General features: G+C 39.6%; 14 protein-coding genes and 1 pseudogene across 16 annotated transcripts in view; 9 read left to right on the top strand and 6 right to left on the bottom strand.

Moving 5' to 3' along the window:
* Positions 1 to 4,681, bottom strand: part of LOC144645134 (prostasin-like) — an 8,571-nt pseudogene extending 3,890 nt beyond the window's left edge. The window contains exons 1-3 of the transcript XR_013569228.1: positions 2,598 to 4,681; positions 1,645 to 1,821; positions 1 to 303 (exon numbers count right to left, since the gene is read on the bottom strand). The exon at positions 1 to 303 is cut by the window's left edge and continues 208 nt beyond it. The product of XR_013569228.1 is annotated as a prostasin-like (transcript). The remainder of the gene's footprint in view (positions 304 to 1,644; positions 1,822 to 2,597) is intronic.
* The window catches only part of LOC144645126 (mannan-binding lectin serine protease 2-like), a 69,560-nt gene extending 61,816 nt beyond the window's left edge, over positions 1 to 7,744 (bottom strand). Inside the window, exons 1-2 of the mRNA XM_078504605.1 lie at positions 7,624 to 7,744; positions 6,345 to 6,549 (exon numbers count right to left, since the gene is read on the bottom strand). Coding sequence (XP_078360731.1) covers positions 6,345 to 6,537 — 193 coding nt within the window. The 5' untranslated portion in view covers positions 6,538 to 6,549; positions 7,624 to 7,744. The remainder of the gene's footprint in view (positions 1 to 6,344; positions 6,550 to 7,623) is intronic.
* A 12,919-nt stretch (positions 7,745 to 20,663) lies between these two features.
* Positions 20,664 to 22,843, bottom strand: LOC144645589 (uncharacterized). The gene has a single exon (XM_078505161.1). The coding sequence runs from the start codon at positions 22,841 to 22,843 to the stop codon at positions 20,735 to 20,737; it is 2,109 nt and encodes a 702-aa protein (XP_078361287.1). The 3' UTR covers positions 20,664 to 20,734.
* A 7,085-nt stretch (positions 22,844 to 29,928) lies between these two features.
* On the bottom strand, positions 29,929 to 38,792 carry LOC144645146 (chymotrypsinogen A-like). The gene is made up of 5 exons (XM_078504626.1): positions 37,900 to 38,792; positions 35,993 to 36,388; positions 35,294 to 35,500; positions 34,575 to 34,825; positions 29,929 to 30,754 (listed from the first exon to the last, which is right to left on the bottom strand). Exons 1-5 carry the CDS (start codon positions 37,958 to 37,960, stop codon positions 30,452 to 30,454), a joined length of 1,218 nt encoding a protein of 405 aa, XP_078360752.1. The 5' UTR covers positions 37,961 to 38,792; the 3' UTR covers positions 29,929 to 30,451.
* Positions 38,793 to 40,555: 1,763 nt separating this feature from the next.
* Positions 40,556 to 44,143, top strand: LOC144645118 (uncharacterized). Its single transcript, XM_078504597.1, has 2 exons — positions 40,556 to 40,862; positions 41,515 to 44,143. Exon 2 carries the CDS (start codon positions 41,554 to 41,556, stop codon positions 43,660 to 43,662), a length of 2,109 nt encoding a protein of 702 aa, XP_078360723.1. The 5' UTR covers positions 40,556 to 40,862; positions 41,515 to 41,553; the 3' UTR covers positions 43,663 to 44,143.
* A 1,476-nt stretch (positions 44,144 to 45,619) lies between these two features.
* On the bottom strand, positions 45,620 to 52,285 carry LOC144646275 (uncharacterized). 2 transcript variants are annotated; one of them, XM_078505808.1, is made up of 2 exons: positions 52,156 to 52,285; positions 45,620 to 49,333 (listed from the first exon to the last, which is right to left on the bottom strand). In XM_078505808.1, the coding sequence occupies exon 2, from the start codon at positions 49,307 to 49,309 to the stop codon at positions 47,276 to 47,278; it is 2,034 nt and encodes a 677-aa protein (XP_078361934.1). In that variant the 5' UTR covers positions 49,310 to 49,333; positions 52,156 to 52,285; the 3' UTR covers positions 45,620 to 47,275. The 2 variants fall into 2 exon arrangements, with proteins under 2 accessions (XP_078361934.1, XP_078361933.1); XM_078505807.1 differs by lacking the exon at positions 52,156 to 52,285 and adding an exon at positions 51,880 to 52,057.
* A 1,063-nt stretch (positions 52,286 to 53,348) lies between these two features.
* On the top strand, positions 53,349 to 60,722 carry LOC144646274 (uncharacterized). Its single transcript, XM_078505806.1, has 2 exons — positions 53,349 to 53,488; positions 57,872 to 60,722. Exon 2 carries the CDS (start codon positions 57,914 to 57,916, stop codon positions 59,861 to 59,863), a length of 1,950 nt encoding a protein of 649 aa, XP_078361932.1. The 5' UTR covers positions 53,349 to 53,488; positions 57,872 to 57,913; the 3' UTR covers positions 59,864 to 60,722.
* LOC144646273 (uncharacterized) lies at positions 53,451 to 73,872 on the top strand. Its single transcript, XM_078505805.1, has 3 exons — positions 53,451 to 53,465; positions 69,706 to 69,728; positions 70,913 to 73,872. The coding sequence occupies exon 3, from the start codon at positions 70,956 to 70,958 to the stop codon at positions 73,029 to 73,031; it is 2,076 nt and encodes a 691-aa protein (XP_078361931.1). The 5' UTR covers positions 53,451 to 53,465; positions 69,706 to 69,728; positions 70,913 to 70,955; the 3' UTR covers positions 73,032 to 73,872.
* On the top strand, positions 61,076 to 66,713 carry LOC144646272 (uncharacterized). The gene is made up of 2 exons (XM_078505803.1): positions 61,076 to 61,160; positions 63,949 to 66,713. The coding sequence occupies exon 2, from the start codon at positions 63,995 to 63,997 to the stop codon at positions 65,918 to 65,920; it is 1,926 nt and encodes a 641-aa protein (XP_078361929.1). The 5' UTR covers positions 61,076 to 61,160; positions 63,949 to 63,994; the 3' UTR covers positions 65,921 to 66,713.
* Positions 73,873 to 75,002: 1,130 nt separating the features above from the next.
* Positions 75,003 to 81,216, top strand: LOC144646270 (uncharacterized). Its single transcript, XM_078505801.1, has 3 exons — positions 75,003 to 75,237; positions 77,463 to 79,228; positions 79,912 to 81,216. Exons 2-3 carry the CDS (start codon positions 77,466 to 77,468, stop codon positions 80,153 to 80,155), a joined length of 2,007 nt encoding a protein of 668 aa, XP_078361927.1. The 5' UTR covers positions 75,003 to 75,237; positions 77,463 to 77,465; the 3' UTR covers positions 80,156 to 81,216.
* Positions 81,217 to 81,735: 519 nt separating this feature from the next.
* Positions 81,736 to 84,381, top strand: LOC144646271 (uncharacterized). The gene has a single exon (XM_078505802.1). It carries the CDS (start codon positions 82,401 to 82,403, stop codon positions 83,286 to 83,288), a length of 888 nt encoding a protein of 295 aa, XP_078361928.1. The 5' UTR covers positions 81,736 to 82,400; the 3' UTR covers positions 83,289 to 84,381.
* A 12,146-nt stretch (positions 84,382 to 96,527) lies between these two features.
* Positions 96,528 to 113,262, bottom strand: LOC144645131 (MAP kinase-activated protein kinase 5-like). Its single transcript, XM_078504611.1, is given in 15 exon segments — positions 96,528 to 96,737; positions 97,177 to 97,284; positions 97,991 to 98,132; positions 98,134 to 98,149; positions 99,079 to 99,218; positions 100,320 to 100,443; positions 101,442 to 101,629; positions 102,235 to 102,315; positions 102,631 to 102,726; positions 104,815 to 104,904; positions 105,504 to 105,612; positions 107,387 to 107,484; positions 108,221 to 108,296; positions 110,950 to 111,023; positions 112,937 to 113,262. Coding segments are annotated over 15 exon segments (1,452 nt in total). The 5' UTR covers positions 112,973 to 113,262; the 3' UTR covers positions 96,528 to 96,663.
* On the top strand, positions 113,133 to 119,416 carry LOC144645167 (uncharacterized). Its single transcript, XM_078504649.1, has 6 exons — positions 113,133 to 113,534; positions 115,247 to 115,401; positions 116,492 to 116,526; positions 117,130 to 117,294; positions 117,926 to 118,015; positions 119,177 to 119,416. The coding sequence occupies exons 1-6, from the start codon at positions 113,198 to 113,200 to the stop codon at positions 119,358 to 119,360; spliced, it is 966 nt and encodes a 321-aa protein (XP_078360775.1). The 5' UTR covers positions 113,133 to 113,197; the 3' UTR covers positions 119,361 to 119,416.
* Positions 119,417 to 120,106: 690 nt separating this feature from the next.
* On the top strand, positions 120,107 to 132,478 carry LOC144645143 (RING finger protein 215-like). Its single transcript, XM_078504622.1, has 11 exons — positions 120,107 to 120,387; positions 120,775 to 120,927; positions 122,099 to 122,170; positions 122,960 to 123,045; positions 123,865 to 123,922; positions 124,649 to 124,741; positions 128,998 to 129,069; positions 130,107 to 130,154; positions 130,254 to 130,418; positions 131,052 to 131,154; positions 132,002 to 132,478. The coding sequence occupies exons 1-11, from the start codon at positions 120,178 to 120,180 to the stop codon at positions 132,220 to 132,222; spliced, it is 1,281 nt and encodes a 426-aa protein (XP_078360748.1). The 5' UTR covers positions 120,107 to 120,177; the 3' UTR covers positions 132,223 to 132,478.
* On the top strand, positions 125,203 to 127,565 carry LOC144645137 (BTB/POZ domain-containing protein 6-like). Its single transcript, XM_078504617.1, has one exon. The coding sequence runs from the start codon at positions 125,569 to 125,571 to the stop codon at positions 126,901 to 126,903; it is 1,335 nt and encodes a 444-aa protein (XP_078360743.1). The 5' UTR covers positions 125,203 to 125,568; the 3' UTR covers positions 126,904 to 127,565.
* Positions 132,479 to 142,641: the final 10,163 nt, after the last annotated feature.

Raw genomic sequence — 142,641 nt, 5'->3', positions numbered from 1 at the left:
GGGTGGTACGGAACTTCTTCCCTTCTCCCTTTCTGCCCCACCCAGTTACGACACCGATAGCACCTGGCCTAAGGAGGTCGTTTGTCGGGTGAGGAAGGCATATTGGTTTGACATAATTAGTGTAAATCACTTCTCTGCTGAGGTGGATGAGTGCTATATCTGATTCGTAAGTATCGGTAAGAGCGTCGAACTCGTGGTGAATCTTGATTCTGTCGGGAAGCCTTGTTTGCTGACGGCGTCGTTCTCGTTTGTTGGTGAACAATTTGCCAAGGCGAACCTCGATATCGCTGAGGTAATATGGACCTAAACACATTCAAATAGAGAAGTTATACCACGCAGCCGGACAGGACCGGAGCTCAGTATCCCGGTTTCTGTAGCATGAAAGAACTAGGAGTCTAGCTATACTCCTGCTGGAATGATAGTCTATCTTAGGTTTTCCCTTCCCTCGCTCCAGCTAGCATATTTGTCAGGTTTCACTGTACATTTACTGGTATCGTTTACACTCCGTGTGGTGGGCGGCACTAGCGTAACGTATCTCGCTCCAATACTGACGCAGAAACGCGCTGAAACCCAGGCAACTGGAGTACCGATAGTCCAGGAAAGTTAACGTGATTTAATACCGTAAGGTCAAAATGCTTGCAACAGAATTTTATTATCAGGGACGTTTTCGTCAAGGACTCTAGATAATCATATTAAAAGTCAACAAAAATCAACCCAGGCAAAATACGGAAAAAATGAAACTTTTTGACCTCTCTCATTTTGCCCTTTAGACGCCATGTTTTATGCAAATTAGCCTTATCACAGATAAGTTTTAAAAGTGTTTTTAAAGGGCAGACGCCACCCCCAAGGCATACACGTAACACCCTCAGGGGGCTGGGGGACTTCAGACCTACCTGCCCCCCTCTGCTTCGCCGCTGTTACAGTACAGTTAGAAAGGTACTGATAGTTAATCAGGCGATGATCTATGATAGTCCAGTTACTGACTAGGAAGGGATGAGAAATTACCATTTTAATGAAATTAAAATGTTAATTTTAAAAAATAACACTTTTTTGTTGAATATTTGTTGGAAAACGGCACGATAGAATTTAAATGTACACTGTACTTAACAGTCCTTGTTTTTACATGTTAAATGTAACTAAAGGTGGTAAATGCCTTGACAGATCTAGAAAAGTTTACAATGGCTAATTAGCAAAAAAAAATGGCAGCCTGCCTCAATACGTGGATTTTTTACATATTTCCCATGAGTTGATTTTTGTTGACTTTTAGTATGTTAACATAAATGCCTCAAAAGCAATTAATGTAAGAAGAAAAATTCTGTTGCAAGCATTTTGACCTCCTGGAATAACTTTACAGGGCTACGACCTACTGGTACAAACTGCATAACCGCATAAACATAATCACCTAACAGTTTTGTAGTTATAATACAAGAAGAAGAAAAATCCTTCTGAATGATATGAAAAAAGAACTTGGATTGAAATTAACGCAGAAAATCTACACTGTTTTCATATGGCTCGATTTAGTACATGTAGCCGTTTGGTTTTAAGTTTTCACTGAAGCCTTAACAGGATGAAATAAATCAATCACCACAGTTCACTTCTACGCTTTAACAATTTGCGCCACGAAGGGTCACAAATCATTATTACCAGTGACGCAGTGTGCAGCTGTTACCTCCCATCTCTTAGCGACAAGAGATCCACCACAAAAACTTCTCTTTTCTCGTTTGCTCCACAGCATAACCTGCCAAGGATGCGAACCTTTCTTGAACACTCCCTCGCCGCCAACTATTCTACCACGAGTTGCCAGAGATGTTTTTCCACATACTAAAAAAAATCAGAAACGAACTTAAGAAATTGTTCTAGAGTTCTTGTGCTGCCTGTTGTTTGGAAAATTATATTTACAACAGCAAACATTACTAATACCACCAGTACCACCACGACTACTACAACTACTACTGCTGCTACTACTACTACTACTACTACTACTACTACTACTACTACTACTACTACTACTGCTGCTGCTGCTGCTGCTGCTGCTGCTGCTGCTGCTGCTGCTGCTGCTGCTGCTGCTGCTGCTGCTGCTGCTGCTGCTGCTGCTGCTGCTGCTGCTGCTACTACTACTACTACTACTACTACTGCTGCTGCTGCTGCTGCTGCTGCTGCTGCTGCTGCTGCTGCTGCTGCTGCTGCTACTACTCCTACCACTACCACTACCACTACCACTACCACTGCTACTGCTACTGCTATTGCTACTGCTACTGCTACTGCTACTGCTACTGCTACTGCTACTGCTACTGCTACTGCTACTGCTACTGCTACTGCTACTGCTACTGCTACTGCTACTGCTACTGCTACTGCTACTGCTACTGCTACTGCAACACCAACAGCAACAAAAGTAATAAACCAACGATATCCAGACCCTAAGGAAGTCTACTGCCAACCCTTCCGAGGAGTACAGAAAAAAGGTTTTCTCGTACATGTGTTTCACATACATTAACCCAGTGAGTTTGCGAGGACTTTTAAGGACTGGAGTAAACCCTAGTCTGCACCTCGAGTTCGACGGTAGAGAAAAGTGGTGAAAGGAACTGTTTTAAATTTACCTGCTTCACGAGCTCTTAATACCCGCAGGTAAACCCGAGCCACTTTGCTTCCTCCTCGATTGGTAGCATTACAAACATACCAGCCCATGTTCTCTCGAGAGGCTCTTAGAACCCGTAGACCAGCTGTCAAGTGAGCAAAGTTTCCCCCTTGAATCACTTCACCGTCCTTTGACCACGTGATGGTTGTTTCGGAAGGTACAGCAGAACATTTTAACAGGACGCTTTGGCCTTCCTGGACAGTTTTGTTCACCGGCGTCTCAAGAAAACTTGGTGGAACTAAAATGATAATCATGATTAAGTTAATTAATACTGCTGAGTGTTTTTATATCAAGAATTAATAATCTGACCTGTTTAATTGCTTTGCAAATTATCTTGAAAAACACCAATTTAAACAATAGCCGATCTCAAGGCGGTTAATGTATATATGTGGTTTTGTTTTTTGGAGCCACAATACACCAAATTGCAGTGACGTTGTCAGTGACTTTGTAAACGGCACGTAACGCATACAGAGGCGATGACGGTTACAGTGATGTCTTATATATTGGCTGCACAGGAAATCACAAACATGTTTTACAAATATATTATTTAAAATCTTGTATCCAGGGGCACTCTTAGGTGCCCCAATCGCATTGCATTAAAAACTTGTTCAGCATTTTCGAGTCACAAATATGTATTTAGCAAGGTTGAAACTCATAACAATGAGAAGGATACAAGTACAAATTTGTGTAGGTTTTACCAATGAACAACCAATGAACAAATTGAGGTCACTGTGACGTCAAAATTCTTTACTATGGCAACGTTAAAATTGGTCAAATATACTCTTTTTTTGACCTTTTGAGGCTAACAACTTAAAAACTACTCAGTGAAAGTTTTTGTTTAATTTTCGATATATTTTTGTCTAAAGGCCTGACCAAACGGAGGCGGAAGTTTTCAACTTGCGAACACTTGCGTCTCCGTTTGGCCAGGACTTGCGTGCACTTGCGTCGACTTGCGATGACTTGTCTTCACTTTGGTCGGGGTCAAATTTACAAATTTTTCACCGTTTGGCCACCCAATGCAAGTCAACGCAAGTCTTGCTGTTTACTTCAAATACTAAATTGCAGCGCGCGCAGTAGCATTAAAATGGCTTTTTTGACAACTTGCGTGCACTTGCGAGTAAACTTGCGAGTCCGTTTGACCACCCAACGCAAGTCTGTACGCAAGTTCAACTTTCTTGCGTCCACTTGCGTTGCCGTTTGGCCAGGGCTTTACTCACATTTTCACTGAAAAAAAAAAACAAACTTTGTTACCAATTTTTAAAAAAATATTGTAGGTGGGGTTCAGAGCCACTTTAAAATTACAAAAAACAACGTAGCTATGAAATCTGCCTAAGGATTTTTTTAAAAAAAATGAGCAACAATGTTTCTTAATATACCAAATTGCAGTTAAAAACCGTCGTTTGAAATAGTTTGATTGACCGCCTGTCTGTCACACGTAATTCAATTTGTCACGCTGGAGACGTAATCGCGATTGCTAGAGAAGAGGTTCCGTATTGCAGAGGTAGAGTTTATATGATTTTTTCTCTCTGTCGGACCAGGTTAACTGTCTTTATTATATGGCTACAATAGTACGCGCGCTCTGATTGGCTGCTGAGCGGGCATTATTTTCTTGTAATGACCGGGCATTATGAAAATTTTTCTCGGCTCGACGGTTTTTTGAGTTGTGAGTAAAAGCTACCAGCGAGGGGGCAAAAACAACAAAAAATGCCGACAAAATATAACAACCTTTTAAATAACTTTTAATAACTGAAAGAAAAATATAAGCATACCGATACTTCTTTAGTATGAGCGACGAAGAGAGCCACAGAGAGCGAGAGCGAGTTTTAACTCCAGTGTTTTTTCCCTTGATTATACTCTTTTTTTGAATAGTGCTTAAAGGCCATATAATAAATAACTTATTAACCTCGTCCGTTCGGTCATTACAGGGGAATCTCAGACCTCGACCTTGCTGTATTGACCTCGCTGTCGCTCGGTCAATACATCAAGGCCTCGGTCTGAGATTCCTCTGTAATGACCTCACTCTCGGTTAATAAGTAGTATGTAATAGGGCCGGGTGTCCGTATTACAGAGATGTTCGTAAGGAGAGGTTTGACTGTACTTGTAAACCACGCAATAAAGCTGCTTTCTATCCCAGGGGGGGGGGGGGGGCGGTACTCCGGCTTGTATATGACGGGGATGATCGAATGGAGGCAAAACTCAGGACCCAAAAAAATCCCTAAGTCTTCCGACGTTACCCAAAAAAATCCCTGGAACAAAAATAACCCCCAAAAACATCCCTTGTCAAATTACCCCTAAATTGCCGGAAGGGGCAATAACATAACACAAAGAACGCTCGTTTTGTTTATTAATCATACCATAAATACGCCAAGGCCGCGCCAAGGCACTTTAGTTCGCTTTTAATACCCCCCAAAAAACCCTATCTAAATGAAGTCATCCAAAAAAATGCTTGCCAAATTTTCCAACCCAAAAAAATCCCGGAATCGAGTGTTCAAACCCAAAAAAATCCTTCGATCATCCCCGTCATTAACAAGCCGGAGTACCCCCCCCCCCCCCCCTGGGCTTTCTATAAAATACATTTTCCTTCTATTCCTTATTTAAAAATGCTACATATGTTACGTTTTTTTCCGTTTTCTTCTCTGAACGTTTCGTTTTATGACGAAATTCGGGTTAATTGTACTCTGTTCGTTTGTAAATCTATACCCTATATCAACGAAAGCGTTACAAATTGTTCTAATAACCACCAGGAGCCCATGGCTCCTGTTACCACCAATTACGTGCATGATAAACCCATTTTATATTTTATCTAAAGTTTTCAAATGTATAAACTGCACTGAACCGTGTATCAGCCCTTCATTGAATTTAATTTATTCCCTATCCTATTGGTAGACAGACTCTGTCTCAGTAGAATCGGTAAGAGTTCAACCGACTCAATTGGTAACAAGCTTCGGAAACCCATTCAAACTGATGTGTTGAACAGCTTAATTGAGGTTTGTTGTAGCAAAAAAAAATAGTTGGTGTAAACCTTGGCCATACTTTCAGCTTTTGAACTCACGTAGATGTCGATATAGACTGATTTGTTCTTATCATTAACTTCTCAACGCGGGAAGGCTCCGTGGACCGCCTAAAAGAAGTACCTTTTTCAGGCTGTACCCGGCTTTTATACCATGCCATAGAAAATACAGCCAATCAGAATACAGGAAAGCCGTTGTATATTCGACGGTATTCAACCCAACCTTCCCATCGTGCGCTGCGATCTTATTCTCGATGAAATTTAGTAAGCGTATTTTCTATGGCATGGTATAAAATAGTTACACAACACTTTCTCGTGGTATACTATGGAATATCCCACTTGTCACTTGTATTTTCTTCGTATACACACTCGCCTAAAGGCTCGTGTGTATACCGAGAAAATACAAGTGACTCGTGGGATATTCCATAGCCGTGATACCACTCGAAAGCGTTGCATAACTAGTATATATACCTATAGCCCACTATAGGAGTAGGGGGAGAGAAAACAAGGCCAGGTGATTTGTAAACCCAATGAAACAACATTGAGCAGGGGGATCGAGTCCAGTCCCTGAACTCTCTCTTCCATGCGCCCTTTTAAAAGTACTGTTTGAATCCAAGAGCTTATTGTTATGAAACAATACTAAGAATGCATTTTAACTATCTGTATCTGGCCCGTTATTTCTTATGCTGTTAATATTACCTAAGCTCTGATATCTCAGTAGAAATCCCTTTCCTTGAACACTTTTGTCGCTTTTAAACCGGACCATTAATCGAGCAGCTTGGAGTTCATAGCTTGGAAGCAGCTTGTCACCACACAGGGGTTTGAAAATTGTGGCTGAGTAATCCGAACTATTAGCATAGTAAATCGTCACAGCATCGAAAAAGCATTGCATGTCATCTTCAAGCTAAAAAAAAAAAAACGATTTAAAAATCACTTTTCTTAAGTCATGCAAATGCCAATATTTATACAAATAATCGAACCCCATGCACCTTGGCTTTAATTTACCGACAGTTTTCTTGTTCCCTGCGGCTCATACACACTTCAATACAGACACCCGTTAAAATCACTATGAAACGGTGGAGAAAACGCAAGATGGACGGGCTTGACTGGCTTAATTTTTGTGTTCTTGTTTCTTTGTGACTCTATCCTATTATTCCAAAGGCTTTGCACTGCACAAAAAGTTGGCTTTCACCACCTTTGATTCGCATCAAAGGGAAGACAAAGCTGCACGACTAACTTTGAGAGGTTACCGTATTTTCAGAGGTTACCGTATTTATTCGATTAAACGCCGTGGCGTTTATTAAATTTTCGTGATTTAAGTGCCGCGTTTATACGTTTATTTCAAATTCAATTTATTTCTTACAAACTATATATCATGGTAACCGAACATTTGAATTTTCAAAAACAGAAACATGTTTTAGTGCTTGTCTGGAAAGCCATTTTCAATATCATAAAACATTGTTACAATCAAGGAAAACATTTTTTTAGGCTTGCTCAAACTTGATTATTACTGCATTTTGCCTTTTGAGTCTATTATTCGAATAAATATTTTGTGCTCTAAAATGCGGCGTTTATTCGAGGGCGGCGTTAAATCGAATAAATACGGTAGTCAAACTGAAATTAAGAACACCTTTGACAATGCAGCTTTGACAGTAATCAAACTCCACATTTGGAAGCACATTTGTCTTACCTTTGATCATTGTCAACAGGTAAAAGGCACTTTTCTATCAAAACCATAGAGACAGCCTTTGCCACCTTTGAAATTACAGTCAAAAATATGGTAGAGATGGCCTTTGCCAACTTCTCAGTGACACGAAAAGAAAATACAATTCACGCGAAATAAGTGTACGGGAATTTTACACCTGGCCGATGGCAATACGTGGGCCTTCGTAAAAGTCTACAAAAACGGCTGTAGTACAAGCTCTTCTTTTTGATCTTTTGCTACGCAAATGATCGGGTTACCTACTCTTGGTCTTACCTCAAAGTCAAGAAATTCTATACACACGCGTGCTGTTTGCAAGACAAAAGACCAGGTGCAGTTGGACCATGGCGGATAATTTTCAGGATATTTAGGACTTGATATAATGCCCGAGGAAGAGCTCAAGATTCCACCACATTCACCTGTTAAAGAAAATATGACAAACAATTACTAGTTAGACGTTCAACATAACACGCACATTATTAACTGCCGAACGGTAGCCTGTTCCAGGTTTTCGCTTAGCTTCCTCGGCCTCTTTTCCCCACTCATCGTTCTTCGTGCTGTTCCCAACTTACCGAACGCAGGCGACTGAATGGGGAAGGGGTTAGTGATTTCATCTCGTATTCCAATATTGTAATCTAACAAGGGGTAATTGACACTAAAAGTGCCCCCGGTCTTTTGATCTGATTAAAATAGAAACTTGTTTGTGTTTAATTATTTTTGAGGGTTGTAAATATGTGCGAAACTGTAGTTTGCGGTTTAGTGTCACGAGGTTGAGTGGCTACCGCATCTGGGCACTGGGTGAGGCATTGATGGGCAGTGAGAAGTTGAAGATAGTTCAATTTTATTGTAAAATATTTATTTCTCTTTCAATTTTAAAATACTAAACTGTAACAATTTTTTAACGTGGCAGTCAAGTTTTTGAGCTTTTGCAAGGTAATTAAGGATATTTGATTGGATTTTGTTACCATCGAAATAGATTACAAAGCTTGCTACTGTAGAGCAAGTTGGTTATGATTGCTGGTTTGAAAGATTGCAAAAGCTCAAAAACTCGACTGTCACGTTAAACTTCTCTTGCACAAGCTCAAAAACTCGACTGCCACGTTAAACTTCTTTTAGCTCAAAAACTCGGCTGCCACGTTAAACTTCTTTTAGCTCAAAAACTCGGCTGCCACGTTAAACTTCTTTTAGCTCAAAAACTCGGCTGCCACGTTAAACTTCTTTTAGCTCAAAAACTCGGCTGCCACGTTAAACTTCTTTTAGCTCAAAAACTCGGCTGCCACGTTAAACTTCTTTTAGCTCAAAAACTCGGCTGCCACGTTAAACTTCTTTTAGCTCAAAAACTCGGCTGCCACGTTAAACTTCTTTTAGCTCAAAAACTCGGCTGCCACGTTAAACTTCTTTTAGCTCAAAAACTCGGCTGCCACGTTAAACTTCTTTTAGCTCAAAAACTCGGCTGCCACGTTAAGGTTACCGTACACCCTTAGGGGTGTCTCACTTCAAAACACTGTAGCGCGTCCGGGTTGAATTGTAGATACATAAAACCCTATAATAAATTAAAGCTCATAGAACTGGCTATCAAAATGTTTTCATCCATTTTGTGATAGAATAAATTGTTGAATTTTTTACGAGGTCTAAATACGAAAGTCGGAATCGGCTTTTGAAAGCTTTAACTTACAACGAATTCTAAAATAGGCCATTTTACGGTTGTCTGCTCAGTGACCTGGCCTTTGAATGGAAATGAGGCTGAAGGTGACCTTGTTTTGATACAGACCTCACTGCTTTTGTTGTGTTAATCATGTTGTTCTGATGTTAACTAGTTTGCATTTACATAATAAAGCAGAAAGGTTTGTATCAATGCAAGGTCACCTCCAGCCTCACTACCATTCAAAGGCCAGGTCACTTGGCAGGCAACTGTAAAATGGACTATTCGCTAATTTGATTTGTTCGAGTGTTTCCGCTCCCAAAGTGCTAAAAAACGTGTCGGCGTTTTGTCGTATTCGATTACAGTAAAAAGTTACAGAGCATTTTCGAAGAAGAGCTAAAAACATGGATTGATCGTACAGAAAAGCCTCTCAACGCAAAAGTTTTTATAAATAAAACAATCGCCAACACATTTTTGTTGCTGACATGCATATCGAAGTAATTCCTCTAAAAAAATTGAAGTCAATTGAACAAAATCCCTTGGAGTTTTAGCTAGTTTTAGCTATCATGCGAAAAATATAATTCGAGAAAATAGCGTTTAGAAAAATCTATAAGCCTGCGAATGCAGCCGCTTCTCATTCACGTCCCGCACCGAAGAATGCGAGGCGGCTGTATTCGCAGTCTAAAAATCTATCGCTTCGCAAACAAACACCGCCCACCGGGCCAATCAGTGCTTGGTTTGTTTTTGTCCGGTAACCTCCTGGGGGAAATGTTCACGCTATTCAATCTTCGCACAAAGCCTCGGATTTCTACTAGAAGTGCAGCGACCGAATACAAAGCCCTGACTAAAAGATCAAACGCTTTCATCAAGTATCGCTTTAGGTGTTTATTCCCGACCAACAAAAGCTTAGATTGTTGTGTAATAATTACATGCAAGTCTGCCGATGTCACGAAGGCTCTTCGGTTGACACATTCTAATTAGCTTTATAACACTTAGCGGACTAAAAAGTTAAGTTGAAAGAATACGTTTTTGTCGGTAACTCGCGTGCGTTTCAATTTTTTAAATAAGTTTTTTGGTATATCGGATATAAACTTAAAATCTTTCATCCGGCTTGAAAATTTTGAAAAAAAAATCAACCCTTAAAGGTATACGGTATACATCTCGTCAAAATATGATCCAGTGAGGACCCGTAATAATCCGGGAAACTGCTTGAACGTCATCATTACCCAGAACCCATAGCGGGCAAGTACTATTGTTACGTCATCATTACCCGAGACTATTTGCAGGCAAACCCTATTGTTACGTCATCATTACCCGAGACCACCTTGCGCGCTCACTTCGACCAAGTCGAGATTTTTTCTGGCTTCTGACTGTATGCACTGTATGTATTTCCTCCGTATTTTCCTTCTGTAACTACTTATACGTGGGGACCACTATGATGCCTCTGGGCCAAAGCCCTGCGGGGGCAATAAGTCATTTGCAAAACCCTGTCACGTGACCTTGCCCATCATAATAAACCGGTTGTAGTAAGAGCTGGGTGCCAGAAATGGAACGAGAATGATTAAATTCAGACAAGACTGCAAATTGCAAATAAAAAAATTGTGTCTTATGTACTTTAACCCTCTTCAGAGATTTGGGAAGCCTGTAAAAAACCATAAACCATATAACGTATTGTCAAAATGTGAACAGACTAGTGAATTTTTAAAAGAACCGGTCCTTATCCTTATGTACATGTATCTGATTAGTTCAATTCATCGGCGTAGAAGTTGGAGGAAAAACATAAAGAATGATAAATCTATCCTCTAGGCGACGCTGTTGATAAATTAAAACGATAAATGTACAACTCCCGATAACTCGAGCCTTCAAGGGAAATTGAAAAAGGTTCGAGTTATCGGGAGTTCGAGTTGGAAGTTGAGAACAAATGACCGGAAATAAGGAAAAAACGGTGGGTGTTTACTGTTTTTCTGTTCATACAATGTACATTTTAAACAAATTATATTAGAGTAAAGAGAGGCCGAGTGAAATTGGAAAAATACATTTCTAAATTACTGTTTGAATCATAACGTAACGTAATGTGAAAGATAACAAAGCAAAGCAACAGGAGGAGTTCGAGCACAGTTCGTGTTTTGAGGGGCATTCGGGGGCGGCTCTGACTCGTGTACGTGTTTATTTCAAAATAAATTCAGTGTTTTTGACTACAGTCACCGTTTGCTTTGACTTGTCACGTATTGACAGGCATGGTTCGAGTTATCGAGGGTAAAATTATATAGAAAATGACCTGAAGGAAAACGAAAATTGGTTCGAGTTAGCGGGAGGTTCGAGTTACCGAGGGTTCGAGTTACCGAGGGTAAAATTACAGTAAATGTATGACGGAAATCCAGGGGAAATCGATTTTGGTGCGAGTTAGCGCGAAGTTCGAGTTACTGGGAGTCGACTGTACTTGGGCTGGTTTGTTGTCAACTAAGCGAATTAATAAATGGTAAACGCCACAGCGTGCACTATTGAGTTACAGATGCACACGGGAAGTTGCTAAGCACGAAAGAAGCGTAAGAGTCGCCCGAGGCGATAGCCGAGAGCAGCTCTAGCTCAGTTGAGAGGGTAGCAAAGGGTTTATGCGTGACACGTGAAAAGGGCAAAAATTAGTCCGTGACGCGTGAAAACAGGGCAAACATTAGACCGTGACGCGTGAAAATAGCTAGAAAAGACACGTGATTCGTGAATGCTGCTGTTTCAAGTATACGTGACACGTGAATTTGGTTAAAATTTGTGCGTGAAATGGGATCACAACACCCCCTTTGCTACCCTCTCTTGAGTGCTTGACAAACCTCCCAAGTGCATCCATAACTCAATAGTGTATAGTGTAGTATTTACCATTTGTTTTATAGCACAACTTAAAGGCGTTTTGCTACATTTACTCTGTTATTACAACTGCGCGTGCTAAGGTTACTCTCTGAATTGTAAGGTAACGCGTACAGTACTCACGCAAGGAGATCAAACTTTTAAATAGGTATCAGACGTGGCGGACAGTTAACAACCTTTTAGTGTTGTGAATAAGAGTACCTGTGTAGCTTTTCAAGTTCACTATTAGATAATTAACGAAAAATAGAAAAACTCGTGTAGTAAGTACACTTTCTTTTTCCAGCATTGATCGATTGCGCCATGTCGCATCACATCAGCGCGCGTGCTCAAGTTTATCGAAGGCATTCGTCAGCATCCACCCATGGGCAAATAGTACTTTAGTTGTGCTATAAGATAATTTATAGAGCGGTTGGTGACGAAAGTAATTCGCAATTCGCAATTGCTTTGGTTTTGCATTGCCGTTAGTTAGTTCTCTTCGCGCCATGAGGCACATAAGGCTGTAACTGTCTCTCGCCAACTAGCCCTGTCTTGCGCTGCGCCCCTGACTTCCAACCAGCTGGACCACCCCTTCTGTCTGCATTCTTTTTTCACCGTCCTTCTCCAAGTGGTTTTAGGTCGTCCCACTTTTCTCTTCCCTTCAGGTTGCCACTCCATCGCCACCATGCAGTCTTTGCTTTGCCGTTCTTTGTGAAAAATCCTGGATCTGCCTCTGATGTTAATGGAAGCTGAAACAATGGTATTTGCAATTGTTCCTTACCTTTGCCTTGAGAAGGACTGCAAAACTGGAACAGAGATAGCAATAGTACCAACATCGCATTTTCCTGGTTTAAAAACATCTCATCAGTTTGAAGTCATCTAAAAGACGGTCGTCCACGATCTTGAATTATGCTGTTTATAACATAGAGGGCAAAATTACTGAATGCTGATTGGCTGAAACAAGGCATTTTTCCTTAATTTTGGTAATTGCCCCGGGCAAAATTACTTGACTCCTGATTGGAAAAACAGGAAAATTGCTCGTTTCTGATTCGTTGAGCGCGCTGCACTTCGTTGGCTTCAAGACGGCGGGATTTTGAGCAGAATTTTCAAACACAGCGCTCGCTTCTACATCGATCTTTTCGAAATTTGACTTCAGTTTCCGCAGATATGTAATGAAAATGGAATGGAAACGGGGTGATAGCTTGAAACGAAGATCCGAAAGATCCGTACAGTTGAAAACGGTACAAAAATTGCAACAGACACTTGCGAGTGTGCGACGATTCAAACTCATTCATATAGCGGCTGGCAACTGACATCTCCGTTTCACTTCTGTCATCTCTAAGACTCATCACCAGCAACCCAGGATATAAAGGAGGGCATATATAGTTTGTTCTGTGAAAGATGGTCACATTTACCAGATAAATTACTTCTACAAGTTTGTTTGCGGTCTTCGTTTGCTGTTATCTATGTCGAGGACTGACATGTGAAGCCGCTCGTAGAGGAAAGCTTTAAAACGTGCAAATAGGTGAATAAAATTAAGCTTACGTTTATATTGAGTGTTCGCTTTTTCAGTTGTTAATAGCTTTTCTTCTTGTCGACCGCATATACCACAGATATCATGTTGTCTTAATTCAATTTTGTCAGAGACTACTACAGTAGACTCTTTGCCTAGGTGGGGGACGAGGTTAATCCCCAGGCATTTGGGGGCCACCGGTGGGGTATGCGGTGAGCTTTTTGAAACCCCTCTATTTCAGACAAAGTCAGATGCAATTTTCCCTACCTTATTTCAAACCTGATTCAAAAATCAATACCGGCCGCCGGCCTTAGGTCTTATTGAGACCAGACCCTACCCAGCAAATGCTTAACATTTGGGACGGGCTTAACATGTCACAATTAGCATATTTTAACAGTTGAGAAAGGGGAAAGGGCACTTGGAAATGTTTGGGTGGGAGTCGGCTCCGCTGCGGTCTAAAAACCCATACTCCGTCTGAAACAAAGAAAAGCTCATGTTTTGTTTGTACCCTATCTAAGACCGCAAGTAGAGAAGATGTTTTTATTTTTTTAAATTTCCCCTATAATACTACAGCATCCGCTATTTATTTATGCTCCTGACACCTCAAAACAGCCTGATTTTGAAAAGCAGAAAAATATAAATTTGACGTAGTTGTCTCCATTTAGCGACCCCATCTCAGACAAAAGGGCAAACTTAGAACCCCATTCACACCTGGAAGTTCTAAAATGGGACTCACGGCCAGCACCACATACCCCTACAGGACCTACAGCGTATACGTATAAAAGGTTGTACTCCTCCGGAACGTTTGGCGCTACATATATCTATACAGCTTATATAAGGATGTATACCCCGGGCCTCTATGTGAAATCTGGTGACTAGTAGTCTAGACCGCGTTCTGTGCGCATGCGCAGAGACAGTATGAATTGAAAAACGTGCTCCACTGCACGAGGGAGAACCGCCATTGTACTCGTTATGTACTCGTTGTGCTGTCGTTACTAAGCGTAGTCACCGCGTCTATTTCTGTCACTGTCAGAAGTTTTGATTAAGTATTTGTCAATTAAAGTCGATTAATTCAGTCTTGTGGTTTACACACTCTTGGAAGGCATTACATTTGTAGAAGAGCGATGTTATGTTGCTCTGTTTCGCAATTTGATTGAATAGTCGCTGTCTCTTGAGTTGAAATGATAAAAACTGTTGCTTACAGTCCTCGCCGTAAAACTGTTAGCAAAACTGCCAGAACATTTCTTCAATAAGTTAAATTCGCAACTAGCGGCAAAATTCAGATCTACGAAAGCTCTTCAGTCCTCATCTCCAGCTATACCCAGAGCGTCGCATGCAACATATTGTCCGAAGTTAAAACATCAGAGTGAAACAAAGAAAAGGTATTTTACCTGATAACAAAGTGACTGAAAGATCTGACTTCCCAACTATGTACAGCACATTAAGCCCTCAACGGCCAACAGCAGCCTAGTTCAAACAACGTGTAGACGAAACCCTATACCTTGAGTTCACAGTAGTTCAAAGCCGAAAATCCTTGCATGAGTTTGCGGTTTGATAATTCAGATCCAAACAGTGTAGGCGTAAAACAACTTACAACAGACGGCGGGGGAGGAGCTTAACAGAAACCCCAGGCGGGTACTCCCTTATAAGGGCTTAACGGCGACGTCAGCGGCCCGATTGGGTATGGTTTTCAGGCTTTTTTGTCTTGAACGGGGTATATATTTCACCCGGCCTTTTTGTCTTAAACGGGGTATCTTTACATGGAGCAATGTCAAACAGGATAGGCTTTTATGCCTACAGAGGTGTAAATTAATACTTAGAAGACAAGGAAAGTCAAAACACGGAAAAAGCAACGAAGGGGAGTCGATCGATTTTGAAAGCGTATCTTCAAGAGGAAAAAATCCCTGATCCAGCCACAGCGGAGGACTCTTGGAGCGAAAATTCTACGTCAGTCGAAGTAAGCAAGAACGATGGAAACCTGTACTGGAAAACATCGCTTTGTGTCATCAGATTTAGCTTCAATAGACACTTCAAGCAAGTGCTAAATATCGACATTATAAAGGACAAGAAATTTAATGAAGGTAACCGAGTTTTTAAAGTTTAAATCAAATTTAAAAGCGAACGTTGTTTTGTATTTGTGTACTTTGCCTACTGTCAAAACCCTATTAAATTCATTTTGTGCATTTGGAGCTCAGGAAGTATTTTGAATGAATAATAAAACAATTATTGAATTCGGCTTTCGTATGATATGAAGAATTATGTAGAACTATCCGCCTCAGCCTTCGGCTTCGGCGGATAACACCCTCCAAGATCTGCATAATTCTTCATATCATACTCTGCCTCATCCAATAATTGCTAAGTATCAAAAACTTATATCCCTCACCTTTTTCGGGCTTCTGGTCGTTTCGAAAACAAGCTAAAACAGCATTACTCTCTCGCTCGAGTTAATTTGTAACGTAATAGTGGGAAACGTGATTCATTTAATATTCCCAATTTTAAGATCTTTTCACGCCGTAAATCGCCTTGTTTGAATAAATGAATAAATGAACAACTTAATTAATGTGTCAATAAAATCTAGCCGAGGATAAAAACCCTCTACTAATAGGGGACACATAAAATAAATAAAATAAGTTATAATTTTTTTTAAAAAAAAGCACCTAAATCTGATATTTTCAATAAAAAGAGACTAAAATTTAACTACATTATTTACAACAATTCCAAACAATAATTCTAAAATAAGTTATTCGTAAATAGATAAAGTGCTACATAAAACATAGTTCTCGCATTCATGTTCAATTTTCGATGAAAGGTTAGTTAAAGTGATCTGTCTTTTAAAAGATTGCAGAGACGGTAAGTTTTTTAAGTTAGTTGGGAGTCGATTCCACAGCATAGGTCCGATATATCTTAGCGAGTGTTTCCCATAGGAGTCAGTGTTCTAGTAAATGTTCGTCTTTCAGCTCTGTGGATGAGTTTTGAGCAGATAGAACTTTTTGTCGCGTGAATGATCTTGACAGACATGACATGCAACGTTAAAAATCAAATTTGTGCGGCCTTAAGCATTCCAACAGTCTAAACAGGAATCACCATGATTTTTGCGTGAACGTGACGACTAAAACGCATCTCGCAAATTTGGAGAATACTGCAATGCAGTCAACTCTTTCTTAACGGACACCTCCATAAGACGGACACCTGGCGATGTTCCCTGCCGTTTTTCAGTCATTTTTCTGTTACTAAACTCCCTATAAGAAGGACACCTCTGTAAGACGGACAACGGACACTTTGAAACAGACTGTCGGTTTTTTTTTTGTTAGCGAATAATACTTCAAAAGTTCGTATCAACATAAAGCAAAGTTAGTTAGTCCCTTATAAGGATATTACACTTACAAAAACAATCCGTTATAGCGGATTATTTCCAAGCTTAACTTTGTAGGTGTATGGGCATCAAAGAGGTAGTTTTCTACTTAAAGTGTAACAGTTTGTAGAAGCTCTCAACTTTTGCTCTAACAAACAATACGGTTTTTTAACAGACTTCAAGCAGACATGTACGTATTCATTGTGCATAACCGTTCAGCTTTATTATCTAAGAATGACTGGTATCACGTTACCTCGACTCTATCTAAGGCGGACACCTCTCTAAGACGGACAGTTGGGGCCGGTCCCGACGGTGTCGACCGTCTAAGAGAGAGTTACTGTACCGTAGTTCAAGATTTAAATTACCGAATTGCCACATGAAAAAAAATTGACTTAAATCACGGAATTCTTCAAAACCTTTTTTCGACAGCTTTGTCACGCCGTGATCCATTTGCGACAATTTTGAGAATAGTTTTAAGAAATTTCGGAAAATGTGGTGGTATAGCGAGAGAAAAAGGTAATGGTTGTCAATCCAGCCGATAAGGTCGATTAGGGAGATGATGAAGACAAACGTAAAACTTTCCCGGGAAGAAGGGGGTACTCGACATAATCTTGGGTAGGGAGGTGCGGCCCGGCCTGCTTAACCCTGACCCTGTTTGAGACACGAACCTCTGATTTTCCTACCCTAGGCCATAAGACAGAATGCCAATTTTTGATACCACGTCTAAGACATAAACAAGTATCTCACTGGCTTTGCCAGTAGCCGTGAATTAAGCTAAGTATCAATCCCGAAATCAACGTAAGTCAGCAATACGGAAGAATTTGTGAAAATTCGGCTTGTGGCTAAGTATAAATTTACACCTCTGCAGGCATATAAGCCTATCCTGTTTGACATTGGTCCATGTAAATATATACCGTTTAAAACAAAAAGGGGTGAAACATATACTCCGTTCAAGACAAAAAAGCCTGAAAACCAGACCCTATCGGGCCGTACGTCACGTTAAGGCCTTATAAGGGAGTACCCCCCCCCCCCCCGGGAGAATTTTCAGCTATATTAGTTTATATTCAGTGACATTCAACTGACGACCCCACAATGCAACAGATGACAGGTAAGCGACAACGTTTTCTTTTCTTTCAAAGTCAAATGAACAGAAATTTCGATTTTTGTTATTTTTTGCCCATGTATTTATTACGAGCCAAATAAACATATTCCATGGTTTCAAAGCAATCGGACATTGAATTGCAGAGAAACTGCAAGTTGAAAAATGCTTTTTTTAGGCCTTCATAATCGTAGAGTGCTCGGAAAAATTGTCGAAAAATTCTCGGAAATAAAAACTTGTGACGTCATAATTGGTGTTTTTGAAGACGACCGCAGACTGATTCTGCAGACCGTGCCTTTAAATTTAAATAAATGTGTTTAGTGACATTTCAAGCAGTTATTTCCTTCTGTTCGGCCGTTTTTCAGTTGTTTGATTGTTGGTTGTTGTTCAGAGAGGCGCATTTTTAAATAGAATAGCTAAAGCTCAAAAAAGCTTAAAGATTTGTTTGCTGTTGTTTTGCATAACGTGTCGTTTTGCAAAACGTGTGAGGTAGATTGCACGCTGGTATGTAAACAAATCAGAAATCTCTATTGTTCTTTTTCATGAGCATTTAACGTTAATGAGCAGAATTCTCTGCACGTGCGTTGACTATGCACGTGCGTTTTGAATCTTGGTACACTTCAAAGCCGTTCTCTGCCGAACAACAACGTGAAATGACAAATTTCTGCGTATTTTGGAAAACGTCAGCCACGACGGCTAATTTTTGGTTGTTTCTATTTGGGGTTGAACGCTTTCGGTACGCTGGCGCCGTGTTGCCACCGCTCTTTATTCCACACGGAACCTTAAGCTGTGTTTACACAGACTAGTGCAAAACACCTCCCCATCCAATCAACGTGTTCGTTATATAACCAAAACATCTAGCTATCCAATCAAGGTGCGCGTTCTATAACCTTATTTTTTCTCAACAAACTTGTGTTATGATCTTTGTTTGAGCCCAGCAAGGCATACCATTCAGTATTTCGTCAAGTTTGATCGTTCGGTTGCGAGTAGTCCTAAAAAAGACTGTTGGTTACGGTTCTCTACTCTTACCCGGACGATTTTAAATATCATAGCACCAGAAGGACCTAAAGCCTGAAAAAAGGTAATAGTCAGATAGTTTGTTTATTTGCCAGAAAATCGTATTTTACAGTTATTTAAAGCAGTAAAAGCGTTCTGGTTTTCTTAAATACCAGAGAGGTTTTGAAGGGGCCAACTCACGGTATTTTAGGTAATTCTTATTATTTTCATTTATGATAAGCTTTAAACTATAAATTAGCAGAGTGACAGTCTTTTATTGGCAAAATAAAGGCCACATAACAAACAAGGATAATTCACACGCAAGCATTTGAAATGAGATTTAATGCAAACTAAAAATGAACTTGAACAAAGTCGGGTCGACGTTTTTTTTAATCAAATGCAATCCGTTTAATCTTGTCGTCAATTTTGTTTTTCCATGGCCCTTCTTGGCTTTTCTATGTTTCTTCTGAGTTCTCATGATCATACAGTTTTAAACCGTTATTGTGATATTTCGATTAATTAAATGACCAGTTTTACAGTACTAAAATTACCAACAGCTCATGACCTAGCCCCTCAAAGACTGCTCAACTAATATAAACTTAGCCGTAGACTGGCGCTTGAAAATGTGGACTAAAGCGGGAAGCTATTTTGTACGTTGTTTTTGTTTCTTGTCAAAGTATTAATTATCAAAGTTGTTTATGAAAAGTATCTGATTTAGTAGAAAAGGCCTTTAACGCCTTTTTATCGTTTGTATATTCTTAAACTCTCCTAGTATTGCTATTCTCTAGACAAGATGTACGAAAACTTAGATCACTAGGGTTCCTTGATTTTCCCTCTCCCTCTCCCCTCCATATGAGGTTCCCACATAAAACTAACGGAAGTAATCGTTGTACCTTTATGCGAGCACACGACGATCCAGGCTTTCGAAACGCCTTCTGATAAGCGGTTGAAAAAAAAAAAAAGAAAAGAAAGAAAGAGAAAAGTCTAAACTGCAGTTAAATATGTATACATATTTAATTATTGCTATGCTGAGCAGTATTTTTGTGAAGTTTCACATAGTTACATATGCTAAATATAATAATAATAATAATAATAATAATAATAATAATAATAATAATAATAATAATAACTTAATTTAATGAGGGTAGCACTTCACAGTTAAAAACTGAAAAACCTGTGGCCCTCCCCTAGAATAAAAGTTAATAATACTAACAATACTTTGTTTCTTATTAATACTGTTAATAATACTTTGTTTCGTAAAGCAGATGCCCCATTACAAGAAAAAGTTATTCACTGTTTTATGACTAAAAATGCAAATATCGATAAACAACATCAGTGAAACGTTTTCGTTCCCAAATGTTTGGTTAATAATTTTTCATAGTTAGTTCAACTTTAAAATTACGCCTGCTATTAGCTAAGCTCACAAGTAGTTACTAGGATATAATGTTTTACTTCTCTGCATGGAAATTCTCCGCAGTGTGTTTCCATTCGTTTAAGTCTAAGAGGGAGCTTCGCAATGTTTTGTGCTGCAAGAAGAAACAAATCAGTTGGCAATGAGGTATGGTGAAAGGCTGCCCTTTCTCAGTTCTGTAAGTTTGCCAAGCGCTGATGGATCAGATCTGTGCCTCGGTGGCGAGTTAAACTTAATTTTTCTGTTTATATCGACTGTTAATGATTCGTCTTCGATTTGAGAATGTGACGCTTCTCTCCTTCATTTTGTTCCAGACTTCATTTTCTGGCCAGAATGGCCGCTTCTGCAGGGAGATTAAAAGGCGGTCCAATAAAACGGGATGGCTGGACGATGAACAGAGCTGCGCTGTGTGAAAAAATTTGGTGAGTTACCGATACTTATTTATCGTTAGTTTTTCAAGTTCTCTTAGTTTCTTCTCTTGTCCAAGCGCAGATCCTTGCTTTAATGGCAAGTTAAAATCTATCTGCTTACATCAAGTGTTAATGATTCGGCTGTGATTCGACAAACGTGACGCTTCTCGACTTCATCTTGTTCCAGACGTCATCTCCTGGACAAAATGGCGGCTTCTTGTACTGCAGTGAAATTAAAAGACGATCCCACAAACCGGGACGGCGGGATGACGAATGAAGCTTTGCTGTGTGAGAGGATTTGGTGAGTCCCTTTATTTCTTTATTGTGAGCTTCTTCAAGTTCTCTCAGCTTCTTGTCAACTTGATAATATCGCTCGCTCCAGTCGAACTCGCTCAAAAGCATTTTCTTGAGCTGTTCGCATTCGGTACACGACGAACCAAATAAAGACGCGTACTTGATGAAAAGCTCTGTTGCCCGGGAGCGCAGCCCATCGTAATCTTTAAATTGGCCAAAATGATCCACTAGCTCTTGGCGTGCTTGTTGCTTCTTTTTTCTCTCTTCCAAATCACTTGCCGGCTTTTTCGCCATGCACTTGAAACTCTTGGTGACTTCCTTCATTTTGTTCGCAATATTCGAAGAAGAATTTGATATGTAACCGATGTACGGACTGCTGATAAAACGTGGCACAAGCCTCTGATCCCAGCACACCAAGTACTTGTCACCACCCACCCGACCCCCGGCACATTCATTGGCATGTGGTCGTGCCCCCCGGGTTGGAAACACGATGCAGTCGTACAGATCTTTATAAGCTTCATTGCCGTGAGTCAGTTTCAAAACACGAACATCTCCAGCGTGGTACGAGGGCCTTCGCATCACAAGTACGAGCTCGGCGAGGGCGAAGGCATCGCGCTCTGCTTCATGAAGAGTTGGTTGGAAGAAGCATTCTCCGTATCTCAGCTGATCGTACGGATCGCTGGCTCCATAGACCACTCGTGCGTCTGGAGTTAGAATTCTGATATCGAAAGCTTGATTCATGTTTTGATTGAAGCGAAAATCGCCAGCAGAAGAACTGGATTCTTCTGCGAACACGTCCTTCGTTTTGAGATCGCTTTGAAGTTTCATCTTAACTTCTTTTTCACTCTCTTCCTTAGATTGCAATGGCCCTTCATTGCCAATTTCGTCGTTTTCGTTAACTATTTTCCCCCTTTTCATGTGTTCAATTTCCTTAGTCTTCAGGATTTGCAGCTTCTTCACAATGTCGTCGGTAATTCCATCTCGCTGAAACGCTTGTAGCAAGTCATCATTCCCTGTTGTTCGTAAAAAGTACCCAGCATACGTCTTCTCTTCCAATCGGTCTAGCACTTCGTAGTAGTTGTTCTGAAGTGTCTCCAGATACTCGCGTGGGGCACCCCCTTCGGCCAGTAGCATTACTGTCTGTGCGTCCAAATAGCCCAGCGAGTACGGCTGCGAGAAGCCCATGATACCAAGCGTTTTCATATCATTCATGGCTTTACAAGAAGTTGCAAAGTCCGTCATTGAGTTTCTGAACAGCGCCTTGACTCGAAGATTTGGCATTTTGTTGAAACGTACCAGATTACCACTGAAACCTTTGAATCTCACTTCAATGACGCTGGGTACATATGGGAGGTTATACAAACTCTGCACCTCTTTGGCGAGCGCCGACGACATCAGACCACACCCATCCGTGAACACATACGTTCCTAATGTGCTTGTTACGTCATCAATGACGTCATATTCACCGGATTTGAGTTCCAAACCGCGCTCGAAGGGTGTAAAGAGCAGAGCAATCTTTCGAGATCGTCTTGCGACTGGGAAAATCTCGTCGAAGTTTTCAAACTTCGCCAGCAAACCGTGCATGTCGCTAAGCGAGGCGTTCATCATAAAACACGTCTTGTTTCTTAGCTGGGAAGTCGATTGACCCAAGTAGTGATACTGAGAGCCGTTGCACTCGATCCCCATCTTCAGAGTCTCCACGATGAAGTTTTTGTCGTTCGAGTGAAACCTGACGACCATCAGTTGCTCAAGAACTTCCGCACCGCGAGTGTTGACCAGGTAACGAAGTAAAAGGGAATTTTCGACTTTCTGATATGAAGCACAGCTTGGTTTTGTTTCTCTTACTTCCACGTGCTTTATGTACAGCGGTGTTTCGTCACCTTGGTTTTGATGCTCAGGGGGTCTGACATCATCCGGTAAGGAAACAAAGAAAGGGAATCCCATGACTTGTTGCTGCTTTTGATGGTTTTGTTAAACAAGATCTGCAATATTATAAAGTATAAGCGATAAAGTTTACAACACTACAATGTGCTGGGGACGTTGCCATAGTACGTTGATAGACAATCACATCTAATCTCATACTTATTCGGGGAGCAGAAAGGTCTAGAAATATTCCTGGTCGCTTAAGGGGGGGGGGGGAGCCCTTAACTACAAAATGGTTGTTCAGGTCCGTGGGGAGGCAGGTGCGATGGGTGCGTCTGCACACTCCCTCCCCCCCCCCCCACGAGCCTTGGAAGTCCACCCATTGTGAAAAAAAGGTATAAAATTAAAGTAAATAAATAAATAAATAAATAAAGGGAAATGGTATTTCTGTACTTCGACTACTGTCTTTGCATTCAATATGGTCCTTTGTCGACGTTTGGTTTGAATGTCTACCATTTGGAGATTTGCATGGTATATTTTGGATCAAATTGCGTGATTCTAGGTTAATTTCAACGATATATACATAAGTGCCACTTATATTCTTCGGCGCTACCAAAAAGAGAGGAGACTACTGGGTACTTGTTGGGCTCGGAACACGAGTATTGAAATGTAGTTCCTTGACGAATCCGTAACAGAATGGGCCAAAGAGAAGAAAACGAGAAAAAGAGAAAGGCGGTAGCCAGGTCAAGTAAATCCATGGACAATTTTGTCCGTAAAATGTCACGCACTGAAGAAAGTGATTTTTCTGTGAGCTAAGAACTTCCGGCGGCTGAAGGTCCTGTTTCTAAAATACGTCTTGAATTTAAAAATGTACCAGAATTATTGTTGCTGCTTCCTTCACTTTTAGCTGCCTTTTTTCCTAACAAACTGTCTTCAAAATGCACGAAATGCCGTCTCAGACAACCTATTTTTTCACAATTCCCAGACCCCCCTACGTTCTCGTACCTGCGGCACTCATGCGCACCTCCCCATACAAAATCCAGGCTACGGGCCTGTTGTTATGGATGGCTTCTAACCGTCATATCTTGGGCTCTCTTAGTAGCCTGGGTTTAGTTTCTGGTCATGTTTGTTCTATTGAAGGTTGACTTCATTTTAAAAAAATAATTTACATTATTTTTAAAGTAACAACGTCACAAAAAATTTATGACCTCATAGTTTTTTCAGTAACGCGAATTTCAACAAATCCATGCTAAAGATTTTGTTTCTAAATGCACTCTATCCGTGGTGTTGATTTCAACGGAGAAAAATGTAAGCTGTGTGAGTTTTTAGGGTTTTTGTGTTCTGTTCACGTGACTCACCAAATATGGTCATGACTACCGGAAATGAGGAAAACCTTCAATAGAACAAACATGATCGAAAACTAAACCAAGGATACTAAGGGAGCCCAAGATATAACGGTTAGAAGCCATACATAACAACTTTTTTTGTAGTTAAGGGTCACCCCCCTTAATGCTACAGAAACCCGGATAAGCACTGGCGATATTGGCCACTTGGTCTGACGCTAACTTACATTGTCTTACCTTAACCTGCTATTTTTATAAAAATAATAAAAGTAGTTGATTGAGATGTGACGCTTTTTGAAATTACTATTTATCCTTAAGAACTAGAACTGTTTGATTGGCATTCAGCAGTTTTTAATTCCCAATCGTGATGATCCTCTTATTTCCTAGCTAGTTTACAATATTTATTCATCATACAAGTGACAAGAAACATTTAATTTTTAATTTTTTTGAATTGGGACTGAAAAAGTCCAAAATGCATGTTGCGATGAGAAAACATTAGTTAGTCGAAACTGTCGGTCGATCCCTAGTAAACGTCGTCTACCACTACTAAATTAAAATTTGATTTGAGGATTATTTCACATTTGCATCTTACGTATGAACTGATCTCAGCGGACAGTTGTTTAATGCGCCATATTGACTGTTTGCATGGCAGGTAGATAAACCACTCAACATAAACTTATGTTTTTACACCTTTAACTTTGTCAACACATTGCCAAATACACAGATGGCGTGAATTATGGGTTAGAGACTGTTGTGAGTGTTTTGTTGACAAATACACGCACGCGCTGGCCGCACAATGAACGAGAAATTTTCAATACTGCACGAGGCGTAGCCGAGTGCAGTATTGAAAATTTTGAGTTCATTGTGAGGCCAGCAAGTGCGTGTATTTGTCAACAAAACACGAACGAACAGACTCTAACCCTTTTAATATACAATCTGAGTACACTGCATCGAACTGCAAGCGATCATCGACTTAACGAACTTCAAACAACAAACTTAATGTTTAAAAATAAGAAGTGTAGTAGTACATAATTACACGGGATTACATCAATAATATAAAAATCACAAATTAGCCGTACAGAAATAAAACTTAAAATGGTTCATAAAATCGTTCATCAGCTGTGGTCGTTCATAAATACAGTCAGCGAGAAGCTTGTTCAATGCAAGTCGATGGCTTTCACAATCAAGCAACTACAAGCAAGTCAATCGCACACAAAAATGTATTTATTGAGCTGCAGTTTACCTTTGAACATGAAAGCGCTTCAAGTTGTTATCCTCTTCGATTTTGTTTGGCCTTGGATCGTTGATAATTTGAGGAATATACTTTTCTTCCACTTCTACAAGCTTTGAAGCTGAAGACACCTTCAATAATGCACGATTTTCGTGCATTATTGTCAATACTGCACTGTCTGAGTTTGCTGACGACAGGTAAAGCAAAATCACGTGATCTATTTTAACCAATTGCGCGCGTGGATTTTGGACAGTGAACGAAGATTGTATATTAATCACAATTAACTAACGGTGGCAGTTCTATCTCTGTATCACCACACAAATTCTCATAAAAAAACGGTAAAAAAAAAACAGTAAAACAGTAAAAGAAATGTATAAGAACCATTATTTCAGTTGAGGTATTATTTTCATATTTAAATTTCGCTACCTTGACGGACTAATAAGTTCAGTTCGTAAGGAGCATAATGAATAGTTTTCGTTGTCGATAGAAAATCTCCAAAAGCAAACAGAAAGATAATTTTGATAAACTTGCCTTCAAAACGAAATCCGCAGTTATGCCCAAAGCCTTTTTAATCCAGAGATTCTCAAATCTGCTTTCTTCTTCAACCAGTGACTGACGAAAATTTCAAGTTAACGTCGGTGATTTCTTGTAGTCGTGCTAGTAGACTGTAACAAACTGCTCAGAAGCAATTTTCTGACTATGTATGCAAACGTCTGCGAAAACTTAGCTACATGTACTGACTAAAGGTAATATAAAAATGTTACCAAAACAAGTTTGACGACCTTGATATTAACCTGTTTGTAAGGTACTCCTTTTAGTGGCGTCAATGGCATTTTTGTCCTAGACAAATATCAGGAGTTTTAAGGAACGAGTTTGTCATTAACCTGTTTGCAACAGGGATAACCTGCGTAGCAGGTATAAAATTGTAAATTAATCCGTTTGTTTTCATTTACGTCATGTTTATTTTCAAGCCTTGCTCGTGTCAAGTCTACTAGTATTGATAACGCAATTGGTAACCATTTTTTCGGCATTAGATGGTTGTCGAACGTCATCGCTTAATACAATATCACAATTTCGACGATTTATATATGCCTTCTTCTGAACTAAGTGTTCCAAGATCAGCAAGATGGAAATGAGAATAAAATATTTACTCTGTGTTGAAATTCATTTGAATAACAAATGAGGGAGTTTATTTCTGTGCATAGTAAATACAATGTGTAAATGAGATAACAAAAAAGAATAAGACGTGCGTCGGTAAGACGTAAATCATCGTAGAATCAAGCCCGATGTGTTTGGTTATTGTGCATTTTCTTTCCATCTTGTACAGTGTGACTGAAATACACCAAGACTAGTAAAGGGATGCTTATATTTGATCGACTAAATTGAAGAGTGCAGTGATCGACTAAATTGAAGAGTTCATTTTCTACGGCAGATGAAGTTTGGCTCATCCTCGGTGTAAGAACCTGTGACACTCACCGGTGACGTAAAACAAAGAACGAAAAAAGCAGCAAAGAGCGTCAAAAACAATACAGAGCAGGAAAAAAAAAGCTCCAAAACAAAGAAAAATATCACAGGTTCTTACACCGAGGTAAACCCTGAAGTTTAGCGGCCATCCTGGAAACAAGCTGGTTTGCGATTCAGTTTTGCCGCAGTTGCAACATTGTCGCTCGCAAATTGGAAATAATTATCATATGGCAGACTTTCTTGTCTAATCTATAGCAAGCGTTTCGGAGAGTAATTAAGCGATGTTATGTTATTGTTTCTTGAATCAATTTGATTTGACTGATTTAGTGCTCTGCCTCTTGCGTTCTGCCTCTTGTTGCTCAGTATCGTAGAATTCGTATGACGAGAACTGTTACTTTACAGTCCGTGGGGCAAACAAGCATTTAATAAATGGAGCCTTTGAATAAATTGCCCTAAACTGTCAACAAAACTGCCAAAGCATCTCTTCAAAAAGTAAAATTCACAACTAGCAGCAGAATTCCGCATAAGAAGCTCTCAGTGGCAACATATCCCGACGAGAATATTTTACTATAGGTGGCGAAACATCGTTTTTACGTTATAAGTGTCCTATTTGTGCGTTTTAAAAAAATAATGGTGACTGCATGTAAAAACTGCCAGTCGCTTCATTAAAACTACAAACAAAATTCAAGCGAGGTCACCCTAGTAGCTCCACACAAACTGCAAACAAAATGCTAGCGAGGACACCCGAGTAGCTAAAATACACAACAACAACTACACTGATGCGAGGTACACAACTGCTGAATACAAATTAAAAACGAGACTATAAGATATACAATGCGGAGAACCCAAAAATATATAAAAGGTACAAGCGCAATTGTAATAAATGTCCCTAAATCTGAACATCCTAGAAAAAACCCTTGCCACGTGCAGAAAGTGATACGACGAACTTGGGAAAAAAATTAGCATAATATAAAAATACGCGAATAAATAAAGTAAAAATGACAAGGCATTGTGAACAACGGTAGAACGAAACAAATTTAAGCCAAGACACCGCAGCGGCTTCCTACTTTCCTAAAAACAAATTTTTGCGAGGACACCAGTAACTAAAGGGAAGAACACGTGTCAGGGAGGACAGTCTGAACAAATTTTGTAAGGCAAACCCCGCAACCTGTCGCTAAATAAGACGACCCTGCGCGTAAAAACAACAGAACTGAACAAAACGTAGAGATAACCTACTAACTGTTCACCCGGCTGTGAGAACAGCGGTTTAATTGGCAAGCTGAACGGCGTGTAGAGCGGCTGGTTGAACGGCGGGTTATAATAAGCGGCCGGTTGTTCATCTGGCTGTATGGCTTGTTGTGATTAATTTTTTATATTCTGGCTGTATCGAAGGTTTTAAAACCGCGTGAACAACGGCTTCCAATTGAATAGAGAGCTACAGGAACTTGCGCCGTGATGGGCGCAGCGATGGAAGGACAAAAAAAGAAACGAAATCTCTTGGCAAGGGTACCGAGACCTAAACTTTACTGGAAATGACTGAATTATCAAGAAGGCTGCTCTTAAGGTCGCGCAGGACCCTTGAGATCATTATGTAGGAATTTATTTAAAGAGTATGCACGAACTGCGACGACTGAAGCCGACAACAAACGAAATATTCATGACAATGTTTTTCTTAAAGTTCTTTGTACAAGTAATTACATGGTATTGTTCTCAGCTTTGCGTACCGTGCGCTGAAACAAAGCGAATTATCATAATTAGATTCACAGCTGCGAACATAGCGCACATCGGTGGTAAACATTGACTCGGAAGGTCTTCGGAAGCGGAAAATCCTGCAATTTTGTGTCCAAGTTTTCTTCGCCGATATAGAATTTCAGGAGTTGATTCGCGAGGAACATGAACTTGGTGCACTCTATTGTGTTATGACAAGAGCGAATTTTGAAATTTCGTTCTCAAAATGAAGATAGCACGTTTCAAAGTTTAGATTTTACATTTTTACTCTCTTAGAAGCAGATAACTTCTAGCAGTTTTTGAAATCGAAAATTTCGTTCTTGTCATAACATAAAAGAGGTTATGATTCATCACTAGGTTATATAATCATTTAATTCGGTGCGCTGTTGTAGCCGAAAACTTGGACACAAAATCGCATTATCTGCAGTTAAACTTTTAAGAGCCTGTAACATTACAGTAAACGGTCAGCTCTCAGTAAAAGGACAATCATGTTTTAATTCCATCATCCCTTAATATCCTTGATAAATTTTAGAGGAATCGATGTTCAAAATGTAGCGAATTAAAGCTTTACAAGATAGCACCTCGTTAAGAAATTTGGCTAATGAATTTATTAATGAGCAAGGGTCCTGCGCGACCTTAAATAGAAGGGTGAGGTCTGTGGGAATTGCCGTGTACTCCCCTGGGTCACGCTGGGAATTTTAGGTAGCGCATTGTGGTAAATTTTGGCTTTTGTGTGTGTTTTCTCTACTGAGAATAGGATCACACTTTGAGAAAGCCGACATCTAATGAATCACACGACAAGGCATTAAGCCCTGGAGTGGGACCCTCAGGACAAAAAGGAAGGGAGGTGGGAAGGCTAGTGAACCCTGGAGGATGTCGGTGGAGGAAGAGCTAAATGAAGCCGACATCACTTATGAACAAGCAAAGAAAACATAAACAAAACAGGGAAGGCTGGCGTCGTGTTAACACCGCCCTTTGTTCCACACGGAACCTTAAAGCTAAGTTGAAGTCATGTGGTATGAAACCACAGCTTCCTGTTTATTACACGAAACATTTCTATTAATATATTGTGGTGATTGTGGTTTACCTCTGTACATATCTTTACTGCCATGTTTACTCAATAGGTGTTCTTGGTAAGCGATCTTTAAAGAATGCGCAGTCGTGAGTTTAGAACAGTCGCATTGGCTAAGAGAGTAGGGTCCAGTCAAAAACTACCCCAATGGAGGTGGGGAGAGACAAAATGTACGTCATGAGGGGTGGGCTAGAAAAATGCACCAAGGAAGATGGGGTGAGGGAACAAGTACGCGGCGAAGAAGTTAAGGGAATAAATGTACAAATACAAATACAACAACTTTATTTAAACACGGTAAAAAAGTTTAAAGCTAAAAGCTTGTGGGGCCGTGTACAAATTAAAAATTTTAAAAAGACATATAAAAAGACATCCTAATATTGAGAAGATAGAAAAAAATCACTATTATAATAACAATTTAAAAATTCAATAAAATTTAAAAACATCATCGTTCAGTCTGACAGTCTGCGTGGATAACGCCTCGAAGCTAATATTTTTAAGAATGTTCTTGCCTTTTACTGTGTTAAAAAACGACTTAAAATTACTAGTTTTACCGTGTAGTCGTTGTGACAGGGCGTTCCAAATAACGGATCCCCTGTAAGCGATTGAGTTTTTCACAAAGTTGGTGGAATATCAATATTAGATCACGAGCCAAGGAAGTGTGGATCTACAATGCAAGCTACAAGCTAATAACAACCAAAACTGAGTGCTCAAAAGTCGCAATACTTAAGTATTGCGACTTTTGCACTTCAATATCAACAACACATTAAGTGAGTCTAACGGTAATAAAAATCTAACATAAAACGAATAAATCATATAGTTAATATTATTTAAAGTACTTCAACGTTTTTTTATTATGAATCTTGTATCGTTTCTTGAATCCATTGCTTGAGCTTCAACACATCAGCGTACACTCCATATCGTCCCCTTTGTCCGCACCCTGCACCCCAGCTAACCACGCCCATGACATGCCACTTCCTGTTCCGCTGACAGACCAGCGGTCCTCCGCTATCACCTCTACAGGCGTCAACACCTCCTCTAGCGTACCCTGCACAGCGCATGCGTTTTGTGACGCAGTAGCCAGAAGACCGGAAGTCCTTGTAGCTTCTCTTGCAAGTGTCACGTGACACAAGAGGAAGTTTAGCTTGCTTCAAGGTCTGATAAGTAAGACGAAATAGTTTCATGAAGATTAGTTTTCGCAACTTTTTAGTGAATGCGATTCCCTGTATTTTTTCGCAACCGAAACCATTTCTCGTTCCCAGAGCCTCCGTTTCGTTTGGTCACGTGGTCGGCGAAACGGAGGGCTCTGGTAACACTGACTACCGGATGTCGAAAAATCCACGACATCCGGTAGCGCATGCCCACTGCATAAATGTTCGTCTGCGCCTGCTCAGTAAAAGAAAAGGGAAGGCTGGGGCTGACTGAGACGAGAAGAAAGCGAATTTTGAAAGAAGATAGGAGATGAGTTTGGCGTTCGAAAGAGCTGTACAGCAATCCTGGCTACAATTGTCGGAGGACATCAAGAAACAAGGAATGGAACAGGAGGCCGCCCTGCCTGCTGTGGTCGTTAAGTAGAACGACTGTCTTTGTGTTTTGCCCGCTGGTTTTGGCAATTCAAGTCGTTGATATTTTAACTTTATACACAATTCGATTCGTTTGGAACTTATTGAATTGCATGGCTGATAGATGTGTTCTTGTTATGTCGTCTCTACACGCAATATTATCTGACGGCAGATAGAAAAGTTAGAATCCAGAGGAATTGGAGTTATAGTGTTTAAACATGGAGTCGAAGATATCATCAGCTGATAACATTTCGACGGTTGATGATACTGTGAAATTTATTATGGCCATGCGGAGGTATTGTAGAAAATTCAGAACTAAAAAAGCCGCTGATCGACGAAGTATCCAGCATTCTATTGAGCAGCGGTAAGAAATATCACATTGAATTTCAAAGTCTTCATGTATTCAAGAACTCCATTTAGTGTGTATATCTTGTATAAGCTAAGTTGATAGTGCAAATGTTTGCAATATTTTTAATGCAATAAAAAGTACAACCGAGTTACACCTTACAAGAGATGTACTTGTCATTCGTTCATAAACAAAGGTATGCTTCGTGAATACGTTATTCTAACAAACTCCCAGTGTTATTCGGTCTTTTTCCGGTAAATTTTCAAACTTGCCCGCTACATCTTCAATTGTTTCGATGACCGGAAGTATAACCAAAATTGCGTAGAAGCGTTTCGTTTTTTACCAAATTACGCTTGCAGTTTTTATCAGCCAATCAAAAAAATCATATTTTTACCGTTACCAGGGCCACTACGTCATGTCATTTAAAAAATACGCGTGGCCCTGGGGAAGAGGATGAACCGAAACAAGATGCCCCTAAATTCTCTTCCAGACTAGCATAGGCGGCGGAGCAGGGGGGGGGGGGAGGCAAGGGGGCTGTTGTCCCCCCCCCCCCCCAAACGAAAATGTCGGGGGCTGCGCCCCCACGTTTTGGTGCCGAAAATATCGCGAGCGCAGCATAAAATTGGTTTGTCAAGATATTCCGTCTTGGAAGTCTTCGGAAAACCTCGTTTATATTCGGAAAAGTTCGAAAATGATCGGAAACGTTCATATGGCCTTCAAACGACAATCGGAGAATCTTCGGAAATTTTCGGTCTAGAAAATGCTCTAAAATAAAAGGTTGATATAACGGAAAAAGTTGCTCCAAATATTAAAACATCGAAAAATGTCGACTATTTTTGAGACAGTCTTAGCGCCCCCCCTCCCCTCCCCCCCCCCCCCCCCACGTTCCAAAACGCTTCGCCGCCCCTGACTAGTAACTGTCAAAAATGAATTGCAGCATTATTTCATGATTTTCTCAATTCTAAGATGTATTATATTGCGATATCCTTATTTTCAATTAAAATATATATATTTAGACAAGCATCCACAATTGTAACAAAACTTACACGCATGGTGAGTTGTTTTTATAGTGTAGGTTTGCAGGAGTAAGGGCCTGATTACCTGAGCCGGGCTGGCCCGGTTAGCCGGGCTGGCTCGGTTTGCCGAGATCTCGGCACGTCTCATTAAACTCAACAAAAATCAACTTCGCGATTACATGACAACCGCGCCAGCCCGGCTAGCCGAGATCCTGGCATCGCGATGCCGGGATCTCGGCTAGCCGGGCTGAAAATTTGCCATGTAATCGCGTTCACCGGGCCAGCCCGGCTAAGCGGGCCAGCATTAAATTTCTCTTCCGAGCACAATATCCGACAAAAAAATCAATGCTACTCCTTCTTAATAGGATGTAGAGGTAAAGTAACCTATCCAGCTGCATAAGTGCAAAATATTTAACCACCAAATTGCCGGAAAAAGGTGATCAAGATCATTCGTGCTCTGATCATTCGTGCTGAAACCGGGCTGAAAGTCATCTCGGCAAACCGGGCTAGCCCGGCTCATGTAATCAGGCCCTAAGTGTGAATTGTTGTCTTAAATCATCGGGGTAAAGAAAAGGATGACCGTTGTCATTTTTATGAAGGAAAGGGAGGATGGTCCAAGGATAGTAAAAGATATTGTGGTCTTTAACTCATTCAGGACCGCCCTTTAAAATATCAGTCGCTGAAGACTGATGACAAAAAAAATTCGCATTTATTAGCGTTACATCCATTCGCCGCCAAACTTTACAAAAAGCGTGACTAGATAATTACCCAGTCCCTCCGCAAATTTCAGCTGAAACACTTCAATGTGGCATACACGACGAATAAGCCCGTTCAGTCAAAAGTTCGAAATCACACGCGGTGGAAGTTATCGATCGCGGTCGATCGCTACTAGCCCAGAGAGAGTTCTCTAGCTCCTGGAACAAAAAGATTACACCAAAGATGGCATTTCAAGCGATGAAGAAAGTGATTTGGATCGACAGCTTCAAATTTAAGCGACGAATCGGGGTAAGAATTGAGTAAACATTACGCGAGTGAAAACTGAGTCGCACGTGTCGAACCACACGCGTGGTCTGAAACGCGACAAAACGCTGTATTTAGTCGACTTCTTACGTTCAAAACCTTGCTGATACTTTGAAATAAATGTCTTGGTTTTATTTGAGCTTTGTGAGATCCATATTTTTGGAGGAAAAGGGGTTTTGAGACAACAGATGTGAAGATAATTTAGTGTAATTTATGCAGGGCGTCTGCAAATAAATTTAACTCGAATTGCACAATCGGAAATGCAATGATATGCTTTATATAGTTCACTTTTTACGTTCAAAACCTTGCTGATACTTTAAAATGAATGTCTTGGTTATATTTGAGCTTTGTAAGATCGATATTTTAGGAGGAAAAGGGTTTTAGGACAACAGATCAAAAGATAATTTGAGTTGAAGCTTCGTGTCAACAAGAAGCTCGAATTTCACCTATCACGTTTCATCTGCGTCAATTCAAAAAATTGCCAAAAATTTCAGAATTAATCTTTTTTAACAAAAATTGCTGCATACTTTGGTAATATAATATGAAACACTTTTGTTTTTAAGCTTTTCTTGGAAACTTTTACCATTTTTAGGTTTGTTTATTTTTGTCCATTATCTTTTGCAAATTTATGCTAATTTATGTGAATTAAATTAATGTATTCAAAAGTATTATGGGTTGTTTCGGACAAAAAAAATTTTTTTCTGGAAGCCTATTTCATATGCTTTCAAATGAGGTATGGCTCTTATCTCAATTCTAAATCCCAGCTGAGAAATAAAATTAAGAAGGACAAAGGTCAATTTTGACAGTAATTTGACCCTACAGCAATGAGTTAATAGAGTAGCGAAGGTTTGCATGTAGTCTCCAAAAGAGTAGTAAAAGTTGTGTTTTAGACGAAGGACTGCTAGGAAATTCCCTTCGTTATAAGTAAAATCGGAAAGTCGACAATTCATTTGTTTGCTAAAACTTTCTCTACCAGGCCCGTTTTAGCGCTATTCGGCATACCTTAGTTGGCCCAATTATTAATCTTATGTACCTTTGGACGCCTTTTACCGCTGTTGCCATTTGTTCCCCACCCAGTGATGTGACAGATGGAACCAGATGCAAACTCCGAGTCTGGAAGACAGACTGGTCCCACTCTGTTGTTGAATTTCAGGGTCCTGTTCAGCTTCAACAATGCCACATCGTTGTTGTACCTACAGGTCATGTTGTATCGAGGATGTATGAAGAGCTTTTCGATGGCAACTTCTTGCTCGAAGCCATCTACTCTCAAGAGATGGTGATCCCCTGGTTTGAATAAATAAAGCAATTAAAAAATGAAATTAAAATACAATCAAACTTGTATTTATTGCTTAAGAAATGGGCCTGTGTCTGTTTTAAACAGCTTGGAAAAATTGTCCAGCTAACTTGAAAAACTTTCGCTTTGATTTCGAATGAGTTTCCTAGTGACCAATGAAGCCAAAACTAAACAATTACATTCTGGGTGAAAAGTGTTTGCTCTTTAATAACTTGCTCTTTTATAAACTTATAGACTAGCTTTTCGCTTTTCGAACGAATTTGACCATTATTTGATTGGAAGTAAGCCAGCCCAGTGAAAGTTAAACGATGTCGTTGCAGCACGAAGTAAAATGAAAATATTTAATCGTTTAGCCGGGACTTATGAATTGTTTAAATAACAAAGCTGTAACCCTTGATAACAGTGCTACCAGTTTCTTTGTAGTGACCCTTTTTTAGTGAAAAGTTAATTAGGATTACCTGCAATAATGGTGAAATCTTTTGGATTAAAGCCATCAAAGCAGTGAGCCGCTGTTAAGATCCACTGCGGACCAATCACTGATCCTCCACACAGATGTGCCTTGTATCGATGTTTTAATGACACTTGCCAGGGCCACGCCCCTGGACGTGTGTTGGTGCCCCCATATATCCTAGAACGGGGTGGCTTTTTACCACAATCAAAACTTTCTATGGAAGAGAAGAAAATCAAATAACAAATTTTAAAATGAGTCAAATAGCACTTTTGATAGTTTCTCTTTGGTACGTACAAAACTGCTTCGTATGTTTTGTATCTTTTTGCTGTAAGAAATTCTATGGGATTCGTAAAACATCAGTAATCTTTGCAAGCATCAGGAGACACGCGCCGGTTCCGTTTGTGTTAATTTTATGCAAGTTAACATAACTTTTCGAAAATTATATTGGCGTACATTTTATAACGCGTAGATTTTGTTCGCGTTGTTAAAATTCTTCGTTATACTGTATTCCTATAATAAGATCAACTCGGCTGCGCCTATTGACTCATAGAAAACTCAGGCTCATAGACTGTTTGTTGAACAGGAGCCCTCGGTATTAAAACTGGAGAAAAAAGTTTTTAAAAACAATAATTTCGTATTTTGTAATTTTTTTGATAATTTCAGTCTCGAGAACACTGCTATGCGTTGGCATAACATTATTACATACCAACTCTATAGGTGCAGTAGAGCATCTCATCGATAACCCTGTTGTGTATGCCAGCCCAGAGTATCTCCCAGTATACCAACTGGCCAAAATTGCCTTTCATGCTCATCTCCACTGACACAGTCACAGAACCATCGCGGTGTTTCCTTGCTCTGGGATTCTTGACATTGGTCTTACACCACGTGGACAATGATCCATCGCATTTTGAAAAGGCAAAGGCGTTTGTTACTTTGTTCCAGCACAGGATTGTGAATGGTATTCCCTTGAAGACTTTTCCAAAGCATATCTCCTTGTAGGTATCAGATGTCATCAATCCGACGTTGATTAACCAGCTCACAGTGACTTTGTCCTTGTGTGATTGGACTGCAGTGTCACACTTATTTGGCCCTTGTGAACTGCCTAAGTGTGAAAATAACATATAAAAATGACGGGCGTTTTTACATAACCTGATGGAAGTATGAGATGGAAAGTAATATATCAAACACGAGAAAAAGCTTTTTCATCGCATTTCAGAACATCGAGAAGAGAGTTGAAAATACGACGCGCAGCGGAGTATTTTTGACGATGAAACACTCGCCCTCTTTTTTCAGTCAAATGGTACTTCTCAATCGAAACTAAACCTACGGGAAAAAAGAGAAATAAAACCTTTGCCAATTAGAATCACATAGCCAAACCACGGTTCTGATTTCAACTTGAAAGTTTATTTAAACCCAAGTCGCAGGTGAGGTTTAATGTTATGGTTCAATTTTACTTTTCAGGGTATAATTTTGTGTTTTCCTTTGTTCTGGTTAATGGTAAAAAAAAAAACAAAGGGAAATACCAGATTGTACGAAGGGTAAAAATTGAAACGCAACATTTACATAAACACTTTCGAATTCTCCCAAACTATTTCAAGTGTTTACAACAGTATGTAAACAAGGGCGGTTGTTTTCATTTCTTTTAAAGAACAAAATTAAGCCAACAACATGCATGATAACCATAAATAACTGTTTTCATAGTCTCGTGGAAAACGATAAAACAACAGGTAAGAGCGTTTGTCACATGATCGAAATGTTATAAAAATAATATAAGATTGCAGTACAATTTGGAATCAATTACATGCAGCGAAAAATAATGGTGAATTATAATTTATTTTATTACTTTTTGTGTGTACAACACAACGCTACAAAAGGTAACATGTAAAGCAACCTTATTTATACATGCGTAGGGATTTGGTGTGCCCAGTATGTGCAAAAAATATTTTAAATAAAATTGCTTCTTCGTCAAGATTCCGGCCTAGTAATCGGGCGTCATTTTCGTGTAGCCCGTGACGTCATGATTTTGTGAACTGAGGCGGGAGATTCACTCCCTCCCAGGCTCTTTCCCGTGCTTTGCGCTTGCCAATGAGAGCGCGCGCGAGGACTGGGTAGGATCCAAGATTAGAAAATTATTTACTTTTGCATTACGGTCAAACCCCCGGCTATGGACTTAAGAGATCTTAAGAGATTAATAGGTAATACAACCTCGCCATGAACTGAGAAGAAACTGCTATGAAAAAGATTAGCAATGACAAGTCTTGGAATGTCGATTTCAATGAACAAATAAACCAACAATGAAGTTAATTTTAGCCGACCCCAGGGTCAAAATCGTACCTCTTATTTTCGTTGGAATACCCCCAAATGTAAGATGAAATTTCAGCAATGAGAATCAAAGTGCTCAACTGAAACTTAACACGACCACCAAACAACATGAATCAGTGTAAAGGGCTGATCCGCGATATCGCAGTTAATTACATCATCTTTTATATCCACCGTCCAAGTTTGGAATGGGCCAATCTTTAAGTATATAGGCTTTAAAGCCGCATGCAAGTCATTTTCAAAATTAAACGCAATAAGGATTTTGGACAAATTTGTAGACCTTAATCTACTTACCAACAACCAAACTCATTGCAAGCAACAACAATGCCCGGAAGAGAGCTTGAAACTTCGTCATGATGTGCTTCAATCACGCGAGATGCTTTCTGTATAGTGTACACCACACTCGACTTTTTCAGGTGGTTTTTTATAAGAGATTTAACGACAAAAAGAGCTGGTACTGAAATATACGTCCTGAGCTTGCCAAACAAATGATTTCCGTCGAGAACTTTGCAAACAAATGATTTACGGAGCTACCGTCTTGTGACCTGATGATGTGTTTGTAACATGAAGTTTCAGTTTCGTCGAAAGCTCGGGCTTTCAGTTTCCAATGTACCACTTGACCCGCTTGACCCGAAGTCCTTTAGGGAGAGATCTAGAATAGAAACATTGCATTTTAACGCCATGAATTCAGGTTAAGACAACAATCGTTCAATTGGTTAAAAGTACCATAATAATAATGTGCATGTCATTTTGAAAGTAAATATTACAGCAAGTGAGCTAAAAACATGCAACTAAAGGGAAGTATCAATTTACGCCAAGTACTCACAAAACCTCACCGATGGCAAGGACCCTGGGAGAGTCTTCCGAAGAAAACTGACGCAGGGAATTGAGGGAATTTTTAAAAGAAAGCCGCGGTTTCGTTTGTGGGCGAGGCTGGACTTCATTTTACCCTGGTCTTAGGGCGGATCATTATTTTTTTGGAGGAAGGTATGAAAAATATTGAAAAAATTGTTTGCCTGGTCTAGAAAGGCAAAATAAATTGTTTGCAAACACGATATGTGTGACAAAAAAATAGTTGGCATTACGAGAAAATGTTTGTAGAGGTGAATAAACTAATAAAAAAATTTGCAGAGGAAAATTTTTTGTAGAGGTATCAATTCTAAAACGAGAAGCAGTTAGTATCATTTTTTTTAACCCGCTTCTAGAACCGGGAAACCTCTAAAGGTGGTCACATTATAATTACATTTTAAACGCACTAAACGACCAAGCGACAAATTTTATTTTTTGAGGTACAACGACGATCACTTTCGTTACTATTCAAAAAACCCTCAATATTCAATCCCTCCCCCATCCACTCCACCCCCTTCGCCCAGAATAAATATTGCAGAAGATCGATAAGGAACTATTACAAACTCGATTCATTTCCATCGAAAAAAAATTCAGATTTAAGCTAAAATAACTTTTCATGCTCAAAAACGATTTGGTTTCCTTTTTTGGCAAGAGTTCATCAGCCCTCACTTTGCCGGTGACCGGCGACTCATAATGCGCTCTTGATATCTCAGTTTTAAGAGTCGTCGAGAATTTTTTCTCGTTTGGCACACTCTCACTCGCACTTATAAATTTATTATCAAGTAAAGAAATGAACTGGTACCCAGGTGACAAAATTTAAGACGCACGAAAAATGTTTTCCTACTGATCCTGCATGCGGCGTGCATTTCCGACTCCGTTTAGGGTATGAAACCCACTACTGTTAGCGTTTTCCGGATTGCCCACCACGAGTCAAGCGAACTCTGCATACCAGGTGGGTAACCCAAATAGGAAACAGAGAAATACATAGTACAAAAATGTTATCAGTGGAAATAACCAAACAGTCTTAACTTGAATTCTTTTGCTGAGCATTCCTTTCTTGATGTGACCGACCCAAACATCCTAACGTTGCGTGGAGAGTAACGTTCAAGAGAAACTACGGGAGTGTCATCGTGGCTCTGTCATGATCAGGATTTATTGATATGCGATCTAGTGTGTGGTCCGCTAAAATTCATTCGTGAGCGGTTTGCCGAGCCCGTAGGACGAGTCTAAATACAAATTACGAGAAGAAATGAAATGAAAAATGAAAAAAAAGTCGAATAAGAGATTTATTTTTCCAACGTTTTCTTTGTCCGAAATCCTGACTTTCTAGAAGGAATAAGAGGACTACACAGAACCTGTTAAACCGGTCTTGTGGAGTACAAATATCGATCGTGAGATGTTTGTACTCGTTTCGCGCATCATTTGCACTCCACTTAGCGGAGTTCAATAATAGCAGGAATAGAGAAGTTTTCCTTGAGTGTCCAAAGTAATTCTCGTTTGCTTTGGTTTTGCATTACTTCGCTTAGTGATTAGTTTAAAACAAAGTATCACGCCCCTTTCTCAGCCAATCAGTTAAACCAAAACCAAAACCATGACTCGCTCGTGCACGTTTTCCCGCGTTTTGTGCCGAAGTATTTGCCTCGAGATTTGGTTGGTTTTACTGACCGGACTATCTGTGTTCTTTGTAATTGTCAAGATTGATTACTTTGGTTTTGGTTTTACGACACTCAATTGAAAACTGCTCTAAACCCTCGCATTTGTTATTCAGTTTAGAAATTAACACTGATTGAATATTTAATTCTCATTTTTATCTTGGAATCCTTAATTGAAGAAAATTTTACAAAAATATCAAAATATAGGTAATCATTTGGGAGGATATTTATACAATTATTGTCAAAAACCATTTGATACAAAGCAATTGTGTTAACATTGAGACTTGAACTTTGAGTTTAGGCTTGAAAACAAACGTGACATGAATCAAAACAAACGGATTAATTTATATTCCAACACCTGCTACACAAGAGTCGTATACGCGTATTTATGTTATAGCCCTGTTGTAAACAGGTTATGTACTTTATAAAACTATTATTTCCATTACGCCGCTGAAAAGTGTACCTCAACTAAAATAAGCGGAATTCCTAATTCTTAGAGTTATATATTGTATCAGGAATCCAAAGATGTTTCTAAGTTTTTAGAAATATTCGTATGAATAGCTGTTGACATTTGTTGCCCGCTTGGGTGGCAGTCAAAAAATTTCATCTGACTAGTTTGCTTCGTCCTGCTAGGAAATCACCGACGTTTACTCGAAATTTTTAGTCACAGGTGCATGGTTAAAGAAGAATTCCAACAGACTTGGGGATTTCTAGAATAAAAACGTTTTGGGTAGAACTGCAGATTTCCATTAACAGGTGAGTGTGACAAAATTGTTTTCTTCCTTGCTTTTGAAGATTTCCTAATGACAACAAAAACTTTTTCGCATATTCGTTACGAACTGAACTTATTCATCCCTTTAGAAGTCTAAATTTAAACACCAGTTGAATCCCGCCCCATATCTCGAACATTTTTCGATTTCCCTTGGAGGTTCGAGTTATGTATGGAAAAAGTAGGGCAGCTGACTGTTTTAGCTTCACGATTGAGATACTGTTTCTCATGCTAGTTCTTAGAACTTGTGCGATGATACAGCAACACATACAAGGGCGCGATTAGTTACTGATTACGATTCTTGCCACCTGTAGGCCTACTTCGAGACCTAAAGTAGTTTAATGTCACTACATTTTTTGGCCAATTTTAAAATCGTCCAAAGTCGCTTAAAGAAGCCTACCTGGGCCCGGCGCCCTCTTTAGTTAAAGTTACATATCCCCTTATGTCACCGGCAAAAACTGAGAACTGTTTCAGAGCTGATAAGAAATGATAATTTTATGCTGCTTCGACTAAATTTTGTTTGTAGTTAAAAAAATGGCAGGTTATGGTTAAGTTTTATCCATAACAACGGGTTAGTCAAAGTAACTTAGCAAACTGCAGTGTTGTGAATTTCGTCGCTCATATTTTTTTATTCTGCAGATCTTGTAAAAAGAAACCATCAAAAGCCAGCGATAAGTCATGGGATTCCCTTTCTTTGTTTCTTTACCGGATGACGTCAGACCCCCAGAACCTCAAAACCCTGAGCAGGAAACACCGCTGTACATAAAGCACGTGGAAATACGCGAAACGAAACCATGCTATACTTCGTATAAGAAAGTCGGAAATTCCTTGTTACTTCGTTACCTAGTCAACACTCGCGGTACAGAAATTCTCGAGCAACTGATGGTCGTCAGGTTTCACTCGAACGACAAAACCTTTATCGTGGATACTCTGAATAAAGGAATCGAGTGCAACGGCTCCCAGTATCACTACTTGGGTCAATCGACGTCCCAGCTAAGAAACAAGACGTGCTTGATGATGAACGCTTCTCTGAGTGACATGCAAAGTTTGCTGGCCAAGTTTGAAAACTTCGACAATATTTTTCCAGTTGCAAGACGATCTCGAAAGATTTCTCTGCTTTTTACGCCCTTCGAGCGAGGTTTGGAACTCAAATCCGGTGAATATGACGTCATTGACGACGTAACAAGCACATTGGGAACGTATGTGTTCACGGATGGGTGTGGTCTCATGTCGCCAGAGCTCGCTAAAGAGGTGCAGAGTTTGTACAATCTCCCATATCCGCCTAGTGTCATTGAAGTGAGATTCAAAGGTTTCAGTGGTACTCTGGTACGTTTCAACGAAATGCCAAGTCTTCGAGTCAAGGCGCTGTTTAGGAATTCAATGTCAGACTTTGCAACTTCTTGTAAAGCCATGAATGATATGGAAACGCTCGGTATCGTGGGCTTCTCGCGGCCGTACTCGCTGGGCTATTTGGACACACAGACAGTAATGCTACTGGCCGAAGGCGGTGCCTCGCGCGAGTATCTGGAGACACTTCAGAACAACTATTATGAAGTGCTAGACCGATTGGAAGAGAAGACGTATGTTGGGTACTTTTTACGAACAACAGGGAATGATGACTTGCTACAAGCGTTTCAGCGGGACGGAATTACCGACGACATTGTGAAGAAGCTGCAAATTTTGAAGACTAAGGAAATTGAACATATGAAAAGGGGGAAAATAGTTAACGAAAACGACGAAATTGACAATGAAGGACCATTGCAATTTAAAGAAGACAGTAAAAAAGAAGTCGAGATGAAACTTCAAAGCGATCTCAAAACGAATGACGTGTTCGCAGAAGCATCCAGTTCTTCTACTGGCGATGTTCCTTTGAATCAAAACACAAATCAAGCTTTCGATATCAGAATTCTTACTCCAGACGCACGAGTAGTCTATGGAGCCAGCGATCCGTACGATCAGCTGAGGTACGGAGAATGCTTCTTCCAGCCGACGCTTCATGAAGCAGAGCGCAATGCCTTCGCCTTGGCCGAGCTCGTACTGGTGATGCGAAGGCCTTCATACCACGCTGGAGATGTTCGTGTTTTGAAACTAACTCACGGCAACGAAGCTTACAAAGATCTGAACGACTGCATCGTGTTTCCTACCCGGGGGGCGCGACCACATGCTAATGAATGTGCCGGGGGTCGGGTGGGTGGTGACAAGTTCTTCGTGTGCTGGGATCAAAGGCTTGTGCCACGTTTTATCAGCAGTCCGTACATCGGTTATATATCAAATTCTTCTTCGAACATTGCGAACAAAATGAAAGAAGTCACTAAGAGTTTCAAGTGCATGGAGAAAAGGCCGGCAAGTGATTTGGAAGAGAGAAAAAAACAGCAACAAGCACGCCAAGAGCTAGTGGAACATTTTGGCCATTTTAAAGATTACGAAGGACTGCGCTCCCGCACAACAGAGATATTCATCAACTACGCGTCTTTATTTGGTTCGTCGTGTACCGAATGCGAGCAGCTAAAGAAAATGTTTTTGAGAGAGTTCGACTGGAGTGAGCGATATTATCAAATTGACAAGAAGTTGAGAGAACTTGAAGAAGCTTACGATAAAGAAATTAAGACACTCACCAAATTTCCTCACACAGCAAAGCTTCATTCGTCGTCCCGCCGTCCCGGTTTGTGGGATCGCCTTTTAATCTCACTGCAGTACAAGAAGCCGCCATTTTGTCCGGGAGATGACGTCTGGAACAAGATGAAGTCGAGAAGCGTCACGTTTGTCGAATCTCAGTCGAATCATTAACGGTTGATATAAACCTAGATAAATTTTAACTCAGTCGGCACCAAAGCACATATAAATCAGCGCTTTGCAAGCTTTCAGAACAGAGAAAGGGCAACTCTTTACGATACCTCATTGTCGGATTCAATGCGAACTGATTTGTTTTTTCTTCATTCAGCACAAAACATTGCGAAGCTCTTTCGAAGACTTTAACGAATGAAAACACACTACGGCGAATTTCCAAATAAGTGAAACATTATCGTGGGGTAATTCCTTGTAAGCTTAGCTGATAGCAGTCGTAGTTTCAAAGTGGAACCTACTGTGAATAATAATTAACAAAACAGTTACGAACGGCAACGTTTCACTGATGTTATTTAATTAATATTTGCATTTTAATTCGTGAAACAGTGAATACATTTTTTTCTCGTACTGAGGCACGTGCACAGATTGCTCCACGCATTGCACGTGCTAGAGCTTCACGAAACAAATTTGGGTATGTAACTAAGTGAAACTCTACCAAAAAGCAGCAATAATTAAAACAAATATTCAATCGATTCAATTTATTCCAATCGCTTCTCGGAAGGCGCTTCAAGAGTCTGGATCGTCACCTGCCCACGCCCCAACGCCCCTTTTTCGAACTTGGGAGCGGGCGCGTTCGCAAAATAACACCATTTGATCATGATTGTTGGTCGTGACGGGTATTATTATTTAAACAAATCGCATATTCAAGGGTATACAGACTGGACCTTAGTCGGAGCGGGCCTACTTTTTGTGAATTTTTAAAACGATGCCAAAAGATTGAGAGGCTAGCAACCCAGCGATGACGACGCATTGCAAGTTACAGAGTGGCTGTCACACGTTCACATTTTTGTTTGTAGTTTGCAACGCATGTTCATCATCTTGAGTCAGAACTCCAGTGAGCTAAGAACCCGCTTTGCTTGGCTCAATTTAATAATATTGCGATTCATGTTACGATTGATATCTCACAAGCAGGGATTTGTCTTGCAACGTCGTCAAAAGAAGACGATAGTTAAACTTTCATTGCAACTTGCAACGCAAAAATTTGTTGCATTGCAGGTTGCAAAAATGTTTTGTTTCGTTGCAAGTTGCGAGAAAAATTGCCTTGCTAAAATGCCATTAAACGGTACCAGAATCTCTTTTGTTGGTGTGTCTCGAAGGGGTGCAGAATTCTGAAAGAAAGAATAATAATTCTGACAAGTAGTTCTTGTCACATTTAAACAGTTTAATATCCTAAATTATAAATGACACCAAGATTTCAACCCATAAAAAGATACGACGATTATCCCCGTCAGCTTTAATGTGGGGACTTCAAATGGAGGGGGAAGGGGGGGGGGGGGAGAAGAGAAAATAAAGGAACTCCAGTGATCTTAATATTTACATCTTGTCTAGAAAATGGCAATACAAGAAGAGTTTAAGAATACACAAACGATAAAAAGACGTTAAAGACTTTTTCTAATAAATCACATACTTTTAATAAAATGCTTTTTAAAGATGGAAGCGCAGCCAGGATGAGACATAATAAAAAAAAAAACAATAAAAAACGTTCACTGGCTAAGAATATTAAAAAATATGCGCTTTCGGCTGTCTCTCTGCAGCCTTCGACGGATAAAAATTGAATACAAAATGAATAAAATATATAAAAGAAAGGTGAGATAAAAAACAAAAACAGAAAAACAAAAGTGAAGTAAGAATGTGTCAAGTGTATCTTTTTATGGGATGAAAACTTAGTACATTCTTACTTCGCTTTTGTTTTTTACTATTTTCTTTTTATCTCACCTTTTTTGTATATATTCATATTTTATTCATTTCTTATTCAATTTTTATCCATCGAAGGCTGTAGAGCGACAGCCGAAAGCTCATAGTTTTTAATATTCTTAGCCAGTGAACGTTTTTTATTGTTTTTTAAAATGCTTTTTGATAAAAACTTTTACAATGAACAAAAATAACGTACAAAATAGCATCCTGTTTTAGGCTACATTTTTAAGCGCCAGTCTACAGCTGAGCTTAGTTCAGCAATTTTAAAGGGGGCTACACCCGAGACCAACTTTTCATTAAATTAACTGAAATATCACAATAACGGCTCCAGAAGCTGTAGACGAGCTCAGACGAAACACTGAAGGGCCAGGAAGGGGCATGGATTTAAAGAAAAGCAGAAGAGTAAAACAGATTGCCTTTGGGTAAATTAAACCTGAAAAAAATGTCGGCCCGGCATTGTTCAAGGTTATCTCAGTTTGTATCCGATCTCATTAACAATGCTTGGGCGGGAATCATCCTTGTTAGTTATTTGGCCTGTATTTTGTCAACAAAATACTGTTATTCTGCCAATTTGTAATTTGAAGCTCATAATTTACGAAATTAATGAGAATTACCTAAAATACCGTGACATTGCCCCTTCAAAACTGTTCTTCTTCACATGGTATTTAAGAAAACCAGACGCTTTAACTGCTTCAAGTAACTATAAAATACAATTTTTGGCAAATAAGCAAACTTTGACTTACTATTAACTATTACTACTATTAATCTGGGTAAGAGTGGAAAGCTACCACCTACAATCTTTTTTAAGGACTTTTTCAACCAAACGATCAAACTAGGCGAAATTCTGATACACCTGGACTCAAACCAAGACCATAACGCAACTTAGTTTAGAAAAAATACGGTAACATAACGCACACCCTGCAGCTGGTTGGATAGCAAGATGTTTGGTTATGTAACGAGAACATTGATTGGATGGTCAGGTGTACTGATTTGCATAAACCTGTGTAAACACAGCTTAATGACGCCATGCAAGCATTCGTTCATGCCTTTGCAAAACAAATAGATAACTGCATGTCATTGCGTTTGGGAAACAAAGAAAGCGCATAGACCTGAAAATCCACTGCCCCCAAACGTTCTCCCTCCATTTACAGTATTTTTTTTGACTGAATACATTTTGATAGAATATCTGTAATGCTAAATTGCTACAATATACATATTCAAAATTGAAAAGAGCGATGCACCTTTTCTTTAAACTAAGATTACTTCTATAAAAGCATTGATAATATAAGACTCGAGACCTATCCCAGTCTGCCACATAAAACAAAAAGAAACGCCGTTGTTTTATTTTTTCGGTTGCCTCCAGCGTGCAACAAAATTCTTGTTTCTTAAGAAGAGATTTACCTCAATATCCACTACTAAAACCAGTTAAAATCTCCAAAGCAGTTCACACATGTACACATTGCGAGCCTATTTTGATACCTATTTGAAACCTCTATTCTCGTTTGTCCCGAATAAACACTACATCTATTTTTTTGTTTGTTTAGCTTTGTTTTTTGTTTATTTTGTTTTTAGTTTTTGGAGTTTTTGTTTTTATTTGTCCTTTATACTTTATTTTATTATTTTTTTTGCTTTCGTTTTTGTTTTTTCTTTTCTTTTTTTTAATGTAAGTCTAGGGACATTGATATGACCCGTTGTCTATTACTGAAAAAAACTTCATGTAATAATGAGCTTTGTTGTAAAGGGCATTTAGCGACCCGTCTATACAGGTGACTTGAAAACGAGATGGAAGTCTCTCTAAATACCAAGAGAATTCCACATTAATGTTTGCAATCACTTTTCAAGTACATTAAAGAAAACGTAATTATTTCTTTTTGCCCTTTGCAGCAAGCGGACTTGCATTCAACTGAGTGTTGCGCGTAATAAATTCACGCAAATTCTCGGTCATTTCTTTCCAAACTGGCTGAGTAGAAGCCTGAGAGGAGTCAGCAGTAGAACCTTGGGTTCCTTCCCGATCGGGGCTGAGCGTATCAGACTGAGAAGACTGATCATGAGTAGCAGAATCCTGGGTTCCTTTCGGGTCGGAGCTGAGCTTCTGATATTTCTTATCAAGCTTTACAAGATAGTTTTCAACTTCCTTCCTCTTGGCATTCCAGTCAAAACTCGGTGACAAGTACTCTCCGAGTTTCTTACATTCGGAGCACGATGGATCACCACGGACAGCAGCAAACTCTTCGAAGAGTGCCTTTGCACGAGAAACTAGATCATCGTTGTTTTTGAAGGTGGCGAAATACGTTTTTAGCTCATCCTGAAATGAGCCATCTTCATGAAGATTGCTTTCTTTTGAACGACTTTCTGCTTCCAAGCTTTCATGACTTGTTCCAACTGCTACGAAGCTGTATCTTGTCGGACGTGGTTCCCTTGAGCAAGGAAGGGCAGATATTACCTTGTAAATCTGACTGCAGAGCTCAGGCCATGGCAAATTGTTGGCAATGACGTCGAGATACGAATCTGGTTTCTGATGCATGAGATTTCTATCCCAGCAAACAAAATACTTGTTGGCAATACTGACTTGGTCTTCTGATTTCGAAGGTAAAACGATACAGTCTTCGAGGTTTTCGTACTCTCCCTTGTCACGCACCAGCTTGAGAACTCGAATATCTGCACACGTGTAGCATGGTTGTGGAATTACAAGGACCTGTTTTGTTGATCTAAACAGTTCTTTGTCTTGATCATTCCAACAGTCCAAGCAAGGATTAAAAACGCATTCATCTGGCTCGAGTGCCTTATCCTGGTCTTTGTAAGGATCTTCAATTCCAAAAACTTCCCTCGACTTTTCAACAAGCACCCTGAGCTCGGGTTTGGTGCCATTTTTCATGCTTTTGATTTCGTCGTCTTTTATCTCCAAAATCTTTCCCTGTGCTTCATTCGTTATTTCGTGTTCTATTGTTCGTAAAAGTTCTTCTCTTCCATTTAGTCGAAGAAAGTGCTTGGCAAACGTCAAATCTGCAACTCGGAGCTTTTCCAACACTCTGTTATAACGTTTCTGTAGTTCCAATAAATACTCACGTGTTACACCTCGTTCTTCCAAAAACATCACAGAGTAAATATCCAAGTATCCTACCTTGTAAGGTTTGGCACAGTCGACAATACCCATTGTTAGTGGGTTACCACAGCTATTTGCTGAATCTGGAATTTGCTGCATCTGAATCAGGGCTTTAATTCTACGCGAGGGACGAACATCCTCACTAGCTCTAGCACATATCTCATCGGACAGCACTAGATTACCAGAAAATCCTGGACAGATGACTTGCACGACACTGGGTTTTTTAGCCAGACTGCATCTTTTCTTGATTTCTTCAGCAAGTTCGGGCGACATAAACCCACTCGTTACAGTGTTGCTAGGATCACGATGGCGCTCAAATTTGAACTCGTCTTTAGCTAACTGCAAGCTTCTTTCGAATGGTTCAAACATGTGTTGAACTGTAGCGGCTCGATCAGCAAACGGGATAACGCTGTTAAAGTTGCCAAACTTCGCTCGCCTTTCGCCAATTTGTTTCTTAGTTTCCTTGATTAGAAAGCAAGTTTTGTTTTTCAGCTGAGACTCAGAAAACCCCAGAAAGCAATATTGCGAACCGTCGAACTCGATACTTCTATTTAATATTTCTTTTATTTCATCTTGGGAATAGGATGAAAACTCAACCGTCAACAGTTTGTCCCACACACCTTGTTTTCCTCCTTCAGATTGCAGCTGATTAATCATCAATGAGTTTTTTACCTCTCTTGGTTGCGTTTGATCTTCGTTATCCTTTCTAAGGATGACATGTTTTACATACAACTTTTTGCCCGAAGGACACTTCAGTGGCTTGTTACACGACACAAGGTAAGTTCCGGCCATCTTTGGTCACCTTTCACGTACGACCTAATGAAAGCATCACATATAAACAAGAGATAAGTGGAACAACAAGTGGCACAATTGATTTTCTTTAAAACCATTGCATGTCTTTCATTTAAAAATGTCTTAGCCATCACGGTGTTGTTGGAAATATAAATTCTCCTTACTATGTCTTACTGATTGTCATTGAATTTATTGTTGGTAGTTATGAGAATTTGAGAATATCCTATAGTTGAAGATTTGTTTTGTTCTCATATTGGTATGAAGAAATTTGATGATCAATGCTTTTGTATACCTAAAGGCCCGAGAGGCTCTAGAGGCACGGTTTTGCGATTTTTTGTAATTTTCTGTTTAGTTAGATGTCACGAAATAGTTTAGTAGAAAATTTTTAAAGGCACAGCTGGAAACATTAAGAAGGAAATTAAAAATAATCCTGCAGGGCTTGAAGAGTAAAAGCTAAAATTCATGCACCCCTCCCCCTCCCCCCATCAACAATGTCATGGTTCACCTTTTAGGGGGCGCTTGTCTGAAATTTTGAAAGGAACCTTTTAAATTAAATTCTTTTCTAACCAACATTTTACGTTTACTTTAACTGAATCACCAGTAGCCGTAGTCGTGCCCGTAGAAAGGTACAAGTAAACATAGAAAATGTTCTGGGTAGACAGTTTGTGTTCCATACCCTTATCGATACCTAACACCTTCTTCCGGGTATTTTGGAATTCACGGCTGAAATTGGAGACAAGCAAGGTCTTGGGGACATTTTAGTTCGCAGAGTGGGGTGGGGGAAGAGGTATGCGGAAATTGTGTCTTGTCACGAAACTAGGATTTCCATTTCACAAATCGCGAAATAAAAAAAAATTGTTTTTTACAATTTCGGCAATGCACGATTCACGGCGTATAGTTCAATTACGATATACAAAGCGTTTTTCATGATTCACGTTCCACAAAATAGCCAATTATGGAGTCACCAAAATAACCTTACCCCTTTGACTCGACTTATTGCTTTTAAGCAATAAAATTTAAAACACTGACTGAATAAACTTGAAAAGTTTATCAGTCGTCAGGTTTCCTAGCTTCAGCAGGAATGCCAGTATACAGTATATCGACGTACTATAAGTTTAGCGGGTTTCCTAGGTTCTTTATAGACATTTTCTTATGAGGCTCACCAGGAATATTCAGTATATTGACGTACCGCTTTTATATTATTCAGGAAGCGTTTAGAGTTTGCCTTGGTAGCTGATATTTCATACAGCTCGGCTAAAATTCCGAAACCAAAGCTCCTTCTTTCAAATGTGTCATGAAATTTATCCCTTTACTATCTGTAAAATACTTTTCCTCCGAAAATTAAGTAACAGTTGCGTACACTGATCGTTATCACCCATTGTGTGAAGTGTTTTGCTTTCATTTTCAAGAAGTCAAACTCATTGCTTTGGTCCTAAGCCAAGAACATTACATCAAGCTAAATATATTTTTAATGACGTTAGTGTTGGCATGGAAATGTTACAACAGCCAATCAAATTGCTGACTTTATCATCAAGCTTTGTCATGTCAAACTGTTTAACAAAGAAACAAGTCTGCAAAAGGGCGCCGTCACAAAGAGCGCTGTCATAGAGCGCTTTATCTGACTGTAAACATTTATTCATTTTTTTTTTCGAAAAGATTGCAGTGAAGTCAGGAACCCGAACGCGTCTTGGCAGGCAAAAAACAGTTGTGAAGTAAAAACTTTTCCCTTCCGAGAATCTGCTTGTAATATGCCGACATACCACTTCAAAATCTGATATACGTCCAAACGAAATCGAAACGGTGAGCGGAGAGAATTAAAAAAAATTGTGCAAGGAGGGGCTTATAGAGGGAAGAATAGAAGGCAGGGTGGGGGAGGGGGTTGCATTTACGATACGCTGCAAAACAATTTGCCATAAGCCATGACGCAGATGACCATTAATACCGCCCACCCCCCACTTCATCAAAATAACTCTTCAGTCACCCCCCTCCCTCCCCTTTTTTTTTCTGCCTACGTCTTTCTACATAACGTCTAGAATAATTTCGCGTTTAAGCGAATTTTAACTTTAAAGCATAATCCAAAACACTTAGCACTGCAGCATAAATCACTGAAAATGAGGTTCGGAAGCAATTGAGTCGTAAGAACAGCTAAAATTCGAATCGTCGTTGTGAGCAGAGACCGTTTTAAAACAATTCAAATGCAACGCCGTGCATCTGTTCCTCTTTGCCAACAGGTCTCAATCAAGAAAAATTTTGCGTTTTGTGAAAAGTATTCTTTCCATTGCATTACCCATTAATGAAGTGTCGAAGTTGTATATAAATTGTTTTCTAAACGCTGACATTATTGAAACTTTCAATGAAGCAGGCAAAATGCCTGCGTAGTTATCCGCACAGGATAGATTCATAGCTAGGAACGACTAAAGAACGCTTGCATTTAAAGCTCAATCGACAGAAATTCACGCCATGAATACTTACTGACAAGTTTGTGTTTGTATTTGTGTATGTGCATGTATGGCGTCGCATTATTTCCTTTTGAATTTAGTGGAAGTAATATCGTAAGACTGTTGACATACCTGATACCGTTGTCTTTTCTACATATCTTCTTTTCTCATACAGCTTAATACAAATTGTCGTAGTTATAGCAAGCTTTGGGCTACAAAATTATGGAAGGCCGCCAGAGCACCAAACTGTTTGTCTTGATGGGTGCTTTTGCGTGCAGCGCCCAAGATTCCGTCAATTTATTTGCATATATATAAAGTCTAGACAGAATAAGAAACTGAAAATAAAACTAGGGGAATCCCCGGATTAGATTAGAAATTTCTTGAACTGGCATGTTTTTCATTTCATACCTTTGGCGTTGCTACGAGCCTGGTTTTGTGCTGCCCTTTAGGCTTGCTGTTGTTGTTGTTAGAATAGTATCATGGTCACTTTTTAAAGTGACCATGATTATTGTGATTAAAGCCTCTTGCAATACGGTGTTACAGTCAGGATTCCTAGAAAACATTAGCAGATTTCTAGGAAAAAGAGGTTATTGACATTGCATATGTAATGAGATCAGATTGTGACATGCCAAACAGGAATTTATGGCTTGTGGCCAGTTTCGTGACCAGTTCTCAATCTATTTTAAAGTAGAACAAAACATGATCTAAAATATAATGCCTTACTTGGGAAACACGGTCAGATTGGCAATATCGCCGACCAAACATTGTAGAATTCTAAAAAGCAAGCGCGCTTTTATGTGAAAGAAACAAACAACAATCTGACAATTCTAAGTCAAGTACTTAGTGACAAGTTTGTACTGGAAGGGGGAGGAGCCTGTCTGCAAAAATGACACACCATTAAGATTACTTCAAGAAGTGTGTTTACTTTGTAAAGGTACTTTCCATTTCCGAGAATTTCAACTTTGAAAACATCGCAAAATTAAAAGGTTAAGATGTGTCGTAAACAAGTGAAACAATGTCTTCATACCTGTTTGTGTTTAAACGGGGAATCCCCGCACAATGTTTCGAAATTGCCAGAGCTAAAATATTATTTCCTTTCATAACAGTCATAACAGATTAGGAACCAAAACTGTTTGACTTTTGTGTAACAGTTTGACCATTCGTCTGTAACTTGACAAAACTGTTTTCTTTATTTTTTTCTTTTATAATATTCTCCTGGGAAGCCACCCCTAGGGACTGGGAGCCAATGCACATAGAGTATGAATAGATTTCTTGGAAAACGACTGAATGATGTACAAAATTAAACAAGCAGTTAATTACTTTCAATATCAATGAATCAGACATTGTCTCAAGCGGAATCATTCAGCTACACGGGTTATATATATATACGTACAAAATATTCAAGTTTGCCAGTTTATGCATATTCACTCGTGAGAGTTACGTTGTCAAACGGAAGTCGTACATGAAGTTATTTGTCCCCTTTCATAAAAAAAACCCTGAAGAGAACGGAAATCTGAAAACGTCGCCATCGATCAGAAAGCCAATCATTTAAGTTAAATATCAGGTTACGTGCAAAGTACCAGGGAATTTCCCGTTGTATAGCCCTACATACATAATCTCATCGAAATCCGTTCGGCCATTAGACACGGGTATTTCACACTCCTAATTCATTTTCTTTCAAGTCCTGATCTGCATTCAAAACGCAAGTTGGTTGCAAAGTAAAAAGAATTCATCATTGAAGGTAAGATATATAACAATTAACAAACGCTCTTGGTAAGATAAATAAACTGTTTCAGACCGTTTCAATATTCGATGAAGGAAAGGTTCACAGAGTGGCCTTTCACTGCAGTGTGAATATAATTGTTACTTCATTATTGTTCCATTCAGTATTGTTTCTTCGGTCCATAGCCTTTCTTTATGATCATGTCTGCTTTAATTCGGTTATTAAGGCCTGGGCAACACGTCGAACTTCACATGAGTCGAGCCTAATGCAAATGACTAAAAACAATAGCTTTTACTAATTTGCATTAGGTTCGTCTCATGTGAAGTTCGACGTTTGGCTAGGGCCTAAATTGCCGAAGTGCAGTTGCTTCTCAGCCGCAAAGAAATTAATGCCTCTGTTCTAACTAGAAATGAAACACGTGTAACTAGTTTAAGAAGCGAATAACAGTGTTTGTTCGATGCATTAATTAAAATAAAGGGGGAAAATGGAAAGAAAATCGAAAGTCATGACGTTGCAAGTTTTCGCAAGACTGCAGTTCGCTGGAAAATTCGTCGAGATCTCGGTCTTTTGGGGTATCTACCTCATTTTTACAAGAGCCGGAAAAGGAAATTGGCGACATTTTTTTATTGAAGACAAAGCGCTGCCAGGCAACGGTTCTGGCCCGGTGCTATTCAACAATCCATTGCTCAATAAATATTTCTCATCACCACGAAGTACGGAGCCCGCGTCTCCCTTGACCAGCGGTAGGGATGCGGGCTCCAGGTGCGATATCACGCTCAAAGAGCTGACAATTATGAGGACATCAATTTGTTAGCCTGCGAATACAGCCGCCTCTCATTTTTTTCGCTCTTCGTTGCGGGACGTGAAATGAGAGGCGGCTGTATTCGCAGGCTATCAATTTGTATGTCAGCGTAATTTTGTTGTAAGCAACTGAAAGGGTTAGGATAGGTCTTTTCGTAGGAATGTGCGTTTTATATATTGTCTGCTGTCTGACAGAGGTAATCGAAGAAAAAAAATCAGTTTTGGTGCAAAATTGGTGGTAAAACAGGCCAATTGACCTGATCAAGGTCCTCTTTCTAGGGTTTAGCAAGGATTTGAAGAGTAGAAGGTAGCGATAATTAAAAGAAAGAGAAAAACGAACGAAAAAGGATTCAGTCCAAATTTTTAATTATGGGCATGCGCTAAAGTAACATGGAAACTACATTTAAGCAAATTTTAGGGAAATGTAGCATCGTAGCAACGAAAAACTTTAGCACTAAAAGCGTTAAGGTGACTGAACACAATTTTCCAACCTTTGGAGTACCTATCCTTCACTTTGCTTTCAAGTTCAAACCGTTATAACTGATAAGCTCAAAACTGGCAGGTTACAAAGTAAACTACAGCATTTGTAATTTTTGCGTGACGTTTAAGTCTACGATGCCTTAGCATAGCAACCCAGCAAATTATAAATCAGCCATAAAACTTAATTCCGCTCATTTTCAGAAAACTCAGTTACTAATTTTTTTTTCATCGTTTGTGTTACATTTCAGATTTTTTATGATCAGCAGTTTTCTTGCTTTATCAGGAGCCCATGACTTTCTAAAGTACAACCTTGTAAAATTGGTTAAAATTATAATGACTAGTTCTTTCGCGCCTTTCTGGTAAGACAATAAACGTCCATCAATGCCCGATTCCCTCTATAGCGCGCGCCTGCAGGGAATCACGGTAGTTGTATACATCAAACCATGCGCAAGACTTAGCAACAATGGTTCCAACGATGCACGTTGCTGAGTCTCACGCTGGTTTGATGAATTCAACTACCGTGATCCCCTGCAGGCGTGCGCTTATCCTCTTCCCCAGGGCCACGCGTATTTTTTTAAATGACATGACGTAGTGGCCCTGGTAACGGTAAAAAATATGATTTTTTTTGATTGGCTGATAAAACCTGCATGCGTAATTAGGTAAAAAACGAAACGCTTCTACGCAATTTTGGTTATACTTCTGGTCATCGGAAAAAGACCGAATAACACTGGGAGTTTGAACGTATTCACGAAGCAGACCTTTGTTTATGAACGTATGACAAGTACATCTCTTGTAAGGTGTAACTCGGTTGTACTTTTTATTCCATTAAAAATATTACAAACATTTGCACTAGCAACTTAGCTTATACAAGATATACACACTAAATGGAGTTCATGAATATATGAAGACTTTGAAATTCAATTTGATATTTCTTACCGCTGCTCAATAGAATTATACCTCGTCGATCAGCTGCTTTTTTAGTTCTGAATTTTCTACAATACCTCCGCATGGCCATAAATAAATTTCACAGTAACATCAACCGTCGGGATGTTATCAGCTGATGATATTCTCGACTCCATGTTTAAACACTATAACTCCAATTCCTCTGGATTCTACGTGACTTTTCTATCTGCTGTCAGATAATATTGCGTGTAGAGACGACACAACAAGAACACATCTATCAGCCATTCAATTCAATGAATTCCAAACGAATCGAATTGTGTAAGTTAAAATATCAATGACTTGAGTTGCCAAAACCAGCAGGCAAAACACAAAGACAGTCGTTCTACTTAACGACTACAGCAGGCAGGGCGGCTTCCGCCGACAATTGTAGCAAGGATTGCTGTAGAGCTCTTTCGAACGCCAAACTCAAATCTTCTTTCAAAATTCGCTTTCTTCTCATCTCAGTCAGCCCCAGCCTTCCCCTTTCTTTTACTGAGCAGGCGCAGACGAGCATTTATGCAGTGGGCATGCGCTACCGGATGTCGTGGATTTTACGACATCCGGTAGTCAGTTTTACCAGAGCCCTCCGCTTCGCCGACCACGTGACCAAAAGAAACGGAGGCTCTGGGAACGAGAATGGCGAGCGCTATAGAGGGGATCGGCCATTGCGCACGCGCAGCACTTAGATTTAAATTCCAATCAAAGATCTCTTCGAGATATTTTTTTGCATGAAGTTAGTATGAGTAGAAGGTTTATCCTGGGCATTGTTGTTCGAACCATGGAAGAATTCAAACGTCTTACAGTTCAAGCATTTTTTTATTTTTATTTTCGCGGAGGAAATGCTGTATTTGTCAGTCGCGACGGCTGGGTGCTTTGCGACTCATATACTTTGGCTTGGTTAAAAATGGTAAACTTTGACGTTTGCCTTTAATCGAAATAGTTGTTTCCTTTCGAGTTAGAAAGATTTCTACTCGGCTTAATGCCGGGTTCCCGATAAAGGTTACGCACATTGTTACCTTTTGTCTCGTCACGCAATCTTAACCCCACATTGAGAAGTAAATTTTCGTTTGGATATTACCAAAAGCCGCTTCTCCTCGCGTTATTCTTTACCTTACGGATACACATGCCATTTCTAACGACTACATTTCCAGTAAAACAGTTGCTGTTTATTTTTCTAATGGCGATACATTAACTTCTGAACAGAAGCAAAAACGTTTAGCGTTTACTGCTTCCACCGGAAGTAATTTCGCAACAGGCTACAAAAACACTTGTAAATATCACTTAACACATTTAATGATGTTGCAATTCTGAATTGTGCAATTCAGCAGAAATAATAAATTGTCACGAAATTAGTTCCCTTTGGTTAACTATTAGCAACGTTTTAGTGTGTGAAAGACTTGAACCAGTACAAATTTGCGTTGTTAATCGTTTTAGGTTAAATTAATATTAGCGCCTAAAGACTTGTACCAGTACAAATTTCGTTCTTAATCGTTTTAAACTTCGCTGCCTTCGAGCGCTGAACCCCTTACATTCTTAATTGGTTATGTGACGTAAGATTTGGGCTACTCACGTTTTTGATTGTTATATAACGTTTGTAAATTTGACAAGTCACGTTTTTACTACAAGAACGGAAGTGCTGAAGCACAACTATAGAGTTACACTTTACAAGTCATGCGCTTTGATCGCCCACAGCGGAAAGTATTCCCTTGAGAAATTAAAACAGTCCCTTGAGAGTTAACAAGAATGTGGTTCCTTCCGGTTCCAGATTACCCCACATAACTGCTATTCTCATTCTTTTTGCTTGTAAACAAGCAAAAAAGTCGAAAAAAGGGTGTACGGAAACTGTGTTCAGCCCCCTAAAGGTGGATTTCCACTGACGCGTAATTTTTTACTTGCGTTTACGTGCGTGAAAAAATTTAGAGACAATGTATGAACGACTTGCAAACACGTGTACGCAGGTCGTTCATACATTGTCTCCTATTTTTTTACGCACGTAAACGCACATAAAAAATTACGCGTCAGTGGAAATGCACCTTAAAACAGTGAAATCAAACGAGCTAATGTTATAGCTTGCACATACATCAAACCGAGAAATGACCTTTAACATAAAAGATGGTAAAACCCTGTGTTCTGTTCTGTGTGAAACCTAAATTAAGTACTGAATCTTTTATCCAACAGGAGGTAAAGTCAAGTATTTCTCCAGCCCATTTCTCATGTCCAATGGCCTACCATATCTGCATAGACTTAGAAGCCGCCAACATCCCAGCGAGAGGAGCCGAAAGTGAAAACAACATAATTCATGTGGAATTTAGTGAACCTAGTCCAGAGAAATACAAAGTTGAACTTGAAGAGCTCGAACCTTCTTTACTGACAGAGTACCTGAAAAAACGTGACGGGCCCGGCTTCAATCAGAAGCTTATAAAGTTGACATTCAATATGACGCCAACAGACGAAGTGAATCACTTCTGCAAAAACGTTTTGGAAAAAGGGATATTTTGTCAAAAGATCCCGCACTTCTTCGTCGGTCACTCGGATGATCAACTGAAGAAAAAATCCTGTTACTTGATGAAAGCCACGCATGAAAAAATTCACGAGCATTTGGCGAAGTTTGGCGACTTTCTTGAAGAGCACAATTTAGGAAAACGCGCTAGAAAAATTGGAATGCTCTTCTCGCCACTAAACACAGCCGTTCCATTGGCTAGAAAGGAATACAAAATCGCTCCAGATATAAAGCGTGGAGTATTCAAATCATACACTTTCACCGATGGATGTGGATTTATGTCTCCGGAATTCGCTGCCGAAGTACAAAACATCATGAAGCTCGATGTCCAACCCAGCGCTGTCCAAGTACGTTTTCGAGGCATCGAGGGTATGCTGGTACTCAAAGAGGATTTGAAGGGCGTCAAGGTTCAGTTCCACAACTCAATGCAAAAATTCGTCACCCCGGACGAGAACATGCCTGAAGATTTCGACTTCGCTGATGTTGTGGATTATTCCCGATCCCGCCCTTACGTCAACGGATACCTTGACACTCGTATGGTGATGCTACTGGCCGAAGCAGGCGTTTTTGTTGAGCATCTCAAAGAATTACAGTCGGATTATCACGCATTATTGGAAAACATTTGCAAAAATAAGGCGTCGGCTGAATGCTTTTTTCGCTTAAAAGGGAAAGACGACCCCATCAAAACCAAAGCTTTAAAAGATTTAAGAAAAGTAGAAATGGATGAGATGCAAAAAGCTGCATATACAAGAATTCTCGTTCCCAAGTCCCGAGTGGTGTTTGCCGTTTGTGATCCTTACAACAAGCTGATGCACGGAGAGTGCTACTTCAACCCCACAAGACCAGACGATGAAGAAAGAAATTTTCTAACTGGTCAACAGTTTGTCGTGATGCAACACCCATGCTACCATCCTGGAGACGTGCGTGTGTTAACACTGACCGATAAAAAGGAAGAGTACGAGAACCTGAGGGACTGTCTGGTGCTGCCCGTCAAAGGCCCACGTCCTCACGCGTTTGAATGTTCCGGTGGGTACTTGGGTGGAGACAAGTTCTTTGTCAGCTGGGATGATAAACTCATTCCAAATAAGATGAAAAGCCCCTGTGCTTATCCCGCCAAAGAGACGGCTGGAATTCGCAAAGCCATGGCTGCATTTGTACCCTCTTGCTTACCCTCAGGGTCCCAACTCAGCCCTGACAGGAGAAATGAAGAAGGTCGAAGAGAAATGCGAGAGTACTTTGCTAAGTTCACAGATGATTTGACCGAAAAGATTGACAAGACTTACATGAACTATGCAACTGCCTTTGGCCCTTCATCCAAAGAATGCCGAAAACTTAGCAAGATGTTTTACCAAGCTGCCAATTTGACTGAAGATAGAGTTGTATTGGAGAAGAAGTGGTTGAAGCTGAAGAAAACGGAACCTCGTGCTAAAAGCGAAGTGTCTTACCGTGATACTGCTACGCTGAGTGAAACGTCTCCTCTTCTTGTGAATGCAGAGCAAGGAATCCCAGAAGGAAAAAGGACAAGTGAAACCATCAGACAGCCACGCCTTTTCATGGGCCGATTCAGACGACCACGTCGTCCTGGTAACGAGGTACGCGAGGAGATTAATAAGAGAGCCAAAGAATTTGTTGAAAAGAACAAACGTGAATTTAACAGGGTCATAGTATGATGACAAACACAAAGATGAATTCAGAAAATCCTGTAGCTCACAAACCGTATTTTCTCGATTTAACGCCTCCGGCGTTTAATTCAAACTAAGCCTGGTTGGCCCGGCGTTTATTTGACTTTGCAGTTAAATCGAGCCCAGGGTACATTAGGCAAGGGTTTTTATTCATTACTTTTAACAAACATGTATTCTGCTAAAGTTCTTATTCAGCTTATTATACCCTAAATAAATACCTCAGGGGCCTTTTTTCATCTCCACCTTGGAGACCCGGCGTTTATTCGGTACCCGGCGTTTAATCGAGAAAATACGGTATCTGCTACCAAACTTACAGAGACATTTCCTACTACATATAGCAACAGAAGGACACTTAGGGGAGAGACAAAGATTATTAAACATATAGACTCGACTCATTAGAGTGTAGATGTGTAGTCTTTAAAGGAGTCGAGTTACCAAGTGAATCAGTAATTCCACACAGTCTGTCTATTCAGTCTGGCAGTTCGTGATTATAGCATGCTCCTGTACCAAAATCAAATAGAATCTTCCAAGTATAGGTTTATGGTATAGTTATTAGACTCGAGTACGTAAGTAAGTTAATCTTTATTTGAGTGTCAATGGATTAAGCTTTTGAAAATCGAAACTTATTGGGGACACTTACTCTAAAGTAACATATTAGAATTATTAAAAAAAGTTAAAGGTTAATGGTAAAGGGAGTCAAGTTCTCAAAATTTGCAGGGAAATATGTATTTGCAGAAAAAAATGAAGACAGATTAAATTACTTTTTCTTGTTATGCAATTCTGTTGTCCATAGAACGAATCTTATAAACATAGGCGTACGGGCAATTTCGGACCTGGGGGAGAAGGAAGACCTAATTGCCCGAAAAAAAATTAACATGCATTGAAAGCCGAATAAAAAGGCATATAAAATGGACAACGAAACGTGCATTGAAATAGTTGTGTACAAACCTCAACTTGCCTGCTTGCTTTAAGGAAACGATAGTTTTTTTTTTTAATTTCGTGGTGTTGCCCGAAGATGTCAATGCACTGAAACTCGAAAAACTCGGAAAACATTTATTGGAAAATAATTACTTGTTGACTATCGTTACACGTCACCACTAAAATATTAGGGGATTTCCCAATTGTATGACCTCATAGGAAAGTTGATCTCGGCATACAGGCCACTGCAAACACCTGACACAGGTCATTCTTCCTCCCCCCCACTCGACTGCAATTTCAATTTCGTTTTTATGCGAATTCCACGCAGAGTTGGCGGTTTTATAGAGGAATTCGTAGACAAACTAAGGTAAGAGATGGTACAGCCTCTGGGTATTAATGGATAAATGATTGTTATTTAGAGAAGGAACTGCTGACGGACTGATCTTTCGTTGGATAACATTCGATTTCATGATGTATCGTTGGCAATTATTGCGACGTACAAATAGCAATTGATTCCATGACACACGATTCCTACTCTTTCAAAGCCAGTCATTTGAGTAACGATTTTGCACTGGCCATGTTTCGTCCCTTGTCGTGGAAACATTCAGTGGTGATGTATTCAACCAGACGTGGATAGGACAAGACAATTTTGATATCGATATTTCGTGGTGACAGGAAACCGAAAGTGATAATGTCGCGGGTTTTTGCGTGACTACTGCACCGATTAAGGGCTACAGGGATTCGCACTTTTTGAGTTTCACGTCTTCAGCGACTTCACACAGAAGTCCCTTTAATTGTAAGACTTGTAACAGTCTCAGGACACAGAATGAAGGGATGAAATGTACTACATGTTTTCTTACGAAGTACCTGTGTTTAGCGTACTAGTCGCTGCCGAGACATCTAGCCATATGTATTGTCAACAACTGTTAACAGTCAAATATCTCCGGTGTCCATTTTTTCATACAGTATTTTTTATATCGTACCTCTCTTCCATGAAAACGAGGAAGAGGAAATATTTAGCATATCACGACGTTGACAAAATGGTGGTCTTGTCAAAAAAACTTCGCCTCGATTTATTAGAGATTTTCGCTTGCGTGACGATTGGGTGAAGGCGAAATGCGAAACATACGATTGAAAAACATGAAGAAAATATGCCAAAAATCTGATAATTTTGCCATGTGATGATCTCAACAGTTTACATGTAACACTAATCAATTGTAATGTAAACTGCAGTAAATTACAAGAATTTCTCCCACTGAGCTCGAAAAGATATGATATCTTTCCGCACGTTTATAAATATCGATGGCGTCACGGCTGCTGCTAGAAAGTTATTCTCGTCCCCGTAGCCCTTTTCGTTTCTCTTAGCCGGCGGGGACCTTGGCACGAAAAACAAAGGGCTCTGGGGAAACAAGATTTCCAGTTCTAGATTTTAGGACTTCTGGTCTGTATGCAGTCATGATGTTTAAAAAGAATGAATGACAGAGTCGTTGCGCTTTTGACTTCCGTTCAAACAGCAAATATAAAATTCCATTCTCGTCCCCATAGCCCTTTCGTTTCTCTTAGCCGGCTGGGCCTTGGCACGAGGAAACAAAGGGCTCTGGGGACACAGGATTTCCAGTCCTAGATTCTAGGACTTCCGGTCTTCATGTATGCAGTCATGATGTTTCGAAAGAATGTATGAGAGAGTCGTTACTTTTTCGACTTCCGTTTAGGAATTCTTTGTTCCAAACAGCCAATCAAAAAAATTCGAATTAATTCAAAAATCCTATGTCCCCAGAGCCCTCCGTTTTCTCGTGCCAAGCCGGCTAAGAGAAACGAAAGGGCTATGGGGACGAGAATGATAAAATTCGAGTTCTATTCAAATATCCTATTTTCCCCGAGCCCTTTGTTTTTCGTGCCAAGGCGTCGCCGGCTAAGAGAAACGATAAAGACTTTGGGGACGAGAATGCTATAAAGTTTGCTTCGTTCATTTAAATCGAAACCTCTTCGAATCTTCTTCCTTGGAAACTGAATTTTAAGCAAATCTTCAGGTGGTCACGGAAAGAACCATGCATCATTTTGTTAATGTGTTATTTTTGTTTATTAAAAAAAAACAAGGCATACGCCCGTTCACGAGATGCCATCTCTTCAGACACTCGTTTCAGTTCCAAGGTTTTTGGAATCGAATGCCGCCGAGAAGTCTTGGAGACGAAGTTAACAAACACTTCACTACAAATTTATACCTCCTACAGCAAAAGAAAGAGAACGTTGCAAGCAAACTTTGATAAGAAAACTATAGAAACAAAATTCACGAAAACATTTGTTCCCGGACCTCCCAATCCATGACGGTGTCCGAACTCTCAAAGATGGTGACGACAAAACTCAGATGCAAGAAACATTACTAAGTTTAGCAAATTCATGTCAGCGCTCCCCGGTGTTTGTATTAAGGTAGTCTCGACTAATTCAGTCAGTTGCCCCCTAAATAATTGACTTAGTAAAAACTTAAAAATTCGGAAGTGGTCATAACAAGTGTACTCGACGAGGACCCACCTTGTGTAGGGGTAGGGGGACATGCAAGACACCACCAGTCGGATTAGCCAAATGGACAAAATTTATTGGCCTCAAAATTCAAGTTGAGACTTTCATATTCAGTGTGCATGAAGCTTGTATTGCTGGAGGCATAGCACAAGAAGGTTTGAATCTTTCTCTTAGTTTCTACTCTGATAGAGTGGGGGCTATACAAACAAGACACCATCTTTTAAGGTGGGAAAGGTAGGGTACATTAAGAGACCACCAGTCTGTTTGCAGAGTGGTGGGTCCTGTCTGAGTACAACAGTTTTGACCATTTCCCTTAATATTTAGTATTGAAAAAAATCATTAAAAATTCAAAAGGAATGGATCCAACGAAGCCAAAACCGAATAGGCCTTCTGTAATTTTGATACAGAATGGGACCAATTGATTACATCAATTTACTGTTATCAAACCTATAACAATAAAAAATAAATATTTATTTCACAAGTCCGATACAATGTTCGCGTCCGATCTGTATGGGTATTTATGAGTATGGGTATTTTGCAAATACCCACAGAGATCGGCCGTTCACATTGTATATCTATCACTTATAAGTGCGTATCTTTACGAAAGCTGAATTGGGTTCTAAATCTGTTGTCTGCAGGAGATAAAACCATAAAGGATCTCCCCAACCCATCTCTTTATATCCAATGGCCTACCATCTGTGCATAGAGCTTTCCGCCGCCAACGTTCCACCTTCAGGCACCAAAGACGAAACGTTCATAATACATGTGGAGTTCCATGGCACTGGTCGAGATGACTACAAAGTTGATTACGAAAAGCTCGAGAACACTTTATTAACAGAGTACCTGAGAAAACGAGATGGGCCTGATTTTCACCAAAAGCTCATGAAGTTGACATTTAATATCAAGCCAGCTGACGAAACGAACCTGTTCTGCAGAAGCGTTCTGGAGAGAGGCATATTTTGTCGTCAACGAGTGTTCTTCTTCCTTGGTCACTCGGAAAATCAGCTGAAGATAAGATCGTGTTATTTGATGAGCGCCTCGCATGAAAAAATCCACGAGTTATTGGCGCAGTTTGGTGACTTTCTGGAGGAGCGAAATCTAGGAAAGCGGGCAAGAAAGATTGGTATGCTGTTCTCGACGCTAAACAAACCTCTGAACTTGGCTGCCACCGAGTACAAAGTCGAGCCTGATGCAAAACGAAGAGTTTTCAGGTCACCCACCTTGCCTGATGGATGTGGTTTTATGTCCCAGGAATTCTCGTCGGAAGTACAAAAAGTCTTCGAACTCGATTATCAACCCAGCGCCGTCCAAGTGCGCTATCGAGGCATCGAGGGTATGCTGGTACTCAAAGAAGATTTGACAGAAGTTAAAGTGCAATTCCACAACTCTATGAAGAAATTCGTCACTCCAGATGAGAACATGTCTGAAGATTTCAACTTCGCTGATGTTGTGGATTATTCCCGCCCTTACGTCAACGGGTACCTTGACACTCGAATGGTGATGCTACTGGCTGAGGGAGGGGTCTCCGATGAGCATCTGGAAGAACTGCAGTCGGGTTACTACGAATTACTGGAAAACATGAGCAAAAATACGGCGGCAGCCGAGTACTTTCTACGCTTAAGAGGAGAAGTTCACTCTCTGGAAGACATTCAGGAGAACGGCGTTGATGATCGCACAAAAAAGCACTTAAAGCTCTTACTGAAACAAGAGTTAGATGAGATGAAGAAACTAACACATACAAGAATCCTGGTCCCCAAGTCTCGTGTCGTGTTTGCAGTGTGTGATCCTTACGGGAAATTGAAGCGTGGCGAGTGTTACTTCAGGCCCACGATACCGGATGACGACACCGATTTTACTGCTGCAGAAAATCTTGTCGTCGTGCGCAACCCCTGCTACCATCCTGGAGATGTGCAAGTCTTGAAACTCACCCACGAGAAGCCTGGGTACGAGAAGTACGAAAACCTGAGGGACTGTTTAGTGCTGTCCGCAAATGACCCATGCCCTGGCGCTTTCGAATGCTTCGATGGAGATCTAGGGGGGGATCGCTTCTTTGTAAGCTGGGATACTGATCTCATTCCAAGTACGAAAGAAGCACCGTGCGACTACTCGCCGACAATTGCAGCTAAAATTCGGGGTGCTTCAGCCAAGTCAGTGTCGTATTTGTCTGCGAAATTCAGACGAGATCACCGAAACAGACACTTGAAAGATCGAGAAGAAATGCTCCGGTACTTTGCCACATTCTCGGATGAAATACCCAAGAAGATTGAAAAAGAATACATGAAATGTGCCACCGCCTTGGGCCCATCATCAAAGCAGTGCCGACAACTGAGCAAGATGCTATACCAAGCAGCCAACTTCACTGAAGATACAGCCAACTTGCAGAAAAAGCTTGAGCAACTGAAGCTGTCAAGTTCCCTTGGGGACGAAGGAGGTGTATCAAATGAATTTGTGGAAATCCGACGTACACCAGAATCAAACATCGGGCAGTTGCGACGTTCCATGCGCCGCCGTTCACTGAGACGACCACCACGCCCTGTTAACGAGATATGGAAGAAGATTGACAAGAGAGCCGGAGAATTCGTCCAACGAATGCTTCGTGAAATTAATTAGTTCGTCGTTTGTACCCTAGGAAGGAGGGAAGGGGTACAAGTTCCTAATCCTTATTATTACCGCAATGAATTCACGATAAAGGCCTGGGAATAAGGAAGTAGGAAAGAAGTGTGCTTTTTGCTTATTCACACATAAAAAAAGAAAAAGAGAACGAAAATAAATCATATAGACACACACTATTAGGGAAGTCAACTACTGCTACAAGAAAATAGAAAAAATATTGAGATTTAGATAAGGTTCAGATTTTAATTTTAAGACAGGTTGTGAGATTATTTGGAAATGACACAACTTTAATATAAGAGAATGCATAAACCTGAAATTAATAGTCTATAATAAGAACGGCTATTTAACGTATGAGTTTTGTCTTACGTCTTGCTAGAGATATCGTGTCGGTAATCTTCCAAAGAGAATCCCACAAACTAAGCTTTATGTCGAGACTGCTACAAGAATGGCGGGAAAAATATGTTCCATTGACTTTTTAGTTATAATAAACTGTTGACCCGCTTTTGTATGTCGATATTTTTATTAGCTCTGAACTTTTATTAATTTGTATTATTAGACATCATATATATTAACAATATGCCTTATGTAAAAATTACGATAGAATATTGGATGGTATTTAGTACTTATTACCATAATTGATTATAAAATGTGTATAATCGATATTTAAGCATTTTTTAAAAGATTTAGCATAGGCGAGCCGATCGTATGATCGGCCTAGTTATGTATTGTCACAAATCGATTACGGACATAGCGGAGGCTGTTAAGATTGCAAATAAAGAAGTCAACTTCACTGACGTAAAATACATTTTGGAAATATAAGTAGAGGTATGTACCTCCCCGGGGGGAGGGAGGTGGTAGGTGGCGTTTGGCTTAGTGTACGACGACCCCCCCCCCCCCCCTCCCACGTTCCAAAATGCTCCGCCGCCTCTGTTTAGGTTACATTATATTCTACGTGGGTGAATGTCACAAGTCCACCGAGCCTTATAGTTGAGCGAAATTTATTTTTCTTGTTTGACGTACTTTACTTTCCTGAACTGTACTTTACTTTCAAGCTAGAAAAGTACGTGAAGTATTTAAGCTAAATTTAGTTCAACAAAAGTGATGTATGACACGGTGCACTTAATATGACATTTACTCATAAATTATATATTGTGAAAATGCCCTCGAGGATAACTAAGTATGCGCATGTGTATGACTCTTATACGTACATTGTTTAGTTGTTGACATGCATGCTATAATTGTTACTTATATTAGTAGGCCTTGCCTCCATATCTGAACTTTGCGATTCAGTAAAATATAAAATTGATATCCGAAATTAAAAATAGCCTTACGCCTATATAATACCGTCAGCTTCTTCTAAGCTGGTGCTTTGGAAAGATTATAAGATTGTTGACTAAAACAATGAAGATATGTGTAAATGACTGAGTTGCTGTTGTCACAGTAGAAAACTGAAACTGAAAATGAAAGTTCCAAAATCAGTTTTATTTGTCATCCACGAAAATGAAGTTAGAAACGAATTAGTCAAACTTCCCTTTATCACTTTCCCATAGAAGAGATACCGGTACCTTAACAAGGTCATACTAAAGTTGATTTTTTTATTGTTGGTCATAGTTGTTTTTATTTTTTATTTTTTATTTTTATTTTCTACCGGAGAAGATTAAATTTCGTAATTCAACTCTAAGATCAAAATTTTCTTGAGTTCTCGTGGATTTAACAACAAAGAGTCTTTGAATCTCTGATGGGACCATCAGAAACTACCAAGTTTTCATGAAGTTCTTAGAAATCGGACGGAAGTTGTAACAAATCTCCTGAGAAGGCATACATGTCGCGTGACGAGTGACGATAGCGTGACGAGTGATCTACTGTTTTGACAAAAACATGTCGCTGCTTATTTAAATTTTTGGATGTTTTTATTAACTAAACAGAATAGGCGATTTGCATGATGGCATTATTTGACTACAACCACCAGAGTCCTTCTAATTAAAGCGGTTTTTTTTAAGCCCTACTGTGGATTCATAATTTAAATAATAAAGGAAAAGCGAAATGAAAACGACATTGTGCAAAATATGTTTAATATTTGTTGTTATGTCGATGGAAATAACTACAAACTGTTTGACTGTTGTGTGAAACGGTTTCGACGTTCATTTTGAAACTCTGACAGCAAATTTTTAAACCATTCGGTTTTGAATGAAAGGCTCCACTTATTTATTTTGAAACAAGAACTGCAAGCAGTTTATAATCGTGCGGGTAATGTTTGACCACCTGACCTCTTTCAGTGCTTTGGCTTAAAGGCATGGCGCCGCACAGTAAAATCTTTCGAAAAGCAGTCACTTGAGAAACACACAAGTCGTGTTTGCGTTAGTCACGGAGTGAAGGTGACATGAATTTCCTTTACCACATCATCTTTTGCTTTTTAAAACCACATGCCTAGCCGGAAAAATGCCTGCTTACGCATGCAAATATTTATTTTGTTCCGAATGTTCAATAAAATAAACCCAAACCAGTTCATTTAAAAGAAAGCCAAATCACGTCAAAATGAAGAGTAGACTAAGGCCATCACATTGTGTTTCTCCGTTGAGCGTCTTTCGACAAGCTTTTGGTAATTCCCCTGGCGCGATGACGTGTATCCCGTGCTTTGACACATTCTTGCTGAGCTTGCAACTTACGTTTCGATTCTCAAAATACCGTAAACTCGATCAAAACAAAAATTGGGATATCCAGAAAATAAGTCGTCGTTTTGCAATATTTAACACGTTCTGGGTAAACTATACGACTTGTACTCGCTCCGAGCCGAACGCTTGAGTAACGCAACAATAAATATTTCACACAAACAGAGCGCAGAGTATTCAAACAGAAATAGGTGAATGATTATTTATAGCTACAAGCGAGAGATCGCGTGACATGGGTCTGACGTAGTGGTAGTTTTAAATAGCTTGGACATGTCCAAGCGGTCTTTGTTTTCGCTATGTGATTATATTCAAACCTCTCTTCTTGTAAAATATGGAATGGAACAAAATTATACATTTCAGAGAGCAGAGTGTTCAAGTTAAACGCGAGTGATCGGCTGATTGCTATTAAATATTAAATCTTGCGTGACTGTTACAGAAGAGCCGGCTGGGCCGCGTGGGTCTGGATCGATTTACCGACAAAACAAAAAAATCTGACACAGATTATGAATCGGGCCCAGGCCCCGCCCGATTAACTAAGAGCACAATTTCATAGACTGTTTGTATGTGCGCGACTTCGAGAAGCCCTTGGGACTGGGATCGAGTTAGGATTCTTGGAAAAAGACCGGAAATGGGCTCAATTGAGCAAACAAATTTAAAAGAGACCTATTTTTCTAGTTGTTAGGTATTAGTTAGTATAGCGATGAAGATTTGTCAAAAGCGGGATCATTCAATAAAGGAATTCGAAAGGCAAAGAAGTATTTCACGTTTTAAGTTGAGTACAATTTGCTTAGTGTTAGTTATGAAATTGCGAAGTCATGCTTTAATGTCAGAAAGCATCGTGCAAAAAAGTATCAGGTGTCTGGCACTAAATTAGAACAGAAATCTAAAACCACCATCGAACGGCGGAAACCTATTTATGCTATTGAATTTCGATTGTTGACCAATGCTACTAAGTTGCGTGTACAAAAAGGGAATTCCCCCGTTTGTGACCTCATCTGTAAACTTAAATCAGCCATCAAGACAAAGCCAGAACACAAACGCGGGTCTTTTCCATTCGATGACACTTTCAGTCTCTTTCAAGTCCTCAGCTGCGTTGCCAAGTTAGTTGCAAAGAAAAAAAGAATTCATCACTAAAGGTGAGATAAATAAACTGTTTGCTAGTTAAGAAAGAAAAGGCTTAGTTTTTGACAGGCTCGATCACACGCGGAAAATATTACTGTTATAGCATTGCGGCCACAACGCTCGATACCTAAAGTTCCTAGATCGTAGTTTCCCTTCTTACTTGGTAAACTTCGCAGGATTCGGTAGTTAACTGTCTTACTGTAGTTGTTACTCGCTAAGATATTGATGCTTCTATTTCAACTGGGATTGGGTCATTTGAAAGTAGTTTAAAAGACGGCGGTACATAAGTGTTTGGTGTATTAATATAATGTCGTTTGAGAAGCAAATCGAAAGTGATGATGTTGCAAGTTTTTTTTACGACAGCAGTTCTTTAAAAATCCTCAATCCTATGTCTCGGATATTCTCACAAGCATATAGGAATGCGTTTCGTTTTCAGAAAATTTGTCCCTTTCCGTGTGTTGACCAGCCGACACAAAGTGAAAGTGGATGCAGTAAGCGCCGCCGTCCCTCAACCATAAATAAAGTAATTAATTAATAAGGTTCAATTGTAAATTTTGTGTTAAGAAATCTTGTCAGGACTAGTTGTACCAAATGTGTTTTTCTCTCAAGACCGAACAAACACTGTAAGCGGTTACCTTATTTAAACAATAGGGTTTTTTTTTATTAATAACAGAATGCAATATGAAGGGTGTGAAAACTTGGCCTTCCGTCTCGGTTGAAGGCATTTGTGTTCGGGTCGATTCGGGGGTTTTTCCCTTGACGAGTGATATTTAAGATTTTGTAAACTTCCGCCCTAAATTTATCTGAAATTTGTTTGTAGTTAATCCAACGTACATTTTCACTTCCATGGTCTTCCATTATACTTGAACTACGATACAAATATAAGACATTTTAATTTTCATTCCTTGGTGCTAAACACTTGACTAGTTCTCATCCACCTTACCGTATCTGCGGAATGTCGAGAAAACCATGACAATACCAACTTTTAAATTAGTCTCGGAGTTTTTAATCACTCCTGATTTAATCTCTTACCGCGTTTAAACCGCGTTCAAAACGCGTCCAAATAGCGTTTATATCCAAGTCACGTGAGGGATTGTGAGCCTCTGCTGCATTCTTGGCTGTGACTGGGTTTTGCCCTTAACTTTGACTGAGTGACTAATTTTGGTATTAAAGATGTGCTAAATTTGTTATTTTACAGGAGATAAAATCAAGGATTTCCCAAGCCCATCTTTTTGTACCAAATGGCCTTCCATTTCTGCGTGGATTTATCAGCCGCCAGCGTCCCACCAAGGGTCGCCGAAGGTGAAACCTACATAATACACGTACAATTTTATGGCACTGGTCAAAATGACTACAGAGTTCATTATGAAAAGCTCCAAAGCACTTTACTGACAGAGTACCTAAGAAAACGTGAAGGGCCAGACTTCAACCAGAAGCTTATGAAGTTGACATTTGATATTGCGCCAGCCGACAAAGCGAACAGCTTCTGCAAAAGCCTTCTGGAAAGGGGCATATTTTGTCGTCAACGCCCGTACTTCTTCCTTGGTCACTCGGATGATCAGCTAAAGAAAAAGTCCTGTTACTTGATGAGAGCCACACATGAAGAAATTCGCGAGCTTTTGGCGCAGTTTGGTGACTTCGTGGAGGAGGAAAACCTAGGAAAACGGGCAAGAAAAACTGGCATGCTCTTCTCGACGCTGAACAAAACCGTGCCATTGGATGCAAGCGAGTATAGCGTCGTTCCAGATATAAAGGGTGGAGTTTTGACATCATACGCTTTCACCGATGGATGTGGCTTTATGTCCCAGGAATTCTCGTCCGAAGTGCAAAACGTCTTCGAGCTGGATTATCAACCCAGTGCCGTCCAAGTACGTTATCGAGGCTTCGAGGGTATGCTGGTACTCAAAGACGACTTGAGAGGCGATAAAGTGCAGTTCCACAACTCAATGAAGAAATTCTTCACCCCGGATGAGAACATGCCTGAAGATCTTAACTTCGCTGATGTGGTGGATTGCTGCCGGCCTTATGTCAACGGATACCTTGATACACGAATGGTGATACTTCTTGCCGATCGAGGAGTGTCTGCACAGAATCTAGAGGACTTGCAGACAGGCTACCATGAGTTGTTAGAGGGCATGTGCAAAGGAACCGCCGAGTATTTCCTGCGTTTCAAAGGGGAATTCGGTCTGTTGCAAGATATTGCAGACAGAGGCATTGATGGTGACATGAAGAAACGTTTGAAAGTTCTTAGGAAACAAGAACTAGATGAGATGGAAAAGGCTGCATATACGAGAATTCTCGTTCCCAAGTCCCGAGTGGTGTTTGCTGTCTGCGATCCTTACAACAAGCTGAAGTACGGAGAATGCTATTTCAATCCCACAATGCCAGAGGACGAAGCAGGTTGCTTCCCCACCGGTCAGAAGTTTGTGGTGACGCGAGGATCATGTTACCATCCTGGAGACATACGTGTGCTAAAACTGACGGGCGAAAAGCAAGGGTACGAGAACCTGAGGGACTGTCTGGTGCTGCCCGTCAAAGGCCCACGCCCTCACGCGTTTGAATGTTTCGGTGGGAACTTGGGTGGAGACAAGTTCTTTGTCAGCTGGGATAAGAATCTCGTTCCAAGTGTAAAAGAGAAATCCTGTGATTACTCGCACACTGTGGCGGCTAAATTACGCGAGGCCTCAGACAGATCGGTCTCAAAGGCATTAGAGAAATTGAAGAGGGGACTCCGGAGCAAAGAATTGAAAGATCGACAGGAAATGCTGGAGTACTTCGCCACATTCTCAGATGAAATACCGAAGATGATTGAAGGGGAATACATGAAATGTGCAGCTGCCTTGGGCCCATCATCAAAAGAATGTCGACAACTGAGCAAGATGCTGTACAAAGCAGACAGCTTCACTGAAGATACTGGTAGCTTGCGAAAAGAGCTCGAGCAAATGGAGCCGTCGATAAGGTCAGCTTTATTCTCGGGTCATCCACGAATTGACCAAGATGTAGAAGACGCTAGTGAGCAGGAGCAGGAAAGCCCAACCGAAATCACCAGGCCATCCCAGCAGCCTAGCGGCACTTCAAGACGATCGTCAATAAATTCAGCAGCATCGTCGGGTTCGCGAAACGACGAGGACGCAAAAGACACAAGTGAGCATTGGAAGGAAAGGCGCCCAACCCAAACCACCAGGCCATTCCGACTGTCCATTGGCAGTTCAACGAGATTGCATCGCCCTGGTAATGAAATATGTAAGAAGATTGACAAAAAAGCTAAAGACTTTGTTGAACGAATGCTGCGTGAAACTCAGAAGAGCGTCGTTTAGTCCACCTGCCGGCCATGGTGGGGGTAGAGCGAAGGGGTGTTACTTCCCCAGGCCTCAATATTTAGCTGCGCGGTCAACTCGTTCCAGGGACGTTACCGAGACTAATAGGACAAGCTCACTCGTGAGTTATTGAGTTTACTATCTCATGTAATAATCTCGCATGCGTCTCGGAGATGTTTTAAAGTAGTAGTCTTCTTCTTGTATACATAGCTAAGGTAGTAATGGTTCGAGATCCTCAGAGGCACAAACAAACAAAAACTTTGTTAAGTCACTTGAATAATAAGAATAATTATAGAAAAAAAGAAAGAAAAAAATGTTGTTTATTATTATTAATTATGTAACATTTAAAACCATTGCAAATATGAATGCGCGTGTAAGTGGTCATGTCGATTATTTTCTTTAAAGAATTCGACACAGAGGTACGTTGATACCGTCACAAGAGTAAAGTAGTAATGAAATTAATGATTTGATCCTCGCAGTGTGTAAGCAGTTTAAAAAATTGCATTTTTTTTAGACTGAATTTTTTTTAAGTAGTAAGTTATGTCTTTTCTGGTTGCTGGGTCTAGTAGCCAGGATGCTATGAATATGAATACAAGATGCTATGAATACAAGCTGTAATTAGGTGTTGCATTTTGGTATTTTTATAACTGACTGAACAAGGATCAGTGCTAATTGTTTGCTTGTTGACATGAGGGTTTCTGCCCGAATTTGTAGGTCTTATCTACATAGATTAAAAGTACGATTTACTAATACTGATAATGTGTCATAATTATATGACATCGTAAGTTTGTTCTGTTATGCTTTGATTGTAGATCTTAGAAATAAAGACATTCGTAAGCGATTTAACTGTCTGTTAAGTTAAATCGGGGCTGTGCGCCAAAGAGCGATCTTTCAAAGGCGGTGGAGCGTTTTGAAACGCGGGGAAGGGGGGCATCGTACTCCAAGCCAAGCGCATAGCCCCGCTGCTCCGCCGCCTATGTCTTTCTAGGCACTGGTAGAACTCCGTTCAATTTCTGTCAAATTTGGTCAAGCGCTTAATCGATGCTAGGGATTAGTCCATTGTAAAAATGAAGGCCACCACACTCGTTAATAAGTTATACGCATCCGTTCCAAGAAAACCGTTAAGCGCTTTTGACAGGTCACACTTTTATAAGGTAAACATAGTTGGCTTTCATATTGGTGTTGTGTGACTGGGGCTTTTTGTAGCATTTAGCTCAATGGTTGAGCGAGAGGTGCCCCGTTACCTTCCGGGTTCCTTAAACATCAAATGGACCAAAACATCATCAAACAACATGGTGTTTAATGGTGAACTTGACTCACTCGCTTACCAGCAGAACTCAAAGTTATTACAAAAGGGACCATTGTCATAAAAACGTGTTGTTGAGCAAATGGCGAAAATTCCAAGGATATTGGAAATGAGTTCTAGGATTTTTAAATCCTAGAACTCATTTCTTATTCGAAATCTTTGTTCTATTAAAGAGCAGGTGCAAAACACTTATACAACTAGCTTAACGATAACAGAAGATTGTGTTGTTTTAAAATCTACCTTTTTTACCGAAAATGTTCCGTAACAGTTGTGTTACAGAGCTGTTGTTTGATGTTTGTCGCCACGTCACGCCGGACTAAACGCTTGTCACGCTATATGTCTCTTGCGGTTCAGTTAGGCGGCATATCCGGCTCAAACTGGCTATTTACAATTTTTGCAGCAAAAGGAGCGAAAAATTCGAAAAAGACAATTTTAAAGAGAGTGGAAAATTTAGTCTATATATTTTAAGTTCGAGTCATCTGTGTTTCTTTGCCTTTGATTTTTAAGTAATTTGTAAAACATGAAAAGTGACTAAATATATTTTGACAAAACCCCTTTCAATATTTACAGAATTCATATTGTCAGTTTTCAATTATCTCAGCTTCTCGCAGTTTTAAAAGGCTTCAAATAAGGTTGTAAACAGGCTTTAAATTCAAGATGTCAAAAGATGGCGACCATCTCAAAACGAGAACCGAGAGGGCCTTGGGACGGAGATGGAGTTCTCGGAAAACGGCCGGAAGTTACGAAAGACTTCTGAGAAGACATTGATGCTGCAACGATCAGTGGCGAGTCTATTGTTTTGGCAAAAAAACTGCCGTTCATCTTTGAAAGTTTTTCACGTTGCATTGGTCTAAAAGCTTATGAGAACTATTCACCGAAGAAACATTTCACGTTAAAGAGGTAGGTAAAATGTGGGATCTTTTATGGGTTCTCGAGGATATGAAGATATGCTTGAATCGAAGTGTTTTTAAAAAACTTCGCGTGAAGTAAGGCCCGCTTATTTTTATATTTTGTGTTTTTCACAGTTGTATAGCAAAAGAAAAACCTTGCTAAGTAAAGAAACTAATTTCAGTGCGATTAATAATGGATTTTCCAGGCTTTGAAAGCAAAGCATTTTATTAGTCAGTTGAGAGAACCTACACGAATCATCACAATCACACGGCTGCAAACGAAATCTGAAGCAGCAAATCAATATTTTTATGGCAATAAAAACAAATCAGCTTACAACGAGTAAAATTTATTTACGCGAACGACAAAATTATTCATGCACAATGACATTAAATGAAAATCATTGCTACAAAACGCTCTAAGGGGAAGGAATATCATTGTAAAAGAAAGGAATACGGCAAAGGAAGTGCCGGACTGGGCGAAGAACGGCGGACAGCGGATCAGCGGATGAATTTTATTATTTTTTGTGGCTAAAAGATTTTAGGGACCACATTTTTTATAGAGATTACTGCTATCCCGTGCCGTAATTAATGGTTGCCACAGACATATGTTTTCCCTTATAAAAAACAACTTTCCCTAGTCAAATAAATACAAAATGTCATATAGAAGCGGCCTTCAGCTTCCGCTTCCAAAACAAAACACATCGCTGGGATCGTATTGACAATATTATTCATATTGAAATGTGTCTTCCAGCCGTTAGAGGTAATATATAAATCTAGCTCAGAGTAAAATGCCATGACTTTCCCTGACCTTTGAGAATTTTTTTTATTTTCCCTGGCCATTTCCTGAAGTGTGGCAACCGTTTTTAAGAGGAAATCCGCCAGGACTTCGAGTAGTTATTGGACAAAATTATGTACCAAAACTATTTACACCTGATTGCAAGCTTTTGTGTTACTGCTTCAAATATCTTATCGAAAGAAATCTTTTCTAACAACACCACACATCGAAAACACATTTTGAAGTTCCGCTGAGTTCCACTGAATCGCTTAAAAGATGTAAGCTTTTGCCCATAGCTTGTGAACTTTAAATATCATTTTCTCAGACTCGGATAAGAAATTGTTGTACCAGAATTATTTCCATCTTATTGCAAACTTTTTTGTTACTGCTTCAAATATCTTATCAAAAGAAATCTTTTCTAACAACACCACACATCGAAAACACATTTTGAAGTTCCGCTGAATTCCACTGAATCGCTTAAGACGAATTTACAAAATGCCTACACGTGAGATTTTTCCTATACCTTGTGAACTTTGAAATTCATTTTCTCAGACTCTGATAAGAAATTATTGTTGGTGTTATCACGGATAATTACTTACATCTTTACCTTTTATTAAGGGTAGGAAATAACGCAATAGGATTTAAATTATTCTGGAAATTGATTTTTGTCCAACTTTAATAAATATTACTCGACTTCCTAGTGGATTCCGTCTTAAATGCTTTCGTTAGTAACATCAATTGGTATAATTTATGACTGGTGGAGTCAACATCAAACTTATCACACCTGTCAAGAAATAAAAACATTTCTTGCTGAAAAAACCACTTTTGATGGTATCAACGGCACCTTAATACCGATATTCCGGATATTTAGATTTATCTACCTCCGTTTGCCAGTGCGATTGAGTGGGTAAAAAATTGCGCAGTACTTTTATGCAGTGCTTTTCGTTTTCCGATATTTTGCGAAGTAGAATTGATTGATTTTGACTTGGGCACACTTGGGAGAATAAAGGGTGGCCTAATGGTTAGCGCATCAAGCGCTGGTCGGGGTCATTGTGTTGTGTTCTTGGGGAAGACTATCTACTCTCACAGTGCCACTCTCCCTCTAGGATCGAGTATTGGGAACCGATGAAAGGTTTGGGCAAACTGACAAAAGAGAGCTAGCATTTCGATGGGGGTGGGAGTATCAATATTCCTTGTTGTTTCAAGATACAGAAACCGGGATAAGCTTAGGCTGCCTGGGCCAATTTGGCCCGAGTGACACTTTTAAAAGAGGGACCTGATGGAGTAATGTGCCTAATGTTTCACTGGGAAAAGGGGATTTGGGTCACTGGGATTGGGAATCACAGACAAAAAATGGCAATGGGAGTGGATTTAAGGCAAAAAATAGGCTGGGAAATGGGATTTGTTCCCTTCCCCCTTCAGGACCTTCACTTAGTTGTTTTTAATTCGTCCTTCGCCAGAAAATGAGCACCATGGATCCTTACTACATACCAGACGAGTTCATACAACCTCCCCCAGCTGGCCACTTGGAACGAGCCCTGTACGTGAAACACGTGGACATTCAGGGGAGACTGGTGCGACCGCCAATGAAATACAACAAGGTGGAGGGTGGAAACCTGTTCATGGAATACCTCATATCTGCGCATGGTCAACAGGAGGTCGACAGGCTCATGACAGTGGCCTTTCGTCCTGAAAGAGGCGCGGACACTGATTGCTCGCAAGAGATTTTGAAGCGAGGAATCGTGTTCAGTGGCTCGATATACCGCTTCCTGGGTCATTCCAACTCGCAGCTCAAGGAGAGAACCTGTACTCTGATGAATGCCTCGGACGAAGACATCTACGAGCTGCTGGCGCAGTTCGGCAAGTTTTCCAAAATCAAGACATCTGCTAAGCGTGCGAAGAGGATCGGACTGCTGTTCTCGACGTTTAGCCAAAGCATTTCCCTGAACGAACACGATTACACTGTTATCGAGGATGTGGAGCGCAACAACTACATCTTCACTGACGGCTGCGGTTTTATGTCAGATGCATTTGCACAGGAGATACAAGATGTACGCCGCCTTGACGGCAAACCTTGCGTCGTACAAGTCCGGTACCAGGGCTTCAAAGGCGTGCTCATCCTCAATCAACAGCTAGGAGACCGGGTCAAGGTTCAATTCCGGAAGTCCATGCAGAAGTTTACAATCCCGGATGAACGACTGCGCCAGACTTGTACAACGTTTGGCGTTGTAAAGTGTTCTCGACCCTACACCATAGGCTATCTTAACAAGCAGATTACGATGCTGTTAGCAGACAGTGGAGTCAAACACAGTTACCTTACAGGCCTACAGAGCGACTTCCACGCCACGCTAAGGGAGCTGTGCGGTACTGAAGAATCCGCCGGGTACTATCTACGCATCAAGGGCGAGGGCAAGCTGGTCAAATGGTTACATGAATATGGCCTGCAAAGCCAACGCCTACAAAGAGAACTCAAAAGTCTTCGTGCCAAGGATATTAAAAAGATGCAGAAAGACAACAACGCGGATGGGAGCAATGATGCCAGTGTAACACAGAATGCAAAATGCAAGCTGAGAGTCCTCGTTCCCAAGTCAAGGGTAGTGTTTGGTGCGTGCGATCCGTTCAACGAGCTCGAGCATGGCCAGTGTGTTTTTCAGCCCACTCTTTTTGACGAGGTGCAGATCGCGGAGTTTCAAACCGCTCAGGAGGTGATGGTCGTTCGCAATCCATGCTACTACCCAGGTGACATCCGTGTTCTGAAACTCGTCAAGGACAAGCCACAATACGACTATCTCAGCGACTGCATCGTGTTTCCAACGAGAGGGAGCCGACCGCATGCCGATGAATCTTCGGGCGGCGATTTAGATGGTGATGAGTTTTTCGTTAGTTGGGATCAGGATCTGATTCCTCCATTGCAATGGCGCACCGCCGCCTTTGACTACTCTTCCAGTAGTCCACTCGTCGTGATCCCGAACGCGATTAAAAGCTTCTTCGGGCAGTTAACCAGTTCCCTACAACATCACGTCACCAGCTGGGGTCACAGGCAGATGCCATCTTTGTTTGGGACGGCGGAGCAAGCCGAGAAGGCAAAGAAGTTGAAGGAGCGAAGGCACATGCTGGAGTACTTCACTACTTACAGTAACGACCTGGTGGCACGAGTGGACGCCATCTTCATGAAGTACGCTGCTCTGTACGGCCCGTCTTGTGACGAGTGCGTTTATTTAAACAGGTAAATAGGGCATCGTGATTTAACGCCAAACGTTAAAATGAAAAATAAAACATCCCACTGTACGCCGTGTAGTCTCCTACGCAGACGTACTTCATGCACGCAATCTTTCCTCCCCAACGAAAGATTGCGTGACGAGCCAAAAGAACGTTTGCGTAGGAAGCTATACCTCGTAAAACAACTGCTTAATAGCTTGTATTTGAATGTTAACACACTCAGGTTTCGTTCACTGACTAGCAAAAGTTGATGCAACATTTTTTGAAGTGCTCGTATTTTTTGGTATTATTAGACCAGCAAATAACAGTCGAGTGGGTTATACGTGGATTTTTGCTTGTTGGTTATACTGATCTGTTTGTATGACATCGTGACTCTGAGTCATCTGTTAAAGCTAAACCCGCTTTCTACGACAAACGGCAAACGTCAGCTTGCCGTTGAATCTATTTCTGGTTAACTCAAAGTTTTAAATCAGTCCAATAAATCAATAAAAAATTTCCGGCACTTTCACAACAAACGCTAAACTAATTTCGTTTCTTACCAAGATATGGCAATGTTTCACGCAATATAAAATTGAAATGCAAGGTGCCATAAACCCTCCTACCCACTAACCTTTAAGAATCATTTGAACTGAGGAGGGATTTTATATGATGTTTTATAAACACAGATTTCAAAGCTCTTTCTTTTGACAGATTTTTTTCGGACGCGGTGGACATGGTGGCAGAAAAGCAGGATGTGCTCAACAAGCTTCGCGCTTTGGAACGTGATTATCATCGATTAGCGCAGAATCCAGCAGCGCGACATTTAGATTCTTTGGGACGTTTTCTCGTCTGGATGGACATGAAGAAACCGCCATTCCAGCCAGGAGATGACGTGTGGACGCGGATGGAACAGAAAACGCGAGAATTTGTGGAGGAGATGTCGGGTAGACACTAGAATGCAGTTAGACATGCCTGACTTTTCGATAACCTCAGAAGAATCTTGGCTCGAAGTAGTTTGATGGTCCCGCCTAATGGGCCATTTGACGCATAGACTCCGTGGCCTCCGAAAAAGGGTCTGGAGAGAGTGTGAGCACGTGGAGTGGGGCTGCAGGGCGCTGTGCATTTTGCGCACTTCCCTCACTCGACTTCACAAAAATTTGAGAGAGAAAAGTAGCTCTGCAGTCTGTGTGGCGCACCAGGAAATGGGCTCACTTAAACCATTTAATTTAACATAATTTATACCATGCCATAGAAAATACAGCCAATCAGAATGCAGGAAAGCCGTTGTATATTCGACGATATTCAACCCAACCTTCCCATCGTGCACTGCGATCTTATTCTCGATGAAATTTAGTGAGCGTATTTTCTATGGCATGGTATAAAATAGTTACACAACACTTTCTCGTGGTATACTATGGAATATCCCACTTGTCACTTGTATTTTCTTCGTACACACACTCGCCTAAAGGCTCGTGTGTATACCACTCGAAAGCGTTGCATAACTAGTATGTATTTGACTGAATTAAATTTTAAATGTAAATAATTTAAAACTACTGCGCGACTTTATTGTACTTGTATAAATCAGATGCAAATTCTCCAGAGTAAGCTTCATATATTAGCTTTATAATTAACAGTTGAACAATGTGTTGATTCATTCACGAAAATGTTAAAATGTTTACGGTATACGTGTCTTAATTATTGAAGAATTTCTCATAACTTCTTGTCGACGACTTCTAAAGTTACGAGGCTTTTCTCGTAAAAGTAATTAACGAATTAATTAATTTATGAATTAAAAGTAATTTCAAATGTGAAAGCAATTCATTTAAATCTACCCAAAAAAATCGTGTTCTAATGAGATGTTTTAATCATTCTGTATATTTTGCTACCATGTGAACTCTTAGTATACCTCATCATGGATAGTAAAAAGACCTCATGTTGTAATTTTTATTATAATCATTTCTTACTATTATCGCTATAACATTCATTGTCAATTATATTTCCACAATGCTAATAATAAATAAAATGATAAAAAGAATGAAAAAGCTACGAATCGCAACCAGAGATCCCAAAGATTTTTCCAATGACTTACCGATCACTTCCAACATTTCCGAATGGAATTCCACACAGGTGAAAGTTTCCCAAGATATCAGTGATTAATTAACATTTTCTAAAGCTGCACAAAACTTGAGATTTTGCGGAAAATTGTTTGGTCAATATTATGACAGACTGATCATCATTTCTTGCTGTGTTTTCTTGCACGGAACACGTAGCTTTTCGCGTTGCTATGGGCAACGTTTGAAAGCGAAATGAGTTTTACTTTAAAATTTCAAAGCCCGAAAACAGAAGGTTCCAGGTAACTTTATCACGACGTCATTTCCAAAATGATCTAAAATAAATGAGATTTTTCGGCTTCCTGACTCGATGTGTGCGAATTCCTTCATAAAGCAATGATAATTAACCGTTGACCCATGATAACCCAATCCAAGCCGTCAAAACAAAACCGAGCCATACAATCATGTGTTAAGTTATCATTTCCTTTTTCGAGGTCGGCTTGAATAGCGTGTATAAAGTTTCCAGTCGAGACTCGCTTGATTGCAGGGCGCCAGCAAACGTATCCGCACACTGCACGCTGTTGGGGCAGTTTTTACGGCTATAAAAGGCCTTGCTGCACTGCAAAGACGCTGCTGAATTGAACAGGTTGGGCTTCGTACGCGAGTTGACGACCCTTGTGACAATTCCTTATCAAACTTCAGAGCGAGACAGTTTGAAGTGCGAGGGCGGGAGTAGCCATATCAATTCGAAGAACACGACACAAAAGGCAAGATTTCGAAAAGAAAACGAAAATAACCGTGTGCAGTAAACGTGTTATTGGATTGACCGTGAAGCAGACGAGTAAAGCTGTTCTGAGGTCTAGCAAGGTTGGATTTTGGTTCCGACAAAGGGATATAACCAGCCTTATTGCCCTCTTTGGAGGTGTATAATCACACTCAGTTGAACAGATAATACGAACGGCTTACTCCTAATTTATATCTCGTTGTTCGAGGTCAACTAGACGTGACCAAATATTCCCAGATAATACGTAACCTAACGGTTTCGGTTTGTTTTGAACTCTGTTAACCGCACAACGATACTGCGGCTTTCAGAACGAGTTGTGGTCCAGGGAAAGCACAGGATTGTCTAAATCTGACGTGTAAGGGGACATGGATGAAGCGGAAGAACAAACAGATATTGGCTCACCGCAATCCGCAGAAGCCAATCTGGAGCAAAGTGGACGAAAACTGTCCTTGAAAGATATAAGGCGATATGAAAAGAAAACACTAGTGTGTCCGGGGGGATGCGGTGTGGAATTGGATCTGAGCGATATTCCGGCGCATGATTGCATCAGGGATTTAAAGCAAAGGCTTGAGAGTGCCGAGAATAATCTGTGGGATAAGGAGCAAAAAGCGCAAGAGAAAGGCACGATGGAAGAAGTCTACAAAGAGCAGCTAGCGATGCAAGATTGTAAAATCGCACAAATGTCCACAGAGATCAAGGAGCTACTGTCGGAAAGATCACGACGGGATGAAATATTCAACAACAAGGAAACCTTCTACAAGGAGCAGATCACGGCGTTAATGGACCAAGTGGCAAAACTGGAGAGAAAGCTGCAGCTACGAAGACCTTCCCGCGAGGAGGAGTCGTTTGGGGAATCTAACGGCTCCAAGGAGTGGGCGTATAGGTATGACAAACTGCTGGCGGAGAAGATCACATTGGAAACGCTCTTCCAGAGGAGAGAACGCGAGTTTCAGCGCGAAGTGGAAGCGCTCAAAGAGGAGGCCGCCATGCTCCGAGAAAGCCTGCATCTCGAGCGAGAAATGCTGTCGCTGGAGCATGACCACGCGACGTTTAACAAGTTATCGAGTCTGACGGATCAGTTGGAGACACTTGTACAGCACAAGAATCAGCAGCGAGTAAGGCACAAGAGTCACAAAGCGAAGGACTTGAGCGGCGATGCCATCAACGGGAGAATTCGTAAACGCATTCCCAACTCTGTTGGAAGTTCAAATTCGGAGTTTGACGAAGAGGACATGGAAGGTATCAGTAATTAGAACGATACGTATCAGCCCTGGCGGTCTGATATTTTTGATATTTTTGTATCATTGCCTGTAGCATTTTTCAAGGTTTTGATATCTGCCGTATTTTACTATTATTTTCTGACTTTAACGAAGTAGACATGGAAGGGTACCCATCGGTAATTAAAACAATAAGTGTCAGCCCTGAGGGTCTGATATTTTTGTACGTTAACAGTATCATTCGTGAGGTATGATACGCTGATATATTATATGGACGGATCGATCTCGCTTCTTATAAACGAAGAATAACATTGACAATGACGAAGATGAGATGAAAATTGTTTTCTGTTTAAACGGGATTTTGTATCGGAAGTGTTTGATCTTGCAAGTAATGCCCCAAATTTTTAACGAAGTTCGATCTGTAATAAATTCACGGATCAGAATAGCTTTAGGTGAATTAGCACGCCACAGACGTCGAGCACGCCAGAGGATCGTGTTAAATAAACATCAAATGCTTGTAGTTAATCGCGTAATCGCCCAGGTCATGCTGAGGTCACGCACTTTTTTGGCGAAGTGTGAATGAAATTAATCACGAACACCAAACAGGGTTTGTAAAGGTTCTTTATTTAGCGATCTCGGAAAAGACAAATATTGTCTTTTTATAACTGCTTCAAGCACGTCCTATTACGATAAAATAACTGAGACTCTATATTCGGGGCAGTCAATATAGGCAATGCTATTTTAAACTTGGAAAGAATTACGAGGGCCATTTCGCTTCGCTGAACAACCCAGTCAACTAGCTCAGTGTAAATAGCTACCAGACCCAAAAAAGACGCTTTTTAGTTGAAAGAGGAACTGTAAATGATAGAAAGATTACATAGTATTAAAATATTTTGATGATAATGAATGCAGTAGATCTTTAGATTCAGTGCTATCGTATAAACCTTTTGTAAATGTAAGTGAAGTGGACTTTGCATGTGGTATCAGCAGGGTGTTAATTCGAATAGCGAGTTTAAAACAAAAACACTAAAACACGAGAAAAACATATACATGTCCATTTGTAAATAAACAATACACCTTGGATGTAATTATAAAAGAGAGCCTATGCAAATAAAAGACATAAAACACAGCCTTTCATCGCCCCACCAGGTGATATCGCCGTGTTATTGGTTTAACTGAGGGGGGTTGTTTATTGAAAAAGCACTACTGTATTAACCGAGGAATTTGCTGAATGCGCGCTTGATATGAAGTAGATAAGTGCCTGTGAAGTCCGGGGGTGCAATACGGTTGTGGAAACCCTTACCTCTACCCCAGAGCAAAATAAATGATTTCCGAGGCGTTTTCGGACCTGCTCGATCAGAAAGCGTTTTTCATGACTTAGTTTTAACATGACTAGCCTACTAACTGAGTATAGATTATTCTCCTTGGTTTGTCTTCTGTTTTCTGTGTCGTTTTGAAGATTAAACACTCTGGTCTTATTTATATTGTCATTATTAGAATAACAAAAGAAATAAATTAAAATGATAGGACTCGTACTTCCCTGTCAAAATTATTCCCTTATCCGCACTGGAGTGGCAAAATCTAACTATTTCAGCCTAAAACTGCTCCAGAAACATGCCATTCTCGTACCTCGAGCCGGTCGTGCCTTTTTGGTTGGCAGACACCCATGATTTTATAACTCCTCGTGACAACAGCGTCTCCACGATCTTTCCCTCCCCTCAAAAGACGCACAAGAGCTGACTCGTATCGGAATTCTTGCATTAAATTATCTGCAAGGTAGTTATTCTCTATCCACAAGTGAACTCGCAAATTGCTTAATAGACCTTAATAAGTGGTTGGCTTCCGTGGTTAAGCAACAGACACCACAACTTCCTGAGCTATGAATGCAAAAATCGTTAACACCATGGCCGTAATGATACATAACACGATTCGCAAATCAGTTTGTTTACGGTAAGACATTACCCAGCACGATCGAGGGATGAGATTGGCTTCGCGAGGAAATGGTACAATATTGTTTTACCCTGCGCGTTTTTTTTTTTTCTGTCCCCCATCTCCCTTTTTTTTGTTTAATTAATTGTGTGTGCGTGTAGAGTGAGAAAGGGTCACGACATTAGATTTAACACGCGATACGAAGTCTAGACGCACAACTCCGTAAACAAAGCGGGAATGAAGGAAAGAGAGCTTAGCGAGCGCCTGTGATACCAAGATAGCGCAGCAAATCTCTTTTTGTTCCTTTGAAAACCGCTTCTTTCTTAAAACAACAAGATGCATGGTCCTAACTACTGCAGCTCAAGGGCGCTGGCGAGAGACGGAACCTTTTACTGCTTTGTACGTTATACTGTAGCAATCAACTGTTGTTCGCGTACGTTACAGATCGAAATTTCTTTCTGCGTCGTTCATTGTTGGTTGTAAAATGGGTCAAGTTTAAGGACATATGTTAAGGATTGTCAAAAACAACTGCATTCTTAAAATGAAACCGTCTGTCCCAAAAGGAAGCATGCAGGGCTTATTGTGTGGTCTTGATTTATATCTTATCTATACTGCAATTTAATTTATAGTTTGTAAAAAAAAAGTAGATCAAATTCAACGGCAGCCAAGTCAAAATTGGAAGAAAAGCGTAAATGGGTTGTTTTGTGCTGCAATTTGTGTAGGTAAAGAGGTTCTGTTTTGAGGATTTTTGAAGCCTAGCTACAATAGATGACACGGTGGTTGCGGGCTCGATCTTATCCTAAATATATCCCAGAATAGATAGCGCAGACCATAGGGCATCGCGGAAATAAGATGTCAACACGTTGTGCTCAGGAGAAACTGTGGTGAAGTAGCAGATTAAACCATACAAGCAAATTCTTTGCTATTTAAGATTTTATGTCTGACAACACGTTGACTCCCAGTCTGAAATGCAGACAGTGTTTCGAAGGTGGTATCCTCGACATTCTATTGTTAGACGATCAAAAATTAAAAAGCCGGTTAAAGTTCCCATTTCTTTCTAATGTTATGGAATTCTCGTGTATTCCAAGATAAGCGTCACCCGGGAGCGTTAGTGACCTTCTCCTGTTCGGAAATTAAATTATGTCCCGCGGTTAAGTGTTGTCTCTTCAGTATGGTACAACCCTACTTGTTCACATGTTAGGTCGAGGGCTACAATTGTAGTGAAAAATGAATCTTTTTTTACCATTCCAAATCAGGTTGCCGCCCAAATCCTCAACCGCCACGAAAATTTGACTCATTGTTACTGGGCTTGTAAATGTGTTACACAAAGTGGCCTCAGTATTCCAAAAAATGCACTGTAATACTAAGAAAGAAAGGGGAAAAAATTGAACTGGAAACTAAATTAAAGTGATATTTCTGGCGGCATCAACATAATTATTAAGACTGACAACAAAATTACATTCTCAGTATACTGAAAGAAATTTGATAAAGGAAATCGTACAGTACACTATGTGTCTGTACAAGCTCAACGTAAGAATCGAAATTTTCGCACATGTTGCTGGGTCGTAAAAGCAACAAGAGAGAAAATAGCCAACACTTACTTTGAACTCTTCTTTGCACACTTTCTCACAACAACTTAGACATTCAAGTGTTGAGTGATACTTACATTTCTACAGGTTTCTAGATCAGATTTCTTCTGCAGGGAATAAAATCATTACCTCGGATACGTTTAGGGGCAGGACCTATAGTTTAAACATTTGATTTTAGTTGTTCGCAACAGTTTTTTGTCTCGATTGTCAATGGGAACACACCTGGTCCTCTATCTGACCGGCCATGTATCACGTTATGGGACACGCCCAAGATAAAACACGATAGTATCATGCTATATAGTTAAAATATCTGTTGAGAGTATGACCGGCCCTAAATAACGTGGGAGGACACGCCCAGACATGACACGATAGTATAGTATCGCGATGCAGATGGGAATATCCGGTCAGTCTGAGACCAGCCCTAAATAACATGGTTAAACAAGCCCAAGATAAGCCACGATGGTATCAAACATAAGAACATGTGGTGGGCTACGCCCATCACGATAGCATCGTTCGGGCTTATCACCAACGAAAACATCTGGCTTGTCCGGTTTTACTGACCCTCGACCATGTGGTGGAGCACAACAGACAGAGTTTTTTTGGTTCATAGTCTCACTTTTCTGAAGACATAAATTTCCCAAGGCGGACAAGCCATAAGCCATATAACGGTTGAGTTACTTGTTACAACGTGACACAAAAACGTTATGACACAGAAACCGTTCATGGAGAACTCACACATTCAAGCTAGTTATAAGAAATGCATATCATTTTGTTGATCTACCAGTATAAATAATGAATCATTTCAGTATTTCACGTTTTTGTAGCTTGCCGGCTGTAATTTTCTTTATTCAATTCTTTTTTTTTTGCATGTGTCGGATGTAAATACACTAACACACTAGCGTTCGTAAAATTAATACGTGAACAGTCGGAATAACCGACTAAAATCGCCGTCTCCACCTTGGTGGCGGTGAAATACATATAATAACCAAGCAATTTGCGTCGATTTGGGCATGTTTCATTGTACGCAAATTTTTATTTTCAATTCATTCATAAAGCTTAACTTTACTCAATAACGACATATAGGTTAAGGCCGTAACGTAGAGCCGCACACTACTGACACTAGCACCCAGGCGTTTCACTTCCCGCTTTCTCATGACGTAGAAAATTTATGACGTCACAAGCCGGTCGTTGACTAACTAAGATCAACTAAGTGGAGAAGTGGTCTTTTTTTCCGAGTTCCACTTCTCCACTTATTTTCACTTTTTCCACGTCACCATTTCACTTATCATTCAAGATCAACTAACTCCTTCCCAGGAATTTGTTTCACGCTCGTTAGAAATTGAACGCAAAGAGACTGGGCTGGTGGAGGGGCAGTTTTGTGAAGTCACACCATCATAACACGACTAATATTGTAAATGAGAGATGCTGTAGAAGCCCGACATTGACATACCTCCTACATACACTTAAGTGACTATACTTTCGTTTCATTCCTGATCTTACTAAACGGACACTTTGAATTGCTAGTTGTAGCTTTCTATATATCTGCCTACCTTTCTAACGCTGTAGATCAAGCGCCTTTATTTTTTGTTCAACATTCCACTTCCACTCGGCTGCTACAACAGCAGTGCAAAATCTTTTCTTCAGATTATAGCCAGCCAAGTGTTCCATGAAATTCCATGCCACATTCACCACAACTCCGGTTTTTTTTCTTCACAATTAGTAAATAACCGTTAAAACTTGAGAAGAATTTTCACGCCACCCAAGTCCCCACGCAGCAGTTAAAACGATTCCTTAGTTTGCTCATGTTGCCTCAAAAATTGGTTTCCAATGAGTTTCCAAAGTTTTCCAAAGTTTCATTTGGTTTGAAGTTCACTGCGTACAGGAAATGGTTCATAAAATAAACTCGTGCAGTAGCACCGTGCTTTGACCAATCAGAGCAAAGAATTTATCCTCGCCAATCAAAACCAATCCTGACTTGGCTCACGTAACTTTTCACGCGCTTGTCATCGGTTACACGTTTTCCCGCGCTTAGCGCACAGGGAGCAGAGGAGCCAAATTCGACCATTGTAAATATTAAAATGTTCCATCTATTTCGTAGCGCTTGTCATACGTTATCCGATCTTTTTGTTTACGCGACGGTTAAGCCAGCGGGAAACTCGTTCAATAGTCTGTTGCGTAATCGTAGCGGGTTTCCGTTCGCTACGCTAAGCGCAACAGGATTCCCGCTGGTTTAACCGTCGCGTAAACAAAATGATCAGATAACCAGGGCGGGAGAAGCGCTGCGAAATAGATCGAACATTTTAATATTTACAAAGGTCGAATTTGGTTCCTCTGCTCCCTGTGATATAATCGGCGTAAACAAATCGATACACTCCACTGAATTCTTTCACTTCACCTGAAAAATCAAGAGAGCAGGACTGCAAAGAAGCTGTAAAATCTACCTGAGAAAGGGACAAAAATACAGTTCAAGAACTTTAACAGATGTCGGAGTACCATTGTATGTAAAGCAGATTTCGAGGGGGCGAACAAATGCAACCGGCCTTAGATACAGAAAAACTTAAGTTTATCCCAGTGATTTTCCACAACTTGCTTCTTTATGATAGTCTTCTTTTCAACAATTTTGAAAAGATTGGGGGTAACATCATCTAACAATGCAAAGAAGTACATTTTATAAAGTAAAGACATTGTAATTGATGGATATATCGACATCGTAAGTAAAGAAAAACGTGAAGCAGCAGTTACGATTCATCGACAGTTTTGAAGGGTGAACAACTTGATTTGTTGCTGAGGGAAGAAGCATAGCTTCATGAAAAACAGCTTCCATCCAAAGAAACTTTCTACTCCAAACTGAATACGAATATATCTGACGATGACTACTGATGCACATACACAAAACGTGTGGAAGGTGTTAGAAATGGAGAATACCACGATTTGTATCTAAAATTAGACGTAATTTCGGTAGCAGATGTGTGAAAGTTTCAGAAATGTGTGCGAGTATAGAAATGGATGTGGCATCATAAAAACCACACGCCTCTTTCGGTAGAAAACGGCATCCAAAGAGGAACCTCGATGATTTCTAAAAGGTATGACAAGGCGAACAATTCATATATGGAGGAGGTGTACCGGATGAGAGAGTCCACCAACAAAAATACAAAACATATCTTGATGAAAGCAATCTTCCCGAATGGCCAACGTCAAAAATTTCAAACAAAAAAGTTTCGAATGAATAAAACAACATGAATTACTTGATTGGAGCAACAATAGTTGTATAATCGAGGTGAGCCTCAAAAACCCTAATAGCTCACAACAATCATCTATTAGCATCGGAAAGTATCACCGTTATCAACGCAAATAAACCGATCCCTAATCTAAAAGACAAAAGGCTAACTTTAATAATTAAGTTCGGGTTTAGAAATAACCAAGATTTACAGAACGTCCATGGTTGAACCTCAATATAGCCTGAGGTCAAGGCTAAATGTCTTTAAAAGGACTTCTTAAATCAAGCTCATGAACAACTCTGTCTTCGGAGAAACCATGGAGATCATTCACAAAACCTAACGTGAAACACCTCAGTTAATATTTTATGAAAACCTAGTGACGGTGTATAGGGCAGACAAAAGTCGTGTTCAACAAACCAGTCAACAGATTCTCTAGCATATAAGATTGAAAAGAATAGACTTTTACAAGGATATTAACATAGACGTCGAAAGAACGTTTGACACAAGCAATTTCCACAAAGATCAAACTTTAGGTATACATGCAGGTGTCAACAAGAAAGTCGAAAGTCGATGACAGGAATTTATCAACGCTCAGTTGGCGGTAATTACAAATTCAAAATTGACTTTATCGCTACTTTTCTTTTCGATTTTTTTTTGCAAAAGAACGGTCACAAAATTTCCCAACAACTGATTGTAAAAAAAAAAGAAGTCGTATTTGTGAGTGAAAGTAAAGTATGTTGACATATTAAATATTCGTGCAACCAAATTCAAGAACGCAAAAATCAAACTTTGACCCAAACACAAAGAAATTCTAAATACATTAATTTGAACTCAACAGACCGCGACATGGAGCGATCTAGAACTTTTCTGTTTACATAAAAAATACTGCTGGCAAACTATGTATTTTAAAGTTCTACTTGATAAAGTCTGAGAAATTTCTTTTTAAGCATTTTAAACAAGAAACACACTTCCAGATAGGCGTGTGGTGACTTTAACATTGAAACATTAGGAGATATTAAATTCAGTTAAACACGTAATACGCATAGCTAACGCCGGATTAGCTACAATTATGGTTCGAAACATCGCCGCTAGCTCTCATATAGTAGTACAGTGACAGCCATTGTGCTAAATCAACCCTAAATCTAGTCGCAAATCGTCTTACAATCTTTCCTTTTAAATTTGAGTGACTTCAAGAGATTCATAGCCCAACGCGTCAAGAAGATTCTTTACCGTCGCATCATCTTTAAAGATCTCCGTCAATTTTTTGTTTGTATCAATCGGACCGTTGGTATCCTCTAGGAAAAGTGTTCCATCATGGTGTAATTTTAGCGGGGGCTTCTTGGGAAACTCATCCTCGGACCACTTGAAGTTTTCCAACTTGTCTTCGCACTCACGTGGATAGCTTTTAAAAAACGGCGGATAGATCTGCCGGCCGCTGGATCCATCAATGACCACAATCAGGCTAGGGGGCAAATAATCAAGACCCATATGTAGCTTTAAAAGCCGTGCATAGATCAAGCATTGGTGTAGATGCTTCCCACATAAGTCCGCTGCTTTCTGCTGATATTCTAAAATAGTACTTAAAATGCCAGTGCTCACGACTTTGAACTCCACAATGATGTACTTCCCTTCATAAAACCCTATCGCGTCTGCTACTCCTTGCCACAGATATGATTTAGGAATCTTTTTCCTATCTGCATCATCGCTCATGAAGCCAAACAGTGGAAACTTTGCATGAATAATCTTTAGGCCTTCGTAGATATTCTGAAGTTTTCCTACAAGCTTCTCAGCCACATGGATTCTCATCAGCTCCCGGTGCGTCTTGGCTACTTCGTCTCGTGCTACCTTTGCCGCTTCTTTTGCCTTTATAATAGCTGCTTTCTCTTTTGCTTCGTTTGCCGCTTTTTCTTCTGCTTCCTTTATTTTTTTTACTGCTCTTGCTTTTTTTTCTTTTACTTCTGCTGCTTTTTTCTCGTCAGTTGCTTTGTTCGTCTTCAGCAAATTTATATAGTCGCTCAACAGTTTGTCCCACTCGTTTCCACTTGCTCTGAATTCCGTTTTGACTTCCAGATCAATAATCGGTGTAGCCTTCGGCAGCTTTTCGGATAAGTGTTGTTTAAAGTTTCCCTTGATTGTTTCGTTGATCTGAAAGGGGAAACAAGGATTTTATCAACATCAAGAACTCAGTTATACTAGTAATACCCGCTGATCACCGATTAGTTTTTAAAATTTGCACTTTGGCGGCGAAAACTCACATTAACGTTGTAGTACTTCATCTTCTTCCAGTCCTTCGATGGGGTTAAGTATTCGTCCACAATTATACCTTGTTTCTCCAGCGAATCCGCGTGAAAACTGGCAAGACCCCTATTTTCTATATAGTCCTTACAATTTTCAAGTTCTTCCGCCATAGTGAATACTTAAAATGCACAGACGCAAAATCGTTGTTTACATAAGGCGACGTCAGCGGTATATACCAGTTATACCGGTTTTGTCTTGAGTTCTGATTGCGTAATTGCAGTCGTTGTCATTGAGCTTATCAATAAACGGCATGCACTGCATGCAGAGGCGATGACGTTTCCCAAGGAGTTCTTAGCTAATTTTCAGGAAAATTTTAAACGTATACAGTGGAACCCCGATATAACGATATGCCAAGGGGGCAGTAAAATGATATCGTTATATCGAGGAATCGTTATATCGGGGTTCCGTCCCATACATTTTACTATTGCCGGGACATAACATATTCATCGTTATATCGGGAATATCGTTATATCGAAGATCGTTATATCGGGGTTCCACTGTACTAAATAAAAGTAGCTGACAATTTTTGTGTTGAATGATTGTTCAACAAAAAGTTGCGTTATTTTATATTGTGACATTCGATATACGATATTCAATACTTCTCGCGAGCGAAACGCAAGGTCAAGCGTTTCCATTGCATTAGTAAATGTAGAGATGTGATTATGTCTGTTCACTGAATTCAATAAAGCTCGCAAATACATAATTTGTCTGTTTCGTTCATACGTTGTATCAGTCCTTTCTAATTTTCCATGAGTATTTTGCTTCGTGTTTTTTGCAGCGATTTCTTGTTAACTCATTCGGTTCTATTGAGTTTTATTGATCGGTCGATCGCAACAGAAAGTGGTACAAATCCCGCCCATTGCCTCTGGCATAAGGCTTGACTGACGTCATCGCCTAAAAATAGAAATGAATCTCCGTTGTATTGCCAATTTTTTTTACCTGCGCCCAAAAATGTAATTTTAACCTAACAAATGGCAGACGATTGCACATGCCCGTCTGCAAAACTAACAGGTTAAAAAACAGAGTTTTTTTAAGTAATTGTAAATAGTCCGGGTTTTTTTTTTCCTTTATGTATTTGTTAATTAGTTCAACTTTTTAAACCACGACTACGTATCACATAGGTGCGGAATTGAATATGTTTAAGAGAAACCGTTCCTAGAGAACTCACTTAATCAAGCAAGCAGGGGTGGATCCAGACTAGTTCAAGTGATTTGCACAAATCACTCAAATGTTTCCAAATATTTGCGATTTTTTTATTTCTCCGGCTCGTTATTTATTTAAAGAAATAAATTAATTTATCCTTCTTGTTTAATTGTTTATTATAAAATAAAACAAAGAAAAACCTTCGTATGTCGTTACTCCGTCGAACAATACACAGCAAATTCAGTCCTTCCCGAGCGAATTCGAAGAGTCTCCGTTCGCGCGCTTTCGTCCTCTGTCGATACTTCCAGATCAACGCGAACAAATTCGTAGGCACGGCTGGAAAAAATTTGTACGCAGTGGGTGGGAGTAGGTGGTATATTGATCTTTTCACGAATCACTCAAAACCCTCTCCGATTGGCCAGAAACACTCGCATTGTCTTTTGAATCACTCAAACTCGGTTTTGATTAGCTATCCAGGCCGCAAACTACTGACAATCGTATATAAACGGAAGCCTCTCCCCGAAAGTCCTTCGTTTGTTCCTATTCAGATTAGCACAGAGTTCAAAACTTGCTACGGAGGAAGAGGGAATTTCAATTTACAAACGCGTTTAAATACTTAAGTCTATGGCTCGAAGCGATCCAGTTTGCCGCAAGGAGGACTGCTCTGTGAACGATATCCGCTTGGTTTTCAAAGAAACGAGAACATATTCCAACCAGGACAAGTTCAGGTTAATAGAGAATCTTTGGAAACCTGGTGAGTTGTTTGAGTTCCCAGTGTCAGTGGAAAGTTCGAAATCTAAGCGACATTTTGTGTGGGGTTGGCTAGCAAGATTTCTCTGGCTAGCGTACTCAAAATATCTAGATGGTGCATTATATATGTTTACCGTATGTATCTTTTGAGGTCCATTGCGGGCGAAATACGAATAAACTTCTCAGACAAATTGCATAAGTATTATATCCACAGTCTGACATTTTCGAAACCCGCCAGCGGGAAATGTTAGTGATTCTGTGTGATTGCAATGGCGAATTTTCTATTTGGCCCGGAGCAACTATACTTTTATCAGCCCCGTTCTTCATGTGGCTTCCTCCAGTATCGACTTAAGAAGATATATTTTTTTGGAAACTAAACTAGTGAACAGCACTTTGCGAACGGTATTTGAACAACTGATTTATTCTCCTACGCGTGTCGTCAGACTGTCGCGGACTTCTTCAGGGAGTTTTACAAATGAGAATTTATTTATACATAGTGTAAACCGTACAAATCATTTTACGGGTTATTTGAATGGATTTACGTATTGGAAACAATTTAAATATTTACGCAAAGCTTTACTGAGTTTTAGCATATGCGTGACTTATTTCTGTTGTGACATATGCGTGACATATTTTATATTTTTGAGGACCTGAGATTTAGTACTAAATTGAGTTCCAATTAATTTGGGTTGTAAAGGGTTAAGAAACAGGAATGATTTTTTGTACAGAATCATGCTTTCTGTGGGGTGCTGTGTCTGTTTGGCTTAAAGTACTCTCAGAAATAAACAGCAAAATTGAAATCTGAAGACACTAAATTTCAAATTTTCTTGAGGAAGCATGCCGACCCCCCCCCCCCCCCCCTTAGTTAAGTTAGTGCAAATCACTCATCAAAAATCCTGGATCCACCCCTGGCAAGTATAAAAAATGCACACTTTCAGTGTTTCACGTTTTTGCTGCTTGCCGGCTGTAACTATAATCTTTTTTCAATTATTTGCATGTGTCGGATGTAAAAATAATAACACACTAGCACGCGTAAAATGTATATGTGTACAGTCAGAATAACTGACTGAAAACGCCGTCTCCACCTCGATGGAACACGCATAATTACCAAGCAATTTGCGCCGGTTTGGCCATGTTTTTTATTGTATGCAAATTCCCATTTTCATTTCATACACAAAGCTTAACTTCACTTAATACAGTCAACTCCCGCCTTGCGGACACCTCGCTATTACGGACACCCCATTATTACGGACAGGAGCTGAAGTCCCCGCGAATAAGAATTACTGAAAAATCCTCCCGCTATTACGGACATTCGCTATAACGGACACGAAATTGTGGTCCCGAAGGTGTCTGTTATAGTGGGAATTGACTGTAACGACGAATTGGCAAAGGCAGTAATGTAGAGCCGCACACTGGAACCCAGGCGTTTCACTTTCCGTTTACTCAAGACGTAGCAAATTTATGACGTCACAAGCTACTCGTTGACTATAACTAACTTCCCGTGGGAACCAGGGAATTTGCTTCACGCTCGCTATAAAGTGAAGGCAAAGAGACTAGGCTGGTAGTTTTACGAAGTCACACTTCCTGCACACTAAAGTGACAACACTTTCAATTCATTCCTGATCTACCTAAACGGACACTTTAGTACTAGTTCTAGCTTTCAATATTTCTGCCTACCTTTCTAACACTGTAGATCAATGCAACTTTACTGTTTCATTCACCACTTCACGTCCACTCGGCTGCTACAACCAAACTGAATGCAAAATTCGTTTCTTCAGATTATAGCCATCCAAGTGTTCCATGAAATTCCACGTCCAATCCACCACAACTCCGGTTTTTTTCTTCACAATTAGTAAATAACCGTTGAAACCTGAGAAGAATCTCACACCACCAAGTTCCCACGCAGCAGTTAAAACGATTCTCAGTTTGTTCACGTTGCCTCAAAAAATAGTTTCCAATGAGTTTCCAATGAGTTTCCAAAATACTTTTGTGTTCATTTGGTTTGGAGTTTACTGCGTACAGGAACTGGTTCATAAAATAAACTCGTGCAACAGCACAGTGCTTTGACCAGTCAGAGCGAAGAATTTTTCCTCGCAAATCAAAACCAATCCTGAGTTGCCTCACGCAACTTTTCCAGCGCTTATCATCGGTTAAATGTTTTCCCGCGCTTACCATCGGTTACACGTTTTCCCGCGCTTGGCGTTGGTTACATGTTTTCCCGCGCTTGGCGTTGTTTACATGTTTTCCCGCGCTTGACGTCGGTTACAAGTTTTCTCCCCCCCCCTTCATTTTCCCCCGCTCCGCGCTTGCACTGATTACATGGTTTCGTTTTAAGTAAAGAATTTATGTTGTCGTTGTCATTGACTCTGACATTCCACACAAAATCCTTCTATCTCATTCTGTCTGTTTTCTGACCTTTCACTGCTGACCTGGAAAGCTCATCCAGAAGCCTCTAGATAGATTATTCTCGTCTGGACAACTCAGTCACATTTTCTTTACAATATCGCTGATGTCTTTTGCTAACAGACGCCTGTCAACAGGTCCGGCAAATGATTCCCCTGCGAAAATCAATTGAAAAACAAAAAAGTTAATCGTCGTCTCCATAGCTATCGTCAGTCTGGAACCATTTACTCAAAATTTATAGATTTGGATATTAAAAATTGCAGTAACCGTGAGGTCGCTATACATATCCTATCTTGCTGTCAAACAGTGCTGTTGTGAGCCTGGACTCATTGTGGATGCGTGAGTTTAGCCGTAGAGAACAAATGAACAAGACTAAGAACAGTCCCTAGTTCACTCATATAGCGTTGAGTGAGATCTATGCGAAAATGACGAGCGGAAAAATCGGTGCGGAGCGCGAAGAAAAGTTCTCTCGCACCTCGCCCCCAGTGTTTGCGTGGTCATCTTTTCCCGCTCGTCTTTTTTGGCTCCTCGTTCGACCATATATAAGTGGTACTACTCCTAGTCTAGAACTGAACAGGCAGAAAGTGATAGTACCGTCCCATGACTGCTTGATGAGAGCTTCCTTCAGTCGCTGTGAGTAAGGATTCTGTTCTACGGCACGACAAACCAGTCTTAGGAGTTCTTTTTCAGGACAGAAACACTCTGTGAAAGAACAAAGAAACTCGAACAAGAACCTTTTTAGATAACCAGAACCATGCAATCTCGCTGATCGACTACTGCTCAGTAATTTTTGTTATATAAAAAAAAAAAAAAAGAAAAAAAAAAGCCGCCCAAAAAATACCAGCGCCCTCAACACTCGGCCATGCTTGCCTCCTATTACGAAACTTCGCCCGCTAGTAACAACCAAGTACAGACATTCTAAAGACAGAGCACGAATTTGTAGTCCTACATCATCGTAACAGGTACTTTTCACAAGGAGGCACTCTTGCTGCCGAGTGGTTTTGGGCGCTGGTGTTGTAATCCAGAGGACTCGGATTCAACCCCTCTAGCCTGTTACTAGCTGGATTTGTTCTCAGTCATCCCGAGTTCAAATCTTCGGACACGCTTTGTATATAGCCAACTGGTCTGCCTCCTGCCAGTTGGGATTTTAACCATGTTTCGCTCTTTTAAAAATATTTGTTTCCCCTGTTACAGTAGCATGCCTGAAAACTAGCTATCTCGAATTTGCGTGCATGACATCTACAGAGAACATTTGCATTTTTTTACATTAAAGGTCTCCAAAGCAGGAGAAGAATTGAGCCCGCGCAACCTCGTTCCAAGGGTCTCTCTCTCTTGGGAAAAAGGTTGGAGCTCACAAAGCGATAAGTCAGTTTTTACTCAAGTTAAATCATCACCAGTCTCTTCTAACCTGCCGCGGCGCCATTTGGAGGCTCAGGCTCTGGTAGAGGAGGAAGCATACAGAACGCTATGACGTCTCTTAGTGACTTGATAGACTCATCATTTCTCGTTCGATCGCCATCTGTGGAGGACGCTGCTGACGCTGCGTTGGTGTCTAGTCAAGAACGAGCTGCAACAAGAGAAAGAGATGCCATTTGTGAGAAACCAAATCTACATTTACTTTACCCTGGGCTTGTCACCTTGTTGTGGTGGTAGAGCTTGCGTGTCTCAGTGACCCCAAGAGCTATGCCGGTGGGGACTTAGAGTCCCTGGTGGGTTCAACCGTGCCGGATTGGTCGAGGGATAGAGACCTGACAAAGGACAGCCCCTTTGCGTCCTCTAAATTTGGGAGACAGTTGGGGCGTTGAGGCCAATGAGCCTAAGCCTCACTGGTCAAACAAAGGAAATAATTACGGAAAACCTTACAACATTAGAGGCGAATCTACCGAAATCTTGGAGGCGGCAGAGACTGAGAAGCACCGTATTCAGACATGACACTTCAGAGCTAAAGCCGCACGGACAGGAGGCCCTTCGGAAAGCAGGGAGGAAGGGAAAGGCTAAACCTACGGATTTGTGGAGGCAGTGTTAAAGAAGCTATCGTTACTTTGTAAACGGCAAGATTCTACCAATGGATCCTCTAGCCTGGTAGCAGTTGCCTATTGTTCCCGCGCCTTAAGGGTTAGAAAACACAGGGGCATTGGTAGTCTGTTGGTTGGTTTTATTTCTGTTCTCGTTTTTTTACGAGGGTGCAGAATGAGTCATTCATGTGAAGACCTTGCCAAGAGCTGCTCCCGATCCCAATTGATTTTAGCAAACGTTTCTTCAATTATGGGGAGAAACATGTTATGAGCCGATTGCGAGGCCAAAGAGACCTGCAGAGCCACCAGAACTATGTCAAGCAAACTGCAAATCTAACCAACGTTCAAGAAAGATCTTAACACATTGGCCAGAGAGAAGAAACAACAAGAAGTCTCTAGGAAGTGAAGAAATGTTATTTCTCGTCAAATCTGAAAGTCCTTCTACTAGTAACACCGCACAAAGAACACAGTTCAGTCTCACCTCAGCTTGAACATGTTCTTTCTCTTTATCAATATGGGGTTTTTAGCTTTGGACACAGCCTTCAGCATCACTGCACGGTCTGGTAACCTCATCTTAGTCAGCTGAGCTGAGTGTGCATTCATCGCCTCCCGGAATGCTTCCTTGTACAATGGAGAACAATAAAAATATCCCATCCCTTTTGAAGTAACAAATTATGTTAAAGCTAAACATTAAATAGATTGAGACTGAACAGCAAGGAGAATTCGACAATAAGCTAAGCATGAGGAGCGGTGAAGCACATTGCGAAAACTTGATTGGCCTGGGAACCAATACAGTTATTTGCCATACACAAATCAGGAAAAAATTGTGTAGCGCATGTATGGTATGAGCAAGTCATTGTTGATACGCTAAAAACACTAAATGCTAGGACGTTTAAAGACTTCTGTCTCTTCGTTAGCGTAAAAATGCCGTTAATAGCATTACTGTCTGTTAACGGCATTTTTACGCTGATGAAGGGACAGAAACGAAACACTAAATTTATTGTTTTTAGCGCATCAACAATGACTTTTGTTTAACTTTGTTCATACAGTTATTTGTCGTTTGTTTTGCTCATTGTAAAAGCTGTGATAGGGTGGTTTTCGAATAAGTGTCTAAAACTAAATCCAAAGTTATCACTCTGGTCAGTCACAAACCCTCGCCTTAGTCCCCTCCCCATTTTTTTTGCCGTTTCTTGCGCCGCTTCCCAACTAACCGAACGCCTGGAACAGGCTATCACAAACGATACAGATAATCCAGTGAACCAATCAAAACTCGAAGCAATTTCATGTAGCCGATATGCGAAGCGTGGGGAAAAATGTGAGAGGGAGCCAGGATTGGTTTTGGTTTTCCTTTTGATTGGTTAAAAAAGTAGCATGCGAATACAGCCGCCTCTCCACGTTCCGATGGAGAGGCGGCTGTATTCGCAGGCTATTAAGAAAGTGACACGAGATTCTTGAACCAATCACAAAGCTTGGTAAAGCAAAACCAAAGTAAATGCAAATTACTTTCCACACTAAATCTGAAAATTCAAGTGAAAGATCACCTAAATAGTAATAGCCTTCTAACCGACTAAATCTCCTAAAAAACCACCTTTTCTTTGAAACCAATTATTTTTAATGTCGGCCTCTACTACGGAACTTTTTTTTTTGTCAGGTATTATTTTCTCAATAGGGTTAAATACATTCCGGGCTACCAGTGGTTAACAGCTGTACAGTAGTACAAACCTCATCTGCGACAATAATTGAAGGTGAATCAAGTGGCACATCAGGAACAGTACCCTCGTTAAGCCACTGGTGCTCAAGTAGTTCAATGACTGTCATCCTCTGTGCTGGTTCCACTCGCAACAAGCTGCACGGACAAACAAAAAACAAACACTCAATCTCTCTAGTAGAACAATGATTCACATCCTTAATACGACTATTTAGAGCAGTTTTCAATTGGAGTGTCGTAAAACCAAAACCCAATCAAAACTCGAAGCAAATACATGTAGCTGGCACGAAGCGCGGGAAAACGTGCGCGAGCGAGTCACGATTGGTTTTGGTTTTAGTTCTGATTGGCTGAGAAAGTGGCGCAAAGCAAACGCAATTTACTTTCGATCACCCCCTCAAGTGAAAAATGGTCCGCCCTCTATACCCTCTTTTATAGGGGCATGTCGGTCAAGAGAAGAACACGTGGGTCAAGAAATATGATGGTATCTGGTCGTTTCTCCCTCGTGTTGAGTCCTAAGATATTTCTACGCCACGGTGCTTCTGTTCACCCAGGTGTAAAAATAGGCCAATTTTTCTAGAGTAAACCTAGCACTGTGTACTTCCAGTCACTCTTTGCTACAGTGCAGTAGTTAGTTATGCGCCACTGGGCTCGTCCAAATTTCACCTTGTAATGCATCATCTGTTACCATGCTTAAAAAACAGTTTGAACAAATTTCAAGCTAGCTTTGAGCCCTAAGTTCCTGTTTTTCTACAATAGGCTTCTTTCGATATATTAAAATTAAGCTTGTTAGCGAGGCCTAGAGGACACAAACAAACAAAAAATAAATATTTTTTAATACACTTTGATTTGCCCCCCCCATGTTAATACTTTTATAATGTTGTACATTACTTAATTTAAATCGTGGAGCACTTGGAAACTAGCGAACAGCTAAGCGTGCACTTGTCCACGTTAAATAAAGTATGTCTATGTCTACATGCTTGTAAAATTTCTTTTGTTTGTGTCCTCTAGGCCTCGTTACCAAGCTGAATTTTAATAATTTTTAATTATATCAAAAGAAGCCTAAATTGTAATTTTACAGCACATTTCTCCACAGTTATGATATGATGAGAAAAAGATGATGATTGACTACTACTTACCTGGCTATGACGTCCTTTGCTTCTGGAGAAATCTTTGACCATTCTTTGTCAGGGTAGTCATATTCTCCAGCCATGATCCTTCGTCTCATCCCTTGTGATAACTGCTTACGAGGCACCTCTGAATAGAATGGTGGATAGCCACACAACATGATGTAGATGACAACACCCAAAGACCACATGTCACAGCTCTAAAAAAATATAAAACAGCAAATAATAGCAAAAATTAGCATACTTGTGGCACGAAATTTTGTGCAAGTTTAATTTCACAGATGACAGATTTTTTGCGTTTCGATAACCTGTGTAGCAATCGTTCATGCCTTTTGGGCACGCAAAAATTGAGGCGAGGGTAAGAATAAAAGGAGGAGTAGTTTGCCCTCGCATCAATTTATCAACCCTCCAAGTTAAGACCATTTTAGTCGCCATGACTAAATTGGAACCAAAGTCACAAGCCTGGCAACCAAAATTGAGAAGAAGGATTGAAAGCGTGAGCTTAATTAACAAAAGATTTTCACTGGTGACCAAATTTGCGCAGTCGGTGGCCAACTGGCCACTAAGGAAAAAATAAACTTGGTTGTTTATGCACGGCCAAAATGTAGAAAATTCTTTATTTCTACGCGGACACTTGCTACGCAGGCTAGCCTTTTGCTGTGAAATATTTTCAGGACGTTAAACCTAAAACTTCAACATAGTTTCGTAGATATTCCAAGGTTACAACGAGTCCCTTTTCAATGTTTCTGCGGTGTGCTGCAAAAATAAAGTTATTGATTGATTGATTAATGTCACAAATACCTACCTTGTCATATGTGTATGGTTTTGTTAAGAAAGGAAATCTTCCTGACTTCTGTGCACGGTGAATTCTTTGGGCTTCTAGTACCTAAATAGAAAAATAATATTTTAAACAGGTTTTTTGTTTGGATTCATGCGGTATGGTTTCAAACAGAGACTTAAATCACTTACAAGTTTGAGCAAGGCTCGAAACATTGCCCTTCTTGCATTCCTTTTTTTTTTTTTTTGCAATGGTGCAAAATGACGTCATCGATATCCTCACTAGTGAGGATATGGAAATTACGCCACTACCGTCCGGGATGTTATTTAGAATTAAATTTATCAGTTGTCTATTTTTCAGTAAAACACTCCGGGACCCATCTTTATATTATAATAAGACAGTGTTATTATGCAGATGCAATACCTGAGGGGACACATAGTAAGGAGTAAACTGTGGTGTGACTAGATCTCCACGATCAATCTTGGCAAAACCAAAATCAGCAAGCTTCACTTTCACATTCTGGTTATGAAACAACAGAAAATACAATTTGATACTCACAATAAATAATAATTCAATAGCTTTTATAGCGCATGCTTCAAGAAGGATGATTGTACGCACTTCACAATTAAAATTTAAAAGATAATCATAATATGCCTTATTATAGCAAATTAACGCTTCATGAAATTAACGCGAATTTCAAAAATTCGCGTTAATTTAAGTCGCGTTAATTTTTGTTAACGTTAATTTCCGCGCCGTTAATTAAGTGGAGCGTTAATTTCCGTGACTTTAATTTCCATTATTTTGGCCAATTTCTCAAAACAGTCCAGATGTCTTGAATCTCAGGAAAAGGCAAAATTTCGTCAGAGTGGAAATCTACCGGACTGAAACTGTAAAGAACGCTCGAAGCGGTCTGATTCCTTTGTGTTGAAGTAAACTTGTTCCTTTTGTTCTCAACTAGTTCTTTTTTCTTTGCGTTTGTCACGTTAATTTCCTTTATTTTGAAATGTTATCCCCTCTTTCGCGTTAATTTCCTTTATTGGGAAGTAATGTAATTTTTCCTTCAATCCGCGTTAATTTAAGTCACGTTAATTTCAAATACATTGACACAAGCGTTAATTTCCTATAATAACCTACTAAATAAACTGACTCAGAAACAACTTTTACCTTATCAACAAGTAATTTATGTCCTTACTGACAACCTGTCCATGGCTGGGGGGGGGGGGGGTAGCCGTAATATACCCTACATCTAGTTATCTCGTTCCCAGATAATACAATACAATACATACTTTATTGACTTTCCCCCTAGAGGCTTTTCAAAGACAATGAAATAAATACAATAATAATTTAAAACTACTTAAAAACTCTAAGAAGATATTCATACTTAAAATTAATTAACTAGGATTAAGAATCTATAAAATCTTTGATAAGTTTACGTTTAAGATAAAACTTAAAAGCAGATACTTTCTCGAGAGTTTTTAGAGAGCTATCCATGGAGTTCCAGATACTGACTATTCTGTAGTAAAACGTCCTCTGACCACTGGCAGACTTGAAGAGAGGAATGTTCAGATCTCTTGTGTACTTCATGTTTGACACAATTAAATGTTCACTAACTATTTACTAAGTCAGTGAACTCAGTAAATTTGAATTTAACCATTGCACATTCAGGGCTTGAAAAAAAAAACATTAATTCCAGCTTGCTGTTTCCTCTCAAGTTTTACTTGCCTGGGGGCAATAATATTCCACTGTGGATCACAAATCAAACTTGGGCTATAAAATAATATTTATTTTTCTGAAGACACGCGGAAACAACTTTTGAGCATCAATTTTTCAAGTTGTAATCCATTTTATTCATTCCCAGCCATCCACAGCCAAAGACGCTTGTTAACAGTGTCAGTGCGCTAAAATAGCAATTGTTAATAAATTGGGACCATTATTTTAGGTTTTAAAACCCTGACAAAGACCCTTTAAGTGCGGAAATCTTGGTTAACTAGTTAACTAGTCCAGTCCCTGAACTCTCTCTTCCGTGCGCCTTTGAATATAGGGGCTGAACCCAGGCGCGCGAAGAGAGAGTCCAGGATAACTTGCATGCGCATGCGCCAGTTTTTCCCCCAAATTGGAGGAAAAACCATATTTGGCAGCACTTTTGAAAACGCGCGCGCACAGATGACGAGTTTGACTGCGCAAACATGTACTAAAGCAGAATCACCGGGATAACTTTAAAAAGCCTAGCTTTGCAGTCAGTGTCTACTAAAAGCTAACGGCCAAAACAAAAATCGTTATTTTTTTATCCGTCAACTATTCCAAGTATTTTGTAGCTGTTTATTGAATTGGTTTTGGATGCAATTGAGCATAGTTTTTTTCTTGCATTTATTCACGCGCTCAGTCGCGTAGTTAAATTCGTCATTTGAGCGAGCCAGTTTTATCCAAGTGCGCGCGTCCCAAGCAAGTGACGCCACACTCCTCGCTTCTGATTGGTTCGTTTTGAGCATGCGCATGCAAGTTATCCTGGACTCTCTCTTTGCGCGCCTGGGTTCAACCCCTATAAAGGGCGCGTGGAAGAGAGAGTTCAGGGACTGGACTATCAGTTTTAAAACTTGCATTAATTACCTCAGTTTTGTCCAGAAGTAGCAAGTTTTCTGGTTTTAGATCTCTGTGAGCCACATTAAATGAGTGACAATGGTACACAGCTAAGGCAATCTGAAAAATAGTAGATAAAATTGAATTCAATTTATTTTTGTGTATTATAATCAGACACCAGCCCCAAAAGGGAAAACTTTAAATCTTTAAATTTCAAAGTCATCTACATTCAATGCAATTGTTTTTTATTTTTATTTTGACAATGAAATCGATGTATTTATTCAGTGGCAATGTCATAACTTGGTTGTCCAATTAATATTTGAATTTTTGGCACCAAATTTGACTTTGAAAGAACTGCATTTGGAAAGTATAAAATTGTACCTCCCCTGTATTTCAGTGACATGATTGACCACCTCTATAACTTTTAAGACTTTTTTGCCTGATACATACACGATATGCAACATTACTGAAATTAATCAGTAATCAGATCTGCACAATAACCTATAGTTTAGGGGTATACCTACTATATACGGAGGAAAAACGTTTTTATCTTTTTTTTTTTTTAACGTTTTACCCATTTCTATCAAAGCTATTACTTTCCTTTTGTTTGTTTTAGTGTTTTATGAAATACCATATACTGATCAGCTGAATTTAACTAAATACCACATGGAAAGGTTAAAAAAATTAAATATTTAATAATGACAAAGGTTTAATCTCACTTGTTTGGTAAAATCAACAGCCTCTTTCTCAGTAAAACGTCTTTTTGTTCTAACAAGCTCAAAAAGCTCGCCTCCTTCCATTAACTCCATGACCATCAAAATTCTAGGACTGAGAAACAATGCAAAATGTAACAAGGTAAAGTCTGTGTCCGAGCCAAGTGGCACATACAGCGGCAGCTTATCCCGGTTTCCATAGCATTAAGCGACTAGGAGTATGCTACTCCCCCCTGGATAGGATGCTAGTCCATCGCAGGGTTACCCCCCAGCAGTAAATTCGCTGGTACCCATTTATACACCTGGGTGGAGAGAGGCACTGTGAAAGTAAAGTGTCTTGACCAAGAACACAACGCAGCACCCCAGCCAGGCCTCAAACCAGGGCCGTTCGACCCGAGTCGAGCGCGCTAACCATTAGGCCACATTGTCCAGGGCTGTCACTAATTTTTCGAGTAGGTGGGGAAATGAAAAATGTAGCCGGGGGACAAGATTTTTCTGTTGTAGGTTGTTGAGGGGGGGGGGGGGGGTAGGGTTAAGCAAACAACAAAAATTGTTTTTAATACGAATTTGTTTTTTTGCAATTTCTACGCCACGGTAACTTACAACTTTCCTTTTCTCATCGGCATTCGACAAGAATTTGACAAGTTTTCGAAAGTTATCGTTTATTATGGAATTTGAAACGGCCTGACTTGTGACTAACGGCGTGACATAAAAGAGAAGTTGAGGAAGACTGGGAATGAGTGAAAGGAACTTGTGACCAGGACCAAAAAAACATGGCGTCGGGAACGTGTTGCGAACGTCAAGCTGGTTTGTTTTTGTTTGTTTTTCTTGAACCAAAACCACTGCTTTGAGAAATTCACACAATGAAACTTTCTGCACTTATGTAGAATACTGAGATAAGCCAATGTTTTGTCATACAAAGTTTGTGTAATAACGCATACAAGTTCTGTACGACTGATTTGAGAACTTTGCAATAAAAAATAAATAAGAAAAGTTATCCTCTTACGTGATGTTGTTTGAAAGCCAGTTACCACTGTTTGCATTGAAATGCGACTTCAGAAATTGAAACATCCATGGAAATATTTCCAATTTCCATCAATCAAAGTTTGAAGGGGTTTCCAACAACCTTTTAAGCGAGCGATCATAAAAGCGAACTGGTGATAAATAAATTTTATTCTGGGGCCAACACTCCTGAAACTGTTTTTAACAGGTGCAGATTAAAGTCTTTTGTAGCTAAGTTGTCAAAAAGGGCTTTGTCTCCCTAAACAGTCAGAATAAACACCATAAATTAAAACAAAAGGTACAAAACTTTTATTTTCAGTGAGCCGTCAAAAATATTGTCGACATGCAGTATGGTACTGTCAACGTTGTATCAAATTTATTTTCTAAAAAGATCTGTAAACCATTTTTCATTCCTGTTTTCCAAATGCAGAAGACTTAAAAATCTTGAAAAAAAAAAGTCTTGAAAAAATCTTTTAAATGTCTTTGCTGTGTTATAAAGCTAAATTTGCTCAAGTTTCTGTAGTCTTCTGTCAACATAAAATTTATTTATCGCCAGGTTAAACTTGATCACTTGTGCAAAACGTCATTTCAACTCGAAACTCAAGACTCTAAAATTTAAAATGCTCTATCAGAAAGACAGCTGGTGCCATCGTGCTAAAAACCTTCAACAATGTATTTATAAGGATGTCAAACAGCCAGTGAAGGATAAAAACTCACTCAGAGGTCTTGCAATTTTGGATTTTAGAATTTAGATGATGTCTCATGAAAACCACGAATACATGTACCCTTGCCATTCACAAGATTTGAGAAACTACCTTTAGTTAGAGACTCATAGATTTACATTAACCCCTCACATCACAAACTTAAAAAAAAAACACTTCACTTACACAAGCCTCATTTCTCCAGGGAATTTAAAGTTGATGGCATAAACATCTATAACTGACACTATATGTGAATGACCACTGCACAAGTAATGCACCTTAGCCTGCAAAGTAATTATTGCAAAGTTCTCAGGGTTTTTTAACTAACTGAAGCAGACAACCAGCTTTATCTATAATAAAACCAGTAAATACTAATCCAAAATAGCTAGCAATTTCTCACAAGTTGTGTTTCCTATAACATAAGACTGTCCAGACTCAACCTGAGACCACGAGACCTACTGAATGATGAGACTCTCACATGAATAAAGTCTTCTCATGACGTATTAGATAGCAATAGAGCGGTTCACTTGAGTGTCGAAAGTTAATTGCGTTTGCTTTGGTTTTGCATTACTACGCTTAGTGATTGGCTAAAAAATGTCGCGCCACTTTCTCAGCCAATCAGGAGTAAAACCAAAACCAATTGTGACTCGCTCGCGCACGTTTTCCCGCACTTCGTGTCAGCTACATGTACTTGCTTTGAGTTTTGATTGGTTCACTGGATTGTCTGTGTCATTTGTGCTTGGCCAGACTGATTACTTTGGTTCTGGTTTTACGACACTCAATTGAAAACTGCTCTATTGCATTGTTAGTGTAATTATGCCATGATTTTTTTAATTGGAAAACACACTCAGATTTCTGATAGCCACCTTAATCTTTCACAGAATCTTTAACACTTGCTTCAAAATTTCTTGTAATAATTGAACACAGGATGAAGAATAATTATTGTTACCAGTATCAAATATTACCACCAAAATTGTTTATATGTAGCCTTAGTGTGTAGAATGAAATTAATATAATTACCTCTGTTCTGGCTTTTGGAGAATCCATAAGACATTTTAAGGCAAACTGCTTTCCTGTTTTGTTACATGTGCATAGCCTTCAGACACAAAAATATCTCAATTCAGCATGTAGTTAATATATTCATTTAAAAATAACTACCAAAGGAAAAAAAATTAATTGCTAACTCCACAATGACTCTGTGGACTCTGTGAAGTCAATGGTAAACACGCCTGAGCACAAATTTGCTGAGTGATATAATATGCAAATTTACAGGAATTAAAAATAAGGAAGGTGTGTAGAGAAGTGCTATTTCCTTAATGTAAAGCTTAAGGAATTATATGACCTCAAACTTGCGACAAAGGCGATACGGTAAAATACTGGTTATATCCCCCCTTACTTATAAACCCCCTTGGTTATAGGCCCATCTACCTGGAAACAAAAACATACATCTGGTTATAAGCCTCCCCCCCCCCCCCCACCCAGATACAAGCACACCTCTTCTGGATGACAGTACGGAACAGGGCTAAATGTTGCTTTATTATGATGACTATTTAACTTAAAAATGTATCGTGCTCAACATGTTTCGAAAGATTTTTTTATTCCACTTGAGCCCACCCAAAATCCCTTATGAAGTTGTACATGTATAAGCCCAGGGCTTAATTAACAAATAAAGAAGCCTAAGCCATGTTTTATACTGTCATAAAAGTACACGACGGGCATTTGAGAACACGAGGGAAATGTAGAAAACATGAGCCGCAGGCGAATGTTTTCTACATTTCTCGAGTGTTCTCAAATGCCCGGAGTGTTTTATGACAGTATAAAACATGGCTTAGGCTTCTTTTCTTTGCTTTATGATATAGATTTTAGACACCGCGAGTGAAAAGTTTAATTAAAAGTATGTACAACAAGAGCGAGTAAACAAAGATGAAAAGCAGAATTAATAGTTTACGGGAAGACCAGAAAACTGACACAATTTCATTCAGTATTCGACGTAAAATAAGGCTAAGCATTTCAGGTAAGTTTGTTACCTTTTAATCTTGATCTTGTCTTTTTGAACTTAGATAAACCTCACCGACTGCACCGAGTGCAATTTCGTCTCAGCATAATATTATAGTAGTCTCGATGACATCCGTCCCTTGCTTCGTTCGACTTGAACAAGGCGTATAATTTCCAGAAAAGCTATTGCTTCGGATATTCCCGTAAACCTTAATTGTTGTCACAATCAAGTTCCAGTATGAATAGACGATTTAAGAGGAGATTGTTGAAGAAAATCTTCGAAAGAAAACTCTCTCGCTCGCTTTCCTTGTGAGTTTCATTCAACTCAAGCAGTGGACACCGTGCCACAATTTTTCCCGCCTCACTTAGTTTACATCAAAATGAAATGTCCAGTGGATTTATACTTAAAAAGGAATTTAATAAAACAATTATTCCATTCGCCCTTGTTGGATACGAGTGGTTATAGCCAACGAACAGTCAACGACGCCCGAAGCACTTGAGGAAAGCTGACGAAAAACAATAAAACATGATTTTTCTATGTTTTATACTCTCGACTGATAAAACATAGGTTTTTAGCCAATCAGAGCGCGCGTAGATTCCTATCTATATTATAATAATGTATAACCAGAATTTTACATTATGCATTATATACTACTTATTAACCGAGAGTGAGGTCATTACAGGGGAATCTCAGACCGAGGCCGTGATGTATTGACCGAGCGACAGCGAGGTCAATACATCAAGGTCGAGGTCTGAGATTCCCCTGTAATGGCCGAACGGACGAGGTTAATAAGTTATTTATTATATGGCCTGTAAGCACTGTGGCTCTCTTCGTCGCTCATACTAAAGAAGTATCGGTATGCTTATATTTTTCTTTCAGTTATTGAAAAGATAGTTATATTTTGTCGGCATTTTTTGTTGTTTTTTTGCCCCCTCGCTAGTAGCTTTTACTCAAAACTCAAAAAACCGTCGAGCCGAGAAAAAGTTTCATAATGCCCGGTCATTACAAGAAAATAATGCCCGCTCAGCAGCCAATCAGAGCGCGCGTACTATTGTAGACATATAATAAAACCTGATAATGAACTATTTCTGACCAATCATTCCATGTTCATTTCCTTGAACATTTTGCAAAGAATAATACATTCAAGTAATTGATGAACAAACTCACAAATGTTAGAAAAGGGATGCCAAGGAACACTAACAGAAAGGGGGCAAGAAGGCAGAAATTACGCAAGCTGGCTTCACTTTGGGACAACAGAAAAGAATCACCCCCAATAAATTGAACAATATTAGTCAGATTATTCTTGACTAGTCTTTCTAGTCCAATAAGTATTTAACCCATTGGCTCCTGTGCCGGCCTAAACCGGTCTTGTTTGGATGGCACTTTCTCAAAAATTCCTAAACTGCAAGCAAGCCCAGTTATAGGCCAACAACTGCAGCAAAAAGATAAGAAATGGAGAAAAAGGAAAGGCAAGAAAAAAAATGAAAAACGAAAAGCCTTAGAGTGGAAGGGCACTTTCTCATCCAAAAAGCTATCTCCAAATTGTGATTAATTTTGTGCACATGCCTGAACAACAATGACCTAAACTCTGATGATGGTGGAAAGAAAAGCATGCTTCCAGGTTGCAAGTGACTTTCTCAGTAGTTTGGAGCTTAATTAGCTCATAAATGACGAGGTAATGTCAAAAACATCCAAAAAATGCGGGTTTTTTTTAAAAAAATCTCCGGAAGTCAATGGGTTAGTCAAAACATACCTGACTGGCCCACTGATGCCAGATCCAAGTCTCTTATTCCAGTCAATTGTATAGTCATCTTCTATTGGAGTGGACTATGGTTACAAATTGACATATGTTAGCAAATATTCGTGACAAATTATATATATGAAAATCTTTTGGTAACAAAATAAGTTTATCACCCTCAAATTGCAACAGAATAATAATGATGATGAACTATGATTGTTTTCAATGTACATTGACAAAGTAATTTTTAATATTGAAACAAAACAGGAGTGTTTTATAGACTGAGGTCCTGCCAGGGGGCTCCTCGAGTCGCATGTCTGAATTTCAAAATGCTTGGTGTCGCTGGTTGTTGTTTGTTCCAATTTCATTTCATGTGCTGTCACTAATTGTCTGAATCACCCTTGTCTGAATTTACCCTGGCAGGGCCTCTTTGATAGCATAGGGGGACCTTATCAGAATAGAGGCACATTTTAAAACACACATACAATGAGGAATTCTTATTAGAATGGAACACTTATTGGCAGAAGGGAGTAAAATCAAATTATAATTGTGGCAGTGAGGTGTGAATGAGGTCAAATTAGAACCAAAATATATTTTATTAGACTAAAAGTTGATACCCAAAATTTAACCCAAAAGGATGGACCTTTTTTCTCTGCATATAATAATATTAATAAAAAAGAAACAGAAAACAAAAGACAGTTCCATTCAGTTGTTGTGTCTACTTTTTATGTTCAACTACAAGTATGAGGGGGGGGGGGGGGTGGGGGTGTAAACAGGATATGATAACTACAAAACCCCACAGAAAAAAAACTTACAAAAACTGCAATACCGTATTTGAATAAACCGTAATACCGCAGGTTAAAATAAAAAATTCTGCAACGCCCCACAAAAGATAATGCAAAACAGCAAACCTTTATGCTCCCTCTAGTATCTATTCCATTTTTATATGCATGAAATCTATGTTGGTACATAAACAACACAAACAACCAGGCAGGGTTTACACTCTTTGTCAACCCCCCAAAAGTCACCTCAAAATTTATATCCAAAAAAATGTCCATATATCGTCAAATATTTATAAAATCCAAAGAAGTCCTTCTTGCCTCCTCATGACTTTTTAAACATACCGTATTTTCTCGATTAAACGCCGGGCCCCGAATAAACGCCGGGTCTCCAAGTTGTATTTGAAAATCAACCACTTAGACAATTATTAAAGGTTGAATATGCTTTAAAAATAATGTCTAATTATATAGCTGTCAAAAATAATGAATAAAAATCATTTCTTAGAAACATAGGGCTTGAAAAAACTCCTGAATTCAAATAAACGCCGGCCCTATAGGGCCAAGTTTGAAATAAACGCCGGGGGCGTTTAATCGAGAAAATACGGTACATACATACCCCCCCCCCCCCCGGCCAATTATTATTTTGGTTTACCCAGTGTTGCACCATGTGATGCAATTGTTTCACGTGTAGAGGAATGCACATTTTTCAGCTAGAAAAATGCACAATTCTCTTTCTGAAATGGGACAAAAGACAAATCAGTCTAAGCAAGTGTACTGGAGAAGAATAGCGACTATCGTTATATATATTGCTTGTATTGCCTTATTCTATTTTTAAAACACTCCAACACATGCTTAATATGAAGTGGGCAGGAGACTGAAGTAGTACGTCGGGTCTTCTATACACCCATCACTGTCTATGAAAAATCGACCCATCGCGTGAAAACCTTGGCTTGACAAAAAAGGTAGTCACCCTCAGAATGTTCGGCTCTACCTCGAAAATAAAAAAGATTTAAAATATGCGTACAACACCTTAGCTTCGCCGGTGTCGAATTCAGACGACGACACTATACGATGACAATTCGAACTAATAAATATATACATGAAGTGTCAAACATCGCCAAAAAAAAACCTCGCAAGACTTGTAAGAAACCGGCAATGTTCTTGAAGAATTCTTAACGCGCCACCCTGCAAGAAAATAAAGACACATAGTTTTGACTTCATACCTTGAATCGCACTTCCCTGCTGTCTCCGTCCGCCATCTTCCCGAGAAATTATGAGATCATCTTTAGTCCGCGTACATAACGTAGAAAACTTCCATGAAATTTACCGCGTACGTCAAAAATAGTGGCTTCAGAAAAGTCTCTGAGTTTTGATTGGTTCGTGTGCTGGAACAAAAGAAATACTCGAAGCGAGGTAAAAAGCGCGATTTTTCGAAAATCAAAATACGCGAACAAAGTCGTTGGTTTAAACTTTTCACCTTTCCAATGGCCGAAATTCTTGAAGAATTTGACCAGCCATCACCTTCCTCTGCTGGATTTTGCCAGCAGATCCCAATTGAAGACTATGACCAGAGATCGGCTGAAACGACGCAAGCTGCTCTTCACGGATTGATGGACCATCTCGAAGCCAATCCAGAAGAATTTTACAAGATTATAAGACGAAAGAAAGCGGATAATCTGAAGTTGATGCAGTTTGTGAAGGTTAAAGTCATGAACAAGTTGCAAGATGATTACCTCGAGAAGTACTTCCCTGAAGAGCAATGCCAGAGAGATCTGGAATGTCTGAAGCGGGGAATGGCCTCCGCTTACGACTATGCACAAGGTTTGTCATCAATCAGGGAAAATCGATAAAATAGTATTCATGCCATTAGAACATCAATCAATCTGATCAGTACATAGATTGCGCTTATCAAAGGCGCAAAGGGCTGAACATCAGTGATGACCTATCGAATCAATGGCATCTATTTAGCACGGGTTAAAATATTCAGAACGAGTCACTATTATAAAGTGAGTGAGAGATTTTCTCATATAATTGTTCATGGTCAGGTAACTGACATTGATTTAGTTGATTTATCAATCAGGGGCGGATCCAGGATTTTTCAAAGTGGGGTGGCTGTGGGAGTCCAAATTATTTCGGGCCTGAGACCCATATTCCATGGGGCCGTAGGCTTCTTCCTCCTAGGGGGGTCTGGGGGCATGCCCCCTCAGAAAATTTTGAAACGTCAAAGCCTCTTAGACGTGATTTCCGCGATTCTGAGCAGCTTTAAACATCTTTCAATTAAGTTATTAAACCGCTGTTTTTCCTTGATAATTTGCAAAACTATTCATTCCTCGACTTACCTTGAATTATATTTGGGACAGAAACTCTGACTAAATCTATCAGATCTATGAACAGGGATTGAAATTTGAAGTAAACAATCCACGAACTTACACGAAAGAACAGATATGCGTTGTTTTGCTCACCCACGTGCATGGAAATTTTTTAGCTCTTGGCAAAGTGGCCTGGGGACATTTTGGTAAGTCAATGTTTTTAGAACAGCGGCTTTGCTTGAGAAATCGCTTCGATGCGAAGAAAACGGTTAGACAACTCGCCAAAAAGATTGATATGGAGAAGAAAATCACACCAGCAAGGCTAAAACAACTCCTGAAAGATAAAAGGAATGTAACTTTTTAAAATTATACACACATATTAAGTTATATTAAGCACAGAAGTTCGTAAAACAGGCTGTCTAAAATCTCCTATTTCGGATTAGTGGCCGTCCTTAACTTTTAACGGCCGCCTGGCTAAGGAAGGTGAATGTTAAAAAATATGTCATATTTACTTTAGCTAAAAATATAAACACTTTTTCACCTTACCCATTGTCATTGTCCTTATTTTCTATTTAAATGTGTTTATATTCATTTTTTTGGTGGATCAAGGGGGGTGGCTAGCCACCCAATCCACCCCCCCTGGATCCGCCCCTGTCAATTCCAGGGAAGCTGTAATGCACCTGTCAATGGTAAGCCCCAGGGTGGGGGGGGGGTGGCAACCCACGGGAATTTGACATCGTGAAGCTCTCCCAGGGTCAGGGGTAGGGATTTTGACATCTAAAATGGTCTGCTGGGTTAGAAATTTAAGAGGAGATTTTTGAAATTTGACATTCACTAGGTGCCCAGGGGTGGGGGATTTGACTCTGGCTTCCATGGAAATGAATGGCCATTCATTTGTAATACTACATGTATTAAAAACAATCCCCACCCCCTAAAATAACCCACTTTTCAAAAGGGAACTTGCCAAGATGAATGGAAGTCATATATTACAATGTAACTTACAACAAAAGTAACATGCAATGTACATCAAAGAAGGTCATAGAAACAATAAAACTCATTGGTGCTAATCGCAATGAATCTTGGAAATATGCTTTCATGTGATTATTGACTGGTCATTGATTGGCTGTGTAATCTAATTGGCTGTCTGCTTCTTTAAGAATGATCTTTTGTTTGTTGGTTGCTGAGGTCAGTTAATTAGCAATGATTGTGTTTTTCTTCTTCAAGATGGAAAGAGAACAGGTGTTAGGTTTTCTAGAAGGTTGGCCGAGAAAAAAAATTTGCCAGACCCTTTAGCGTCAAGTACACCAAGGAGACGACCAGCACCATCTGCACCTCCACCCCCTCCACCACCGCCGCCGCCTCCACCAGTCGGTAACATGGTAAGTCAGTATTCATATAAGATAATCACACATGTATAAAATTCATGACACTTAACATAAAATCTCTTACAATTAAGCTCTTGCGGGTTTAATTCCAGGGCCGTAGGCAGGGGGGGTGCCATGGGTGGATAGGGTCACCCTGCATACATGACTTACTATGTGCATGGGCAGGATAAGCCTTCATAATATATTTTTTGAAACCTGAATATATAAGGGGTACTTATAAGAAAAGGATGTTGTAGTATCCAGTTCGAACTGGATAGTGGACCTGCAAGAAAACCAGGCAGGGCCAAATTGAAGCTTCCTTTCTAAATATTGTAATTTACGTGCAATGATGCTGTATGTAGTTTTAAGATATTGCTGCTTTTGTCTACAGTTTTATTAAAAATAATAGGAAACTTATTAATAAACTATTTAGAGCCATAGGCAGCATCTTGCATGTTTGGTTGCGAGCGTCAGAGGGGTGAGCGTCTCGCGGGGTCAGGGAGAATTTCTTCCAAGAAAATTTTGAAAAATCAAGTTGTTTAAAGGAGCTACTGGTAGATCATGGTATTTCAGGTAAATCTATTTATTTTTGTTAAGAGCTGTTAAACTTCAAATTGGCAGAGCAAAAGTCATTTATTGGCAAAATCACAGCCACGTAACAAACAAGGATAAGGATGATTTTCATGCATTGTAAATGACACTTTCACACAAATTGAAATAGACTTGAAAAAAGTCAGGCCGACATTTTTCAAATTTACATGAAGGCAATCCGTTTTAATCTTCTCGAATTTTACCCATCCATGCCTTTTTTGGCCTTTCTGTGTTCCTTTTGAGTTATTCTACAGTTTTAAGTGGTTATTGTGATATTTCAGTTAATTCTATGACCATTTGATCAGTGCTGAAATTGTCTAAAATTGCATGACGTTTGACATTTCCTGCATTCCAAGAGTCATTTTAACCCTCACTCCCTGATGAGGCGGACCTTTGTGGCCCGTGGGTGGGTGCGGACGCAACCAATGCACCCCCCCCTGCCTACGGCCCTGCTATTCTTCCAACATTAACACTTTTGATGTATTAATTTTAAATGTTTATCTTTTTATTTCAGTCTACAGCTTTCATTTCACCTGTAACACACAAAAGGTAATTTCACTGTTACGTTAATGCAAAGTATATCATTTAACAAAATTGTAAGAAGAAATGGCTGAAGTGTTTTTCAAAATTATTTTCTGTCTCACAAGAGATGGAAGAGACAGATATAAAACTAAATAGGGCTGAAGTATTTCATTCACAAAAAAATGAAACATTTGAAAATAGATAATTTATAAACAGATTGAGAATAATCCAAAAACAGATTGGACAGAGAATAAGCAATCCAATCCAATAAGCAAGCCTGATATTTTTAGCTCTTAAGTTATTTCAGGGAGCTTTCTCTCCATTTGTTTTTTTTTGTTGTTGTTTAATATCTTCAAACTTAAGATAACACCGAGTTAAGGAGGTCTTTGGTAACAGTATTTAAGGGTACCTGCAATTATGTTGCCTGCTATTCCATCTCATCCTACATGTCATCTGCTAAATATACATATTGTAATTATGTGCTAAATATTATGGACACTTGCTATCATTATAAATGCTTTGAAAGATACACTTAAGAGGAAAACTCACCAACGTTTTATATAATATAAATTGTACGTTTCTTTAAATTATGTATAATATTTTTTTTTCTTTTCTCATCATCTTACCTAGATTGACACATTCAGATAACTTGCCTGGGACACCTTCTGGGACATTTTACCAAGAAAACAAAGTGGTCCAATCAATAAGAAATATTGCCCCAAGACGAAAGCTCCGTGAGATTAATTCCACCTCAACCTCAACTGTGACATCGCAGTGTAATGCAGATCGTGTTGAGTATGTTTCGATTAAAATTTAAGTAATCCTGCTCATACTTGTTATAATTGTGGTTCCTACCCATTCTAGTTCTTTAGTTGCTTGGTGTTACATCCACTGCAAACTTATACACAATGTAGCAATGGCTTTTCATATTTTTCCCAGTTGCTACTGCCAGTGGGAATACCACTTCCCACTTTTTCTTTTCCTGCCTCCTAGCCTTTGAACTTTCTACGCCCTTTAATCCTTCACCCCCAACTGGAATTAAATCCAAAACCAATCGTTACTTGCTCACAGATTCTTTCACACTTCGCATCAGCTATGTATTTACTTCAAGTTTTGATTGGTTCACTAGTTAGATTGAGGGGTATGATAACCACAAAACCGTGATGAAAAACTTACAAAAACCGCAATATCACATTGAATTTAACCAAAAATTAATCCATAAACCACGAACCGCATAGTCTAGAAAACCATAATACCATAATTCTATAAAACCGCACCAAAAATAATGCAAAACTGCAAACCTTTCCGCCCCCTCTAAGATTGTTTGTGTCCTTTGTGATTGTTCAGAGTGATTACTTTTTATTAGATTTGGTTATTATTGACGATCAGTTGAAAACTGCTCAAATTTTATTTTTCTTATCAACAGCTTAAAGAAACACTCACGCGCTCCTTCACTGATAGAAAAGAAGGATTTAGCAGCTGCTAGAAACAGCTTGAAAGCTACCAGACCTGCTGGGTAAGAAATGGGATGGCAAAAATCAATTAACATTGGTGACAAAAAAATGAAGATCTACTTAATTAGTTCTAGCTTGAATATGGAATATTGAGCATTTTTTCCTCAAAACTTAACATAGATTCTCTGATGATCAAAGAAGATTCAAAATTACTTCTCTTCTGCAGAGGCTGCAATCCTTTTGGTCAGCACTTACAATCACAACTTATGGCCATTCTGCACAGACTCAAAGTTTATTTCACTTACATTTGACAATTTTTGAAGGGGCTATGTCAGCCAATTTTAAGCAATTTCGGCACTGACCGACTGGTCATAGAATTAACTGACAATTATCACAACAACGGCTAAAAACTGTAGAAGGACTCAAAAGAAACATGTTTTTCAAGTTTATCTCAATTTGTGTGGAAGTGCCATTTACAATGCTTGAAAAACATCCTTGTTGTGTGGCTGCATGGTTTTACCAATAAATGACTTTTACTCTGCCAATTTGAAGTTTAGAGCTCTTAATTAACAAAAATAAATAGAAGTACCTAAAATTGCGTGACAACGCCCCTTAAATGTCTCCTCACATTATGTTGTGTTTTAAGGTTTCCATTTTGGACTGTTCTGAAAATCATGCAAATCGACTACTAACATTAGAGCTCCACAAACTTTTCCTGACTGGACACTTTAAGTACATTTTAATACCTCCCATAAGTAGAGACCTCTCCCAAGTAGACAAGGCTGTCTGCATATGAGAGGTTTGACTGTAAAGTTTACTGTTCACACCCAGGGGGTTCTCCCTATAATGCCCTGTAATGGGGAGACTCCACCCAAAAGGGTAGGGATCTTGGTATTTAAAAGAAATTTTAATTAAACAGCTCAAAGGGATGCACCTTATGGCTGTATCATTTTAGTCTATTAAACGCTACATAAAAATGACAGTAAGACTTCCTGTTTTAGGCATAATTTATGTCATGTCTTTCCGGTATATGAAGGGGGTACCTTTTTTCAAATATGACAATTAAAGTCATAAAAGGTATACGAAAGGGGTACCTTTTCTGTCAAAATGGTATATGAAAGGGTAAGGGGTTGGACCTTAGGGCGGAGCCTCCCCTTATAAAACTTTTTAGGTGTTCACATGTAATATTCGCCCTCTAATCTGTACATCTCTTTTTTCTTCAGTTCTCCTGACTCTCCATACCAGCTAAGCAAGGCGCGGAAGGAAAATGAACAACAGCAGAATGAAAATTATTCCATGTTTAATATGGAACTGCTTAGAAAATTTAAAAATACCCGAAGCCCTTCAAATAGTCCATCAGGAAAAATTGTAATGAGTGGAGATTCTGGATTTGAGAGTCCTCCATAGACATTCAGTGGTGGTCAATTAATTATTTCATTGGTTTGATATAGACATACAGATGTCTCACAATTAGTAACAGTAAGGAAACAATACAAAGAAGTAGGGGGACAGAGGGATCATTTCTCAGTAGTTCAAATTTGTCGGTGCTCTCTTTATTACACAATGTTGCCAAAACTTTTCTGTGTCTCCAGTTTCCTTCCACCTTGGTAATCCAACTTTCCACCCTCTCTTCTGTCATTTCCCGTAGAGTTCCCGCCCTTTCTACCCCTGTGTTCCCACCCCACTGTCCCCCTCCACAAAGAAGAAAAATTTGGGGGACATGTTTAATACTGGCAAAGAGTTTTGACAAGCATTATTTGTAGTTGTAAATAAGCAAAAATGAAAAGTAATGTCAAAAGAAAATAAGTTTGTTAGTGGTTACAGTTTAAATTTAAAAAAAAATATTATTCATGCTTATAGCATATAAGAATTTTTTGACAGTAATGTTCAGAGGACCCTTGTAAGTAGTTACATAACATGAAAGCATTTAAAAATAATGTAGTTTAAAATATATCCATATATTGTTTGAATATAGCAGAGATTTGCACCATTAAGTAAGAAATAAAATACCCAACAGCTATTATGTATTGAAGTCTGAATGTGATCGCGTTATTCCCCTCACGCGTCCCGCCACGCGTGCCACGTCCGCGCCACGCCCACGCCTAATGAGAAACCGCTGGCAAATAAAAATTTACATGAGCCTGCATAAAACAACAACATTGAACAGGCGAACAAAATGGAATGAAATTTATCTTATGAGTCTTATGTAATCGACGTTTATGCGATGTTTTCGCTACGAGTTTCACTATCCAAATTTGTGCATTGCTTTTTACACGTCCTTTGCTTTACTGTGCTTATTTTGGGCGAAGTTGACAAGGCGTTTATCGATGTGATCACCCAAAGTGAAGATGGGCAAAACAGCTCTTTCGCGAAAATTGTCGGCAAGTTCGCCAGAATTGGCGCCATGAAACAGGTAGAAGGAGAATTAAAAGAGGTAAGGTCACTCTTTGGAACGTTAGAATCATTTATCGTGACTCGTGCATGACAGACGATCGGAAATGGCATTTGATTTTAAAATAATTACATGACGAAAAGTGAAGCCTAGCAAAGTAAACATGACATTATCAATTCAATCAGCTTACCAAGGTCCCCCAATGAGGGACTTTTTGTTATTTATGGCTAAGGAGGTCGGTGATGTTCAACCAGTTCAGGCATATGAAAAATTTACCCCTCCGCGAAAGTGAGTATTTTCAAAAACTACCCCCCCCCCCCCAGTTTATGTGACGGGCCAAAAATTTTGCCCCCTCCACTCAAAATGCCGCTCCCTTAGGCATTAATAACTAACAGTCCCTAATGATGATCGTCCGATTTTGTGATTTAGATGGACAGTTGTGAAGCAGAAGATGCCGATCAAGATCAAGATGATCATGAGCTTCAGAATGATGAAACCCAAAGCTGGATTGGTGTCATACACATTCCTGTTCTAGAATATTACAATGCTCGTGGCTCCAAATCTTGTTCTGTTTTAGAAAGGGTCTGTGCATTGCTTTTATTTTCTTTCGTTTCATTGTTTTTGTCAAAAGCAGACTTAAACTCAAGCCTAGAAAAACTGGCACCTGGTGGGGAAGGGTGGATCAGGGGTATGTGGTACCTCCCCCCCCCCCTGCAAAGTAACTGAGTAGGGGTGTACTAGGGCTATATCGACACAGGACCGGACCGGAACCATTCTGAACCAGACTGGACCAGATCGGCTTCTGTTTACATGGAACTGTTTGGAACCGAAACCAGGTGTTTACACGAGACTGTTCTGGAACCAATCTGCAACGGATCCAATACAACAGCAGGTCCAGTTTTGGATCAAATCCAGACTGGTTCCAGAACGGTCCCGTGTAAACAGAAGGCCTATCCGGTCCGATTTTTGAACTGGATCTGTTTGGAACCAGTCCCGTGTAAACATAGCCTAGGACTCTAGAGACCTTGGCCTGTACCTGACCACTAAATGCTATTGTATAGCAACAGACCACATTATGCCAAAGATATGCAAGGTTGTCAAAATTCTATGCTACTTGAAGACAAAATAAGTCATCTAAACACAGACTTAGACATGCCACTTTATTGAATGTGAAGGTCCAACAATTTTGGGGCAAAAAAATAAAGAATCTGTTCACAGTATATATCTAACAGTATATATCTGTGGGAGGTGCTAAGGCTTAATGGTTAGCGTGCCAGACTCTGGATCAAGCTGTCTGGGTTCAAGCCCTGGCTGGGGCCACTGTGTTCTGTTCTTGGGCGCTTTACTTTAATGATAGTGCCTCTCTCCACCAAGGTGTATAAATAGCCGGTACCAGAGAAATGATGCTGGGTAGTGGGAGGGTATCCTGCAATGGACAAGCATCCCGTTCAGGGGGGAGTAGAAATATTCCTAGCCACTTGATGCTACAGAAACTGGGATAAGCTTGGGCAGTATGGGCCGCATGGCTCGAGGCTGTTCCACAGTATCTATCAATTAGGCTTTATATTCTATGAAATAACTGACTCGTTGTGAGTTGACTCTTATGACAAAATGTTGCTAAAAATTGATACCTTAGATATTTTTTCACGAAACATTAGATACTGAGTATTATTAATTTTGGATGTTTCATACTGAGTATTATAAATTTTGGATGTTTCAATTTGGCCTTTAAGTTTTACTTTGTTTGTTTTAGGTGAAGAAAGCAGTGTTCCTTGGTGCCTCTGCAATTATTATTCTCACACTTAATCACAGGGTATTTAGAAAGGTGTGTATGTGTGTGCATATATATATATTTTTCTTAAAAGTTGGTAACCTCAAACACTGGGCAAAATTTGCCCAGTGTATAACCTGGTATTGTAGTAAGTTATAACCTGGTATTATGGGCCTGCAATGCATGCAAATTTGTGTCTTCATTCATCACATCATCATTGTCAGCACTACTCAGGCTTGCATTTTCTCAAAAAAAAAAAATAAATAAATAAATAAATAAATAAATAAATTTTCTCAACATCCCTTTTAGGTGGGCTTATTTTTTCGATGGAAATTCAAAAATATTTGCATTTCTCTTTTGATACAGTGAGTTAAAACTTTTTTGTTGCATACAAGAATATCGCCTAGTAAAACTCTCTAAACATAAAGTACCTGGTAACCCAAAATTGCTCCGAGCATTCTCTTACAATGTAAAATACAAAATAAGTCCTATGTTATGGGCTTATAATCTGAAAAGTTATGGCTTCCTTGAAGACCTATAACTAAGGAGGGCTTATTTTTGGAACATTTTACTTGTGGGTTAAATGAAACAAGAAATGCCTTGGCACTAGGCTGCCATGACTGGATGGCAACGCACCATGTTTTTCCTGTACAAACAGCCATAAAAATGCCCCCTTTTAAGACAAAACTTAAAAAATTACATGCTAGCTTATTTCTACATGCTCTTTCTATTTCTGATAAGACTATTCTCGAAATTTAGTTGCTTAATGTTAACTTTACAGAAAGTTGGTCACATGAGCAACTGTTGCAAAAGCCCTATTTGGTATGTCTGTTTTGATTCCAGCTTGACTTGGCTCAAATGTTTTCAAGACCTGTGATAATGGTAAATGGAACAAGTAATGTTTCTAAATTAATGGATGCTCTTCGAAGGCAAGTTTTTAATCAAATACAGCTATTACTGTTATTCTTTTTATATATAGCCATAGAATTTTAAAGTTTTACATTTCAAAAGTGTGTATTTTTCTTAAGACTGTTTACAGATTGTAGCAAAGGGTGTGTCGTTTTTCTGTTTCACGCACAAATTTTAACCAAATTAACACATCATGTATACTTGAAACAGCAGAATTGGTTAATCACGCGTCTTTCTAGCTATTTTCAAGCGTTACAGTAGTATAATTTTTGCCCTTTTTTCATGTGTCAAGGACTAATTTTTGCCCTTTTCACATGTCACAAACCCTTTGCTACCCTATTTACATGGACCATGACCCAGTCTTACAGACAAATGACTGTACATACAGAAAACCAATTGCATGATGTCTTTCAAGTGCAAGAACTTATTTAGAATTCAGAATTTATCAGCAAAGGTAGTCTTTTTTTTAAAAAAAAAAAATAAAACCTTCTTCTCAAGTTGGTAAGCCTATACAATTTATAAAGAGAAAAACAACGACTTGGGGGCTCCTCCCTCCACATTGACTTTTTATTGGTATTCTTATTGGGAACCACATTGTAGGACAAAAATAAACATTAAACAATCTCCACCTCTATTTTTCAACTGCTTTATTATTTGATATTATAAAGTACTCTCGCACTAGCTCCCAAGAAAAGTTCAAATGAAAGAATTTGGGCTTTTTACGGTATTTTACAAAGAGCGTTATCTGCCAACGAAATACGTTATTTTCAAACCTTGAAGAAACCACTGTAGCTCTGTTGTTTTTTTTTTCAAAGAATCTTGTTCTTTTTGTATAATAGCGGGAAGCAAAAGCTGAAAGGAAAGATTTCCTATAACTCTTCCTTGGTTGAATTAAAGGTGAGTTGATGGTCAACCTCAGAGACAGGTGAGACATACCAGACCTTTTACTCTCATAGTGCCTCTCTCTACCAAGGCGAATTAAAGGGACTGTGTCACGGCTAAGTTAATCTTATGTTATTAAATTTTGCCAAATATTCGCTATGAAACTAAATGTTTGCAAAGAAATTAATTTTTTGATACTAAATGACAAAACCATAGCTTCGTTACAGCCAAATGTGTCTCTCGGGCGTCATAAATTAAAGTTACAAGCAGTCAAGAATAACTTTGAAAACTGTTCCGCCGGACCATATTTCAAAAGCCCATATCTGCCATATCGCAATCCGTTTCAATCTTCGACACTTTTGGCCATCCGTACCTTCTTTTGCATTTTGTGTGTTATTTAAATATAGTTCTTCACTGTTTTAAGAGGTTATTTTATACATGTAAACGAATTTGATGGTCATTTCCAATGCCTTAGTTTGGCTAAAATCCGTGACACGGTCCCTTTAATGCTGAGGGGTAACCTTGTAATGAATTAGCATCCCATCCAGCGGAGACTAGAAATACTTTTGTCACTTATTGCTACAGAAACCGGGATAAGCTCTGGCGGTATGGCCACTTGGCTCGACACAGATTTTCCTTTTTTTTAATACTTATACATTAAATCACTCTTTTACGAAAAATTACTGCTGGTATCAAAATGAAGATTTTTTGCATGAACTATGCTATCTTGATCCCTTATAGTTGCTGTCCACATTAACGCTGTGGGCGACCTGTGGCCGGCCTAGCGGATGGGAAGGAGTTGTCTGCCTTGGAAACCCTGAAAAGAGTACTGAGGTAAACTGATTAATAAAAACTGCAGTAGCCTGTGAACAGCCGCCACTCTCCTCAACCCCCCCCCCCCCCCTCCTCCACCCTCCATTTTTTTTTTCTTAAGTTCATCAGGACGTTTTTACTCAGTTGGAAAAATAAAAACAGTTTGAACTGCCGTACAGTTAAAATGCGCGAAAATCTCCTGCTTTGTGTAGATACGTAAATCACGACGTTTTAATCGGTTGAAAAGTTAAGACAGTTTTATGCTGCCTCATCAAAATGCACAAGAAACTTCTGCTCCGTATACTTAACGTAGTCATGACTTTTTAATCGGTTGAAAAATTAAGACAGTTTTATGCTGCCTCATCAAAATGCGATGTAGAAACTTCTGCTCCGTGTACTCAAGTTAGTCTCGTCGTTTTCAGTTGGTCGAGATATTAAAGCTGTTGTTCAACTACCTTGTTATTAAAATGCCTGAGAAACAGTTTTAACTGCCTAATTGAAATGCCGGAAAAAACTTCTGCTTTGTGTAAGAAACTCGCGTCTTTTCGTAAGTCGATCGAGAAAGTTTCCTCGTTTGAGAAATTTTTACCACTTGAAACTTGAACTTTTGGTCAGTCAAGAAATTTTCAGCAGTCGAGAATTGACGTTAATTGTAAAACAGGGGAAGTGCCTCATTAATGTGCACGAGGAACTCCTGCTCTTTAATTTGACAAGACCATTAATTATATACTGCGACATGACAAGCTTTAAAATTCAGACCACGGAAATACATACCAATTAACTATTTCAGTTTCTTAAACAACTTCTTCTAGAGAACTGAAAATCTCAGTATTTATGCCCAGAGAACCATGTCTTTCCTCGAGAAAAACTGGCAAACAACAAGACCTACTATCAGAGAAAGAAGCAAGTACGTGTTCAACAACGATCTCTTCAGCGATGTGAAGTTTGTTGTCCAAGGGGCCAGTGGCGAGAATGAAAGCATAAAACAAGTGATTCCTGCTCACAAGTTCGTGCTGTCGATAAGCAGTCCTGTGTTTGAAGCCATGTTTTACGGCGAGGTGGCGGAGACTAGAGACTCTATTGAACTGCCTGACTGTGAGTACGAGAGTATGCTGGAGTTGTTTCGTTACATGTACAGCGATGAAGTGATCTTGAACGGAAATAATGTGATGGGAGTGTTGTATTTGGCGAAAAAATACATAGTGCCTTCATTGGCTGACAAATGCATGGCGTTTCTGCAAGATAACTTAGATCCATCTAATGTATTCAATATCTTGCCACACGCTCAGAAATATGAAGAGAAAAACCTGGTGGATAAATGCTGGGAAGTGATCGATGGTCAGGCAGAAGAAGCTGTAAAATCGGATGGATTTTTGACGATTGAGAGATGCTTACTTGAGGAAGTAGTTGAACGTGACGCTTTGAATATTGAAGAGGTTGAGTTGTTTAAAGCGGTGAATTTGTGGGCAACAAAGAAATGTGAAGAACAAGGCTTATCGACAGATGGTAGTGAAAAAAGAAGAATTCTTGGAGAACGGATTGTGAAAGAGATACGTTTTCCAGTAATGACACAACAGGAATTTGCTGGTGTTGTTCTTGACTGCAACATACTGACCCCAGACGAAGCTTTTAGCGTTGTTAAGTTTTTTAATTCAGTGCTTAGTACTCCAGTAGGATTTTCTGAGAAGAAAAGAAATTTTTGCCAGTGTTGCTGCAGATTTGGCTCCGTTGATCACACTAGCTCAGGTTATCCTTATTTACCTGACCAAAAGGACTGTCTATTCTTTACTGTCAACAAAGACATCTCGTTGCTAGGGGTAACACTCTGCGGAAGTGAAAATAACAAGTATTCTGTAACTATACACATAAAAAATTTGGACGAAAATGAATATATTTTTTCTAAATCAGGAACATTTTCCTCTGTGCTTATCAAGCCCAAACCCGCAGTAAATTCTTACTACGGCTTCACTGTTCTGTTTGACCGTTCTGTTTTCTTGAAGAAAGATGTTAGTTATCTTCTCGAAGCTTTCATTTCTGGTGCAAACTCTTGTATTGGTCAAAATGGTAAAGATTTTGTGCTTTGTTCGGGGGTAAGATTTGATTTTAAAGACAGTGGTTTTAGTGACAGTGGAACCAAAGTTGCAGTCGGGCAATTTCCAGGGTTTCATTTTACTATAAAATAAATAGCTCACGCAATTTTAGGCAATTTCAGTTCTTAACTGAAATATAACAAGAAAACGGCTTAAACATGTTTTAGAACAACTTAAAGAAACACAGAGAAGCGAAGAAAGGGCATGAATTGACAAAACCGAAGAAAAATAAAACGGATTGCATTTGGGGACTGAAACTTGAAAAACGTTGAGTGGACCTTTTTAGGTTGATCTCAGTTTGTAAGAAAATTTCATTTGTAATGTTCAGAATCATCCTTGTTTGTAATGTGGCCGTGATTTTGCCAATAAAGACTGTAACTCTGCCAATTTGAAGTTTATTTTTTAGAGCTCATAATTAACGAAAATTAACAGAATTTCCTAAAATACCGTTACCTAGCCCAACAACGCAGTCAAAGACAGGATGTCAGCACTCAGTTTTGAACTTAATTAACCGATTATAAACCTGTTTCAATAAATTCGTTTATTGATATTCAGAGGTGTTTACTTTAGTCTAACAGTTTTTATAAGGAATCTAATTTGCGGTCTCTGCAATAAACAGTCGTCTTGTTTACTTGAAGTAAAGTAAACGAAAAGTAGTAGAATCAGGGATGGTACACTTTTTCCGGCCAAAAACTTCAAGGACTTATCAAGGACTTTCCAGGACCCTGCTTGGAAATCTCAAAAACTTTTTTCATGGAATTTACCCCAAATAAACGATTTCCAGTCTGTTGTGCCGTTGATGTGCTTGCCGAAGAACTAAAAAAATCGCTTATTTTGGCGGTCTTCTCATTGCCTTTAAGCCTTTTGACGTTCAATAAAAAAAAGTGAAGGACTTTCAAGGACCGAAAACCAATTTCAAGTACTTTCAAGGCCATGAATTTCCTGAAATTCAATAGTTTTTAAGACGCGTACGAACCCTGTAGAATAGCCTGAATTGGGATCCAATAAAACTTAAGGCTCAGAAGAGGTTGTAGTTCATTGCGCTATAATCTCCAGCTTGTCGTAGCTGGCTCAGTCCACCTTCACAAAATGAAAGAAGCTCTCAATATGATTCATTCTATCTGAACTGAAGTTCTCGGTGCACGGTTCGAAATTTCTAAGAAGGGTCCTTAAAAAGGCCTTGAATTTTTGGCCTGAAAATGTGTACGAACCCTGTCGGTGGAACAGAGAGTAACTTTGCCCTTTTCAAGACGAAGACTTGAATCACAGAGGCACGATTTTTACTGAGATCACCACTTAAATCCACCACCATGAGCTCCCCTCGTCCACTTTGGCAAACTAACTTTGGACTGGATTGTCTTTCACTAGTACAAAAAATTTCAACAGTTCAGCTTTTCATACTGGTTACACTGAATGACTTCCGCCCGTAGCTATAGCAACTGTTAGGGTTCGACTTTCCCTCCTGGCTCCATTTCCTTCTCTGCAAGAACATGTTTGGTCTTGTGGTAGAAACTGCCTCTGCCAAGACAAATGGCAGCATCTTTCACTCAAATTTCCTTTCTGTGACCCTTCTTTGTTCATTTGGTAATCGCTTACAGAATTCCTTTTCATACAACAAGCCCTTCCAGCACGAGCTTGCAAAATTAAGAAGTACCCATGTTCATACTGTCCTGTTAATTGATTGTCGGAAAAAATTCCCGTGTGCTGCGTGACATTTGTACTTTTCTTGTTCATATTGTCCTGTCACCTACTTGAGGAGTGTTTTTTTTTTCTTTTTGAGCCACTTATCTTATCCCAACACAAAAAACGACCTTCTTCTCTTCGTAATGACTGCAAGGCCCTCAGCAATTTTCTCTCATCCTGTTACTTAAAATTTGTGTGGTCGTCCAACCGCGCAGCTAGTGGCCCTGTGAAATGTCAAAGAACAAGGATAGACAACATTATTAACATATTAAGACGTTTAGAGCGATTTTTGTTCTCCAAAGTAATAACTCTGGCCAGTCACATAGGACGCAGACGATCTAGTAAACCAATCGAAACTCAAAACAAATGCATGTAGCCGGCAAGAAGCGCGGGAAAACGTGTGTGAGCAGTTTTGGTTTTACTTCTGATTGGTTGAGTAAGTGGCGAAAGTTTTTTTGTAACTAATTACAACATTGACTGGCTGTTTTTTTTTTGTTCCGTTAGGAAGTCAACTCTCAGTTCACCGGCTCTTCAATGTTCTTTGCATCAGTGTTGTTTTGTCTTTTAGTATTTAAGGTAAGTTAGGAAGACACTAAAATTTTTAAAGGAGCTGTGTCATGTATTTTAGCCAAATTAAGGCCTGGGAAATGGCAATCACATGAAATTCGGTGAAATATAAAAATAACCACTCAAAAAAATGAAGGAACATTTCAATAACACAGCAAATACAAAGGAAGGTACGGATGGCCAAAAGTGAAGTAGATTGAAAAGGATTGCAATATGGGTTTTCGAAATACTGTTAACGTTGGGCTGAACAGTTTTCAAAGTTAATCTCGTTTGCTTGTAACTTTAAATTTTAACACCCGGGAGACACATTTGGTTGCAATGAAGCTATAGTTCTGTCATTTAGATCCATAGAAGTGATTTCAGTCTTTGCAAACATTAAGTTTCATAGCGAGTATTTCGCAAAACTTAATAAAATAAACTTAACTCAGCCGTGACACAGTCCCTTTAACTTGACTGCATTAGGCTCAAAAGGGCTTACTCCTCTATAATAGCTATACAGGTTTGTGCCGCGCCAAAGAGTATGGTTTCCGCGCCGTTTTGGTCTGAAATGGGGGATGGTTTGTGCGTTCCTTTGAAGCCGTTGATTGGATGGTCACGCAATTCGTGACGACCCAAGTAACGACAGCTAAGGAAACTAGAAAATGATAATAATATTATAATAATAATTAAGAATATTTAGAGGGTGTGGGGTGCAATCTTCCTTCAGGGTTCGTACACTTTTTCAAGCCAAAAATTCAACGACTTTTCAAGGACTTTTTTCACGAAATTTACCCCAAATCAACGGTTGATGTGCTTGCTGAAGAACTTAAAAAATCGCTTATTTTGGCGGTCTTCTCATTGTCTTGAAGCCTTTTGATGTTCAATTAAAAAATCAAGGGCTTTCAAGGACCGAAAACCAATTTCAAGGACTTTCAAGGCCTTGAATTTTTATTTTGAGATTCAAGGACTTTCAAGGACTTTCGAGGCACGTGCGAACCCTGTTCCTTTTTTGAAAGACAGTTTTAAGCTGCAATATTGTGAAGTGTCCTTTTCTCCTGACTCCACAGACCCAGCTTAGCCAGTTCCTACACAATTATTGGATTTCTAAGAAAGAGGTGAGGGTTCTTTTTTCAGTTTTTCTTTGAAACGAGACTGTTTTAATTTTTTTTTTCGTTGAAGTAACCTTGTGCTTCTTTTTGTCTCTGCCCATACAGGAAATGCTAAGACAAGAAGCAGTCGAAGCCATCGCAAAACTTAAATTAAGAAAATATAGACGAAGAGTAAGACAGTCATGTTGCTCATCGAGCATACATGCCGAACAGGAGCGGAGAGATTCGGAAGTGTGTGCAGTTTGTCTGGATGAGTTTCACAGCAACCAGGTAAGACTAGTAAAAAATCCAGATGATTTTTCAATCCTACAAATATCAATTCTCTTCGCTGATTTTCGTAAATTTCTTTAAATAACAGCGTCAATTTGATGGTACATCGACGAAGTCTTCTCTAGTTGATGATTCTTGTGCCTCAGCCCAACTAAAATTAAAATAGCTGTCAGTGTAATACCGAATCGTGAGTCAGAGCGATTTTTAATCGAGTGTCGTAAAACCAAAACCAAAGTTATCATTTTGGCCAATCATAAACAACACAGACAATCCAATGAATAAAGCAATCAATCCTCGAAGCAAATAGATGTAGTCGGCACGAAGTGAGGGAAAATGTGCGCGAGCGAGTCACGATTCGTTTCTTCTGATTGGTTGGAAACATCGGAATGAACTAATCAGAACTCAAAGCAAAAACATGCAGCCTGCGCCAAGCGCGGGAAAACATGAGTAAGCCGAGTTATGGTTGGCTTTTGTGTTTTCATCCTCATTGGCTAGAGCGCCTTACACTTATAATCCAATTAGAGACTGAACAAATTTAACACCAAAACAGCAACGACTGATTATTTTTTACACTAAGTCACTAAATCAGATAAAAAAACAACTCGCTAATGTATACCTTACGTTTTATTTCAGCTGGTGCGAACACTTCCGTGTGATCACGAGTTCCACTACAAATGTGTGGACCGCTGGTTACTGGCAAAGAGGACCTGTCCATTGTGTAAAGGAAACATTATAGGTTAGTACTGTGTTATTCATATTGCAGTTCATCGCCTGGCACTATCTGCTCAGCTCTCAGGCCACTCACGTACACTTCCATTCAGAGTACCAAGTAGCCTGCGTAGCAAGCGTTCCCGTGCGAGCGAAGTGCTGCTATGTGTCGGGCGCGAACGAGTATTCTGGCTAGAAGCACTTCGCTCGCACGGGAACGCTTGCTACGCAGGCTAAGTACCAAGAGGCAGCGTGGCCTAGTGGTTAGGGCACTGGACATGTAATCCGGATGTCCCAGGCTCATATCCTGCTCCCTGCCACTAATTGGATTTGTGTTCGGCAATTACAAGTAGACTCTCCCAATATCGATCACTGGTTCGACAAGCACTTTTAAGAAAAGTAGCTTCTCTACTATTAAGAAAAAGATGATTGAATTCCTAATGAAATGAGACTGAATTGGCCAAGCCACACATTCACAACTTAATTATAAACATATTGATAACCGAGGTGGCTCCCCTATAAGCTTGGAGGTTTCTTCGCCCTACCTTAATGTTAAATTTGTGAAGTGTCTAAATGATGATGATGATGACGATGATGATTTATAGAGAAAGCAAACATTACTCGAGCTCAGACGTGTGCTGATTCACAAGAAATCACTTAAACAAATTCTTGTTTTTGAGATGATTTTATTTCTTGAAAAAAAGCCACACAAAACTTTTTATTCCCCAATTGGCCTAAGAGCATTGAAAACTATAGCTGTGTAGTCTACCAGCATTTGTAAATAACCTGTCTATTTTCTATACAATTTCTAACTGAAATGCGAATTAAAACGGAATTGAGTCAACTCCGCCTACTTTCCCATGTTTTTTAAACAGAGAGGCTTTCACGTTTGAACGCTGGAGGCTGCATGGACACATTGAACATGGGCGAGACTATGGAAAACGAACGAGATCAGCGACAGTTACAGAGATTGCGGACGTCAACAACAAATGGTTCGAGCCAGAAAAACTGCGCCAGTTCATTATCAAACGCTGGTGACGTTAAAAAAGCTGGCTGTAGTGCGAACAAGTTTTGTCGCCGTACAACTAGGATGTAAGATCTCTGGGCAGATGTAACCGGAGATAAAAACTGGGACTGTAATAGAGGCGAAGACAAATTATTGGGACGTCTGGTGAAAATATTTGGAACTGAATTTGAAGCATTCATGTGCTGGGAACGGGATAGGTGCAGTTTTAATACATATTTACACGAAATGTTGGAAAACTTGATATTGGAATTGCTTGGTTATATATATTTTATAAATTTATTGAACAAGGTACGTTATTCACTTAATAAAGAAGTGAATTTATGGAACTTTCGTATTTGTGCTTGATTAAATAAATGTGCGCATAGAAAGTCGGGAAGAAATATTCCCCATCTCATCACCATAACTGAAGAAAGAATGAATGAATGAAATACTTTATTATAGTGTCTGAGGTATTTAGTTTAAAAAAACTAATTGGGGACACTATTTATTCCTCGCGAAGCGAGGCCGAAGGCCGAGCGTAGCGGGGTGTATAATTTTGTCCCTCAAAGGGATCAGGCGGGATGAAATCTCGTGTGGAGTTTACGGTCATATATATTTCTATATATATATATATATATATATATTTGTGAGCTTGGTGTGTGGCGGAAATGACGTCACACGGCCGCCGCGCGCTGGTGGCCTAATGGTATAAAGGCGTCGAACTTGAAATCAGATCTTCGGAACTGAGGTCGGGGGTTCGAATCCGGCTAGGGTACGTTTTTTTTTTTTTTTTTTTTTTTTTCTTTTTTTTTGTGGGTTCGAATTCTGAGCCTTTCATTTTTATCGTTTTTCTTTTCGGATTAAAATAACATTGATCTCCACATAATACTCCCTCAACGCCTATTCAGGCTATAAATCTTTCATCGCCATCAGGGGCGCGCGGGCGGAGGCTTCGAATCCTCCTGCCGTTCGTTCTTCTTCTCTTTTCTTAATGCCATCAAATAAATGTCCAAAATGCGACTATCCAATAATTTGTCGATGATTTTGAAAATAGCCTGCGCTTCCCAACGCTTTATACCTCTTTACGAACCAGAAAAAGCCACCATCTTCAAAGCGGAGTAGACCCTGGGAACGAGGGTGTCGCGGCCATGCCCGTTGAAATTTCTAACAAATATATCTTTCTGCCTACTGTGGAAAATTGAATATGTACAATTCAATAAATGTTCAACTTCAAAAAATCCACTCCTTATTTATAACACCCCCCCCCCCCTCCCCAACCCAGAGCTTCGCGAGGCCCTGCGAGTCACGTATTACTAGTATTAAAATATATCTAAGCTATTTAAAGTTAAACTATTTACACTTAAATTCTAAGAAAAAAACCCGTACTACATAGATAAATAGATAAATAAATGAATAAATGACAATAGAATATAAAATTTTATAATAAAAGTAGGTGAAAGATAAAAATTGCAGTTAAGAATTAAAGCATCACAGGCCTCTCAGGTTTTTCTCTATTCTCTTTTTTGTTCGTTCCCGCACAAATTGATGTCGTAGAACATCGATTGCAAAGCTGTAGGTATATTTCTTCAGCACGCGGGAACTCGGACTCGCCGATGTTATTTTTGTTCAGTTCAATGTTTTCACTGTTTTTTTTTTTCTTTAAAAAGATAGAAACAGCTGCGATGTTCTTAAAATGACATGAGAAATAAAGTGACATTCAAAGGACTTGAAAATGTTAGCGTTGAAGAAAGAAATTACGGTGAATAAATGCTTAAGGTGGCTGAATACAGTTTTTACGTGACTCAAAGGCGCGCGCTACGATTTTCTGCTTGACGTCATTATGCTCGCGCGCGCTAAAATGGCGCTAGCAACTCTAAACAGAAACGAAAAAGAGTTCCATCTGTTTTACCGCGCTTTACCACATTTTTATACAAAAGAAAACTTCAAAATACTTTCAGATACGTCTTGAAACCTGGGACGGAAAACAATACGACAAAAAAAGGTGGATAAACAGCCGACAGAGAAGTTTTAATTCTGTCTTTCATTATCGCTCGCGACGCATGGCGTCATATTAGCGCGCGCTCGCACGCGCAATTTGATTCACTTCAGAGGTCGTAAAAGTCAGATTTTGATCCAGATTTTCTCGAAAACCTACCGTACAACCTATTATGAAACTTTCACAATTAAATGTAAGTGGTGAACCACGTCCACAGCCAAAATTTTGAAAAAATCTGTAAGACAGATTTTGAGCTATTTTAAAAATCGGCAAAATATCACATTTTCCTATTTTGCGAAAAATCTGTCTTACAGATTTTGATATTATTTTGCATGAACGATAAATCAAAGCCAATTTCTTATTTCTGAAATTTTGAGGTAGGGTCGTACGGGTAGATTTTGAGAAAAACGCCGTTTAAACTACTAGTGCCAGTCCCCTCTTGAGCACTCGGCCGTTCATTTAAGCTGTTTATTAGCATTTTTATTTTCTAAATATCGCATTAGATGGTTTTTAGGATGTAACAAACAGTGATAAGAGAAAGACAAAACTTTTCTGGAGATTGTACAAGAGAGTTAAAGGTTGGACTGATTTGCCCTCTCAAAACTGTATTAAGCCACCTTAAACTCGGTAGAATTGTGATAAGGATGTTATTTCCCAGAGTGACAGAGAGAGAGAGAGGTACTCGGAAAAAATTCATTCTCCCTGTCGAACGTACGACCTTTCGCACACCGGCTGGACGCTCTACCACTACAAAAAGGCACTAAAAGCTCGTAGCTTTTCGATGAGGGAGAATGCGTGGCAAGAAAATGATACTACATGGGTAAACTTGATAGAAATGTAAGAATAATGTTAGTTAGTGATATAGTACTTTTCCAGTAGCCAACTTTGGGCGTTAACTTTTTTTATGCCGGCAAAACACGCTAAACCCAAGTTTGAATGGATTAAAGGGACTGTGTCATGGCTGAGTTTATTTTATTTTATCGAGTTTTGCCAAATACTCGCTATGAAACTGTTTGCAAAGAATTACTGCTATGGCTCTAAATGACAAAACCATAGCTTCATTACAACCGAATGTGCCTCCCGGGCGTTATAATTTAAAGTTACAAGCAAAACAGATTAACTTTGAAAACTGTTCAGCCCAACAGTATTTCAAAAACCCATATTACAATCCGCTTCAATCTTCGTCACTTTTGGCCATCCGTACCTTCTTTTGTATTTGCTGTGTTATTGAAATGTTACTTCAATGGTTTGAGCGGTTATTTTTACATCTTCACCGAATTTAATGGCCATTTTCCATGCCTAAATTTGGCTTAAATCCGTGACACAGTTCCTTTAATCAGTGCAGGGATTAAATACCTTGTTTCCGCGGTGTATTTACTATTACGTGCTAATAATAGACAAAACTCGCTGAATACACACGTCAACACCAACAGGGAGTATTTATATATTTGGTCGGGCAAACGAAAAAGACGGCAGTATAAGCCGGTCACCACAACTGAAGAAAAGCAACATCGCTTGCAAAGCTGTCGGTATATCGAGCTGTTTCTATCTTTTTAAAGAAAAAAAAATAGTCAAAACATTGGAACTGACAAAAAATAACATAGGGGACCTGAGACAACTTTTTGGCAACTTTTCACATTTCGAGCAACTTTAAGCAACTTTTTTCTTTTGAGCAACTCAATGCATTTTGAGCAATCTTGAACGTTTCCGAAGATTAACGAAGTTTGCTGAAGATTTTCGCGGAGCATCTGAAGACGTTTTGACTTTCGACTCATTCCCCATTACAACGTTACAAAATTAGTCAGCAGACATGACATTGATATCTTCAAGATATTTCTCAGATTTTTTTTTGCAGTGAAATTGGATGAAACTCCTTAGAAATCTTACAAATTTTTGCCTTAAAATGTCATCTAGATACTTCTGTTGCAGTGAAATTGGATAAAGCTGCTTAGAAATTTTACCTTTAACAGGAAATTAGCATATATTTGGCGAAAGAAATTCTCTTGATGAAAAGCAGCGTTTTCGATTTTTTGGGGCAACTATTTTTTAATTTTTTGGGCGGCCAACTTTCGAGGACCTTTTTCATAAATTTCGAGCAACTTATGGAAAGCCCTCAGGTCCCGGGGCGGCCTTTTCTCTGCCGTAGCTCACGCGGTTTATTTTGTACTTTCTTTTTCTTTGCCAAATTTGTTATCTATTAATTACAACAACGGTTTACTTTGATTTCCCAGCGTGTGACGCTGCTAAGCCTTTCGGCCTCTCTTGCCGCTGGGTGTTATCAGGAAAAAGGTTTTCCTTCCAACTTTCTCCATCGCCGCGCTCAAACAACAAAAACACCGAAAAAAATAATAAAAAATCTTGTCTCGCAGTGCCTTCCCGAGATACAGATCTGTCATAATCTGGACTGCAATGCAATTACCGACAGATAGAGCAGGTGTTATTTCAAAACTGCTCGAGTCTTAAAGGGAAGCGCAAACCAAAAATCGGTGTTTATCTATTAAACGGTGTTTGCCACTTGATTTTAAAACCATAAAACAGCCGATAATGTTTTTAATTACAAGCGGCTATTTCCAAAATAAGTTGTTTTTACTGCGGAGAATTAGAACGTTTGCGGTTCCGTTTGCCAATTTTGAGATGAGTTCCGCGTGGGAATCAAAATCGTCCTAGCTGCGACGAATCCTCACAGCTTGCTAACAAAGAAAAATCCAGTCTTAATATGTGAGAAATTTGTCACGTTTAACCTACAATCTTTGACAAAACCTTGGCGATGAAAAAATAAAGTAATTTCCCCTCCCCCTTCCCCCCCCCAAAAAAACAAAAAAACCCCCCCCCTTTACAATTTTGCGTAACAAGCAAAAGGTTAATGCCTTCAACTTGCTGCCTACTTTTGCTCACAAACTGAAACGCACTGCACAAGGAGTTTGGGCACATTGCGCTATCCATCACTGAAACCGGGGAAGAGGGTGGGTGTGCCAACGAATTTTGTCAATGATTGTAGTTATATAGCTTAGCTTCCACAACTCTCCTGTAGCAAAGTGGTAGAGCCTCCGACCGGTGCTGCGGAAGGTCATAGGTTAGAATTCCTGTTGGGAGAACTCGGAACTTTTTCCGAGCACCGCGTTAACTTCGACGAATCACACACTTGTTTAGTTGGAAAGAACTCGCAGACAGAAGCACACCTTTTACGATCAGTTGTTTATAATTTTGTAGCTACTGTGCGAGTCTTGTGATTCAAGCGCCCGGTTTCCATTGGTGATCTTGTTTGGGTTTGTCTACAGACCTTGGTTTGGACCTCCATAAACAAAAAATAAATTACCTTTATTTAGTCACGCTGAGGTATAAAGCTATAAGCTTGTAGGGCCGTGTATTCCCAATCGAATTGGGATTTGGAAGTGTTGGTTTTTGTGAAGGGAGGAAAACCGGAGAAAAGCCCTCGGAGCAAGAACGAGAACCAACAACAAACCCAACCCACATATGACGCAGAGTCCGGGAATCGAACCCGGGCCATATTGGTGGGAGGCGAGCGCTCTTACCACTGCGCCATCCCTGCTCCATAAAAGTTCCTGTTATAGTTTTGTGTTCTATTTGTTTTGTTTCTTCCGAATTTGTCATTGGCCGTTTTCTCTTTATGTTGGTTATTCATGTAGGTCTGTTTGTATTCGCTTTCTTAAGTTAGTCTCAAACTTAGGGCCATATTTTTTTGGGGGGGGGGGGGGAAAAAAAAAAAAAAAAAAAAATTAAGGGGGAAAAAAAAAAAAAAAATTTAAAAAAAAAAAAAAAATAAAAAAAAAAAAAAAAAAAAAAAAAAAAAAAAAAAAAGAAAAAAAAAAAAAAAAAAAAAAAAAAAAAAAAATTTTCCCCCCCCCCCCCCTCCAAGAAAATAATGGTCTGTCCCTTATTTCGAGTTATCCATGCAAGGTCACCGAGATTCGTACCCAAACATGTCTACAATTTAGACTATATTGTTGCTGACCCTTCAAGGTTGTAGTTTAGTTGAAGCGCTACCAATAAAGAAAAGAGTTGTAGATTATTTTCAGTGGTCTAGTCCTGTTGCCTCCTGCACAGCTAGTTCCCCAGCATCGCAACAGTTGTTCTTTTTCCTACACAAGATTGTTAAAGAAGCGATTAACCATGCATAACACCTCGTCCCGCTTAAACACTGATAGAGGGCATCTTTTTCTTCCCATTTACTCAGTTCCACTCGAGCTTTTCACTTGCTTCTAGTTCTTGCTCGCGGATACCGGTGATCCTGTTTTGAGACTTTAGAAGCGAGATTGATTGGAGTGGAAGAAATGCACCAATACCATACAATGTGTCGACTCCAAATTTAGGTAAAATGTGATTTCAGTCTGAAATGCTGTAATTTGCAAACATAACTACCTTTAACAGTTTTGGCATATCAGTCAGTCAGTCAGTCAGTCAGTCAGTCAGTCAGTCAATCAGCATCAGTCAGTCAGTGAGTCAGCCGTCAGTCAGTCAGTCAGTCAGTCAGTCAGCCGTCAGTCAGTCAGTCAGTCAATAAAAAAAAAAACAAAAAACACATCATCATCAGTCACACTGGACCTTACAAGAATCACGAATACAGGCACCTGACCAAAAGCGTCTTTTTTTTACAATATTCTTTTACTTCTTGCCTGCAATTTATTTTACAACTTTCGCGTTGGAGACGAATTTGTAAAGCGCAAGTATCTAAGAAGTGGAGAATTTGAGAAAAGAAGCGACAGGGGAAAAGGCGTTGTCATCTGCGCGCTTTTATGTTTCAATCTCACCATTCCCCGCTCATTGGATTACATCATCTGAAACGCACTCAGTAGCTCTTGTTGTAGCTTAAATTGCATCATTGGTAACTGCTCCGCAGATCCGCTATGTTCTGAATACCAAATGTTTGTGTCTCGCGCCGCTAGCTTCCGAGATGTATGCCATACAGTAAACACCCGCGTGTAAGAACCTAGTGGTTTAAGAACCTGCTGGCAGAAATTTGCCATTTCAATACCCCAAAATATAAGAACCTGTTTAGCCAAGCAAATTTCTGCAGGTTCTTATATGTGGGTTATAAAAAATTTTTATGAACATTTTTAACAGAACATCCCAAACTGTATTTACAAATAAAGAAAAGACAGATTCACATAGACTGTAATTGTCTTCTTTGGACCTTGCATGAGGCTTGAAGCAATACAGTTATGAATAAATGCTGCATAATGAAGGACCAAACCCATTTTTTTTTCTTTTCGTACAATCAAAAACTATGGCTCCTCCTTAGAAATTAAGAACCTTATTAAGAACCTACTCAGCCTAAATTACCAATAACTGTACCCCCAAATACAAGAACCTATTTTGCCAAACTAAGAAAATTGTAGGTTCTTACACGCGGGTGTTTACTGTATTGAGCGAAAACCTGGAGCAAATTAAACACATGATCCATACTTAACGTCTTAGCGTTTTTAATGGACAATTACGGAGGCACCCAGAAAGTTCACGGGAAAACACCCGGCAAAACACGACAGAATCTAAACGCGGAACTCACTTTGTTACTTTTGTGGGGCCGCGCAGGAAACATCTTTCGGAAGCAAGTCTTATGTCTCGGAAACAACAAAATGGCTCTAAAGCATTTCAAAAACTTCCGAAACACGATTCCCACGCTACTGAACTCCGCAAAACATTTTTTTCCGCAAAAGCGTTGCTTCAGGGATGTGCTTCTAAACACGTTTCCTGGGCGGGCGCATAATTAAAACTGGGACACGTTTGTTACCACAGCTATTTTTTCCGCGACAAAATTTCCTCATTTTAATAGCTAGGCCCTTAGTGATGCTCGAGGCGCCGCCATGCCGGTGTAATGACGAGGCTTCTTTTAATCTACAAACCTGGCGAAATGAAGTTTTTCCATGGTGAACCACATGATGTATGTTGAGTGTTTGTGTGATATTGCTTATCTGTGGCTCCATTAATCGATCCCGCAACACTTTTAGTTCAATATAAACAGAAATTCAGCTTCCATATCAACCCGTATCGTGATCAACCAAAATACTCAAATTAAACTGCCTAGCGCAGAATTAATGTAGCTGCTATAAAATGACAAGAACTTTATTACTCTTCCTTACTGAGACCAGGTCAAGGATAACGAGCGCGCTCAATTTTAACTGTTTTAAGATTAGGAGGAGGCAAGCGTGGCCGAGTGGTTTAGGGCGCTGGTGTTGTAATCCGGAGGTCACCGGTTCGGGCCTGTCCTTGCCACTAGCTGGGTTTGTTGCTCGGTTGTCCCGGTTCATCCTCGACCACGCTTTGTTTAGCCACTGGTCTGCCTCCTGCCGTTGGGATTTTTACCTGCTTGTTCATTTTTTATTTGTTTCCTCTGTTTCAGTGGCATGCCTGTAAACTAGCTATCTCGTTGAGATATGGCTAGGTGACCACTATAAACACATATTTATTTTTTTATTTTTTTATTTTACCGCCAATAACTGAAAACTGAAAGCTACGCACGTTCTAATCGTAAACAGCTGTTGAACAATGTACTTGTTGGTAAGCCACATTGAAATTGCATGCAGCTTTGTTTCGGAAGTTTTTGAAATGTTTTAGAGCCATTTTGTTATTTCCGAGACATAAGACTTGCTTCCTACAGATATTTCCTGAGCGGCACAAAAGTAACAAATCGCGCGGAATGTTGGAAGGACTTCGCTTCGCTTTTAAAATGGCTACAGAAACACACGCACGACCCTCGCTGACACAGCGAAAACTGAAGAGGCCAAAGAGCCCATTTACACTGGTGTAGCCTTGATTATTTAAAACAGCTTAAAAATAACACCAGCTAACGGACCAATGGGCGTTTCTTTGTTATACAAACAGCCACATTTATTAAACACTAGCAGCAAGTCTTAGTTAAAGTATTAACTAGTAGGCCATTTAAACTTCTTCAGAAATCAAGGTGACATAATCTAACATTAAAGAAATTTATTGCAATGACTAACAATAGTTTTATATTCCGTTGTTGTAACTGACAGCAATTTAAAAAGACCGATTTTAAAGACTAGCTTCACCAGTTTTACTTCAAAAACTCAAGAGCCTAAAGACATATGGAAACCACGAATAGTGGTCCAATTTTGTTAAAAATCGACCATGCAAGTGCACTGAAGCGATAAACAAGTGATATTATTGTGATGCCATCAGGAACTTTAGCTCTCGACTTGAAAAAGTCAGACTGATTTTTTCAAGTTTTGTCCTTGTGGACTGAAAAAAACACCTACAAATTATGGCTACCTCCTTCCTTAAACATCAATATACTTTATATATCCACCTTATTACTACAGGTGCATTTCATGTACGAGAAGACCTATTCGCCAATTTAGTACTTTTTACCGAAAAGCATTAAAATCTCCGTGACAGTGTCCCTTTCAAGACTCAAGGCGGGGTTTTTGAAGAACACCGGAATTTTCAAGTTTGTGTTGTGAAACGAAGCCACGAAGGTAACCAATGGGAAATCCTGACCGAGTGTTTAATGTGTTTTTATCATTTCCCGCAAAAACAACAACACAGCAATCACAGAGATATGGTTAGATGAAACAGAATCTAACAAAGCCGTTAAGCGATGTTTTATAGCTGTATGCCACGAGATAGTTGGACGATGTTTGTAACACTAAAAAGTTATCGAAAATTTAAAAGAGAATTATGCGAGAACAGAATATAACAAGTGAAATAAAATGGTGCGGTAAGGGCTGAGCGAACACACCACAAAACGACTCCAATTTAAAACAGCCCGATACAGCTTGGAGAGTAATTGCGTCTTTTAAAATGTAATTCAAACGATAACTGAAGTCATTAAAATTGCATAAGCTCCATTGAATAGCTCTTACCACCCATTTAAGAAATAACAAGCGAAGGATCAAACAAAAGGTTAAACATGTTTCGTGCGCGCAGCCCAGCGCAGAAAAGCAGCTTGAAACCGCAAAGTGAATTCAAAACAGGCGATTTAAGATGAAACTTTCCACTGTTTGTTTAGCGAAGGAAGGCAATCAAGCGGTCTAGACGCTGCAAGCTCTGCCGAAAGGAAACACTTGGGCAACGAACGTCAATTTAAAAAATTTATGGTAAAATCATTCACCTTTTCTGATGAGCATTCCGCTCGCGTGCCGACTAACTTTCTACAGTTTTTCCTTCCTTTTTTAATAAATTCCATCCAAAATTTCAAACGCATGCCACTGATATTTGGCAAATACCTCCTGATCAAGCATCCTTGAAGTCAGTTCGCTTTTTTGCTAACAATTTATTAATTCTTTGCTATTTTAATCCGTCGGAAGATGGCCAAAACGGGTAAATATCGGTACCCTTTGTACAGCGCATCAATTCGATAACACGCTACTCTTAAGATAATGAGTTATTCGCAGCGCTATAAAGTTTCCTTCGCTTTCATTTCCAGCGCGCCCATTTGAGTGTTTGCGGAGAAAAACGCACAAAAGAACAGGCTACTTAAATCCGCTTGCGTGAAGATAAGACGCCAATATATAACGACCCAATCAAACCAG

Source organism: Oculina patagonica, chromosome 3 (genome assembly GCF_052425735.1).
Source record: "Oculina patagonica isolate OP01 chromosome 3, crgOcupat, whole genome shotgun sequence".
NCBI classification, from domain to species: domain Eukaryota; kingdom Metazoa; phylum Cnidaria; class Anthozoa; order Scleractinia; family Oculinidae; genus Oculina; species Oculina patagonica.
This window is presented reverse-complemented; position numbering and strand designations above follow the sequence as displayed.

Coding starts and splice junctions, on each gene's coding strand:
- LOC144645589 (XM_078505161.1), bottom strand. CDS start 22,843: ATGGGATTCCCTTTCTTTGTTTCCTTACCGGATGATGTCAGACCCCCT.
- LOC144645146 (XM_078504626.1), bottom strand. CDS start 37,960: ATGACGAAGTTTCAAGCTCTCTTCCGGGCATTGTTGTTGCTTGCAATG. Junction 36,389..37,899: donor TGCAATGAGTTTGGTTGTTG/GTAAGTAGATTA, acceptor TTTCACACTTAG/GCAGTTCACAAGGGCCAAAT. Junction 35,501..35,992: donor CTACTGCACCTATAGAGTTG/GTATGTAATAAT, acceptor TCTCTTCCATAG/AAAGTTTTGATTGTGGTAAA.
- LOC144645118 (XM_078504597.1), top strand. CDS start 41,554: ATGGGATTCCCTTTCTTTGTTTCTTTACCGGATGACGTCAGACCCCCA.
- LOC144646275 (XM_078505808.1), bottom strand. CDS start 49,309: ATGGCCGGAACTTACCTTGTGTCGTGTAACAAGCCACTGAAGTGTCCT.
- LOC144646274 (XM_078505806.1), top strand. CDS start 57,914: ATGGCCTACCATATCTGCATAGACTTAGAAGCCGCCAACATCCCAGCG.
- LOC144646272 (XM_078505803.1), top strand. CDS start 63,995: ATGGCCTACCATCTGTGCATAGAGCTTTCCGCCGCCAACGTTCCACCT.
- LOC144646273 (XM_078505805.1), top strand. CDS start 70,956: ATGGCCTTCCATTTCTGCGTGGATTTATCAGCCGCCAGCGTCCCACCA.
- LOC144646270 (XM_078505801.1), top strand. CDS start 77,466: ATGAGCACCATGGATCCTTACTACATACCAGACGAGTTCATACAACCT. Junction 79,229..79,911: donor GAGTGCGTTTATTTAAACAG/GTAAATAGGGCA, acceptor TTCTTTTGACAG/ATTTTTTTCGGACGCGGTGG.
- LOC144646271 (XM_078505802.1), top strand. CDS start 82,401: ATGGATGAAGCGGAAGAACAAACAGATATTGGCTCACCGCAATCCGCA.
- LOC144645167 (XM_078504649.1), top strand. CDS start 113,198: ATGGCCGAAATTCTTGAAGAATTTGACCAGCCATCACCTTCCTCTGCT. Junction 116,527..117,129: donor TCACCTGTAACACACAAAAG/GTAATTTCACTG, acceptor CATCTTACCTAG/ATTGACACATTCAGATAACT. Junction 117,295..117,925: donor TGTAATGCAGATCGTGTTGA/GTATGTTTCGAT, acceptor TCTTATCAACAG/CTTAAAGAAACACTCACGCG.
- LOC144645143 (XM_078504622.1), top strand. CDS start 120,178: ATGTTTTCGCTACGAGTTTCACTATCCAAATTTGTGCATTGCTTTTTA. Junction 122,171..122,959: donor ATCACAGGGTATTTAGAAAG/GTGTGTATGTGT, acceptor TTTTGATTCCAG/CTTGACTTGGCTCAAATGTT. Junction 123,923..124,648: donor CTTCCTTGGTTGAATTAAAG/GTGAGTTGATGG, acceptor GATCCCTTATAG/TTGCTGTCCACATTAACGCT.
- LOC144645137 (XM_078504617.1), top strand. CDS start 125,569: ATGTCTTTCCTCGAGAAAAACTGGCAAACAACAAGACCTACTATCAGA.